Source organism: Lepidochelys kempii, chromosome 12, assembly GCF_965140265.1.
Source record: "Lepidochelys kempii isolate rLepKem1 chromosome 12, rLepKem1.hap2, whole genome shotgun sequence".
In the NCBI taxonomy this organism is placed as follows: domain Eukaryota; kingdom Metazoa; phylum Chordata; order Testudines; family Cheloniidae; genus Lepidochelys; species Lepidochelys kempii.
The window spans coordinates 32,184,484-32,328,662 of NC_133267.1; the positions used below are offsets into that span (position 1 = coordinate 32,184,484).

The 144,179-nt window shown below is 41.8% G+C and overlaps 1 protein-coding gene across 2 annotated transcripts; it reads left to right on the forward strand.

Annotated features, from left to right (window-relative positions):
- Positions 1 to 1,878: 1,878 nt before the first annotated feature.
- On the forward strand, positions 1,879 to 81,746 carry CDYL2 (chromodomain Y like 2). 2 transcript variants are annotated; one of them, XM_073307989.1, is made up of 7 exons: positions 1,879 to 2,165; positions 48,719 to 49,313; positions 61,437 to 61,654; positions 72,520 to 72,692; positions 77,137 to 77,347; positions 78,010 to 78,153; positions 81,057 to 81,746. In XM_073307989.1, the coding sequence occupies exons 1-7, from the start codon at positions 2,142 to 2,144 to the stop codon at positions 81,213 to 81,215; spliced, it is 1,524 nt and encodes a 507-aa protein (XP_073164090.1). In that variant the 5' UTR covers positions 1,879 to 2,141; the 3' UTR covers positions 81,216 to 81,746. The 2 variants fall into 2 exon arrangements, with proteins under 2 accessions (XP_073164090.1, XP_073164091.1); XM_073307990.1 differs by lacking the exon at positions 78,010 to 78,153.
- The last annotated feature ends 62,433 nt before the right edge of the window (positions 81,747 to 144,179 follow it).

The following is a 144,179-nucleotide window of genomic DNA, read 5'->3' on the forward strand; positions in this document are numbered from 1 at the left end:
AATCCTTCATTGTAAATGAAAATTCAGAAGACAATGCAATGCCCAAAATAACCATATTTACTAGTAACAAAGTAGAATGACTATATAATATTTAATCACTGACTTCCACCTTCTATTCAAAGCTGTCTCTATTAACAAATCTTACATTCATATGTATTACAGAAGCATTCAAAAGGATGAGATCGTACAACCAAAATGATAAATACCAATCAAGTGAGGGCAAATAGAAAACAGGGCCAAAACATAGCCACACCTGACAGCATCCAGTGTCATCTGTCAGGGCACTGTGACAAGGATCATGCTATTTACAGGTCAATGGTGCCTTGTAGAGAGGTGAAAACATCAAATCTGAAACCAGGTAACACGGTGCTCGATGACAACAGGGTCTCTATGAAGTCAAGATGCAATGGTTCTACCAAAGCAGAATCTACTTGCTTTCTTCTCCATTGTCAGAAAGCTGTTATGGAGAAGATGATCACTTTTCAGCTGTGGGGATAAGTCCCTCTGGTTGGGTAGATCTGAGGTTGTGAAATCTGAGGTGAATCATTTATGTTACTGTAATGACACCCAACTGCAAAAGAGTCTTTTGCCACCTCGAACATTTTAATCAAAATGTTTCTCCAAAATGTAGCCCATTTCCAGATGGTTTCCTTGCACACAAAAAATGCAGCTCCTATCCCATCCTATGGAAAGCAGAGGCTGCATGTGTGTTCAGGACATTCCTGGGGCATGGTGGCTAAACAGATCTAGGGGAAGAATCCTAGTCTGGGCATTCTGGAGTATGTCCCATCAGGATCCATTCAGCTGGACTCCCCAGTTGCTTTTTTCCTGGACAACCTTGCCCAAGGGCAAAGCTGATCCATCCTAGTCTGCTAGCACCTAATAAAATGGTATCAGGCTGACATTAAGCATGGACCTATAAGACTCCTTCATCCAGTGGACTCCCCTCATCCTCTGCACAGGCTCCAAACCCTAACGGGTTTCCCAAACATTTCAGATTAGAGGCAAAGCAGAGGTGGAACACAAGGTACCTAGCAAGTTTCCTCTTCTGAGAAATTTCTCTGAACGACACCTCACCTCTGTTGCAAATAAAGGTGGGTGTGAGGTGGGAAGAAGGGGGTAAATGCCTTTCAGGGCAAGTTGGTGAGCCTTCCCATGCTCCAAGAAAGGAGCAAAGTGGAGCAAAGAAACTGTTCCATATTGCACTCTCCATGAAGACATTGTTTCATGAAGTTGACTACCTGTCTGTAACTACTGGAGGAGGGTCTTGAAGCCAGTCATGGGCAGCTCCATTGATGTCAGCCACTCCAACTGTGGGATGGCTAAAAGAAGCCATGAGAAACCATGGCTGGTGGTGGCCATTGATGGGGTGGGACTTGGAGGAAGTCAACAGCCAGTGGAGCAGAAGGAAAGGGGGCAGGGGGTTTGAAGGGTGCCATTGCCTCCTCATCGTTCCCTATGGGTGGCCATTGGGGGTTGTCAGGAAGCACCTCCCACCTCTATGTCCTTGACGGCAGTCCTTGGGTGGATGGGCTTTGAAGTAAGCCCTGGCCACCTTGGGTTCCTTCACGGTGGCCACCCTGTCCCTGAGGGAGATGGCAGGCACCCCCTCCCGCAGGCTCCCAGAAATCCCTGACACTCAGCTACCACCCTGTGAGCCCCACAGCCTGCCTTGCCCTTGGGCTGGAGGCCAGCCTGTCACCCGTCTCCCTCCCCTGCCCTGGCTGTGCCACCACAGGTCCGGGCTCCCCCCTTCTTGGCCGTGGAAAGAGTTTGAAGCGCACCCGGCTGTCCGGGGAGGCGGCACGTCGGAGGGCCCGGGGACTTTCCCTGCGGCGTGTGGCGGGGACAGCCCTCGCCCTCCCCTAGGCTGGAGCGGGGACGGGGCGGGCTGAGGCCAGCGCGCGAGAGCAGCCGCAGCGCCCTGCTCCACAGCGGGTTACGCCAGCCAGCCCCGCCGCCCGCCCGCCCGCTCGCTCGCCTGCCTCCCTCTCTCGCCGTCTCTCCTCGCCTCTGATTCTGCGCACAGCCGGCCCCAGCGCCTGTCATTCCGCACAGCACAGTTTACTCCACGGCGAGCGGGGGAGACAGAGGGAGAGGTGGCGAGGAGGCAGCCGAGACGCCAAGTCCCGCAGCCCAGCATGGCTTCGGGGGACCTTTACGAGGTACGAGGCGGGGGGGGGGGGGCAGCTGCACGCCGCAGCCGGGCGGGCAGGGAGGGGAGGCGGCAGCGGCGGCAGCAGCGGCGGCGGCGGGGGGTTTGTTTCGGAAACGCTTAGCGGAGCCTGGTTAGTTCCTGAAGAAGGGAGGAAATCGCCCAGGCGGGGGTGGGGGGGGAGCCGGGCTGGCGTGTGCGCTGGGGCCGGAGGGGTGGGCACCGGGATGGAGCGCTCCCCTCCCTTCCCCTGCCTCGCTCCCTCTGTCTCCCTCGCTCCCTACTTTCCGTGGGGCTGGAGCGCAGCAGGCCTCGCAGGAGGGAGAAGGAGGAAGGAGTGAGCGCGGAGCCGGAGTTAGCGGTAGGATGGGAGGTGTCCGCCGCCCGGAGAGTGGAGAAAGTCCAGGTAAAGTCGGCGGCGGCGCTGGACGTGCTGAATCTGCAGATTAGTGCGGAGGAGCGGGGGGGAAATGCGCCGCGGCGCTGCCGGGGAGGAAGGCGCAGGGATGGAGGCGGCTCCGCGCCTGGCCGTGCAAAGTGCAGGAGCAGGCGCCCGGTTGCTTCACCTTGCGCCTGGGGGCGGCTGGAGGTGGAGGCTGCGGGGGGGACCAGGGGCTTGGCGGGGCGGGGATCGGGGCAGCAGGGGGTGACTGTCAAAGTTGGGCAGGTCCCTGGTGGCTGGTTGGACCAGAGCGGCCAAGGGAGCAAGGGAAAAGCTGGAGCTCGGTGCATCCTGCCCGTCTTTGGTTCCAGGCTCCCAATTTGTACCATGCACAAGTCGGGCTGCTCCTACTGCGCCAATAAGTAAATAAATAAAATGAAGAGGAAGAAGAGGAAGCTGGACTTCCGACTAAATAACCAAATCTGGCCGTAGGGTCTTGCTGGATCCAGCCAAATTTTGACCCTGCGCACCCAATTTTAAAGGTTCAAAGCAAGAACAAGTCTAGTCTCTCCTGCTGGTCCACAAGAGAATTTGGACCCAGGCACTGAAAATAACCGGGTCCAGTGAGTGGATCCAGCTGAATCTTGGCAAAATGTGGTGCAAGCCCCAAATTCTATCAGATATTTTTTTTAAAAAGATCATATCTGGTCCTATATCTGCTACTGGGTCAGGATGCATCAAGGTCCACCTTTTGTCAGGGAAATTGGAATGGCTAGACTTCTTCTTTGTTTAAACTGTACAATTTGAGACTTGCAACCCAAAATTGTCATGTTCCAGTTCCATCCAAGTGTCAAGGTTTTTACAGTGCTCATGTACCAGGATGCACCTGGGTCTGGTGCAGTAAGAGTAGCTAGGCGTGTTCTCTATTTTGATCATAGAATTTGGGGGCTTGTATCCAAAACTCACAGGATCTTTGATCAACTTTTCCCTTTTACCATGGCCATTGCCTTTGAAATCCCCTAACAAAGGGTGTAATTAATGTCTGATATTGATCAGTTGCGTCTTTCTTGTGCTGAATTGGACTAAGTTTCCTTAAAGTAAGTAGAACTTGGACTCTCATAGGTGAGCTTAAATGCTCAGAGACATGTGCTGATCTAAATTAATATTGTCAACTTGTTTTCCGTGGTTCTTCATAGATTTTGTAGTGTCAGTTTGTAATTAGTTATTAATGGCATTGTGTCAAGTTTATCTGTGCTCTAACTCCATTGTAATTGATAGGAGATCTGTCAAGGATGACTTTGGTCCATAACTTTCAATGAAGTAAAGGTTTGGTTAGGCCCTTCATTTACTGCCTATTTGTAACTTCTGTGGAGCATGGAGAAGTTTTAGATAATCTTGCACCCTAGAGATATTTCATTACATGTTTAGATTGGTTCTGGAAGGAAACAAACACATACCACTAACATTGACACTGGCTGTGTTATTACAGCTCCTATTCATTAATTAAAATCTAGACTCTTTTATGAGCCCTGTGTTACTTTAAATGAGCAGACGGCCTGCAGGAATGGGAGGTGGGCTCTGCATTTAATATCGTGTATTGTGTGGAAATTTTGTAAGTAACAACATGCCATGAAAATGCTCTGTGAAATCCAGACTTGTAACCTAGGAAGCGCATTGAAGCATGATCATTTTAAAGGCACTAGTCTAGGCTGTGAAGCCGTCTTCGACTGTACCATGAATTGCACTTAGGCAATGCTAAATGCTCTAGTTTGCAGCCTGTGGATTATTCTTTATCATTCCTTTTGGGCTGTTTTTGCCTATCAGTATATAATAAAGATGAGTTGTATCCATCAGGACAGGTAAGTGAAAGAATGGATCTCCACCTCTACTTTGTTGATATGTCTAGAACATGACCTTCTGAGATGGTACATGGTGTTAGATCATTGCATTTCTGTCAAGCTGCTGGGAAAAGTATGTACGGTACTTAAGTTAGCAATTCAGTCTATGCCATGTAAAAACCTTTCCACTGTGAAGGTACTTGTGACTGGGGTGAGAGAGAACCACAGGAAAGCTAAATAGTTTATATTCTGATATGCTGCAAGTTGGCAGTTGTTAGGCTCTGGTTAAATGACTGCTGAACCTCCCCACACACGCACACAAAAAACTCCCACATCTAAAGATCTTTTTGGGTTTTCTAGAGTTGTTAGAAAGAGGCTTATAACTGTTGTGTAGGTAGTGATGTCAAATATCAGTTAGATAGCATGAGAGATGATGTTATCACCATGAACATGTGGTGTGTTTGGAGTTCATACCTTAATTTTTGGTTGTATGTGGCATTATTTTTTTGCTTTTTTGGACAGGTAAAATGTTCTGATGTCAAGATGCATATTAAATAGCTTATGATAGTCACCTTTAACAGGTTGCACTTCTGAATGATGTAGGGCTTAAAACACCCTGCATAACATTTTTAATTGGAGATACACCTTATGAATCTACTAAGTATGTGTAGAACTGCCTTAAGAATATCTTCAGTCCTTCAAAGATTTTTACCGAAGTTCAATGAATCAGGCAAGAGCAGTTACCTCTGTAATAGTAAGCAATTCGTATTGGATAAAAAATGATTTTACTACAGCTGATTACGGTTACAGTAGTCATGACTAAAAAGAGAATATTGCATTATTACCCATCTAACCCATTTTAAAAATTTTCCTTGCTTGTGTAACATATGAGATACATAATTCAGTTCAAACCCTTAAATTTTGAAAACAAGATATGATATATATATCATATATATAACAATTCATCCATTTTGTATTGTTAAATTATTTTTAAAACAGATTTTTTCAACGCAATGTTGACTTAAAGAAGTTGTGTCGAGGTTAACGGATATGTAAGATTACAGCCAAAACAACTACAATATTTTATGTTATCCTGCTATACTTTTCAATATCAAATTGCTTCTAGTCATCTCTGCTTGAAATATATTCTAATTCTATAGGATTATAAATTAATTTTAATATATGCTACAAAATGAAGAGCATCCCTAGAGATTTCTATGCTTACTGATAATAGGGTTCTAGGTTTGTGTATCTTAGAACCAAGATTGTTACATTTGAGGATAATATCTTGCAGCAAATATTATTAGACAGTAGGTGCTAATTTTGAAGACAACAGAAACAAATATTCCTTTTTGTGCAGAAATGCAGTTAAGATTTTCCCTTTAAGAAATTTTAGATTAAATTGAAGTGTGGAGAGGCACTCAGACATTACAATGATGAGCACTGCGTAAGAGCCGGAATAGAATAGAATATAATCTCAAGCACAGCTATGCATTCACAGGTTGAACAAAAGGCCAGGGTTGGTTTGCTTGTTTTGACGGAATTATGACTCTGAGCTTCTTCAGGTGGGTGAGAAGGTTCTTTATTATGTCTATATATTCTCAGGAGATGAAATCTTTTTAAATATTTAAGAAATATATAGCACAGTATTTAGAACAATAACAATTTAAATAAAAGCTTTGGCAACATATCCACAGTGACCTTCAGTAGCATAGCACTGTTGAGCTTTCCAGTTTAGATAACTTGTTGAATGTATTGATATAATGTCTTTATTAATCTCAGTAACAGAGAATAGGTAAAATAATCAAGAGTAAATTTCAATATTTCTCACTGGTGCTATGAACTTTTGCTGTCGTTGCCTTGGTATATCCTTTTGTATTCTCCACCTTGAGTTCAGTTCCAACACTTAAGACCCTCTCTTAACAGAATTCGGTCTCTTAAAAAGGCTATTACACTGGTATTAAATATGAGATGAAAGTATAGGAAACAAAACTTTTACTTCAAACCACCGCACACAAGTTTTTTCTAGCAAAGAGAAAGCAATTCAGTGCAATAAAACGTAAGCTCTGGTTTATCATGATGAATATCTGATATCATGTATCAATAACATGCAGCAGCTTTTGAAGCTCATTTGGGCATTTTTGTTTTGAGGTGTAGTTTTTGTTTTGAGCGGAAATTTTCTGTATTTTCTCATTATTTATAATAAACCAACATAATCAGAGTTTTTGGAACAATGAGATTAAAATGTAAACATTTTCTCATAGTTCTTTAAAACTACTGGAAATCCCAATTATGGTATCTTATTAAACAATATCTTAATTCAGCAATCTAAGGAACTAGCAGATAAGTCTCTCGAGAGGAATGTGGCAGGTAGATATCTCTGGACCACAGTAATTTCATCATTATTTAAAACTATTAGTGGCTAATGGACATTTTTCATTAAAGCGCTGTTTTACTTGGAAAAGTGACTTTTTAAAAATGGAACTGTCTTAATTAAGAGATACAATGCCTACGTGTATTCATGTCTACTTACATCAGTGACAAAAATAAGATTTAACTACATTTTACTCCTGTTAATATGGCTATATGAAAGTGAGCTGCAGTCTATTCCCGCTCACACTCATCAACAGGATTGTTAATTAAGCTCCAACTGAGTTGCAGTGTCAAATTCTTCTCCTCAATTATACCTGTGCTCACTGCACAGCTATCAGTGAGGGCAGAATCTGAAAACAGTGGTGCTGCACAGATGTATATGAGGACAGAATATGGCCCAGAGAATATTTGTAACCTGTCTTGGTGTGTGAATCAGAAAGAATACAACTTGAATTTCACATTCCTGTTTGAGTTTACAGAACTAGGGTTTAGAAATTGACTTTTGGCATGTAAACTGAGCTAATGTGATTACCAGTCCATAATAAAGATGGAAGCACACAATGCTCTTTTCATGGAGTCACTTTCCAGTATAGAGCCACACTTTAAACTGCTATTATCTTATGGAAAACATTTGGGAAGGGGGAATCTATTTTAAAACTATTTCATGCCCTCCTCTTTCATTACAGAGGCAATTTACTTGAAAACAGAATGTTTGTTTAAGAAGTAAATATATTTATTTCCAAAGTGAAGTCACCTTCTTTATTGACATAACAATTGGTTGTTGTGGGATTATGTGTGATGTCACATGCAGAGAATGATGACTTCAGGTGGAACATAAGGAGCATATGATTTTATAAATAATGAAAATACTATTGGAGTGAGGGCAGAAAAATATAGTATATCGAGCCAGATTCTCAGCCGGTGTAAATTTGTATACCTCTATTGACTTTAATGTGGATTGCAATAGAAAAAAACCTATTTACACTGGCTGCTGATCTGGCCTTATTACATTTAAGCAAAACTGCTGCTAAAGAGAATGCTTTATCAAGTCTCTTTATGAAGAATCAGCTGTTAAACTGACCAGAAACTTACTTCTGTATCATTGTGTCACTGAAGGATTATCACAACCAACAGTATCTGGGAGACTTAATTTTACTTAAATTAAGATAACTTGTGCAAATACTACTCTAGTTCAGTTGGTAGAAGTTTCACAATGGAGTGAAGCTTTCTGGATACAAATCCACATTAAATTTGATCTTGTACCCAGTGGTGACGCTGTTATGTAGCTCTAGAGTGGATAGTCTGCTGGATGAGAGGTTAAATTTAGTTGTCAACCTTTCAGTAAGAAGTTAAATTGAGGTTTCTTATACTCACGCCTTGTAGTTCTGCATATTAAAGAAAAAGTTTCATAATGCTCTCAGAAAAGAGTAGGGGATAACTCTGCCAATATTCCCTCTCAAGACATGTCTTCATAATTGCTGCTACAATGGCACTGCAGCTGTGTCACGATAGTGCTGTAGTGTAGATGCTTCCTACATTAACAGAAGGGGTTGTTCTATCACTGTAGTTCATCCATCTCTCCAAGAGGGGGAAAATGTCAACAGAATTCTTCTAACCACACCAGGGGTTAGGCCAGCCTAACTATAGTACAGTATTCAGGGCAGAACATTTTTCACAGCCCTGAGAGATGTTGTTGGGTCAATCTAAGTTTTAAGTGTACACCAGGCTTAGTAAGAGACTCTAGTGTCAAAAGCTATGTAAAACATTACTGTGCACACAACGGTGGTCATGTTTACCTACATTGTCACTATGTTACCGGTATCCAGCTTCCTCATTGCATTGGAAATTTCTTTGGGACATTTTGAGTATGAAAAAACCTATTGTAAACCAAATGATTTTCTATCTCGTTAGTGTTTTATGACCAGTTTGATGAAGTTCTTTCATCCAGAGCATGATATATTTCCTCCAAATGTAGGTTAACTTAGGAATGTGCATGCAATAACCAGGTTCCTAATTGGATAAACTATTGGAAATATGCTTTCTATTATAGTAAAACCACCATTAAATATACAAGATGAAGTACATTTCTCAAAAGAAATTAAACTAAGTATATTTCCCTTCACTGTCTAGGTATATAAGCACATCATAACTTTTCTGATAGCATTTGGTGAACTACAAAAATGTAAAAATAAAAACTGTATTGTACTTAGATTTGTGTTTTATTCAAAATTGTCATGTAATTATGTAATTATTTGTGTTTGTAAGTTAAAATATATTTAGAACAAACCTAATACAAATAATTGTGAAATTCAAATGTGATCTGATATTGAGGAAAATTAGCTGATTTTTTTTCATCAAAGACGTAATTGTAATGGTTAACTACTCAGTGAATAATGTTTCTTTGTCCATTCATTTGACTTTTAGCAGTGTTGCATTTTCTTGGCTTTGTATGTTTTCATCAGTGTAGATTATTTGTTGTCCCTCTTACCCATATATTTTGGGAAATAATTTTATAATATATTTTATGCCATAAGCATCTTGGTATTGTCAACAAGCTGGATGAAAGACTTAACTATTCTTTTTATTTAAGTGATTCTGAATCATGTAAAGTTTGTATCAAACCATTTAAATGTGTCATATTGACAGCGGTAGAAATGATGATTGAACTGTATGAGCCCCAACCTGTTTTACATAAATAAAAATAAGATTATTCTTCTGTTTCATAGAGAAAGAAAACCGGTCTTTTGATTTGTTTAACAATAGTGCCACAATAGCTTTGTTTATTCCAAAGCCCTTATCCTGTAGATTGCTAGTGTTGTAAGGCTGTGGGGGAAATATGGTGTGTCTGTTTTCTTTTATCACACACCAATTGTAATGTTGTCATCAATAGATACAGTATAGAATTCAGTCTTCTGTCGTTATCAGTTATAATTTAAACAGTGGTCTGTATATTGCAGGCTATATTTAAGGTTTCTTATGTCCTTCTTGACATTGTTTAGGTTGATACAGATGGACAGTGTAGGAGCCAGTGATTCTTGTTGTAACTTAGTAAAGCAGGGGAAATAGATCACCTGTTAAAGTACATCCTGATACGTGAATAGCATGGGGTTACTTAGTGATAGACAATGACCATGAAAATAGCGCTGAAAAAATCTCTGCCAAAAATACCCTTTTCTTTGCAAACTGCTGTTACGTCACTTAGGATGTGATTTTTGCTGTGCCTCTTGGAAGTCCAGCACAAAACTTTCAGGCCAGAGGGAGTGGGAACTAAAGCTACCTTTGTATGAACCTGTTGCTGGGTTATTCCAGAGGCTAGTGCATCCCTTAGCACAACGTAGGTAGCCCATCCCCCACTGCCTAGAGGTGGCAGTGTCACCCAGAACCTCCACATGCTGTGTGGCATGCGCAAATATGTTGTGCTTAATAAACAGTCGTAATAAACTTGACTGACCAGTTCTGGTTGAAAATCATTGCAAGAGAAATGACGATAAGTTAAAAGCCATGTTAGTGATATGTGTAGAATGAGTTAACCTGTAAAATCAATGTTGTTGTAAATATATATTAATGAAAGGTGTTTCTAATGACCTAAAATAGCTTTCTCCTTTTTTACAATTTTGCTTTGAGCAGATATATCATTTCAAGATCTGTGCTGAGAGGATTTATTCCAGGGCTTTCAGTTAATTTTGATTTTGGGGTGCACCTTCAGAGGTATCATGCTCCACAGAATTTTATGTTTTCTTCCCATTAACCTGAAATGGCCTAGTTTGAATACACTACCACTTGCACACAACAGCAAACTTTCGTTTGAGTAACATTTCACAGAAACCTAATTAAATGGCTAGATACTTTTTCCTGATTACCCTTCTTATAAATGCTGATTATCGATATATTTTAATGTAAATAGCTACCTCTTGTCCAGCAAATCTGCTCCACTTTCAGCGAGGCCAAAATGCATTTTTTTACAGCATCACATTCTCATTCATTGTGATGAACAATGATGTTATGAGCTATGCTCTGATATCAGTGAGTATAACAGGCTGATTGTAAAGGAGATAGCTTCTGTTAACATAGCTTGTTAGTCATCCATGGTAGGGGAGGGAGGACAAAAAAGAACATGACTGTATGATAAGGTTTGGTAAAATATTACCTTTTTTAAATGTTTAATGCTGTTTAAATTATAACTGATAACTACAGATGACTGAATTCTATACTGTATCTATTGAAGATTACTTTTTTTAATGTTTCATGTTGGGAGATGTCAGTGGATCTTCCCCTAAAATGTTGTGTGCTTGGAGTTTCCTAAACTAATAAAAGAATGTCTTAAATTATTAAAACCTCATTAATTTATAGGATTGATTAAGTAGTAGTATGATGTTGTATAAAATCATTACATTTAACAAATGAATATACTGGATTAATTCCTCTTTCAGAAACCTCATTGTGACAGGACAGCAGGTGTTTCAGTGTCAGAAATGTGACAAGAAAGGTGGAGCAGATTCTGAATACTGCTGGGGAATTCCTGCTGAGTGTAGTTCATGTAGAAACAAAGTGCACAGATGGAGTTTTGCTAGAATCAAGAATGACTTCTGGAACTTTTGAAGAGGGAGTCAAGGCAGGTGATCTTCTCAGAAAATTTTCTGATGACAAGTGTGAGTAAAGAGAAAATATTGGAGATTAACGGATAGAAGCATGGATGGAGGAGAGTTTGGTGTTCATGGATCATCCGAATGCCTTCTGTGATGAGAAGAGACTGTATTTGATGGTTTCCACTTAAGCAAGGATGTAATAAATTCTCAGTTTCAAAAATGGCAGGTATTGTTAAGGCAGCTCTAAATGAAGCAGTCACATGTGAGAATGGATGATTTAGCATAACTCCAATAAACAAGCATGTACTTTATTACTCTTCTGTCTTATGGTGGATGATGAAAGTCTGCGTCACAAGTGAAGTACTGTAATCAGAATGACAGGAATTATAGAAAAAGGTGCATTCATGTACTTGTGTCTCCACGCAAATACAAGGAGAATGGGAAATAACCCAGAAGTTCCTGAAGTAATACTAAATTATGGAGATTATGACAAAGAGGACAGAACTGAAACTTTGTGGGTTGAGTCCAATAACTGAAAACTGGAGCATAACAATCTCAGTTGTGCCATGATCATTTACTTCCATTTTGGAATGTCAGATGCACTCTGTAGAAAAGGAAGTGGCAATGGGGAGTAGGAAGTGCAATATTTACCAAGTAAGTGAAATACACTTCAGTGGCAAAAATGGTAGAGAAATACTTAGGGATACAGGAAGAGAAAGACAAAAGAAAATACAATAGGCATTTGTTGCAAATCCTCAGGATTGGAGAAGAGCAAGAATGAAAACTTCTTGGCACAAATTTCAGTGAACTCAGTACTGCAGAATACCTTTCACAGGAGACAAGTTAGTTACCCAGATAGCTATTGGGTAGCCAGTATGGCTAAATGTGCATCAACGTTCAAGAGGCCCTTACTCCCAGCTTACATAGGACAGCACTGTGATTCAAGGAGTCAAGAAGTGGAGATTCCAACCCTGTGAAAAACCATCCTGAATCTGCATCTTGCTGGTGAGAACAAAAGAAAAGGAACTTTTTGAGAACACAAGGATAACAAGGAAGTTCTTCAAAAATGAGGAGTCCGTTGGCACCTTAAAGACTAACAGATTTTTTTAGGCATAACCTTTCGTGGGTAAAAAAACCCACTTCTTCAGATGCATGGAGTGAAAATTACAGATACGGGCATAAATATATTGACACATGAAGAGAAGGGAGTTACCTTACAAGTGGAGAAACAGTGTTGACAAGGCCAATTCAGTCACAGTGAATGTGGTCCACTCCCAAAAATTGATGAGGAGGTGTCAATACCAAGACAGGGGAAATTGATTTTGTAGTGAGCCAGCCACTCCCAGTCCCTATTCAAGCCCAAATTAATGGTGTTAAGTTTGCAAATGAATTGTAGCTCTGCAGTTTCTCTTTTAATCTGTTTTTGAAGTTTTTTTGTTGAAGGATGGCTACTTTTAAATCTGTTATTAAATGTTCAGGGAGATTGAAGTGTTCTCCCACTGGCTTTTGTGTGTTACCATTCCTGATGTCTGATTTATGTCCATTTATTCTTTTATGTAGAGACTGTTCGGTTTGGCCAATGTACATGGCAGAGGGGCATTCCTGGCACATGATGTCATATCACATTAGTAGATGTGCAGGTGAATGAGCCCCTGATTGTGTGGCTGATGTGGTTGGGTCCTCTGATGGTGTCGCTGGAGTAGATATGGGGACAGAGTAGGCAACGGGGTTTGTTACAGGGTTTCGGTCCTGGGTTAGTGTTTCTGTGGTGTGGTGTGTAGTTGCTGGTGAGTATTTGCTTCAGGTTGGGGGGCTGTCTGTAAGTAAGGACTGACCTGCCTCCCAAGGTCTGTGAGAGTGAGGGATCGTTTTCCAGGATAGGCTGTAGATCGTTGATGATGTGCTGGACAGGTTTTAGCTGGGGGCTGTACGTGATGGCCAGTGGTGTTCTATTATTTTCCTTGTATTATTTTCCTTCTATTTCCTTTCCTTGATGGCCTGTCCTGTAGTAGGTGACTTCTGAGTACCCGTCTTGCTCTGTCAATCTGTTTCCTCACGTCCCCAGGTGAGTATTGTAGTTTTAAGAATGCTTGATAAAGGTCTTGTAGGTGTTTGTCTCTGTCTGAGGGATTGGAGCAAATGCGGATGTATCTTAGGGCTTGGCTGTAGACAATGGATTGTGTGATGTGTCCTGGATGGAAGCTGGAGGCATAGAATCATAGAATATCAGGGTTGGAAGGGACCTCAGGAGGTCATCTAGTCCAACCCCCGGCTCAAAGCAGGACCAATCCCCGACTAAATCATCCCAGCCAGGGCTTTGTCAAGCCTGACCTTAAAAACTTCTAGGGAAGGAGATTCCACCACCTCCCTAGGCAACGCATGCCAGTGTTTCACCACCCTCCTAGTGAAAAAGTTTTTCCTAATATCCAACCTAAATCTCCCCCACTGCAACTTGAGACCATTACTCCTTGTTCTGTCATCAGCTACCACTGAGAACAGTCTAGATCCATCCTCTTTAGAACCCCCTTTCAGGCAGTTGAAAGCAGCTATGAAATCACCCCTCATTCTTCTCTTCTGAAGACTAAACATCCCCAGTTCCCTCAGCCTCTCCTCATAAGGCATCTGTTCCAGTCCCCTAATCATTTTTGTTGCCCTCCGCTGGACTCTTTCCAATTTTTCCACATCCTTCTTGTAGTGTGGGGCCCAAAACTGGACACAGTACTCCAGATGAGGCCTCACCAATGTCGAATAGAGGGGAACGATCACGTCCCTTGATCTGCTGGCAATGCCCCTACTTATACATCCCAAAATGCCATTGGCCTTCTTGGCAACAAGGGCACACTGTTGACTCATATCCAACTTCTTGTCCACTGTAACCGCTAGGTCCTTTTCTGCAGAACTGCTGCCGAGCCATTCGGTCCCTAGTCTGTAGCGGTGCCTTGGATTCTTCCGTCCTAAGTGCAGGACTCTGCACTTGTCCTTGTTGAACCTCATCAGATTTCTTTTGGCCCAATCCTCCAATTTGTCTAGGTCCCTCTGTGTCCTATCCCTACCCTCCAGCGTATCTACCACTCCTCCCAGTTTAGTGTCATCTGCAAATTTGCTGAGGGTGCAATCCACACCATCCTCCAGATCATTAATGAAGATATTGAACAAAACTGGCCCCAGGACCGACCCCTGGGGCACTCCACTTGATACCGGCTGCCAACTAGACATGGAGCCATTGATCACTACCTGTTGAGCCTGACAATCTAGCCAGCTTTCTATCCACCTTATAGTTCATTCAACCAGACCATACTACTTTAACTTGCTGGCAAGAATACTGTGAGAGACCGTGTCAAAAGCTTTGCTAAAGTCAAGGAACAACACGTCCACTGCTTTCCCTTCATCCACAGAGCCAGTTATCTCGTCATAGAAGGCAATTAGATTAGTCAGGCATGACTTGCCCTTGGTGAATCCATGCTGACTGTTCCTGATCACTTTCCTCTCCTCTAAGCGCTTCAGAATTGATTCCTTGAGGTGGAGTAGATATGGGGACAGAGTAGGCAACGGGGTTTGTTACAGGGTTTGGGTCCTGGGTTAGTGTTTCTGTGGTGTGGTGTGGTGTGTAGTTGCTGGTGAGTATTTGCTTCAGGTTGGGGGACTGTCTGTAAGTAAGGACTGACCTGCCTTGATGTGGTGCCCACGTGAAGAAGCAGGAAGGGGTAGCGATCTGAGGGCTTGATGAGTCTTGGCAGTCTCTCCGTCACATCGTGAATCTAGGTAAGTGTAGTGCTAAGTAGGTTTCTAGTATAGAGTGGTGTGACCATCACTTATTTGCATAGTAGCGTCCAGGAAGTGGATCTCTTGTGTGGACTGGTCCAGGCTGATGGTGGGATGGAAATTGTTGAAATTCAGGTGGAAGTTCTTGGAAATATTGTAGGAAGTTCTTGGAGCTATTGATTACAAGCTACTTGAATGCAGCATAGTAAGGAATGCTTCACAGAGTGCAGTAGAACTAGAGGATTAGAATTCAAAGCAGCAAATTTGGGAGAACTGAGAAATTTAGTGAGCAGTGGGGAAAAGTTTGAAAATCCCTGAGTGTGGAAAAAGACTGGAGAATCCTAAGAGACACCAGAGAAAAAAAATCCTGTGAAAAAAGAAGAATGCAAGGAACAAAAAGTGATCAATGTAGCTTCAGAAGAGACAACTCACAAATCTGAGGGTAACAGCTTTGTTCAGGAAATGAAAAAGAAGGGAGGTAACCAAACAACAGCACAAAAAGTCCATTAAGGCTTGCAGAAAGAAGTTAAGGGGAGCAGAAAATAGACTTTGTTAATGTTAGGATTCAGTGGATTAAAATCTTTTTCAAAAATATCAGAGATTGGGGAATATGAGCAAGAAAGGAAGCCTATTAATGAATGAGAAGGGGGGTGAAATCCTTGATGGCTAAAATACAAAATGGTTTTGTTTTAATCTATCTCTACAAGGAAAACTAAAGAAAAGAGGTTGAGGCAACTAGGAGGGAAAGAAAAGCTTGAAAACAATAGTTATGGGGGGGTGGGAGAGGCAAAGACACATTTGGGAAAACAATTAAGTCAAAATATTCAGGTTTAAGTGCCGAAAGTAAAGCTCCTAGATCCATATTTAGGAACCTAAATAAGTAGAGATTTTTAGCAGTGTTAAGCACCATGGAGCTCCAACTAAACTACTCTTAGATACTCAGTGCTTTTGAATATTAGGCCACCTATTTAAGTGCTTAAATATGGATTTAGGAACCTAACTTTGGGCATCTATTTTTGAAAAATTTGGCCAGAGGCATCAACTCACAGAGCAGGTAGGTGATATTCCTTCTAAGAGTGACTCTACTGAAATCTCACATGAAATATTGCATTTATGCTGGGATATTCAAAGGCACTCAAGGGAGTTAGGTACCCAACTGTTATTAGATTTCAATAGGGAATGTGCACCTTACTCCCTTAGGCTATTCTGAAAATCCCAGACTAGGTCCTGTGTACTAGAAAGATTTTTACAAACTGAAGGTGTTCCAAGAAAAGTGAAGGTGTTTTGTACCACACAAAGAAGTAGTGGCTGTATTGATTGATTTGTGAGAAAGGACTAAAAGTACTAAATTTATGGCAAAACAACAAACAGTGGCCACGGCATATAATAATCATCTGCAGATTTCTGAAGGTCACCTGTGATAGGTGACAAATCAGCATGTTGTCAAAGGGCGTGACTAATATTAATAAGGTAAGCAATGGACAACAAGCTTTTTATTAGGAGAAACCTTCTAACAATGAATTCTGTTAATTATTAATTATTAATATTATTTATTTTTATCGGACAGTGATGTCTTGTGTGCCATAAAAGGCATAAATAAAGACAGTCCCTGTACTGATGATAGTATAGTTGAAAACTCAGACACACAAGATTACACATGCTGGATGCCCCAGACAACGTTATGACTTATAACAGTGGTCTCCAACCTTTTTACGCAAAAGATCACTTTTTGAACTTAAGATCAATTCAGGATCTATCTTGCCCCTTCCCCGAGGCCCAGCCCTGCTCACTCCATTCCCCCCTCCCTCCATCGCTCGCTCTCCCACACCCTCACTCACTTTCACCAGGCTGGGGCAGGAGATTGGGGTGTGGGAGTGGGTGCAGGCTCTGGGAGGGAGTTTGGGTGCAGGTGTCATATGGTCACACTGCACCTAATCTCATAGAATCCACTGGACATTTCATGAGTTTTACTTTTTATTAGTGTCATTTATGGTTTATATATCCAAAATCCTTCAGGGATTGTCACAAATCAGTGTAACATTCTCAACTGTTGGGTGTGCATTGCCTGAGCCTGGGGCAGGGGGTTGGGGTGCAGGAATGAGGGGTGCAAGCTCTGGGAGGGAGTTTGGGTGCAGGAGGGGGCTCCGGGTTGGTGCAGGGGATTGAGGTGCAGAAGAGAGTGACAGGTGCAGGCTCTGGGGTGGAGTTTGGGTGCGGGAGGGGGCTCTAGGCTGGGGCAGAGTGTTGGGGTATGGGAGGGGTGAGGGCTGTGGGTGGGAGTTTGGGTGCAGGAGGGGCTGGGGCAGGGGATTGGGGTCTGGCAGGAGGTGCGGTGGCTGGGAGGGAGCTCTGGGCTGGGGGTTGGGGTACAGGAGGGTGTGCAAGCTGTAGGCTCCGGCCGGGAGGCACTTACCACAGGCAGCTCCTGGTTGGCGACGCAGCAGGGCTCAGGCAGGCTGCCTGCCTGCCGTGGCCCCACGCTGCTCCCTGATGCGACTGGCTGATGACACTTCTCTGCGTGCGGCCCCTAGGAGAGAGGGACGCAGTGGGTCTCTCTGTGCTGCAAGCGCCGTCCTCACAGCTCCCATTGGCCGGGAACTGGCCAACCAGGAGCTGTGGGGATGGTGGAAGGAGCGGGGGCAGCACACGGAGCTGACTCACGCCTGCCTGAGCCCCTGCAATGACAGATTTTTAGCAGCCCGGAGATCGCGATCAACTGGCTGAGGCGCCAGCATCGACCAGTCGATCATGATTGACGGGTTGGTGACCACTGACTTATCATGTTACATTTTTACTTACACTGGGAGTATTCTCTCTTGTATTACACGCACAGCCACACTCTCTTGCCATCAAAGTAACAAAGGAATGGTTCTGGCTCAGCTTTTTTGAATACTGTTTGGCACTTCATATCAGGGCATGGTCGTCTGCAGTATATTGTGGAAGTCATGGGTCTCCCACAGAAACGTTTGGAGAGTTAGAACAATAGAATCATAGAAGATTAGGGTTGGAAGAGACCTCAGGAGGTCATCTAGTCCATCCCCCTGCTCAAAGCAGGACCAACCCCAACTATATCATCCCAGCGAGGGCTTTGTCAAGCTGGGCCTTAAAAACCTCTAAGGAAGGAGATTCCACTACCTCCCTAGGTAACCCATTCCAGTACTTCACCACCCTCCTAGTGAACTACTTTTTCCTAATATCCAACTTAGACCTCCCCCCCTGCAACTTGAGACCACTGCTTCTTGTTCTGTCATCTGCCACCACTGAGAACAGCCAAACTCCATCCTCTCTGGAACCCCCCCTTCAGGTAGTTGAAGGCTGCTATCAAATCCCCCCTCACTCTTCTTTTCTGCAAACTAAATAAGCTCAGTTCCTTCAGCCTCTCCTCATAAATCATGTGCCCCCGCCCCCTAATAATTTTCGTTGCCCTCTGCTGGACTCTCTCCAATTTGTCCACATCCTTTCTGTAGTGGGGAACACAGAACTGGACACAGTACTCCAGATGTGGCCTCACCAGTGCCAAATAGAGGGGAATAATCACTTCCCTCCATATGCTGGCAATGCTCCTACTAATGCAGCCCAATATGCCGTTAGCCTTCTTGGCAACAAGGGCACACTGCTGACTTATATCCAGCTTCTCATCCACTGTAACCCCCAGGTCCTTTTCTGCAGAACTGCCCCTTAGCCCGTCGGTCCCCAGCCTGTAGCAGTGATTGGGATTCCTCCATCCTAAGTGAAGGACTCTGCACTTGTCCTTGTTGAACTTCATCAGATTTCTTTTTGCCCAATCCTCCAATTTGTCCAGGTCCCTCTGTATCCTATCCCTACCCTCCAGCATATCTACTTCCCCGCCCAGCTTAGTGTCATCTGCGAACTTGCTGAGGGTGCAATCCATCCCATCATCCAGATCATTAATGAGGATGTTGAACAAAACCAGCCCCAGGACTGACCCCTCGGGCACTCTGCTTGATACCGGCTGGCAACTAGACATCGAGCCATTGATCACTACCCATTGAGCCCAACGATGTAACCAACTTTCTATCCACCTTATAGTCCATTCATCCAATCCATACTTTTATAACTTTCTGGCAAGAATACTGTGGGAGACCGTATCAAAAACTTTTCTAAAGTCAAGATATATCACGTCCACTGCTTTCCCCATATCTACAGAGCCAGTTATCTCATCATAGAAGGCAATCAGGTTGGTCAGGCATGATTTTCCCTTGGTGAATCCATGTTGACTGTTCCTGATCACCTTCCTCTCTTCCAAGTGCTACAAAATGGATTCCTTGAGGACCTGCTCCATGATTTTTCCAGGGACAGAGGTGAGGCTGACTAGTCTGTAGTTCCCTGGATTCTCCTTCTTCCCTTTTTTAAAGATGGGCACTGTATTTTCCTTTTTCCAATCTTCCGGGACCTCCCCTGATTGCCATGAGTTTTCAAAGATAATGACCAACAGCTCTGCAATCACATCAGCCAACTCCCTCAGCGCCCTCAGATGCATTAGACCTGGACCCATGGTGTATGTCCAGCTTTTCTAGATAGTCCTTAACCTGTTCTTTCACCACTAAGGGCTGCTCACCTCCTCCCCATACAATGCTGCCCAGTGCAGCAGTCTGGGAGCTGACCTTGTATGTGACGACCGAGGCAAAAAAAGCATTGAGAACTTCAGCTTTTTCCTCATCATCTGTCACTAGGTTGCCTCCCCCATTCAGTAAGGGTCCCACACTTTCCCTGACCGTCTTCTTGTTGCTAACATACCTGTAGAAACCCTTCTTGTTACCTTTCACATTCCTTGCTAGCTGCAACTCCAGTTGTGCTTTGGCCTTCCTGATTACACTCCTGCACGCTCGAGCAATATTTTTATACTCCTCCCTAGTCATCTGTCCAAATTTCCATTTCTTGTAAGCTTCCTTTTTGTGTTTAAACTCGCCGAAGATTTCTTTGTTAAGCCAAGCTGGTTGCCTGCCGTATTTGCTATTCTTTCTACACATCAGGATAGTTTGTTCCTGCGCTTTTAATAAGGCTTCTTTAAAATACAGCCTGCACTCCTTTTCCCCTCATATTAGCCTCCGAAGGGATCGTGCCCTTCAGTTCCCTGAGGGAGTCAAAGTCCGCTTTTTTGAAGTCCAGGGTCTGGATTCTGCTGCTCTCCTTTCTTCCTTTGGTCAGGATCCTGAACTCTAGTATCTCATGGTCACTGCTGCCCAGGTTGCCACCCACTTCTACTTCCCCTACTAATTCTTCCCTGTTTGTGAGCAGCAGGTCAAGAGGAGCATGGCCCCTAGTTGGTTACTCCAGCACTTGCACCAGGAAGTTGTCCCCAGTGCTCTCCAAAAACTTCCTGGATTGTCTGTGCACTGCTGTATTGCTCTCCCAGCAGATGTCCGGATGATTGAAGTCCCCCATGAGAACCAGGGCCTGTTTCTCATAGTGGCAAAGACCTCAGTAATTTGCTTAGTATAGGTGCTTTGCACCAGGTTTCTCCCCTTATCAGTTTTTCAAAATTTACTCCAGACCTTATTGAACCCATTAGTGGTCTGTTAGTAATTTGGGGGGGACTAAGGGAATAAACAGTGCCCTCAGATTCAGTACTAGGGATACTGCTTTGTGACCTGACAGTAGCAGGAGGGACAGTAGAAAAATCTGCCCCTCCCATGTCCTCAGTTAGCCCTGGTCTACACTAGGACTTTAGGTCGAATTTAGCAGCGTTAAATCAATGTAAACCTGCACCCGTCCATACGATGAAGCCCTTTATTTCAACTTAAAGGGCTCTTAAAATCAATTTCCTTACTCCATCCCTGACAAGTGGATTAGCGCTTAAATCGGCCTTGCTGGGTCGAATTTGGGGTACTGTGGACACAATTTGACGGTATTGGCCTCCGGGAGCTATCCCAGAGTGCTCCACTGTGACCGCTCTGGACAGCACTCTCAACTCAGATGCACGATTGTTTACCGTTGCTCTGACGCAGGGAGGGGCGACTGACGACACGGCTTACAGGGTTGGCTTACAGGGAGTTAAAATCAACAAAGGGGGTGGCTTTACATCAAGGAGTATTTCAGGCAGGACTTCACGGAGGGTTCCAATAAGAAATGGTGCACCTAAGTTATTGTTCGTATTGGAACAAGGAGGTTAGTCTGGCCTCTGATTGATACATGGCTAGATTTACCTCGCTGTACCTTCTCTGTGAGTGACTGCAGTGTGACCTAGAGAAATGAGTCCTCTAGATGGTGGGGGGGGGGGGGGGTTGCAAATGAGTACAAAACAAATCTGGTCTATTTCTTGTTTTCATACACTCCATCTATCTTTTACATCTTTGGCTGGCAGCAGACGGTGCAGAAGGACTGCATGCCATCCGCATCTCATGGCTGCTCAGCAGAAGATGGTACAATAGGACTGCTAGCCATCCTCATCTCTTGCCTGCCCGGCAGAAGATGATGCAATAGGACTGCTAGCAATCCATATCACCTGCCTGCTCACCATAAGATGGTTCAATCGGACTGACTGCAGGACTAAAGAGAATGACCTGATCAAGTCACTCCAAATTTAGTCCCTGTGCCCATGTCTGCCCAGGCGCTCCTGATCGACATCACACAGGCGACCAGGAGCACCTCGGACATGATGATGATGGCTACCAGTCCTATTGGCTACCATTGCATGACGATGATGGCTACCATTGCACCGTCTGCTGCCACAAGGCAATGGGTTGCTGCTGCTGTGTAGCAATGCAGTACTGCATCTGCCAGCATGCCAGGAGACATACGGTGACAGTGAGCTGGGCGGGCTCCATGCTTGCCGTGGTATGGCATCTGCACAGGTAACTCAGGAAAAAAGGCACGAAACGATTGTCTGCCCTTGCTTTCACGGAGGGAGGGAGGGAACGGGGGCCTGACGATATGTACCCAGAACCACCCACGACAATGTTTTAGCCCCATCAGGCATTGGGATCTCAACCCAGAATTCCAATGGGCAGCGGAGACTGCGGGAACTGTGGGATAGCTACCCACAGTGCAACGCTCCGGAAGTCGACTCTAGCCTCGGTACTGTGGAAGCACTCCACCGAGTTAATGCACTTAATGCACTTAGAGCATTTTCTGTGGGGACACACACACTCGAATATATAAAACCGATTTCTAAAAAACCGACTTCTATAAATTCGACCTAATTTCGTAGTGTAGACATACCCTTAGTAAAGAATGTTCTGATGTAACTGCAAGAAGACTCATCATTCTCCTCCCTGCCTGTTCTTCGCCTGCCGTGTCCTCTCCAGCAATAAATGACTTCTGGTGCCTTTCCCGTGCACTGGCATGCACTTGCATCAGATGACAGATTAAAGGAGGGGTGCCAACATGGCCTTGCCATCTCTCCTTGCTGATTAAGGCTTTACAAACAGCATGTTGCACCACATTTATCAAGTGGATCACTGTCGAAATTACAAGTTAATAAAGGAGGCAACGTTGTTGTTTTTTTTCACATGTAACAGATGTGAATTTTTGTTCTTGTCAACCTTTTGCTTGAACATCAGCAGGACACACTTCCGTCAATAAACATCACTGCTCACCATATGGATTGGGTCAGTCCTGGTTCACAGTCTTGTATGAACTATGGATTCTGTTGCCCCTTCAAGGAATTCGTAGCAGAAGTGGAGTAAGACAGTCTCTCCTGGATGAGTAACTTGTCTGTGTTTTCCCAGCTTTGTCACAAGCAGGATCCTTTTCCCCATCAATATTCTCTGACCCTGCAACAACATACTCGCTTTCTGACACCAAAGATAAGTATTTGAAGTGATTGTCTATGCTACAATAATGAGAGCTGTACGACGTGGTATCAAATATCGCAGTACGTGTGTAGTTACCAGTTGTTGACAATCCAGTGTGGGCTGTGTTTTAAATTTTTCCACAGCTGTGCCACTGTTATTTTCTCTGCTGCATCTATTCTAATCAAATATCACTGACAACCTGCCATGTTTAGAAAACAAAGGCTTCTTTTGCTTGTGAATTGGGCTTGCTATTTGCACACTTAACTGTGCAAATTTTCTCCAGGGCTGTGAACAACTGTTCTGGTAGCCTGTGTAGTGCACAGAGAAGAGGGACATTGCATAATGAACAATAAAAATGCTTGTGCTACCCAACTGCTTTTGGACTACCTCTCCTGTCCTTCAGTGTTAGAATGTTCGCACCCCAATTCTTCACAATCCGTTTCAGGATTTGTGACTAAATCACAGTCTATAGGCTAAGGAGAAAATTCTCGGTAGCTGCTTTCATTCTCAGGCTACAACCAAAATTCCTTCAGTAACAGCTACCACTTTTGGCTCAGCATTACATTTTCTGGTGAAATTCTAGATTCCCAAATTAAACTGATTTCTTGTGTATCTCAGTCATTATCTGACAGCATCTATCGACATACAACCCCATTCTCCCCCAAGTGTGCTTTTCCACTTGCTATTGCTCCTGTTGCTTCAGCAGATGACTACTCCAAAATCTTGCAACATCTCTGCTATTTATGGGCTGAAATAGGATAGCAGTTGATCTGATGAGATCTTAATCTGCATGTATACCAGAATATCATACCTGAAAGTTTAAAACCTAGGGTTGTTTAAGACCTAAAGCCAGAACTCTAGGGATGTATTGAATGTGTATTTGAACACATGCACCCCTAAATGCAATGGCATTTGATTAAGGATGTATCCCACCAGATTTGTAATATTTGGTGTATTACCTTCCCAAGACTAGGTACTTATATGATTGCTAAGCCTCACATCTGTTAGAGGAACTAATAGTAAGGCCTTACTTTTCATTTCCTCTCCAACTGATTCTTCTTTACTAGAATAGTAATAATAATACTCTAACAGGTAGCTTGGAGGGCCGGACGGCCTAATGATTAGAGCATGTGGCTCTCAGTCCCCTGCTTGGTTGAGGAGCCTCAGTCTTTAAAGCATAGATGGACCCAGGCCCTCCCTCTCCACTGGGTCCCAGTCCAGGGACCTGTGTATGTCTACCCCTGAATGGGGGTGGGGGAAGTTCCCTCCTAGCAGAGAGTCAAAATCCACTGCCTTAGGATAACTCCTATCAGTCTGTTCAGTTTGGGATATGACCCCTCTAGTCCAATTTACTGGGTGGCTTGCTTCCCATAGGGTCCCCTCTTGGGTCTTGGGCAACACCTTACCATGGTCCCAGGCTCCTTCAGGCACGGCAGCCGCAAGTTGGTGATGGCGAGCTCCACAATATCTGTGGGGTTCACTCACTCAGTTAGCTCAGGTGCTGGAGGCTCCTACGTCCCTTTCACAGTTTCCCTTGGCTGGGGAATCAGTGCTTATTACCTGTTGGCTGCCTTGGCTGCCTAGCACTCCTTCCCCTCAAGTAGGGGGGCAGCTAGCTCCTGCCTCTTTACCAGTCAGCCCCAAACTGAGCCTCTCTCTCTTCTTTTCTCCCCACCTCCAGCCTGACATTGGCTGCAGGTATAGTGGGGCAGGGCTAGCTGGGCCCAAAGGATCTCTTTAATCCCTGGCAGTTTCCCTGCTTCATCACACGCTCATGTCTACTAATACCAAAAGCTGGAAAGCATAGTAAATGGAACAAATAAAAAGCCTTATAGCTAAGTATAATAAAAATTCCATAAAAAAACCCCTTCAGTTGAACATGGTTGACCTTACATTTCTAGGTGCTAGAGGGATTTGGTTCTGCATAGTTATGAACTTAGCATATTTTAAATGATGCATCAAAAGCTAATAATGGTGTAATGTCAATGCTTTTTGACTTCTACTAAGGCATCATCCACGGCCTTCAGCACAGATGATTAGGGAAAGATCTGATATAAAAGATTCTAGTGTTTCTTCGGGGAATATGTCATTTACATATTTTAAAACATAAACTGCTAATGCTATAGTCTGATCTTTCCTTTTTTCCTCTTTACGAAGCCCCTTTAGAGGGGTTTTCAAACAGACATCAAAAACAAGACAGTACTACCTCAGGGCCCAACCAAGAGAAAACTTCCTAACCTGTGTAAGCCCCAAAAGGCCATGCGGATACCAGCTGAATGGCAGCCTGATCTATTCAAGGAAAAGGATGGCTACTTGCCATAGAACACGTGAAAAAAAAAAAACCAGCTCGATAGCAGGGAATTGGAGAATTACTTTGGGGGAGTGAAGAAGAGGAAAAGTGTTCATGTTAATGCGCTCCCTTTTCCCTTCCACTACACAGTTCCTTGTGCCTGATCTGGGCCGCTGCTTTTCCCTTCACTTTAGTGTTCACAAGCCAAGGAAGTAATAACCCTCCAGTGCAGCACAAGGTTGGGAGATAGGTGGATCCCAGCCATCTTTCTGACCAATAGGGACAGGCAATTTAGGGTTTCCTGTTCCTGATCACCAGAGCTGACATGAGGGGGGACTCCTTCCAAGTTATCAAAATCCCTTCCTCCTCCCTTTTGCCGGGAGTTGGGGGAGAGAAATCTTCACCCCAGTGTCTTTGCCTTAAGTGAGTTCTAAAATAGATTTGTCAGCTCAGAACACTTCCACGGGCCCAACTTTACTAAAATTCTTCCCTGGCTGATTGAATGTCAGAAGAGAACTTGTACCTCATTGTGGGTCACACTGAAAATGCTGGTACTCCGCACCCACCTGCAACATCATCCCTATGAGTACAGTTGCCATATTTTGCAATTAGCTGGGGAAGAGTCACATACTTTGTCCATGAGATGGGGATAATAGTAGGCTACTGTATGAAGATTGAGGCATTGGCAATGAGGACGTGTCTTCATGGCTGTAGACCCAGGGAAACCTTTTACAGTTAAGCAGGGAAGCTTTTATAGCCTTCCGCCCGTCAGAGTTGGCAGCAACAAGGGCCAGGTTCAATATCTAGGGGATCCATTCCAATAACACAATGCAAACCAGCTCGAGCCCCCACCCAGTGACCTGGGACAAATATATACCACCCCCGCTGGGCGCCTCCAAGAGGCAATACTTCCCCTCTCTCAAGCACATAGTCTGAGTGTAGCAAAAAGCCTTTTAATAACAGAGAGAAACAATGTGGCATTATGTTGGGGAAACACCACCAACAGGATTCATAACACAACCCATGAGGAAAAAAACCCACCCCAAGCAAATTGGGGCATGCCCCTTTCCCTTTGGTTCTTGAGTCCAGCAACCCCAAATCACCCAAAGTCCCAAAAGTCCAATGACTCAAAAGTCTGTCCCTGGTCAGGGCAGCCCCAGAGTTTGAAAGTTTATCTGCGGAGCTTTACCTCCCAACCTGGGTGGAGATGGGACGGGGGTAAGAGGCACCTTGCATGATCTGAAGCTGACCGCCCCACAGCTCCATATGCCTTCGCTTCGCTCCGCTCCGCCAGCCGCCCCACAAACTCCTTCGCTCAGCTCCACGGCCCACAAGCAGCTCCCGCCGTCCTACGAACTGCTCCACCAGCCTGTCCACAAGGCACTCCAGCCGTCCCACAAACTGCTCCACAATATATCTTCAGGCTCCCACACTACTTAACACAACACTCAGTGATTTCAGCTCTTAGTCAGTTCAGCTCTTAGGTGAATTCAGCTTGTAGTAGGGGAGCCTCAGTGCTGGTACACCATTAGCCCAAAGTGAGCTCAGCAGCCTGTAACTAGACTCCTAATGGAATCAAAATTAGCTCTGATATTCCACAGTGGAGAGAGGAGGAAGTGCAGTTAGCATGTAAGGCCCTCACCCAGGGGCCCATGCCACCAAGTATTAATACTTGTCCCCAGCCTCTTTCCCTTCACAGAGTTTTAAAACCCATGACTCTTGCCTAGCGAGTGCTACTTAGTTGATGGTGAGTCCCTCCATCATAACAAAAGGCCAAGTACAGTTCCAAGCACAGTTCCCATAATCAGGGTAATAACAATTTATTCTTCCTGCCCCAATAACAGAGACACTGGGGATCCCACAACAGCCAAAGTGACCATTTGGGCAGCTATAGCCTCATTCTAGGCGGGGTGGGTGTGCCTATGCAAATGAGATCAGCCCCTGAAGTTCTTTTCCACAACTTGCCACACCTCACCACCAGATGTCACGGTGGAGCTCATCCTGACACTGCTTACATAGGCAGGTAACCTACGTTCTGTTAGATAAGTGTTCAGATGACCTCCAGAATGCCAACAAGTGCTGGTCCAGCTCTGTTGGAACAACATTTGTTGGTCACGGATCTCTTTTACTTTAGTGAAAGTACCAAAGTTGTATTCTTTCATCTTATTCTGCAACCTGTATCATCCTGTCTTTGGAGCTTCAGTTGGACTTCACAGGAGTTTTGTTTGCAGATCAATGGCAGGACATGCTCTTTGCTTTTAGAGTGTATTTGACAAAAAATACTGATGTTTTAACCAATTAGACAAAAATACTTACTACAAACAGACATATTTTCTCACAATAGTGACTCAGAGAAAATGGCTAGAAATTGGAAAGGTATGGTATCGACCCATGTTGTAAGTATAGCTAACTGATGAAAATTATATACCCTCTGTGATGTTTACAAACTGTTTTAGTAAGTACAGATATATGCACATTTTTCTTTGTAGATTACCACCGTGAACATTCCCATCAAGCCTTAATTTTAGACTTGGCTTGAAGACATGAAGTCTCTTAAGTATTCATTCAAACAATTAATGTGTAATAATCTAGGACATGCTTTTAAGGACATTAAAATGGTATCAATAAAGCTGGCTACATTATTTGCAGCTTCCATAAACTACAAAATTCCTAGAAAGTATTAGAAAACAGTTTTTCAGATAGCCATTTCAAGTCCCTTCTTGGCACTCAGTTTGACAACTACACCTCTGAGGGATTGTTTTAAGTACTGAACTAAGGTATTTTATCAGACATATAAGGCTGGCCAGGACCAGTGAACTCATGTACCAACAAGGCAAGGCTACTTGAGTTATTTTGCCCTGTGGTGTTCACTGATCTCTGAAATGCAGAGACCTGGCTCGTTTCAGTGGAAACTCACTAGTGGTGAATTTCAGTGTAAAAAATTACTAAATTTTTGTTTCTTCATTCACAATCTGCTCTAGGTGTTAAACAACAATATTTCCAAAGGTGTCTTTACGTGTATCCAAGTGCTATAGTCTCACCAAGCCATCTTTTAAAAGTGACTGCGATAAGCCTTTCTAATTCCAGAAGAAAATCTTCCTTCATTCAGCGTAAAACTCAGTGCAGGAAATGATTTCTGCCTTGTGAAAACTTTTCAGGGGTCAGCCTTAACCACGCCTCTCCTATTTTAAGGTATATTGGAGGGATACCGATCTTGATAGTGCTGTAAAGGTGTAAAGACCAACTCAGCTCAAGCTCTTCCAGTGAGTTCTGCACCACACTTTGAAAATTTGAATAAAACAGACATCTAGAATACAAAATACATTTGATCTCCTTCCCTACATATTGATTATCACATTATGTGTATCCTTTCAAAATTAGTGCATGTCAAAATATTCTTTACAACCACCTATGTTCTGAACAGATTCCTATATACACCACATGTGTTTTACAAAAATTCAACACATAGAAAACTGTTGATTTTTAAAAAGGCAGATTATTAAAGTCTTACAGAATTTATTACTCAGATACATGACATTTTTTTTAGTGACTCAGATATGCATAATGCAGTAAGTTTTTAAATACATTCAAAGAAACAATAAGCACTTGGATTTTTAAATGCAAATGAGGAAGGTGTGTGTTGTCATCCCACTTTAGAAAGAAAGGTTAAAGATTTATGCAGATATAAAGCAGAATGTGGGCAAGTCTATAGGTATGTGCAGTGATCCAATATGGCAGGGGTTCTCAACTTTTTTCTTTCTGAGGCCCCCCCAACATGCTATAAACACTTCATGGCCCAGCTGTGCCACAATAACTGTTTTTCTGCATACAAAAGCCAGTGCCAGCGTTGGGGGGAGCAAGGAGGGCAATTGCCCAGAGCCCCACACCACAGGGTGCACTATGAAGCTAAGTTGCTCAGGCTTCGGCTTCAGCCCGGGTGGTGGAGCTCGGGGCCCCGGGCTGCAATCCTGCACGGTGAGGCCTCAGCTTTCCACCCTGGGCCCCAGCAAGTCTAATGCCAGCCATGCTTGACAGACCCCCTGAAACCTGCTCGCAGCCCCTCAGGGGGCCTCGAACCTCTGGTTGATATGGGACATGTGGAAACTATTCCTTTAGCCAATAGGACTGAACACATGATTCCAGATGCAATTGAGATAGCTTCCAGCCAACTGTGTTTTCACAGTATTAAACATCTTCCTTGCAGGGTGGATGAAAATCAGTGATTTAAAAAAAAATCTATTTTTTAATTTAAAATGTTTTTAAATTATTTTTTAATTTTAAATACAAGTGTGTGAGTTTTTAAAAAAAATAATTTCAGATTTAATTTTAAATATGTTTATGACAACCTATATTAAGGCCTAAACTCACTATAATCTATTAAAATTATTTAAATTACATTAAATAATATTAAGTGGTACATTTGCTGCCAAGTTTTAAAGAAAGTCAAACCACCACACTAGGGGAAGTCACTGACTAAGCTCCTGGAGCCAGAGTTTGCTGAAGGGCTAAACCAGCTTTCAACAGCAATAGCCTCTTCTGCGGGTGCAGAGAGAATATTTTCTTCGTTTCAGTTTATTCAATTAGTGAAGTTCAACAACTAGTTCATTCAAAGTTAAGAAACCAGTAGTAGTTGAAAAAAGCAGGAAAACTTGCTGACCTTTTCCAAAATGTTGAAGGACATAGTGACCAGAAACAATGTTGCATGCACTAACTACAGCTAATACTTCCTTTATTTAACAAATCAGTTCGTTTTAAATGCAAAACATGTTTTGATATACTTCCTGATAAACTTTTTTCTTATGTATCCAGCCTATTGAAGATAGTGTTATTTAACAAATAAACACACATTTTAAAATACTGTTTATGCATTATTTATTGAATTTCCATCCAAATAGAGTTTGACACAATTCAAAAGTAAAAAATTAATTATTTAGTAGATAAGAAATACATTGTTCACCATTTTTTACATAATAAAAAAAGTAAAAATTTAGACTCTGAATAAATGTAAATTAAGCTATATAATTGCTTAAATAAATGTATACAGATATAGTGTATCCTCCTGGTTAGTAAACAGAAGTACTAAATTTAATGTAAAGGTTATATTTAGTTGCAAATCAACATGTTTTAATGGCTACCAGCAATGAGAATCAACCTTTAGAAAAATAACTAAAAAGTACAAATGCAAAACAAGATTAAAATCAATTATTTAAATCAAGGTTTCCTGATTGTTGATTTAAATCATGACTAGAAGCGGTGATTGCTTCAATTTAAATCAATCCACCCTGCTTCCTTATACTCAGAATTTTCTTTTGTCTGTAATTGGAATTCATCACTTTCTAAAAAGAATTTAATATTTTAAAAAATAATAGAAGACAGAGACAAAATAAGTAACTTGAACTGAGCTAACTTTTTAAAGAAAATGGTGCAGCCAGTACATTTATTGGAAATGGCTCTCTTTCTCCTAAAATGGTATAAAAAGTATCTGATTTTTTTTTTAAATGTGCATTGACCCCTCAAACCTGGGATGTAGTGTTTTGGAAGTTGGCTGATACAGTTTCATTACAGAAGATACAATATTTTAGACTACACCATCATATTACTTCTGAGATTCTAAAGCATTTACAGAAATATGGAGACCATCTATTTAACTTACTTTAAACGACCTGGATCATCATTACAGGGGAATTTTCATCAAATGTGGGGGTTTTAGAGGCATCCTGTAGGGATCTGTTCTTGGCCTCATAACAATATCTTTCAGAATATCTGTTAAAAAGTCAATACCTTTATCAAGGAGGGGAGCAAAAGGATTTTTGTTTGTTTATGCAAGGTCTTTGAAGAATCATCTCCTGAAAAATGTTGTTGAAAGGTTTCTTCAATAATACGTATAAAATAATTGCTTGTAAACTTTGACACATAGACTGATGACACAAAGATTGATGGAGGGATAAGATGCTGCGGCTGAGATAGCTAACGTAATTGTTGGATATATAGGGGAATATCGAGTAAGAGTAAGAAAGTGGTGCTCTCTTTATGACATTGATGAGACCATCACTGGATGTCAGCGATCCCTCAGAATTCGAGGATGGTTGTCTTTCATAAAATGGTAGCCAGTTATTGCTGCTGGATCCGCAGGTGGCTAACGAGACCGGTCTGGGATCCACAGATCTTGTCACAATTGGGGCAGACATTTCCCAATGGAAGGGGCAGATCTGGATTGTTGAGTCAGACTGAGTCCTTTCCCATTTCTCCATTTCCAGTTGTTTCCCAAAATACTGGGATCCTTGCCACATGGTTCTTTTTCATTTTGGTCAGTCGAGAGCTTGGTTTTCCCATTAGTTTATGTCAATATTGCACTTTTTCATGTTGGCTTTGAGGGCGTCTTTGAAGTGCTTTTTTTACCCACTCCTTGTCCATGTGCCATGGCTCAGTTGTGAGAACATGACCTGCTTCAGGAGTCGATTTTCTGGCATTTGAAGGACATGACCAGCCCAACAGAGTTGGTGGTGGATGATAATAGCTTCAGTCCTGGAGGTTTTGGCTTGGGACAGAACACTGATGTTGGTATATCAGTCATTCCACTTGATTCGGAAGATCTTGCAGACGCACCATTGAATGTATTGTTCAAAAACCTTCAGGTGTCTATTGTACGTGACCCAGGTTTCACCACCATACAAGAGAGCAGGGATAACAATGGCTTGGTACACAAGAAGCTTGGTCTAATTCTTGATGTCACAATCTTCAAAGACATGTTTTCTCAAATGTCCAAAAGCGTCACTGGCGCAATGAAGGTGGTGTTGAATTTCTTCATCAATGTCAGCTTTCTGTAGCAAATGACTGCTGAGGTAAAGGAAGTGCTCAGTATTCTCCAGTGTCTCTTTATTGATCTGAATTACGAGAGCAAGATCCTGATGATCTGGAGTATGTTGGTGGGCTTCTTTAGTTTTCTTGATGTTGAGTGTGAGGCCGAGTTGGTTGTAGGCCTCAGAGAACATGCTGACTATTTTTTGAAGATTTTCTTCCGAGTGGGCACACAGGGCACAGTCGTCTGCATATTGCAGTTCAATGATTGATTTAGTAATAGTCTTTGTCTGGGATCAGAGGTGAATGGGGTTGAAGAGCTTGCCATCCATTCTGTATTGAATGTCAAGTCAGGAGAAGAGCTTGTCAGAGCTTGGAGTTCCAAAGAGGATGGATCTAGACTGTTCTCAGTGGTAGCAGATGACAGAACAAAGAGTAATGGTCTCAAGTTGCAGTGGGGGAGGTTTAGGTTGGATATTAGGAAAAACTTTTTCACTAGGAGGGTGGTGAAGCACTGGAATGGGTTACCTAAGGAGGTGGTGGAATCTCCTTACTTAGAAGTTTTTAAGGCCTGGCTTGACAAAGCCCTTGCTGGGATGATTTATTTGGGGATTGGTCCTGCTTTGAGCAGGGGGTTGGACTAGATGACCTCCTGAAGTCCCTTCCCTGATATTCTGTGATTCTATGATGAGGATGAACTGTATGCCTTGTTGTCAAGGTTCCTCCCCCACTCTGAACTCTAGGGTACAGATGTGGGGACCTGCATGAAAACCTCCTAAGCTTACTTTTACCAGCTTAGGTTAAAACTTCCCCAAGGTACAAATTAATTTTATCCTTTGTCCTTGGAATATCCACTGCCACCACCAAACTCTAACTGGGTTTACTGGGAAACGTAGTTTGGACACGTCTTTCCCCCCAAAATCCTCCCAACCCTTGCACCCCACTTCCTAGGAAAGGTTTGGTAAAAATCCTCACCAATTTGCATAGGTGACCACAGACCCAAACCCTTGGATCTGAGAACAATGAAAAAGCATTCCGTTTTCTTACAAGAAGACTTTTAATAGAAGTAGAAGTAAATAGAAATAAAGAAATCACCTCTGTAAAATCAAGATGGTAGATACCTTACAGGGTAATTAGATTCAAAACATAGAGAATCCCTCTAGGCAAAACCTTAAGTTACAAAAAAGACACACAGACAGAAATAGTCATTCTATTCAGCACAATTCTTTTCTCAGCCATTTAAAGAAATCATAATCTAACACATACCTAGCTAGATTACTTACTAAAGTTCTAAGACTCCATTCCTGGTCTATCCCTGGCAAAAGCAGCTTACCGACAGACACAGACCCTTTGTTTCTCTCCCTCCTCCCAGCTTTTGAAAGTATCTTGTCTCCTCATTGGTCATTTTGGTCAGGTGCCAGTGAGGTTACCTTTAGCTTCTTAACCCTTTACAGGTGAGAGGATTTTTCCTCTGGCCAGGAGGGATTTTAAAGGGGTATACCCTTCCCTTTATATTTATGACATTGTATTTGCCCTTGCACTGCATATTGTATATTTTGAACATTGCACATGACATTCAGCAGCCCAGGGGGAAGGTCTTTGTCAGAGCAGTAGAGAATCTGACATCTTTTGTGCTCACCAGTACTACTACAATCCAAAAGCCAGTTCACTACTGGATTTTGTCATCCGTGTGTCCTGACCGTTCAGCCAAATATACATGTTGGATCCCTGTGGCACACAATATATTACATCATGAAGTGCTCATTGACCCTAGTTACAGCTCTACTATTATTAATATCTATTATTATTCTTCATAGAGTACTATAGTTTTGTATAGTGCTTTACAAGCAATAAAAATTAAGTGTCAAAGATCAATAATTTGGGAACGCTAAGCTTTGTCGTGAAGTTCTCTATTAAAAGACAGTTGTTCAAATGGTCAACCTCACTAAGATCATTTTCTCATGATCTACAAATGTAAAGTGGATTCTTAATTCCTCTTCAAGCAGCACAGAAATAACACTCTTAGACATGTGCACATACTCCTAAAATCCTTAGTAAATCCATGTAAAATATATTTTGCCTTATTCTTATCTGGAAGGCTAGCTAATATTCCTATAAAGATTCCAACTTGATTGAGGTTTAAGTTCTTCATATTAGTCTGCACCTGACAACAATAATATGGGTAATGCTTTCCCCAGTATTTACCTTGCTTATTGTAGTAGCTCTGTTGCAGTAATAGCATAGGATATCCCTTCACCTTGTACATTATCACTTATTTCTGCATTATTTTTCCTATATGTGCCTTTGTAACCCAGGTACTCTTTGGAGGAGAGGACAAGCTGATATAGGATCATAAATTCTGCACATAATTGCATCATCATCTAATCCTGGATGGTACATTTTTGCTCTCAGCAAAGAAAAACTTGCATTCATCATATGAACCTGCTGTTCCCTCCTAGCATCCTTGGATCCTCCTGGTCTTTTCAGGGCACTGCATTGCATAAGCTACTCACATAAATGCTAAATGCAGGTATCAGCTGGCATAAATGCTAAATACTGAGAGACAACATAAATTAATGATCTTTCTTTTCTTCCATTTTATGCTGTTTCCTAGGCTTCCAAAGAAATAGCTTCACACATTCTCTTCATCATAATTTTCAACTTGCAAATGGATTTAGATAGACATTTATTTAACAGTACCTTCCCAACCTCTGGTAATACCACCTAACTATCATAGTAATTTTCATCTCTAGATCTCAAATAACTTAAAAAGAAGGCAAGTGTCATTTTACAGATGAGGAAACTGAGGCACAGATAGGTGAACTGACTTGTCCAAGGTCACCCAGTAGGTCAGTGGCAGAGCTGGGACTAAAACCTCAGTCTTCTAAGCTCCAGTCCAGTGGTCTATCTACTGGACAAAACTGCTTCTAGGCTAAACATCCAAGCAAACACTAAAAATAGACTACTCCTTCTGTTTCCTTTAATGAGGAGACTTTAGCACCAATAACTACTTCACAGTGTAGCCCATTTGATATCACAAATTGCCCATTTAGTGATTGAGAATGCACCCTATATAAGACCCTGCAACAAACCAGCCCAGTCCTATCTTGCCCTAAAATGTCTGAGAGAATAGATGATTCTTGCAGTGTGACCTGAAAGTCAACAAATCAAGGAAGGAAGGAAGTTCCAGAGTTGCTCATGGGAGATCCCCTGCCAGCAGCTTCCTAAGCCTGGCATCTGTTAGCTCAATCACATTAACTAATTACAAATACCATAGAAAACTTGGCCAAACTTTATATTAAAGTTCCATTGATAAATAGTTTATACAGCGTTAGTAAATGATGATATTATAAAAATGTTACGAACATGAGTAATATATGTTATAGAGGATTATAAGTTCATCAGTAGAAAGTAGGATAGATGGTTATAAGCCATGTTTATAAGCAACCTAATTAATTGCTAGGCTCTGACAGTCTCTAATAATTAGTCATTTATTAAAACACCTTTTAATAACAAATCATTTATAAATGGAACCTTAATGTAAAGTGTGACTCAAAACTTTATAAGTCAAAACCAAAATCTGAAATTCCACCCAGAAACTAACTGGAAGGCAATGTAGATCTCAGAGCACTGATATAAGTGTTCTCTGCATGAACCCTCACTTAATAAGGAAGTAGCTGCAACCTTTACCAACTTAAGTTTGTGAATGGTAATAGTGCCATGGAGAACAAACTGCAATAGCCTAATCCAAAGTGATGAAGGCAGGGATAACTGTAAAAAAGTCCCACATCAGAAAGTCCTGTGTCCTCATCCGGCTAACAAATGGCAGAAAAACTCCCTCAGTTAAGGGGACTGATATAAATCACCATTTCTTCTGGTTGCTTTCCCCAGCAGCACAATCATACCCCAGTCATGCCCGGATGGAGCCAGAGCTTCATCTGAGCTCCAGTTTCACCCTGACACTGAAGAAGTCTCTGTTCACCAAAAGGGTCAGGAGACACAGATATTAGCATAAAGACATTGTAGCTCAGGCCTCCTCATTAACCTGCCTAGTAGCCTCATGTGCATGTTAAACAGGATGGACAACAGCACAGAACCCTGTAGTACTCTGCATGGGAGAGCCCACAGGACAGATGAGCAACTCTTAATACCACCCTTTCAGACTTCTCAGAAAGAAAGAATGGATCCATTCCACAGCAGCGCCGTCTATACCTGGGAGGTTCTGCAGACATGTCACTGAAACCCCATGATCAAGAATAATGAAGGAGGCTGGCAGGTCTGAAAGAACCAGCAAGCAGAAGCTAATGGTGCTTGACTTGTGTACAATACCGAGGCTGAAACCAGATTGACTGTGGTCAAGGAAAGCTGAAGATTCTGGATATTGCCAGAGTGGCCTCACAACAGGATCTGTTTAGCTGTCCCTGAGGAAAGCAGAAGGGAACATGTGATTGTCTGACTCTGCTGCATACCAATCTCACTCTATCCTTCCTGTGGTGTTTTACTTCACTTTCTACTGCCATCAGAGTTCTGTGACTACATAGTAACTTCTTTATTCAACACTCTAGCTATGGTTAATGGGGGGTGATGGGAAGAACTGACCTCACTGCCTTGTTTTGGTCTTAAAAAACAGCAGAGAGTTCAGACTGATTAATACAGAGAGCTTTTCTGAATTTACAAAGTGTTACTTTCTGCATGGTGACATAAGCGCTGCAGTTTGCCATGCAGCATGGTGTAGAGTCAGAATATAGCTCATTTCACACATACACAACTTGTACAAGCACGATAGTGTTAAGGCTTCTCCATAGCAAGTGGTCTTTCATTTACATTGTGAGGAAACGGTCGTTCACACACACATTGCCTCTGATGACCCCAGAACATGTACTTACATCAAATCAGTTATATATGCTTCTGCCCCATTGCTTCATGGCCTTCACAGACTGCCAGTCTCATAATGTAGCCTTCTAATCAGCTATTCTGTGGATTCTTGGAAACACATCAGCCTGATAGCTGCTGATAGCTTTCATAACTGTCTTTAGCACTATGAGTAAGGTAGTAGTTTGTTCCTTCCAGGCACCCATAATATATTGATTTTACATTGGGATAGATTCTGATCTTAACTACACCAGTGCAAATCTTGAGTGACTCCACAGAAGCCAGTGTGATAACTGAGGTCTAGATCTTGCCCAGTGACCCTGCTCACCTGAATGCTGTTTCTGAGAGGATAGTACGCTATCATTCTTCCTTCTTGGTAGTTATTCTTATGCTGATCAGTATCATCTTGTTATCTTGCACTTCCCCTCACCTATCTTTTGTATCAACCTGTTATATCTCGTCTTATAACTAGAGCATAAGTTCTCCACAGCCAAGAAACTGCCCCTGAAGAATACCTACTCAATGTCCCACTGCAAGAAGCTGGAAGAGAAGAGCCTCTCTGAATAGATAAAGTTCCTATTGACTTCTTTGGAGTTGTGGGTGCTCGGTACCTCTGAATATTAGATCCATGGGCTCACCCACTATGAGCAGACACTTCTCAAAAGTTGAGCCCTACTCTCTTTTTACTTGTGTTTACGACTCTGTTGTGCAAGACAGTTATACAAATATTTACCTGCCACACAGGAGTGAGGAGGCTTATTTTATTACTGATGCTGAAAGAGGGGCACTACAGCACAGAAGTTCAAACAGTTATTAATATAGCATTAAAAGTGCACCTTCATTATTATCTTTCTTCACTGAATCACCACTTCTGGCTGATCTTTGTGGTAGAGGCAATAGAGCCCAACTGAAGTGACTGGTAGTATTTCTACCGGATTCAGTAGGTATTAATCAGGTCCATAGGGAGAAGGAAAAGACTGGAAGAAATTTACAAGAACAGGAGACCTAAATAACTTGCAATGGGAAAATAGAAGCACATGAAAGATAACAGACAGAGCTAATTAACTCTAATGGTTTCAGGTGCAGCATTTACGTAAACTAGTAATTGCTTCCTGTACTTTTGGACATTGTAAAATAACCCCCTAGCATTTAGTTTAATGCTCGTGAAAAGTGTCTTTAATGGCACTCGAGTTAAAAATATAACTGCTTCTAATATGTTCCTGTACCTGTTTAAAAACATGACTAATGTTAACATCTTTCCAGCATATTCCATAGTTAGAGCTGTGCTACTGTCACAGAAATACCAGCCCTCAGAAGGTCTTTACATCCTGCCTGCATCCTACTAACCTTTTCTTACTCAAATTATCATCATTGCCATGAGTAGTACTCCTGAAGCTGGGCCAAATCCTGCTTCTGTGGAGGCAGTGGGAATTTTATCATTGATTTCCAAAGAAGCAGGATCCGGCCCTTAGCAGAAAGAAAATATAGCCAAATCCTATAAAAGCAGTTAGTATAATCAGTCAAGTACAGTGGTATTTTTATGTAATACTGAGTTTGAAATTACCTCTTTAAATTTCAGAATCTTCGGTTGATAGAGATTATCTTTTCAGGTAAATTGGCTTTAACAGATAAAACTAAGATTCTCAAACAAAATACAATGGGTCAGAGCCCCGGTTGGCTTCAGTATAGCTTCACTGATTTCAATAGGTCTATGCCAATGTACATGTCTATGTACAATGTACATGTCTATGCCAATGTCTGTCCCTACATGCTTTTCTGGTCAGTGGGAGTGCAGTGAAGAGGATAGAGCAGTGGGTAGAACTGGGCAGTAAAGTGGTAGAATCTATAGATATTTAATTCTTTGCAGACTTTGTCAACTTTTTTAATTAAACAAATGTTCTCAATTAAAGATAGATTTGTACATTTTCAGTGAAATACTCCAGTAATAACAGTGTATGTTTTTACTATCATGGTATCTCAGCAGGCAACCAGTGAGTGTTTTGCACAAGACCTTCAGCTGTGAAGTTAAAAAGCAAAAAACAAACAAAAAAAACCAACCACCACCACTCTCAAGTTCCCTAATTTTAAAACCAAGAGAAATAAAAATAATTCCAGTCTCGCACCTGTGTAAATTAGCAGTAACTCCATTGATACTAATGGAGTTATGGCATTGGAAAGCCAGAGTAAGTGTGTTCAGAATCAGGCTCTTACTTCTTAATGCTTATCAAAGTTGTAATTAACTTTGCATCCTCATGCACCTGCATCCTGTCTCATGTTTCACTCCCTCAATACATATGAGTAAACTCAGGCCAGATTATCAACTGGTCCAACACTCCATAGCTATGCTGAACTCAAGGGGAGCTATGCCAATTTACACCACTTAGGGATCTGGCCCACAAAAGCTGAAAGCCAAATTTGCATCTCCTATGGTAGGCAAGCATTGTAGTGCTTTACAAAATATAAAGTCTAATTCCCTGTTGAAAATTTGTATTCCTCATTCCGCTTGTATTCATCAATATTAGTCACAAAAATAAACCATACAAACATAGCTCTACAAACATAGCAATAAAACAAAGGTTATCCACTTCTCAAATCTTTTGCATTAACACAATGTACAGGCTTTATTTTTAAATCTCACTTATAGCAGTAAATAGGAACCTGTACTTTTTTCCCCCTTTGTTAGCATGTACACTGAAAACACATCTATTGTTTCTATATTTAAAGTTTGCACTACACCATTACAAAACAAATTTAGTTGCACAGTAAAAACTACCAGCTTTAGCTTAGTAGTGAACTAAAAATAAGTATTCGTCACCAAACTCAAATGTCTTGGGTGGAATTCTAGCAGCTTCATTTTGAAATAAGTTATACTAGCAGGATTGTGGAGTGTGCAATCATAGCCAAATTCTAATTTTTAGCCCAACAGAAACTGAGACATTGGGAAGCTTAGCTTCTTATTTTGTGCTTTTTGGGAAAAAAACAAAACAAAAAATACTGAAGAACATTCAGTGGCTTACTTCCTGTACAAGGGAACAGTTTACCCCTGCCTTAGAAAATGGTGATAAGGCAAAGTAATTGCATCATTATTCTTTAAAATAAGTGGGAAACCCATCTTCATTATCTTTCCACATGTTACGCTTTGATGTAAGTGAGAGAGTTTTGAACTATTTAGACAGCCATTTTCCCGTTTTTGTTATGAGAGAAGGGAATGTGATTATTTTGATGGGAACTTACTGCATTCAATATTATTTTTGAACAGACTAGATTATGTCACAGAACTACATTTAAAATTCTAAGATTCTATCTACTCTTTGATTAACCTAAAGAAGCCACATTAACTGTTATGCATTCTAGTTCTTTTGATGTAATGGTGCAAGGGTATGGTCTGTGTTTTAATCTTTTTATGTACAAAGAATATTGTCTATGTAAATTAAACCTATCCAAAACCAAATTTTCCTAACGACATGGCTCTTAATTCTGAAAATCTTATCAGTTTTCCAAAATTATTTTCCAAAAATAATTAAATGTAAGAGTTTCCAATTGTTCTTCTAAGCAACCTATCAAGAAAACACCCAGGGCGCTGTGTGTGTGCGCGTGCATGTGTGTATAACACAAACATGTGCATGTCCTGTCATCCCTCTGCTCCCCTTTTCTGGCTCTGTTCTTGAGGGTAGTCACAATATTGAATTACACAAAAATTCCCTTCTTCCAGAGTAGGATTCTTGTATATTTCATTACCCTGATTGCTCATATGAATAGTCAGCAAACACAGCACTTTGACCATAGGTGGTGTTACAGTATGTACACCCACAAGTAAAAGCTTGGGAGGTCTCTTTTTTGCCTATCTGCAGGCTGGGCAGTGTTCCTTTTAATAATTTAAATGTTAGTACTTACACTACAATGGCAGATGGAATTTCAAAATCCACACATTGCATTAAGAATCTGCCTTTCATTTGAATGTACATTGGAACCCTTGATGTAGGCTTTTAGATGAGAGTCCAGCTAGCAAGACACCCTCAAAAGCTACAAGTTGATGACAAAATTAAAATCCACAAAAGCTAGGAAGGGGGGATGTGGCATTTTATCTGCATTGGAAATTAAATGGACCTTCCCAATGGGAAAGGTACCATAGCACTGTGGACTTTCCTGAAGGATGCTAATGTATTTTGTATGTACTAATGCAGTCAAGTGGTTTAGAAAATCCCCTGAAGGTTAGGGTGGGAGAGGAATATGGTTTGAACACCGGCATTATTTTGACAAATTGGAGTAGGGAGAAGGGAAAGGCAATTAGATTAAAGCAGGAGAAAGTTGCAGTAATCAAGGTGAGAGAAGACAATGAAAATAGGTTTTGGTAGCAGAGACAGCAAGGAAAAGATATTAAAGAGAAAGAAGCATTGGACCTTGTAAATAAGAGACTGGAAATGGTCGGAAAAGGAGAAAAAGAGAGAGAGAGAGAGAAGATTACACTGAGACTGTGGGAATGAAGGCAGGAAACATAATGGCAGTTGTCAAAAAGAAGTAGTGAAAATAGGCAGAGGAGAGAAAAAATTGGAAGGCAAGATGAGAAGTTCAATTTTAAAGAGATTGAATTTCAGATAGTGGCAGAAGTTCTAAGAAAAGATGCCAGGAGGGAGCCAGAGATGTGAGCATGGATGGAAGAGCCATAGTTGTGGTCTGTTTGGTTTTTTCAAACACAACAGGCTGTGGGCTGTAGCCTCCTTTGGTGTAAACTGGTATAAAGAGGAGCTGGCCAGCTGTACTCCCAGGTTTCAGCCTCAGAAAACCAGAATATTTCTGATACAAAGAAAGGGAGAAAACTGTATTACCTAGTTTCACACAGTGTCAGGTTTATGCTTCATTTTCTTTAACAGAGTTGGACGCTATGCTCATGAAGGAAAGAGAACAGAGTGTTCCTAAAGTAGGCAAAACATGAAGCCCTGATAATATGGGGGTGCGTGTGTGTACTGTACAGTACATCCCTCTAATGTATACACTCCTTGTCAGAATCAGAGCACCATAAAAGTGTAGACTGCCTCTGAAAAATCTTTGCTTATGAAAACTCCTCCTGGCCCCGATATGTCAACCTCTAGTCCTGATGCCATTATTAAAATAATGGACCCCTCCTGTACCCGCCCTCCACTCTCCTCCTGGGCATTTGCATCCACCCAATTCATAGCAATACACATATAGAAACATTTCAAGTATTTCCAAATACTATTTTGAAATTTCATTGTTTCACTTTTATATTCTGAGTATTCTTTGTAGTCTAAGACATCACAGCAGGCAAACTAGTGAACATTTAATGGACCTTTTTAACAGTTCACTCACTTCAGGAGAGATTCCAGAGGATTAGAAATTGGTAAGTCTAAAAACAGAAGCTAGTAAGGGCAAGAAGTAGAGCCTTGTTAGCACCAGAGCTTTGTCTGTTGCACTGCTTCCCTGAAGATGTCTGTTGAAGTTCTGTCTGTGGGTGACTTAGAACAAGTATATTTTCCTTTTATATATTTGTAGCTATTTAGCTTTTCCGCTTTCCTTCACTATGCAGGTTCAGTAAGGAGGGTTTTTTGCAGTTGGGCCAGTGGATCTCTTCTAGTTTTTAAGCTTTGTGTTGAATTTTGAAAAGAGGCCCAGCACCCAGATGTTCCCATTGCTTTCAATGTGAGGGCTGTGCACTGCTGAAAAACTGGTCTTGTATTTTTACCACATATTGCCCTGGTGTTTGGACAATCAGCTTTCTGTAAATTAAATCCAAAGGTCAGAAATATGTGAATGAGTTACAGAGGAAGGTGATGGAAGCGAAATTCGTGAGGCACCTAAGGTTATTTCTGAAGGAGAGAGGACGGTAAGTGATGGAGTGGAAAAAGCAGGAAGTTAGTACAATAATGAATTTTTAAAAGGCAAGAACGTTGGATTGGATGGTCTTTGTCTGTTTCCTTACTTTGCCACCTTCTTCACAAGCCCTTTCTATCTCTCATACCATACTGGGGCCCAACGTGGGACAAAAACTCAAAATGAAGGAGACACACAAAAGTAGTGCAAGTACTATAACTCACAGTAATGAAAGGCAGTTCTTCCAGTCCATGCCAGGAAGTCAGTGTGTTCCTCCACATTGCACATTGACAGAGGCTGTTTTGGTGTCACAGATTACTATTTACAGCATCTGTCCACATAAAAATATATGTGGTCAAAGAAGAGGTGATTTCTTCTGCCCATTCTGGAAATCAGGATTTCAGTATGTAATCTTCCAACCATATCCTGTTGGAAAGGTGATTCGTTTCCATGATTAGGCAGGCTGAATTATGTATGGTCTTGCTGAAAATGTGAAGAGTTTTATATATGCTGTGTAAACCTGATTATCTGAATTGTAACAGCATGCACATTGCTTTAATTATATACCAATGCCTGTTGAAGTCATTGAACAGATAAAATTAATTTTTAAGGGTTGAACCTACAATTTCTTTGAGATTTGATCTACTACTTCTACACACAAATGATTTGTATGTTGTATTTTTTATGAATGAGCAAAATGTGCATGCTTTGTACGCAGTATGTATCATCTCTGTTTAGCAGTCCATGCTATACAAATTTTAGAAACCACTGATATAGAAGTTCAAGGGCTAATTCAAGAATATGCATAGACATGACTTGTGCAATTTCACTAATTACATTTAACTGGTTATTTGCTCATGCAATCACTAATTGCATGCACAAATTCTGCATTCACATTTTAGTTTACAAAGTACTACAGATCTGTACCATTGTTTCGTGATCTAATACTAATACTGTGTCCCCATATATGTGTTTAATCAAAAAGGATGGTATTTCATTTATGTCATTCCTCCTAACCTATATAGGTGAGAATACTGCTAAGATTACGAATCATCCACACTTGAAAGTTGAAAAGTAGTGTTAAAAATGCATTTCCACAGATGTCATGGTTTCATTGCATTTCCTCTCTTAAAACGTATTTAGTAACATTTTGATTCACCCAGAATTAGCTTGTATGCCTATCGTATAGTCAAAGGAGGTAATGACACATGTAAAATTCTAACAATCTTAACTATGATTCTTCTACAATGTACTTGTGCTTATAAAAGACAGGACAGCAACGTAATTAGGTCATGTCATTTTTATTAGATTAAATATATAGTTTCCCAAACCAAATACCGTATAATAAATTCAAGCGGCCAAATACAAGACTACCAAGACTGCTTTTTGCAGATGTTATACATTGTGCATTGAGGAGTGAACTGATGGTAAATATGGAAAATTAAGAAGTGGAAGTAACAGAGATCTTTCTGTACAATCTACTTAAACAGAAATTGTGTATTCCGGGAGAAAAACTAAAATATCATTTCCATTAATCACTAGTTGTCAGAATTATTTCTTAAAGAAAAATTCCTATGAATTTCTGAGAGCTTATAGTAAATGCAAGAAGATTATTACATAGCATTTTTCAGCTGACATAGTAGAAATTAAAACCAATCATTCTGGAAAAAAATATATGGCCAATCATGCTGTTGGTGTTCACTGCACGTTGAAGTAAAATGGTGGAAATTGTACCATGTGATGGGGAACAAATATGAAATTCATATCCAAATTGAAGCACTGATGTGCTTCTGCTGAATACATTTAGACGACAGAGCAGCATAAATGAAGGACATAAAGCTACAGGGAAAAGGGGGCCATGTTGAAAGGCCCAGTAATTTTGCTTGGTGCTATAACTATATTCAACAGTGCACAAAGGGACAGCAGTGAGGGGTAGGTAGGTACCTAGTCATATGTATTGACCATCATTTGGTGCCTTTTTTCGCTTTCTTGTTGCACGTGTAGATTCGTGGTACTCTTGTCTGTCTGTCTCTCGGCTCCTATGTTGTACTAGAAGCAATTGTGTGTTGTGTGGACCACTTCTCATATTTTCCATTGCTAGTGTGCTATTCCTTAGGAATAGAGTCTTCTGATTCTCCCTTCTTGTCTATGTAGACATTTACAGTGCTCTATTGGTGAAGTATCTGAATACTTCCCAAACGTTAAAAAGAAGAAACAAAATGACCTCTTTCCTTCTCAGAGGTAGGATTATTCTTGAGTGGTTAGTAGAAATTATGTGTGAGAGTTTATTATGGGAAAGCTAGGTTGAAAAGATATTTTGTATGTAATTGTGAAAATTGTGAGGTCCTTTGTCATCTATGTCTCCTATGAGAGTGAGGCCCACAGTTACAGTTACATTCAGCTCCTGTTAACGATCTGTCTTTTGTAATCAATAACCCTTCCTCATGGTTATTGTTCTGGTGGAACATAGCTGCTGCAGAGGTCATGGTAGCAAAGGGAGAGGTGATCTCCCAGGTCAGTAGAGTCAGCATGATAAATATTTTTGTGTTTCAAGACAGATCTAGAATTGGACTTTGTACACAGTGGGAAGATTACCAGTGTGATGTGATGTATCCACAGCAACTTTGTTACTTAGCAAATGGTCTTCTCAATTTTGTACCAATTGGTGCTTGTCCAGGACACATGACTTCTTTTCTTGATACAGTGTGCTGCAATAATCAAGGTCATGAATGTGTGGATGACTATGGTCAGGAATGCATTCCATAATTTGATATTAAATTTTCTACCAAGCCACAGACAGAAATGGTAGGGTTTTTTGCAATTAGTGTCATGTGGACATCTGATAACATTAAATTCAACAGGATCACAATGCTTCAAAGCAATTTAACAATCTGAGGACAGATGTTCTTAAGATTGGACTTTATGGAAGAGGCTAGTTCTTCTAAGTGCTTTTTCTCTCCCTACAAGTCACCTCCACCTTGCCTAGATCCAGCTTTAGCCAGCTGCTCTTCATCATTGTACTTATTTCAGGATGAGAAAGCTGGAAGAGGGTGCTGTTATATTCAGTGTGAAGGAGATGTTGATTCACCTATTTCCCCAGTGGCTTTCTGTAGATATTAAATAAGATAGAAGATTGGAATGAGCCATGATGGATTCCACAGGTGAGTGCAGTGGAGATGGAGGAACAATTTCCCATCACAGCCCTCTCATGAGGTGCTTCCTACAATCCTACTGCCTATTGGAGGTGGGACTGTAGTGTTTGGGGATCAGTACTAATAGATGCTGTTGCAAGGTCCAACAGGATGACTATGGATGTACTGCCCCAGTCTATAGAAATCAATTACCTCTACCATTCTCTGGCCTGAAGCCAGTGCAGTAGGGATACTGACAGCTGACATAGGAGATTGTGTTTTTGCTAGTGCTGTGATATCATGTGGAGGAAAAAAAGAAAAGAATCTAATGTGTCTTTTAAAAATCAATTTAAGCTAACCTGGACCTCAAACAGTAAAATTGCTTAATCCTAACCATATGCTTATTGCTTGATAATGCAGAGTTAAGGTCGTTTGTGTATCCTAACTGTACATTTCCATAACTTAAGATATTTAGATTTCTCTCCACCCCCACCATCCCCCCAGTTTAACCTTGAATCTGGATTGCGTGGGTTTATAATGCTTAGTTTGGGGAAACCTACAATAACCATGTAATGTATTTGAACATAAATTACTAATATGTACTCTTGACCTTTACTACATCTCAACATAATTTTGAGCTGGGAATGGATAAAAATATGTGGGATTGGTTTTATATCTAATCTGGAAAAGCATTGGACACTTTTGTTTTATACCTTTTGAGAAACAGACCACAGTCACTGATAATGGGTTTTGCACTGTAGTTGTAATCTTTTTAACTCTAATGCATTATTTTATATTTTCCAAATGGATCTCTTTCCTTCAGGATTCTATTGATGCTGCACTAAATGGATTGATTTAAAACTCTGAAAATTCAAAGATAAACATACAGACTCAAATTCTTTGGATAGTTCTACACTTAATCTGTATTCTCTTTCCCATAGTTGCCCATTAAAATGTGTAAATACCAGCTTTCCCCTTTCTAATCACCGTCTCCTTTTGATGCTCAGTTCCTTCAATGATTTCATACACCCTATCATATAAGTCAGGGATTAGCAACCTTTGGCATGCAGCCCACCAGGGTAAGCCCCCTGGCGGGCCGGGACGGTTTGTTTACCTGGCATGTCCGCAGGTTCGGCCGATTGGAGCGCCCACTGTCTGCGGTTCGCTGTTGGCCTGAAACAGCAAACCGCAGCCAGTGGGTGCTGCGATTGGCCGAACCTGCGGATGCACCAGGTAAACAAACTGGCCCAGCCCGCCAGGGGTCTTACACTGGCGTGCCACGTGCCAAAGGTTACTGATCCCTGATATAAGTAATTGTGATGCCTAAAATATTAAACTGAAGCATCACTGAAGGACGCAGGTAGAAGTAGCCGGCTGCTTATATTATTTTATTATTCACTGACGGCCACAAGTGTGCTCAGGGTGGCACAAATATAAATGAAGACACAGTCACTGCCCAAGAATGGAAACGGGTTTCTTGGAATTTATTACTGACAAGTATTCTGGTCAGCAGTTTTTCCAGCATTCTTTTTTAAATCATGCCTTCAGAATTTGAGGGCACCAATTTTATGCATGCAAAAAAATTTAATTGTGCAAACAGATCAATATATGCATGTGCAAAATGAATTCAGTTGGACAATTTTGTGGTCTAAAGGGTAGTTAAGGAACTAATAGTAGATATGTCCAGAAAGGAATGGGAGATAACTGTTAAACAGGTATTTACTTTTGGCAGGGGGAAGTGAAAATAAGCTGAGGGAAGTGGCACAGTGCATGTAAACATGTTGACTTTTCACCTCTGGGGACCAATAGAAGTTGTTGCATTAACCCATCTAATTTTTTCTTTGTCTGTACCAGTGCTGTTAACTTCGCTTTATACATCTGGAGAACTGAATTAAGTTTGGTGTCAGATGCAAATCAGTTTCAGTTTAGTGTCAGTCATCAGAGGCCATATTTTCAAAAATAAATGTGCTAAGTTCACATACACTATGTGTGTACACAAACTTCAGTGCAAACACTGCATCCATAGAGAATTCTGAATTGGGGAGAGCTGGCAAATATAACAGTACACACACAATGTTGCAAATGTGGCCCTCAATGTACAGGATGACCACACAATTTAGTACAATTTCTTTGCGAGACAGTTTCAGAAATGAAGTAGCAGGGGTTCATACAGTTCAGGTAATAAGAGAACCGTCACTATCAGAGCATACATACACACAGAATAGAGTGTTCAATGTATAAAGAGTGCAGCAAAAGACACTTTAGCTTTTTTCAATGGGAGGCAGCTGAAAAGGATGACAATATGGTCTCATTTTAGAAATGCAGTTTCAATGGTAACACACATTTTTTACTGATCCTAAGCCGCATATATTCCTAGAGTTAGCCATACTCAGAAAACACAGTTGTACATGATTACAGTTAAGATTCCTTTACAGGAAAAACAGGTGAGTGCCTGCAAATGGGATTGCTATGAACATACCAAATGGGCCAGCTAAGTCCCTCCATATATACAGCCAGATCTGCTTGTGAGCATTCTTTGATAAATGAGGACATTTAGCTGTGATACATAAATGGAATATCAAGCAGTATATACAGAAGCCAGGTAGGCCACATCAACAGTCAGCCAGGGTCTGCTGAGGATCTGATGGGTCTACAAGTGTGGGAAGGGGATCGGAAAGGTTTCTAAAAAACAAGAACATGCTTGATCTGTTTGGCAAAATTTCTGGTTAGCCTGCTTAGACAGTACACAGCTTTCAGTGCCAGAATGCAATATCAGTTTATATTCACATTAGGGACCTGATTCTCATTTACACGAAGGTCCCGGTACACAGCCTCTGGTAGTGTAAAGACACCTTGGTGTAACTGAGGATCAGGCCCTAAATGTTTTTCATGACTGAATTGTTTTTCTTTCTAACAGCTAATGGTATCTCCTCTTTTTCTATTAGGTTGAGAGGATTGTTGACAAAAGGAAGAACAAAAAGGGCAAATGGGAATATCTTATCAGATGGAAAGGCTATGGAAGCAATGAGGACACCTGGGAACCTGAGCATCACCTATTGCATTGCGAGGAATTTATTGATGAGTTCAACGGACTACATGTCACTAGAGAAAAGCGAGCAAAACATGGGAAACAGACCAGTGCACCAAAATTTTTACGAGAAAGCCGAGGGTCATCTGTTGAGAAAATATCACACAGACCTTCTGAATCTGGGAAGGCCAAAGGGTCAACACATAAAAGAAAGCGAATTAACCCATCTCTTCAAAAACAGAAAAGAGGGTACACAGCAAAGCCAGCACCTGCTGGCGACAGAGCCGCTAAAACCGTGACTTACCGAACTACCCCCAGTGGTTTACAGATCATGCCATTGAAAAAGCCTCACAATGGCCTGCAGAATGGAGATTCCGGCCATGAGAAAGATTCTAGACATTTTGGGAATGGCTCACAACAGCAAAACATGGATTTAAATGGCCACGAAGGAGAACATGATTTGCCCAGCATGTTGGAGGTTAATAATGATGTGCCTGTTGTGAATGGAATCGGTATGTGATTTAAACAGCAACAGTCTTTTCTGTTGGGTTTTAATTGTGGCAATTGATAACAAAGAGCCCCATTCATGGAAAAGTTATTGTCATACTGCATGAGTAATAAGCACATGAAAAAGGTCCAGACTCTTTGCAATTTGTACAATTTTCCATCAATCCACTTCTTCACCTCCCTCCCTTTTCCCACTGAGTCATGTGAGGCAATGTGGACTGTGTCACACACCTCTCTGGTGTGTTTTATTTACGGGTATTTGTGGGGGAGGGATACCAAGGAATGGTGTGGGGGCAACAGTTGAGGTATGTACAACACTGAAATTCTGGCTATACCTCCTACCAACTCACTAATAATTGCTTCTCAATTCCACAAGTACTGGCCCAGCACTCCAGAAAAGGCAGGATCTTGGAAACAATCTTAGTATTAATTTGTTGCCTAAAGTTTGTGCCTGGATAATCTTAAGGTACTTATTACTGCCACTAGTAACATCTGTGAGGTATTTGTTCAGGATTGCCATTCCAGAGCCCGGAAGTCAGTATCTCTGACAGTGACTTGATTCATAGGAAGGTGCAAGGCAAAGACTTCATTGGAAGGTACAAGGAACCCTGTAGTAGACGATTTATAATAACCTGCCCAGAGGGGACGTTTATTCCTTACCCCAGTAGTTAGTGGTTGGCTTATGCCCTGGAGAATGGAGTTTATACCTCTTATAAAAAAATCATCCTGTTTAACATAATTGTGGAGTTTCTTATTGCCCACAGAACTGTCAAATCCTTTTTAAATCATACTAAGCACTTGGCATCAATGATACCTTGTATAATTTCCATGGATTAATTATATGTTGTGTATTTCATTTATAGGTTTCTCCCTTTCAATTTAATTGAATATCCACTTGTTCCTATATTCTGTGAAAAGATAAATAGGAGCAACCAATTTACCATGCATCGCCTCAATAAGCCAGGTCTTTTCAATCTCTCCCCATATAGCAGTCTTTCCATGCATCTAATTATTTTCATTGCCCTTCTCTGGCCCCTTCTGTTTCTGCTGTATATTTCTGGAGACAGTGTGAGCAGACCTGAACGCAGTATTCCAGGTGAGGGTGCACTGCCGACTGATGGTATAGCACTAGACGGTTTTCAGTATTGTTTTTGATTCCTTTCCTTATACTGCCTAACATTTTGTTTGCTTTTTTGACTGCTGCTGCACAGCAAGCAGAGGGTTTCACTGAGGTGTTCACAATGACCCACCAACCTTTTTTTCTGAGTGATTACAGGTAATTTAGAATCCAGCAACATGTATGAGTAGTTCAAATTCCTTCCATTGTGCATTTTCATCTGCTATCATGTTGCCAATTCACATATCTTTGTTAGGATATCTCTCACATATCTCTCTAGTGCCTCACAATCTCTTCTAATCTTCACTAACCAAGTTTTGTTCACTAAAAATGTTTCTATCACTTCCCTTTCAGATCATTTATATGTATATTAAACAAACCTGTCTTACTACAGGTCCTCAGCGCAGCCCGCTGTTAATCATTTACCATGATGGAACAAATGGTTTCTTTTCCACTCTTTATTTTTATTAGCCAATTTCTAATCCATGATAGTATTAGTTTCCTTAATAGCCTCTTGTGAATGACTGTCAAAGGCTTTTCGAAAATCCACATAAATCATATCATATCACCCAGTTTTCCATTATCCACTACATTGTGGACACACACTCAAAGAACTCTAGTAGGTTAGAGAGGCACAGTATTCTTTTACAGGAGCCATACTGGGTTGCCCCATCATGGCCATCAAGGTGTTTTTAATTCCTTAATTACCGTTTTGGTATTGTTTCCGTGACACAAAAGTATGCAGTATATTTCGTTGCTAATCTCATAACCTTGATTATTATAGTTACCCCAGCAATTGCCACACTAGACAACCATTGCTGTTATTTGGGTATTACAGAAGAAGTTCACACCTGCATTTTGTGAATTTAAAGCCTCACAAGTGAGACGCACCCTAATGCCCATTAATTTGAACCCTTTCAAGTGCGCATGCAGGCATTAATGGCACTATACTGTGCATGTTAGCCAGTGGAGGCCTGAGGCTGAAAATAAGGCACCTGTGTTCCAATCTGAGCATCCAAATGTCCTGTCTGGTCCAGAGAAAGCTCATCTTTAAGTATATGAATAATCCCAATGGCTTCAGTGGCTTCAGTGAGGCAACTCTCATGCTTAAAGCTGAGAGCCTGGGCTTCTGTGCTTTGCTGGGTTTGAGTGAAGGAGTCTATTTGAAAATTGAGCTTCAGCTGTGTTGTGTGTATAACATTTACATTATTTTTCTTTTCTGCAGTTATAGGTTTTAACGAGTGAAGGTTTTTCATGCCTAGTGCTCTTAATTAGTTTTTATTTTTCAGTACACAATATATTTATTCAGAATGCAGTGGTTTTACCACATACCTTTCTTTTATATTTTAAGATCATTTTGTTAAAAGGGGACAATAAAACAAGAACTTGAGGGGCAAAAAAAATTTCATTTGTCCTCACAGGGGAAAAAAAATGGTTTCTCCCATTCCTTCTTTGAATAATACCCTGGACAGGTCTGTCCTGAAAAAAAGTCCTTCCTTGCCCTGAGCTCCCAGGTGTGCAGACACTTATGGATGGCTTATGGCAAAACAGCAGATGGCCCGAACTATCTGAGAACATTTCTTTATAATGATTTTTACATCGTATCTCCCCAACTCCTTCACTTCTATTTTTGTGCTTTGCACTCTTGTCTTGCTCCCCTCACTCCATTCTGTTCTTCCTGCAGCCAGAAGCAAAGTGAAGCTGAATTTTGATCACTACATCGTGAGCTTAGATGCATCTCCTCCAAAAGTTCTGTGTCTAGCAGCACTCCTGAGTTCACGATTCCATCCAGTCTCACTTTGCAGTTGCCAACATGCACAATGGAGAAAAGAAAAAGGGGACAAACTATGTAACCAAAATAAGAGGGGAAGGGATAGAAAACGGGGGAGAGGAGGAGCAAGCAAGACAGATTAAAAGTAATGCTTTTGAAGTTTTTACCATAGGCTTTTGAAATTTTTCCATTCCCTGGCAGGAAGAAATTAGAGAGTGTGACAGAAACTGCAGGTAAACCAAAGAAATCTGCATCACTGTTCATTTCCAGCCGAGACGAATACGTTCTCCCCTCAGTTTGCACACTTATAGGAAGGCTTATTAGCATTAATACAGATGCCAGTTGTGATGAGGGCATATGTCTACTTAGTATTGGACTGACATCGCCAACTCCTTTTACATAGGACAGCAGCTAAGTCTTCAGTCATCCCCAATCTTGGCTATAGTCCAACCCAGAGCTTAGAAGTGAAAGGCCCCATATCCCATCACCATGAACCAAAAGTGCCTTTCAGCCTATAGCAATAATGAATAATTGAATTAACCTGATGATTATAATTATGCCATAAGATGAGTAACCCTATAATTAAATAACCTGTATTTTGTCTAGAAAATACCACACATGCTAATGATGCTGTAGAAATAAAATAATTATGTTCGGGGACTGAGTTTCAGTGGCTCCCTAAAGTGGCCTCCACTAATGCATGCCCAGCTTTGTATGCACATACACTTGGATGGGCTCATACCTGCACATCCCACGGATACAATTTTCACCAACAAACCCATAATGTACTTGTAGATGTGCGTGTGCGCATGCACGCACATACCTGCATGCACATTACTGGAGGTTTGGACCACTGCGCAGCCATGTCAGACTCAGCGGAGCAGTTGGGATAGCCACAAACACAGCTTTTGCCTCTACAACCCATGGACTTTCTTCCCAGGATCTGCCGGATTGGGAGACTACACCTTTTGCCCACAATCTGCACCCTCCCGACTGAGGAGATAATTTCCTAGAAAAATACTGCCTCTTCCATAGACTTCTCTGCCAAAGGGAAGAATCCAGCCCCGACCTTGAAAGCCCAGATCAAATAGTGCTTACCATCTTCTCCTATTATCTTTTAAGGGAATCAACAGCTGGTGATAAAAGCTTCAAGCACCTCACAATGTACATTAATAGCTATATCTTTAAAATTCTAGTGATCAACCCCACCTTTTAATACATTTACCAAAATAAAAAGAAATCTCCATTCTGCATTCCTCCACTTACTCTTAATATTCCTTAATCACAAGATTACTGTATTTTATTAGTTCTGTTACCTAGAGCGGCGGAACAGAACCATGTAACAAATGACTATATGAATACTTACATCTGCCTCCATTAGGGTAAAAGCTTTTTGCCTGGTGGACATTAGAGGACAACATAATCAAAATGCCCTGAGCCGCACTGGTTCTGTCCACTACAGGGCTGCACTTGCCGTACACACAGCTAGTCCATTTCAACACACAGCATTATAATTCCCATGAAATAGCCACATCCTCTCAGCTCTTTACTGTCAGTAAGTATAAGGGTGTGCTGTAGGTTAATGTACGCTGCTCTTGTTTCCTTTGCATCTGGCCTTAAACTAGGAACACCTATTGTCTTGACATTGCTGAGGAGATGCATGCTGTTAGCCTTGCAGGTCTGGACTCTTTTGCCATTGTGAATGGCAATAATAGGCCAGGCCATGAGGAAAACAAACACTAGGTAAACTCTGGAACATCTGTAGAAACTTTCTGTAGTTTGCAGCAGTATTCTGATGACATTTGTTGTCTTCTGTTATCGCATTGCTCTCTGCTTTTTCATGATACTGCAATTGAGAGTGATTGTTGTGTCAAATTCCTTGACAACATCAAATGTGTCCCTTTAAATAGTCGTCTTCCTGCTCTGCTCTAGTTCTGCACACCATCTGCTGAAGAATTCCTGCTTGTTATGTATCACTAACCACTGTATCTTTCCATTATGAAAACCTTCATAGTGTCATGGTGTCCTTCATTTAAATATTCTCTATCAACCCAGTCTCCTGCTTCCTTTTTTTCCCCTTGTTCTGTTAATTATAGGAAACAGTAAAATGCAACCAAAAATATTCACTCTCTGTGTGTTGTAGCCAAGTTGATCCCAGGATATTAGAGAGGCAAGGAGGGTGAGGTAATATCTTTTTTTGGACCAGCTTCTGTTGGCGAGCAAGACAAGCTTTTGAGCTTCCAAGGGTCTTTTTCAGGCAGTGGTGCTGCCTTCAGAGCTGGGCAGCTGGAGAGTGGTGGTTGCTGGCTGGGAACCCAGCTCTAAAGGCAGAGCCGCTGCCAGCAGTAGCACAGAAGCAAGGGTGGTAATACCATACCGTGCCACCCTTACTTCTGCGCTGCTGCCTGCAGAGCTGGGCCCTTAGTCAGCAGCTGCCACTCTCCAGCTGCCCAGCTCTAAAGGCAGGGAGAAGTAAAGGTGACAAAATTGTGACCCCCTAAAATAACCTTGTGACTCCCCTGCAGCTCCCTTTTGGGTCAGGACCCCCAATTTGGGGAATGCTGGTCTCCCCCATGAAATCTGTATAGTATAGGATAAAAGCACACAAAAGATCAGATTTCACAGGAGACCAGATTTTCACAGTCCATGACACGTTTTTCGTGGCCATGAATTTGGTAGGGCCCTACTCATCAATTCTTAGCTAACATGGTGGCTGGAGAGACAGTGTGGTCTAGTGCATAGGGCACTTGACTGGGTTGTTCCTGGCTCAGCACTGAACTGCTGTATGACCTTAAGCATGTCACTTCTCTGTTTCCTTTCCCACCTTTTGTTTCATCTTTTTAGACAGTACATCTATCAGGATGAGTTTTGTATAGCACCTAGTATCATGTGGTCCTGAAGTCCTAATATAAATTTTGTTCCCTTGATGACTTTTACCAGCTCTTCCTCCCAATCTTTACAGGGCTCTTTCTACACACCTTCACAAGTTTTACTGCAGATTATTTATAACCCAGTGTTTAATTTATAGACCTCGCTAAATTAAGGAAACATTGTCTTGTGCTCTCTTTCATATATAAACTGAGAGCATCAAAAAGCTGAACTAAATTTTTCATCTCTGTGCTTAGGCTGGGAAACCAAGTTCAGAGGTACCTAAAGCTTCCTGTGTTTCTTTATGACATCTCTAATTTATTTCACATACATTATTCATTGTTTGGGGGATGGTTAGCTTTACTCCATGCCACAGTCATTTTTCATCTTGACATATTAAGGTGTTAACTGTTACCCTACCATGTACTAACCAGGTGATAAAAGTTAGGCACCATTTTATCTTAGGCTGAATGTTCAGTAGGAAGACACATTAATTATAGCTGCAGAGGTTGATTTTCACTATCTTGGCCCATCTTAAAGTAGATAACTAAATTATGTTTAGGTTCCAACAACTAGAGATGAGCGTCTGCGATCCATGTTGGTGTACTGATATTGACAGACAGGCAACATAGGTCAGAATTTTGATACAGAATTTCACTATCATGGGACTATCAGACATTCCTCCCATAGATAATCCATGGATAGTTATTTGTATTTGTATCAGTTTTAGGTTTCAAGCAAAAAACAACCAGACTGATTTTAGTTGCATTGGTGTAAATCTTTGCATGAAACCTAAAACAATTATAGGCAAAGTGTGTGTCAGCTGACACAATTTTAACCAACAGAAGGTCTGTATGCAATCTACCGTGTCATTTGAGGAAAGCATAAATTAGAAAACATAGGAGCCATTGAAGATTGCATATAGACCTTCTGTTGGTTAAAATCCTGTCAGCTGACACACGCTTTGCCTATAATAATTGCTGTGATGTTAACAGCTTCTTTTGTCATATCTTTAACTTCCCCACTTGGTGCACTATTTGAACAAAATGAGATGCAACAAATAATGATGATAAACTGATTGACGAGAGACTTTTTGTTGTGCTGGATTTCCCTTAAGAATTAAGCCCCCACCTTTCCCTTACCATCTGTACTTAGAATAGCTGTTGCTTATTCCTTAATAGTATGCAGATTACCAATGCAGTTAGCCTGAGGCTGCTTCCATCTCATGTCCATTCTCGCATCTAATTTCCTAAGTTCTTTAGACTTTATTGCAAAATCTCCCTCTCCTGCAGGCTTGCAGATGGATCAAACAATGTAGTGAGCACAAAGCAGAGCAAATAGTGCACAAAAGTGGTATTGGAATCTTTGGTCCAAAAAGATGAATTATTCACAACCCCAATTGTTCATTTCACATGAACATTTATACAAGAAATTTTATTTATAAGAATGTTTGTGAAAAATGAAATTGATGAATACCTGTCTAAGTATATGTTTGCTTAAAGATACATACCAGAAGTTGTTCGTAGATTTAGAGGTCAGAAGGAACAACTATGATTGTCATGTCTGACTTCTTTCCTAACAAAGTCAACTATTCAAGTAGCCATCTTGAAATTTCTTTGCTTTCCCATTAGGGTTGCCAACTTTCTACTCACACAAAACCAAACACCCTTGCCCTGCCCCCTGCCCTGCTCCTTTTCCAAGGCCCTGCCCCTGCTCACTCCATCCCCCCCCATATCACTCACTCTCCTCACCCTCACTCACTCATTTTCATTGGGCTGGCTCAGAGGGTTGGGGTGTCGGAGGGGTGAGGGCCCTGGCTGGGGATGTGGGCTCTTGGGGGGGGGGCCAGGAATGAGGGATTTGGGGTGCAGATGGGGGCTTCAAGCTGGGGGCAGGGAGCTGAGGGGTTCAGAGTATGGGAGGGTCTCCGGGCTGAGGCAGGTGTTTGGGAGGGGCTATGGGTTCTGGGCTGGAGGTGTGGGTTCCAGAGTGGGACCAGAAATGAGGGGTTCAAGGTGCGGGAGGGGGCTCTGGCAGGGTGTCGGGGTACAGGGCTCTGGGCTGGGGCTGATGGATTTGCGGTACAGGAGGGGGTTCTGGGCTGGGGCTGAGGGGTTTGGAGGGTGGGAGGGGGTCAGCGGTGCAGGCTCCGGGCGGCGCTTACCGCAAGCAGCTCCCAGAAGCAGCAGCATGTCCCTACTCCGGCTCCTACACAGATGCCCGGCCAGGTGGCTCTGAGCGCTGCCCTGTCCGCAGGCGCAGCCCCCGCAGCTCCCATTGGCCGTGGTTCCCGGCCAATGGGAGCTGCAGAACCGGTGCTTGTGATGGGGGCAGCTTGCGGAGCCCCCTTGCTGCCCCTACTCATAGGAGCCAGAGGGGGGAGCTGCCACTGCTTCCGGCAGCCACGACAGCCAAAGAGCCTGCTTTAGCCCCTCTGCACCGCTGACCGGACTTTTAACGGCTCAGTCAGTGTTGAGCAGAGCCACCAGGGTCCCTTTTCGATCAGGTATTCCAATCGAAAACTGGACACCTGGCAACCCTATTTCCCATCTATTGTTTGTAAAAAAGCTCCAGTCTGGCACAAGAAACACTACCATGCATCCTAGATGACATATACTGTTAGTGAACAGAAAATAGAAGACCACCTAGATAAAGGAAGTTGGTTTCAAACAATGACAGGCTGAAATGCTTTCAGAAAGTATTTGCAGAACAATTCTGAATGCTGAAAAAATCTGTAAAAGTCAGTCAGTCTCCAGTGCTGCAGACACTTCTACACTGCTTATCATTAAGCACATTAATACTCCCACTGACTTCCATGGAACTCCTCCTGAGTTTAAAGTTAAGCACATATGTGTTTGCAAGATTGAGACTGCAGTTTCCAAATAATTCATGGACAAAAAAAAAAAAAGGAATAAACTACCAGATAAGTCATTGTGCTCTAGTAATGAATCACTATAAACAAGGAAGAAGCCAAAAATGTACAAGTTGTAATTTGTAAAATTTCAAGCATTAAATGACATGTGTTGTTGGTTTGGGATTTTTACAATTAAAACTAATTCTTGTCAAAAAAAACCCAACCCCTAAATGCTTCAAATATTCTTTCTAAACTAAGGAACTAATTTAAATTTAATGTTTCAATTAATAAACCATTATTTAATTGAATATATCTGCTAGAGCTCTACTGGAGAGTGTTTATAATTTAACTGTAAAAAGAGAGAATACTATTAGACTTTAATGTAGTTTAGTACTAAATATAATAATTGCAGGGTATAAACGGATATTTTACAGGATGTGAACATTTGCAGACTCCAGGGTTTAGTGACAGCTAGTCATGTAGTTGAATTAGCTACTCAGATATCAAGTAATGGAAATATTAAGTCTATCGAAGGAAGGTGGCTGGCTCCTCTATTAGGGAATCATTCGCTATAAATTCATCATTACAGTCATTGTAACAATGCGTTTTTAGTTGGACAAAGATGATCTAAACTACAAAATTTAAATCCATGTCCTAATTTTCATCCCTCCTCCTCAAAAAAACAAAACAAACAAAAAAACATTCTTAGCTTTTTAATACCAAAACCAGGAGGTTGGTTCACTCTGCTCTAGAGGTAAGAACAAACAATTAAATATAGATTCAGATTTGGACACAGACTGCACTACTCTTTTTTCCTTCCTGTATGTTTGGAGTATTTTGGGCCCATCTCTCTTTCTTTTTTTTTTTTTTTTTAATGGCCATTATATCAAGTAAATTGAGCAACTTCAACTTCTGCTTTTGCACAGTCTATATAAGAACATAAGAATGGTCTGACCCAGTATGGCCAATGGTCCATCTAGCCCAGTACCCTGTCTTCCGACAGTGGCCAGTGCCAGGTGCTTCAGAGGGAGTGAACAGAACAGGGAAATGTATCAAGTCATCTACCCCGTCATCCAGTCTCAATTTCTAGCAGTCAGAGGTTTAGGGACACTCCGAGAGTGGGGTTACATCTATGACCATCATAACTAATAGCCATTGATTGACCTAGCCTCCATGAATTTATCTAATTATTTTGACAGGTTTCAGAGTAACAGCCGTGTTAGTCTGTATTCGCAAAAAGAAAAGGAGTACTTGTGGCACCTTAGAGACTAACCAATTTATTTGAGCATCAGCTTTTGTGAGCTACAGCTCACTTCATCGGATGCATACCGTGGAAACTGCAGAAGACATTATATACACACAGAGACCATGAAACAATACCTCCTCCCACCCCACTGTCCTGCTGGTAATAGCTTATCTAAAGTGATCATCAAGTTGGGCCATTTCCAGCACAAATCCAGGTTCTCTCACCCTCCGCCCCCCCACACACAAACTCACTCTCCTGCTGGTAATAGCTTATCCAAAGTGACCACTCTCCCTACAATGTGCATGATAATCAAGGTGGGCCATTTCCAGCACAAATGGCCCACCTTGATTATCATGCACATTGTAGGGAGAGTGGTCATTTTGGATAAGCTATTACCAGCAGGAGAGTGAGTTTGTGTGTGTGGTTTTTGGAGGGGGATGAGGGAGTGAGAGAACCTGGATTTGTGCAGGAAATGGCCCACCTTGATTATCATACACATTGTGAAGAGAGTGGACACTTTGGATGGGCTATTACCAGCAGGAGAGTGAGTTGGGGGGGGAGGGGGCAGAGGGTGAGAAAACCTGGATTTGTGCTGGAAATGGCCCAACTTGATGATCACTTTAGATAAGCTATTACCAGCAGGACAGTGGGGTGGGAGGAGGTATTGTTTCATGGTCTCTGTGTGTATATAATGTCTTCTGCAGTTTCCACGGTATGCATCCGATGAAGTGAGCTGTAGCTCACGAAAGCTCATGCTCCGATAAATTGGTTAGTCTCTAAGGTGCCACAAGTCCTCCTTTTCTTTTTTCTAATTATTTTATTTACCCAAATGGTAATGACATTTAAAATATCTCTAACTGCAAAAAGGAGATGACTTACAGAAAGCATGTATTTAGCATATTTGTATGACTCCATAACAGAGCCTTTGGGCTACTTGTGTATTGTTACTAATGACAACATATTTCCTGAATATCCCATAGAAATTATAAATATAAACAAAGCAGGAGTTACAATTTGCTGCAAGCAGAACTCAGGATAAACTGAATGTTTCTCAGTAAGATGCCATTTTGTTGTGGTTGTTTTGTTTTTGAAGAGTAAGCATGTATTCCTTGTCATTGATTTGGTGTTTTCCTATCAATATGTGTTCTGCAAAATGGCACCGGCAGAAATACGTTTTGGTGTTTTTTGCACAGTTTAATGTTAAAAGTACAGGTAATTAAAAAGTCATTGTTTATCTACTGTTACTACACAGTGGTATATGAGACACCACAGTTGTGTACTAGTCCCCCTTTTGTGGGGATGGGACTTTTATGTAAAGTTACAATAAGACATTAACATAATAAGTAATATATAATGAAGTAAGGATCAGATAAATATTCAAAGAACCTGGCTAAAGATTCTGGCTTCCTAGCTGGAGAGCCCTCATCCTCGGAGTATGCTAAAAAGGGTGACCAAATTTCTAAATGGCTATCCTCTTTTTGGCACTTCTCTTGTGTATATACTTGGTAAATATGTTTGCCTTTCCTTGCAGCCTCTCCAATGGAGCACCTCGTATCAAGTTGTATCCTATTTTGAGCATAATCTCAGATACCACAGTGGGATACCAATGGGTAAAATACTACCTTTAATGGTGACCGCTGGAATTATAAGGAAGAGGAGTGAGATAGTGGAGTCAGCTTAGCTGTAAATGTTTGATAGGAACTGCTCTGTCTTGCTCTGAGTCCCTGTAGAGACGTACAATTGAGGATCCTGTTCCTACATTAAAATTGCCAAATGGAGTTGATAATGGCTTTAGTTCTGTAGACAAGGAACAACATGCATCTTAGGAAGAGATGATATGGACTAAGTCAATCATGCCCAGCTTTGCCAAAGAAAACTGAATTAGAATTTTCCGATGAACTTGAGGGTCACCCCAAATTCACATAAAAGAGCAGGGTACAGCTGCTCTCATTTTCCACTATAGGCACATCTGTTGAGACTACTAGTCCCAAAATGCAATGATTGATCTTGATCTGAGTGGTCTTCTACTCAGATCATGATAGAGCATTTCATGCTGGGATACGCAGGCGGAATCGCTGCAGTAAAAATGAGCGGTCAGGGGACACGCTAGAATTCGTGCGTCATATTTGGTTGCTGGACACATTTTTGCCCATCCTTGGAACAGGATGATCTAGACATCCAGAGAAATTCAAGGTAATAATACACTACGCTGTTTTCTTTGGAGGTATAGACATGATCACATGTATCCATTTTGGTTGTTTGCATTTGAAAGGTTCCTCTCTGGCCAACGGAGGCCTGAATCTGCACAGCACTGTGAAAAGGAAACTGGATGGGGAGAAAGATTATGTCTTTGATAAGAGACTAAGGTACAGCGTACGTCAAAATGAAAGTAACTGTCGGTTCAGAGACATTGTGGTCCGGAAAGAAGATGGTTTCACACACATTCTGCTCTCCAGCCAGACTTCAGATAACAATGCACTGACCCCAGAGGTAAGCATGCAGCCATAAAAGCAAAAGAAAGCCACTTTAATAGATGGGAATGTGGTTAATCTGAAAATTAAGGCAACTCTCTTCTCTGTATTTTTGGAGGTTGGGGTTCCCTATTGAATATCTTTTTAAAATGTATGGCGCTCAGATATTCCACCTTATCATGCTTGGAATCTGATCCAGATGGATCTAATTATTATATGCAATGGAAATTATTTTTTCAAATAATCTCTCCCCAAATAAAAAAGTAGGAAGAGGAAAGATGTGATCACTAATCCCTGCCTGCAGTTTTAAGAAGTAGTTGTTCAAATGTTAAAATTACCACTCTTAGTGGAAATCTGACCTCTCACACAATGTGTTTGATTACTACTGCAAGGATTTGTACATATGTACACCTCAAATCATGTATCTCAGGATAAAAATTCAAAAAATTAAAAAGTCATTTTAATCCTTCACTGCTTTTATTTAATTGTCCATTTGACATTTTCATGCACTGTATTCTTTATAAACTGAGGTCCCAACCCTGCACTCAAATTCACAGGGCTTCAGGATGTCTCTGAATTATTGATTTCCATTGATTCAGTGATTCTACATCTAGGATTTAGGATTGTTTTGTATTGTGTATTCTGTTATTAAGTAACAAATGTGTCATTTTGAAATTAATTCCCAATAATTGAACACCGCTAAAATCATTGCCAAGCACATCAGGCCTTAAATTTTACTTTTTTTTTTTTTTCCAAATAGTTAAGATCCAGTGGGGAATGTTCTCTCAGTCTTCCATATTGGGAGACACACACGCACATGTACATAAACACTCTTGGTACCATACAAAACTAGACACTTACCACCCACAGTTTTTGCAATATTTATAAATAGAGCCTTACCAAATTCATGGTCCATTTTGGTCAATTTCATGGTCATAGTATTTTAAAAATCGTAAATTTCATGATTTCAGCTATTTTAATCTGAAATTTCACGGTGGGGTAACTGTAGGGGTCCTGGATTTGTGGGGTGGGGGGGTTGCAAGGTTATTATAGGGGGGTTACAGTAATGCTATACTTAACTTTGCACTTCAGAGAAGGGCAGCTGGAGAGCGGTGGCTACAGGCGAGGAGCCCAGGTCTGAAAGCAGAGCCGTTGCCAACAGCAGCGCAGATCTAAGGATAATATGTTATGGTATTGCCACCCTTACTTCTGCACTGCTGCTTGCAGAGCTTGGCCCTCAGTCAGCGGCTGCCCAGCTCTGAAGGCACCAGCGTAGAAGAAAGGGTGGCATGTTATGATATTGCCACCCTTACTTCCTTGTTGCTGCTGGCGGGGTGCTGCCTTCAGAGGTGGGTGCCCGGCCAACAGCCAGCGATCCCCAGCCACCCAGCTCTGAAGTCAGCACAGAAGTAAGGGTGGTAATACTACGACCCCCTAAAATAACCTGGTGACCCCCCCGCAACTTCCTTTTGGGTCTGGACCCTAATTTGAGAAACAATGGCCTCAGCCGTGAAATCTGTATAGGACAGCATAAAGGCACACAAGAGATCAGATTTCACAGTCCATGATGCGTTTTTCATGGCCATGAATTTGGTAGGGCCCAAATTATAAGGAATAACGTAGTAAAGGTAAATCCTATAGTGCACCAAATATTCATTTTAACGGTAGTTATCACACATAAAAAAATTACATTCAATCCATCATTCATATAGAATCCATCACTCCATTATGAAGCAAACAACTTTCTGTATAAGTATGAGGCTGCTGTACTATAACTAAATGGCTGCTGACTGAAGCAAACCGAAGATTTACCGTGTTAACTTTAAACAGACATTGCTTTGTGTTGCTGGCCCTGAGAGCTCATCCCCAGACTGCCAAGAGAAGTTCAAGTTCATTGAGCAGTGTGGTTAGAGCCCAAAATTCTCCTGACAAGGCATACATGGCCTATGCCTTTGAATTTTTTCTGAAACCCAGCAGCCCACCTCCATGAATGAACCACACAAACAAATATGGTGGGCTCCTTCTCTCAGATCTGCAGCACTGACAGTATTCTTGGTGTTGGGCAAAGATCATTGCTGAAGCTGGAAACAGAGAAATAAACAGCCTTTTTCTTTCTAAAGCTACATTAATATCTAGGGTCTGGATGGTCAGGGCATCTAGCTTTTCACATCTAGCTTGCCGGTTTAAAACCCACAATTTCAGCAAAGAGACCAAGGGCCATGCAGTATGGAGCAAATCCTGGTCCCTAGCATGTGGTTTCTCCTAGGCAGGGTTGAGACAATATTCTGTGGGTGAACATAGAGCTTCAGGCCCCAGGGCTATCAGTTTGACACCTTTTACCAGCACTAACCACACACATGCAGAACACTTACAGAGAGTGGGGAAGAGAGTTTGGTTGTGTTAAAAGTTACTCTGTTCACTTCAGACTCTATTAGAAACATAGGAAAAAACAATGTTTGCTCAAATCTGCTCAGAGCAGGTCTAGCTGACATGGAAGTTAAAACCTGAGTGGTCTGGCTACACTGGAGCTCCCTTGGTCGCTACCACCAGTACAGTAAGTAGACAAGGCAGCAAGGCTTGTAAAGCCCAGAATCATAATAAATTATACATTACACAAAGGCCCACTCTCCCCAAAGTTTCTCTGCTTTCCATTTGAGCTACAGCTCACTTCAAAGCTTATGCTCAAATAAATTTGTTAGTCTCTAAGGTGCCACCAGTACTCCTTTTCTTTTTGCGAATACAGACTAACACGACTGCTACTCTGAAACCTGCTTTCCATTATGATTCCTCCTGACCCAGCCACAGCTGGACATCCTTTGGGCTTTAGCTGTTTTGTTAAACTAGTGATTTACGCTATTTATCCCCACTTAATTAAAGATGTCTAAAAACCCAAAAGGTTATATTATAGAGTTCTCTGCGTGTGTCAGAGGAGAGCCAAGCAAACAGTTGCCTGACAAAAAATTAATCTCAACTATAGTATGCAATTCAAGTTATTATCACTAGGCTTGTTGATATCAAGAGTGAAGGGAGTAAGCTAAGACTAAATGGAACATCACAATTCATTGCTAGTAACTACATCACAGTTAGAAAAGGAGTACTTGTGGCACCTTAGAGACTAACCAATTTATTTGAGCATAAGCTTTCGTGAGCTACAGCTCACGTCATCGGATGCATACATGCTCCAATAAATTGGTTAGTCTCTAAGGTGCCACAAGTACTCCTTTTCTTTTTGCGAATACAGACTAACATGGCTGTTACTCTGAAATACATCACAGTTGAAGTTCATACAGGTGATTTTAGCATAAAACGTGCCTGTGTTCCTTTCTTTTAGGATTTGCATTGACTGAAATTGGCTCAGTGCCATTGTGGTTTTTGAAAAAAAAGATTCAGATTACTAATGGGATTATTTCCTTTTATCTTTAACTAGATATTATAATTTTTCAAAATAAGCAATTTTGCTTTGGTATTTTATTTCATTTTTTAAAGAGAGTCATGCAAATTTTCAACATAAATTCCACCAATGGGTTATTTAACTTCGCAGGTCATTTGCTAATTTTGAAGATTTGATTCCAACGTTTTTGAAAATCTATTACTTAAATATATAGAAAACTTCTGTTATTGTTTTTTAAACTCAACAGCTTTTGGTAATCCAAAATCTGTTTCAAACCCAGGAACATGGTTAATCCATTGTTTTTATTCTTCCTAGTTAGGGTACCAATACTTCTGGGGATTAATAATTTACTGAGTTAAAAAGCAGAAGAATAGATGAGAAAATATATTCTAGATTGCTAATGGCTTTGGTAAAGATTGACAAAACTACTCCGTATGCATTACGAGTCAAAAACTGGAAGTGAAGGTACACATATGAAGTATCAACAGTCATTCTTCTAGCCATGAAAAAAATGCAGTGCTTGCAGTGTTATGGATGTGTGTCACATCACTGGTTTACTTGCATGCTTCTTCTCATGAAATATCTGTATTATTCTCCTAGCAGACAGATTGCTTCTTATGGCAGACTTCAATCACAAGTATCGCCCTATCACTCCAGTAGGATTTATCATCCACATATAATTTATCAGATATCCTTGTACTGGAAAGGACTCAGTGTGCTTACAGGGGTGCTGAAGTATCAATAAATAATAGAAATAAATGTATAATTAACAAGGTCGCCAAAGGTAATCACTGCAGAATAGTTATAAAAATGATAGCAAGGATTTAGAATGTTTTGCTCATTGTAACATTTTTAGAGAATGTTTCTCTTTTTAAATAAATAAAGCAAGCAAGCAAGCAAATGGACCGTTACAGTTTCAAATAAATACATGAAATTTAATTTTTTAAACCAGGGACTTCTATTGATTTATAGAAATCATGTGTAGACGAGTTTAGGGATAAATTCCCAGTTCACTGAGTCTTCCTGAATATAAGCAAAGTTTAGAGAGACGTCTTTAAAAACTCCCGTTTGTAAGAAGGGGGTGGGGAGGGAATAACCCAACTAAGCTCTTAGAAAGATAGTAGTCTAATTCTTTTTTTATTTTTTTATTTTTTATTATTTGCAATTTAAGTACATTTTCTATAGGTTTATAAAAGGGAAATCTTGCCAGATAAACCTGATTGATAATTTTGTAGTAAAAAAAAAAAAAAACCCACAATCTAGACAAAGCAGTAGTTTTAATATATTTGGATTTCATCAAAGCAGTAGATGCAGAACTGAGGCTCAGCTGGCTTAAATTGGTGATTTGGCTGATTTACACCAGCTGAGGATCTGGATCTGATCTTGTGAAGTTTTGCTCATAACATTAAATCATTAATTCAAATAGGACTTGGGTAGGAATAATTTCCTGTCAAATGAAAACTGGTTGAAGGGCTATAAAAGAAAAGTTAATGATAAACAGCAGTGTATTGAGTTGGGGAAGATATCTACGGGGCCACTATAGGAATCAGTGCTGGATTTGATCAGGAAGACAAAATAAACTACATTTTAATGAATTTCACAAATTATATTAAAAAGAAAAGGAGTACTTGTGGCACCTTAGAGACTAACCAATTTATTTGAGCATAAGCTTTCGTGAGCTACAGCTCACTTCATCAGATGCATAAAGTGGAAAATACAGTGAGGAGATTTATATACACACAGAACATGAAAAAATGGGTGTTTATCATACACATTGTAAGGAGAGTGATCACTTAAGATGAGCTATTACCAGCAGGAGAGTGGGGTGGGGGGGAGAGAAAACCTTTTGAAGTGATAGATAGGTGAAAATACCAGAGAAATAGTACATGGGACCCTACAGAGATTCTGGAAACAGACAGAAAGTAATAAAAGGTAATATATTATACTGAGTTCAGTGGGGACTTCTGCTTAAAAAACAATGCCATGAACTGGACCAAAATGATATTCATTTTGGAATATTGCTAGAAAATACACAGTTGTGTAGTCCAAGAAGCAGATTTTGTGCTTGTCCTGTGTGATTATCAATAAGTATGCTACGTCTATTTATGTATGTTTAAACATCTGTAGGAAAACAATCTAGAACACAGATATTCAATGAGAAGTGTGAAAAACTATAATGCCAAAAGAGACTTAAGAGTCTGATAGCGAACTACAAATTAGAGACAAATGTGTACCATGGAATAGTAGAAAAGCCAATAAAATTTTAGACTGCACAGGCATCATATCAGAGAACCAAAGAATTCTGTTAATCTAATCAGCTTCTGAGCACATCTTTACAAAAGAAGTATTGACAAATTTAGAGAGGAGCAACAAAAATTATCAGGAGACTGGAAGGGCTGACCTAGGGATAGGCTTTCCGTTTTTTTTTTTTTCTAATTTTGGGTGTTTATATTAATATGAATTATGTCCCATTTGGAGGGGGTGAAAATAAGTTCTCATTTATATTTTTAAAATGTTTTCCCTCAATGTCAGAAATTTGGCCTCCTCTGATTCAACTTGATCTCAGGGATCAGTTCCCAGGAACTGACCTTTAAAGTCCTTCGGTTCCCTCTGCAAACACACAATCTTCAGCACTGGGGGGAGGAGAGGGGAAGAGAGAGAAAATTGGGATGGGGGAAGTGTTGTGTACATTTAATAAAACCTTTTCTCAAATTGCTGCTTCTGTGTGGTTTTACACATCAAAACAGATATTTGTTCTGAGGTCTAGAAGGATGTGGGAGGCAGACCAGTTGAGAGTCTCTGGGTAAAAAGATAAAAGAGGTAAAAAATAGGGTGACATCATAGTAGGGGTCTACTGTAGCCCACCAAATAAGGAGGAGGAGGAGGTGGATAAGGCATTTCTAGAACAAATAACAGAAATATCCAAAACACAAGACCTGGTAGTAATGGGGGATTTGAACTATCCAGACATCTGTTGAAAAAGTAATTTAGCAAAACACAAAATTTCCATTAAGTTCTTGGAATGTGTAGGGGACAACTTTTTGTCCCAGAAAGTGGAGGAAGTAACCTGGGGTAACAACCATCTTAGACTTGATTCTGACCAACATGGTGGAATTGGAAGTGAATCTGAAGGTGGAAGACATTTTGGGTGAAAGTGAGCATGAAATGATGATTTAATGGTTTTAAGGGAAGGAAGGAGTGAGAGCAACAGAATAAGGATAATGGACTTCAACAAACTCGTAGAACTAGTAGGTAAGGTCCCATGGGAAGAAAAATCTAAGGAAAAAAGGAGTTCAGGAGAACTGTCAGTTTCTCAAGGAAACAATATTAAAAGCACAATTGCAAACTATCCTGAGGTGAAGGAAAGATAGGAAACATAGTAAGAGGCCAATATGGCTCTATCAGGAGCTTTTTAATGACCTGAAAAATCAAAAAGAAATCCTACAAAAAGTAGAATGAGAACAAATTGCTTAGAAGGGGTATAAAAGAATAGCACAATCATGTAGAAATAAAATAAGAAAGACTAAGGCACAAAATAAGATACACCTAGCAAGGGACATAAAAGGCAATAAGAAGAGGTTCTTTAAACACATTAGGAGCCAGAGAAAGACTAAGGAAAGTGTAGGTCTTCTGCTTAGCAGAGAAAAAGAGCTAATAACTGATGACATCAACAAGGCGGAGGTGTTTATTGCCTATTTTGCTTCAGTCTTCACCAAGAAAGGTTAACTGGTGACCAGATACTCAACACAATTAATATTAACAACAAGGGGGAAACAATGCAAGCCAAAATAGGGAAAGATCAGGTTAAAGAATATTTAAGTAAGTTAGATGTTTTCAGTTTGGCAGGACCAGATGAAATTCATTATAGGGTACTTAAGGAACTAGCTGAAGCAATCTCAGAACCATTAACAATTATCTTTGAGAACTTCTGGAGGACCGGTGAGGTCCCCAAAGACTGGAGAAGGGCAAATATATCTTTGAAAGGGAGAATAAAGAGTTCCCAGGGAATTATATACCAGTCAGTCAGCCTAATTTCAATACCTGGAAAGAGAGTGGAACAAATTATTAAACAATCAATTGGCAAGCACGTGGAGGATAATAGAGTTATAAAGGAATAGCCAGCATGGATTTATCAAGAACAAATCATGCCAAACCAACCTAATTTCCTTTGACAGAGTTACTGGCCTAGTGGATAAGGGAAAGCAGCAGATGTGTTATACCCTGACTTTAGTAAGACTTTTCACAGTCCCACATGACATTCACATAATGAAACTACGGAAATGTGGTCTAAATGAAATTACTACAAGGCAGCTGCACAAATGTTAAAAGACCTTACTCAAAAAGTAGTTTTCAATGATTCACTGTCAAACTATCAGGGAAATTTGTGGGGTCACCAGGGGTCAGTCCCTAATACTATTCAATATTTTCATTAACCACTTGAATAATGGAGTGGAGAGTATGCTTATAAAAGCTGCAGATGACACCATGCTGGGAGGGGTTGCAAGTAGTTTGGAGAACAGGATTAGAATTCAAAATGACTTTGACAAACTGGAGAATTGGTCTGAATACAACAAGATGTGAAATTCAGTAAATCCAAGAGCAAAGTATTTCACTTAGGAAGGAAAGATCTGCACAACTACAAAATGGGGAATAAATTGGCTAGGCACTAATACTGCTGGAAAGGATCTGGGGGTTATAGTGGATAACAAGTTGAATGAGTCAACAATGTGATGCAGCTGCAAAGAGGGCTAATATTCTGCAGTTTATAAGCAGGAGAGTCGTATGTAAGACACAGGAGGTAACTGTCCTACTCTGCTCGGCACTGGTGAGGCCTCAGCTTGGGTACTGTGTCCAATTCTAGGCACTACACTTTAGGAGAGATGTGAACAAACTGGAGAGAGTCCAGAGGAGAGCAACAAAAATGATTAAAGGTGTAGAAAAGCTGACCTATGAGGAAAGGTTAAAAAAAAACTGAGCATGTTTAGACTTGAGAAAAGGAGACTGAGGGAGGACCTGATAAGAGTCTTCAGATGTTAAGGGCTGCTATGAAGGTGACTGTGATCAATTGTTCACTGAAGGTCAGACAAGAAGTAATGGGCTTAATCTGTAGCAAGTGCGATTTAGCTCAGATATTAGAGGAAAATTTCAAACTATAAGGGTAGTTAAGCTTCCAAAGAAGGCTGTGGATTCCCCATCTCTGGAGGTTTTTAAAACAGGTTGGACAAACACCTATCATGGCCAGTCTAGGTTTAACTGGTCCTGCCACAGCACAGGGGCTGGACTTGACTTCTCAAAGTCCCTTCAAGCCCTTCACTTCTATGATTCTATCCATTTAAACCCAAATCTAGAAATGTTTATGTGGGAAAATGAAGAGAACCAGATATACGTATGGGCTAAGAGTGAAACAAGTATTTGAAGGATGACAGAGGAAGAGAGAAATTGTAGATGTGCATATAAACATATGGGGATGGGAACATTACAGTGGAATATCAGGAGGAACTACCTGACTGGAGAGTCATACCCTATGATCACATTTGAAGCAAAACTCCCCATTACGATCCACAGGAAGTTTTGCTTCTAATTTGGCCACACAATATTGCCCAAAGATGTTGACTACATTATAGAATCTGCCAAGGAAACAGTGGAAGTCCCAGTGTTGGGGACATGTAAAACATTAGAAAATAGACTGACGAGAACAATCCTATAATAGCAGGGAGTTGGACCAGTGAATCCAACAGATCTCTACCTTACACAGTTCTATATCTTCTGAAATAAATGTTTAGCTTTGATCAGGTCTAAAATCATATGCAAAACTTTGAGCAGATTGTAGCTGTGAAGGGAGAACAACAAAATTTGCAAATGCCATTCTACCCAGCTGCATTTTTGCATGAGTGTGGGTTAACAGACTCAAGAGGACTAAGGCTCTGCCTTTGTGATTTGGGTGTAAACTGCCCTCACAAAATTAGTGCTGCCATTTTTGTACATGAATTCTAGCTACAGAGCTGAGAACTTCTGCCTGTAACTACCTGGTTTTCACCCACAGTCATGATTGTAAGCATTCGAATGTGCACCTACAAAAGGGAGCTTTTACCTTCTGAAAACTTACCCTGCCATTTCTCATGTCCAAGTTTAATACATACTAGAATTCAGATCTTTGTGTTTGCCCATGCAGATCAGGTAGATAGACACCACGCTACATGATTTTCACAAGCAAATGCAAGTTTGTTCCCATAAGTCATAGAATGTGTGTGTGCAAAGCCTGCCCAGAAAAAGTGGCATGCATAAAATTGCACCTGTACATTTAGTGACATTTGTTCAAATAGATCTAGAGTCTGTACAGCGCTTCAGAGATGTAAAGCACTTTGCAAGCTTAAATAGTGAAAAGAAGTAGTTGCCACCTGAATGTCTTATTTCTCTACATCTGTAACTCATCAGGGCAAATTTTGCAGTCTCTGAAAATTTACCTGTACATCCAAATCTTTCAGCATAAATTAGAGCAGAATTTGGCCCATCATGGTTAGGGTCCTGAATTGGTAAGGCATTTAAATATGTACAAAAGTTTAAGAATATATGTAGTCTCACTAAATGAAATCATAGGCTCACTGGAGTCGATAAGATAACTGCCATTGATTTAAATCGGCAGGATTTCACACGTAGAAGTCAATAAGAGTAGTCAGTCAACAGGGCTACTCACATGCTTAAAGTTATATATGTGCTTACACACCTTGCTCAATCAGGGCCGTAATGAAAACTACCTGCAGAAATTTATGAAATATTGTTCCCCTTTTTAAAATGATTAGGAAAGATGTTGTTCTTGCAATAATAATAGCCTTTTATTTCAACACCAGTGTGTCAAGGTCTTAAAGATTTTGACTAGTGTTTATGAATAATTTGATCTAATAGTAAATCAAGCGGTAAATTAGTCATCTTTCTAGTGGCTTTTATTACTATAGCATTTGTAGACTTTAAAAATGTCACTGACCATAGTACTATAAACAATAAATTAGCCATAAATCTACGCATTTAAAGTTGTATTGTTCCACCTGACTGCCCTAACTGAACTGGTGAAAGAACTGAAGGCCAGGGTTTATATATTTCACTCAAACACACAGAGCTTACCATGCTATTGTTGTGGTAACAACTTTGATGTTACAATGATGTACATCAGTTTATTTTTTTTAAAGTCATAGGAGCAGAACAAGAGCCATTTGAAATCTGTTAAATATCAATAGAATAACACATTCTAGGTAACCAGAATTTCCCACACAGGATAAGCAAAGAAATACCACCTTGTCAAAAATGGATCTGAATTACTGCATGTCCATAAAGCACTTCAAAGATGTAAGGGCTTTGTAAACACTATTATAATTCAAAGTACTTAAGTTACAATGGCCAAAATATACATCTCTAACAACAAGTACAGTTTTATACAGCAAGAGAAATTATCTTGCAAAGGCATGCATGTCGAACTGTTTACTTTTCTTTATCCACAGATCATGAAGGAAGTTCGGAGAGCATTGTGCAATGCATCAGCTGATGACAGTAAACTCTTACTTCTCAGCGCAGTGGGAAGTGTATTCTGTAGTGGCCTAGATTACTCCTATTTAATTGGCAGGTTATCCAATGACAGAAGAAAAGAAAGCACTAGGATTGCAGAAGCTATAAGGTGACCCAAGCTCACATGTGATCTCTAAATTATGAAATGCAGTGTGTGATTCTAAAAAATATTTGTCAGATCCAAGAGTGTTGTATATTTAAGTGTTGATTGTATGCTAATTTCAGTCCTACAAATTCATTTAACAAGAAAAAGGAATGGGTTTGCTGTAGCTTTTTCTTATGAGACAGAACTCCTTTATTTCTAGTATGTGTTAAAATTTAATTAGTTCCACTACCTCAGTGTATTTCAAAATTCTTCCTCTAGTCTCAAATTCAAATTGAGATGTAACTTTGTTTTTTAAATTAGCTGTAGCTTCATGTTTTAACATTGTTCCTCGAAGCCAGATATTTTACTTGTTTCAGTTTTCATCATTTTAATGAGTTTCAGTACAAATGGGGTTCTATGACTTAGTAGTGTTATATTAATATAGCAGGCTTCTAATGTATTTCAGAGCCTTATTAGAAAGGTTTCTGATATTTTTCTTACATTTAAATCATGTAATTTATTCGTAAATGTAGTTCTATGTTCAAAACTAAAACACTGTTTTGCTTAACATATCAGATTATTTTAATAGAAACACAGGGTTTATGAAGTACTGTCTATAAATCAGTCTACACTACAAACCGTCAAGTGTTCCCATTATCCACAAAGGTATAAATATATGACCAGATCTTCAGCTGGTGTGTAACAGTGTTACTCCATTAGAGTCAATAGAACTACATCTTTTTACACCAGCTGAGGACCTGGCTTAGACTTACTATTTCCTACAAATAGGTATTCCTCTTTTGAGAGCTTTCAAATTTTATGCAGTACATTCTGACATTATTATGAAGGAATCCAACTAGAGGGGATGGTTTGCAATAGATCTGGACTTCAGCTATATTAGGACAACTTGTTTAATTGTTTCATGATATAAATTAACAGAATTATCTAACAGAAGCCAAGCCATTTTAGTAATGACCTCAGTCTGTTGATTACCAGTGTCTTGGTTACTGCTGTGACTATTGTCAGTTTCAGGGCAGTTGCAGTCTTGGGCAGAGACCCACATCTCACTCCATTCTGACTGGGGATTCTTTAAGGCTACACAGTTCCCTGCCTACACTGTAATCTCCCCAGCAAGCTAGACTGCCCAAAAGGCCAGTGTTGGTGCTTTTCTTTCTCCCCGGGGGCTGCAACCTGTGTATTTCCCTCAGTTATAAGTTATCACACAGTTCATTCTAAGTAAGCACATGTATTCTTATGATAAAAGCATTACAGGGAAAACACATTAAAAACAATAAAAGAACCTACATGTATGCTAAAAAGCTGACCAGAGCTCACCCCAACCCAACCTTGAGCTCTGGTCAGTCCTTCAAAACCCACAACTGGGTTTTCCCTATGGTAATAAGTTCATAACTGTCTCAGATTCAGAAGCAGAATCCCAACTGCAGTACAGCTATTTCTTTATACAGCTTGGACATGTGATCTGCAGTCTCCAGGAACAGATAATCAGCCGACAATTACCCATTCCTCAGGGCACAGCTTCAAAAGGCGGAGTTTTTGCATAACTGGAAGTGGGGAATTAACTCTCCCTAAGTAGATTTCCTGGGGAATACCTCACATTTAATGTCCCAAAGTCCATTCTTGCCTGGCACATTTCAATGTAGACCTTTGAACTCCTGGGCCTCACATCACATCTGCCTCCTGGACGTTACATACAATCCCAGCTCACCAGAATATATAAGATTTGCATTGAATACAAAGGACCCCAAAGACACTTCAACTTAATTCAGTAAGGTCTCCCAAGAATACACAGGAAATTGCCATATCAGTCACAACTATTACAGTACAATTTGGATACTTCTATTAGATATTTCTGAAACTCAAAGTAGAGATTAGATTTTATGAGCATGGAAATATAATATTCTTAAACTTTTAACTTAACTGTCAATGCTTTTCTGTTGCTCGATCATTCCCTGAAAAGGGAGAAGAGTTAATTGACTGACACAAAATAACACTGTAGTGAGAGAGAAAATGTTGCTTTGTCAGTGGTTAGGGTGCTCAAATGTATAGTAAGTTACCCATTCCCATTCTCTGTATCAGCTGAGAGTGGAATGTGTTTATATCAATATTATGAGAGGAAAAGAAGAATTCTCACAGTATATTCCTTCTGTCTGTGCTACAGCTTTCATATGTTGATCACAGCCTAAAACAACGGGATTGCACTTTATTTGTTTCACAGGCCTTTTGACGGACTACAAGCCCTGATCCTGCAATGAGAGCACTGTGTCCATGCCAAGCTCATTGCAAGATTCAAAAGTACACATGAAGACCATATTTTCACATCTCCTCTTAGTAAAAACAAAAGCCTTCCAAACATAACATTTTCCCCTCTCACTGTAATAAGTTCCACTGTGCAACAGTATTTACAACTTCCAGTGCAATTCTAAGAATGTCCCCTCACATTCTGCTCTCCTCTCCTGGGGTCCCCACTTTCTCCTTGTAAGACTGTCTTGTTTCTGCCAGGCTGCAGACTGTCTCCCCATGCAGAACATTTAGCTGCTTCTGATCTATGAAGGCAGCCACAGGGGCAAAGGGAGATTCCTCTGCCTTCTGCACTTAGCAGTCTGGGAGTCTTGATTTTCCTCTGCGTTAGGCTTTTCCAGTTTCTGATCTGTACCAAAAATCAATAGGCTTGTGCCCATTGGTGCCCAGAATACTCTGAAATTTTGGAATTGATCAAGGTTGTCACGTTACAGGCAGAGAAATACATTTGAATTAATCATTGGGCCTTGCTTTGCTCAGCCAAGTGTGAACTATAATTTCCCTTAATCCCCTCCTTTTCCAGTAAAACGTCTTTGCCTTCTGAACCCATCGATAGAGTACTCCTTACTCTACTTGCCTTGCCTGATAACCTGTTCCTAAGTTTTATTGTCCATTGTATGAGGTGGAGCTCCTGAACTCCATCTTCACTCCTTATTTTCTCAAGAACTCTTAATATTGATCGTGCTGTACCTCTGAAAAACATATCACTGTTACTGTCAGTCCCTTTCATACATTGTAAACGTTAATGTTGGGTCATCTCAAAGTCTCCTCTCTTTTTTTATTTTGTTGTTGTTTATACTAAACCCATTTCTCTTATATCCCAATCCAGCATAGTACCTAAGGCCATGCTTAACTTTAAGCCTGTATGTAGTCACATTGACTTCAATGGGGCTAGTCACATGGTTAAAGTTAAGCCTACTCCTGTGCTTTGCTTAAATCAGGGCCTTAATCTTTCCGTGAGATCTGCTATCATCTCCAGCATCCAAATCCTGCTCTCAGATGCACAAGTATAGGTCTCCTTGAGCTCAACAGGAAATCTGAAAGCACATCCAAGGGCAAATGTCTTTAAAGGAATCATGTTCTTCCACAACATACACCATATGAGACTTGGCCAGTAACAGTATCACCTCTTGCTTTGCATTTTCCTTCTGCTAATATAATTCAGTATTTTGTTTGCCTTCTCTCTTGCTGTGAACTGGTTTGATGGAACCCATAATTTGTCCCCAATTACACCCATGCTTTTTTCTGATCAATGTACAGACTGTTCTGTTTTGCACTGATTCCATACCCTTGTTCCTAGAAGGCAGGTGACTTATTTCTAATCTCTTATTGCACTAAATTTACTTTGTTCTAGCCCTCTCACCTAAATGAGCGAACCCATTTTGCATTCAACTGCATTATTTCCTCTTCCCCCCCTTCACTTCAAATTTGCTGTAAGAGGTGGGACATGGAGATCTTTGTTATACTTTAATCTAAATCACTTCTAACAAAGATCCATCAAGTGATCTCTGGATACCACTCTTACTGTCTCATTTCAATGTAGTTTTTTCCAGTTTGTGGTTCCCCTTTGTGCCTCTCTCTTTCAGCTTGTGTGTATTCTTTAGATCACCCTGTTTTTATCTCTATTCCATGGCTCAGTATGATACCTTACCATTAATCTTTGAGCAGAGCCTTGGGTTCTTTAACATAAGTATACAACACTGCACCCACTGAGTTTTCCTCCTCTTTCATTCTGCAATATATTTAAAGGACTCCATCAAGTTAGCTAAGCAAGACCACCTGAATCCATGCTGACCTTCCTTGAATAGAGTGAGAGCCACTAAATATACAATCCATCCCTTATTGGTCCAGAAATAATACTAGCCCTAACCATACCGCAAAAAGTTACCATGTTCCAGGCATTCCAGTTACTCCACACAAATCAAATCCAATTTAAGAGAAATCATTTGATATTCCATGGTATTCTTATAAATTAATTACAGACAAATCAGCTGAACTGTTCATCTGGGGGAAAGCCCAGCTGGAAAATAGAAGGCATAAAAACTGAGCAAGGCATTTGACATTCAAATCTGTTTTTTGATAAGTAGTTTAAACTCAAGAACTAATTTAAGTGTTTCCCTATTCAAGAACTTCCTTTTTTTTATTTTAGGGATTTTGTAAAAGCTTTTATTCAATTTAAGAAGCCAATTGTAGTTGCTATCAATGGCCCAGCTCTTGGGTTGGGAGCTTCTATCTTACCACTGTGTGATATCGTTTGGGCAAGCGAGAAGGCTTGGTTTCAGACCCCATATGCGACGATCCGACTCACTCCAGCTGGCTGCTCATCGTATACATTCCCACAAATACTTGGTGTTGCTCTGGTAAGGCACTTTTCTCCTAGAATTGCTCAGCAGGCTTGGTTAATTCCATACTGTTTTGCACTGTTTTTATGACTGTCACAGAACTTGACACATTTTACAGTCTCTGGTGAAGAGAGGCTCAAGGGACATGAGAAGAGGGGCCATTTTCAAGGATGTGTCAGGAAAGGGACAAAGTGCTTTGGCAAAGCTAATCTGGGAGGTTTCAAAGTATCTTTCTGCTCCATGCTAGACTCGTGCAATGGCTAGTAGTTAATAAGGTACACTGGGGCTTGACACTGTGCTGTCAGCTTCACAAGTGTAAATCTGGAGTAATTCCATTAGTCACTTAGTTTACCCCAGTGTAAAAAAAAGATCAGAATTTGACCCCCATAATAGCTTATACTTGCTGTCATGGATCAGTGCCATAGAATTGCCTATGTAATGACAGTTACTCTTGTAAAATCACTGACATCAGTATGCTGATATGAACAGCTAATGTATTTTTTTTAATTTGCCCATACCATGCTTAGATGTCAGTGCCAAAAGCACTTTATAAGTACTTCTCTCTAAGGAGAAGGATGAAAATATTTGCAGGTCTTATTTGACCATAGCATCAGGCATATGTGGTGTAGGAATGAAGGAAATCACCACCCAAGATCTTGAGTGAGCCTTTTCTTTTGCAGGCAAATGAAATGTTGTTCTGCGGGAGAAAGCTAACAGCACAGGAAGCCTGCAGCAGAGGACTTGTGTCACAAGTATTTTGGCCAACAACATTCAGTCAAGAAGTGATGCTGCGAGTAAAGGAAATGGCATCTTGCAGTGCAGTGGTAGGAAATCTATCGGCTTTTGTTTCTATCAGCTAGATTACAACTTGTATTAAGGAATTAAATAGAAACCTGTTCAGGTATAGGCAAAAGGAATATATCGCTATAACTTCACCCTCACAGGGAAGGTGTGCTACAAAGGCTGATCATGTACTGGAGGGAACTCAATTCTCAACTCCTGTAGTAAAACCTCTGTAGAGGGGAGCGAATGGAAGGAAGTCTGTGCAAGGATTGCTCATGGATTTCTTCCCCAATTGTTTCATTGGGAGGCAGGTTTTTTCACTTCCCCCTTCCCAATATGGAATGGATTGTAGGGCTCATTGATGAACCTGGGGGATCCACACACAGAGCCAGGGAGTCAGCAGGAGACCTGTACCTCCATGCTGACTCTCTGTCCCTCCCTGAAGCTTCTCCTCTGCTCCCTGCAGCATGCCTCCGATGGAGTTGCATTGCCACAGCCTTTAAAAGAGACCCCTCCCACAATGAAGGGGAGCCAGTTGCGGGGGAGGGGAAATGTGTCCCTCCAGCTCCTGCTTTCATCCATCACCAGGCTACTAACTCCCTACCTCCCCGCCCCCCCCAATGCAGTTTCTGACCCCACAGAGCATTTTCTTGAAGTCTATGCAAGGATCTTGGGAGCAAAATCTGGTCCAAGGGGTCATTACTTCCCTGTTTTCTGATTGCAGCTTAGTGGCTGTTAAAACCTCTGCATAGCCCTCACTTTCCAAAGCCCTTTTCCTTGAGGCATGTATATTCCTGCACCAGCCCCATCTAAGCTTTTAAAAGAAATGTAACGTAAACAGAAACAATGAAAACTACAGCCTCCCTGGAATAGCACTAATAAAATGAAAGCAACTGGTAGCCATTTGTACTTAATTCCTTAGTTATACTGCATGTCACTGGCAATCTTAGCATTCCTTGACTTCACTTAAAAGACCTGTCGTTCAAGAGACAGAGGCAGACGATTTTTAATTAAATCAAGTGTAGATTACATCTCAGAAAACACACTCAGAACTAAATCCACCATGAATTGGTCTTTGGAAACGCAGCATAAGCTTATCAGATCAGGCTGATACGTCTTATATTATATGAGCTGGGAAGCTGGGGCAGCGAGTTGTATAGGCCTGTGGTGCCCAGGCTCTAGCAATATTCAGGGCCCTGGGGCCCAGCTCCACCAATGTTTGGGAACGGGTCTCTGCCCTGGCCCCACCTGCCACCCCACGCACCTCCCCCAAGTGTCTCCCGACTCCCACGCACCTCTCCCGGCCCCCCCGGAGTATCCCTGCCTCTCCCCTGCAGCTCCACGCTGCCTCCACTCTTCTGGCTCCGGGCATCAACTGCTGCCACAGGGTCCTAGTGCCCCCACCCACTAGTGGCAGGGCAGGCTGCCCTTACCCTGTCCTTCCGCCTTGGACCCCTCCCTTTTCCAGCAGGACCCTCCACCAGCACAGGGGGCACCCTGCCCGCAGTCACCACTCCTGCCCCACATTGGGCAAGGGGCAGCCCCATCCTTCACCCCCAGTGAGGCTGCAGTGAGGGGCAGCAGCCAGGGCCGTCCCTAGCTGTTTTGTTGCCCTACGCAGCCCCAGGCTTCCACAGAGGGGAGCAGGGGGGGCTGGCCACAGAGCTCCACAGGGGGGCTGTGTGGGAACCCCCTCCCCCAGCTCTCTGCGGGGCGGGCTGGCCCCAGGCCTCTGTGGGGGACAGGGCCTGGCCACTTCCTGTGGGAAGTAGAGTGACCCGGCCCCAGCCTGCTCCTCTCCCCTGGCTCCCAGCCACACCACCGCCGAGTGCTGGGGGGGGGGGTGGTTCCCCCCTCCCCCCAAGCCTGGGAGCCAGGGGAGCGGAGCAGGCTGGGGCTGGGTCACTCAACTTCCCACAGGAAGTGGCCAGCTCCTGTCCCCCACGCAGGCCTGGGGCCAGCCCACCCCACCTCCCGACCGCCATGGAGGCCTGGGGCCCCACACAACACCCCCTCCCCCTCCCGCCCGGGGGTGGGGTTTCTGGGCACCAACAAAATTTCTACGAACCTGCCACCTCTGGTAAGCACTCTGAATCTCATCCTGCATTCTCCATTACCCCCCCACACACGGATCAAGTGTACAATAGCATCTTCTACTGAGGTCTGTTAGATTGAAGGAAGGTGTTAAGATATGACCAAACATGAGGCTACCTATCAAAAGGGTTAAAAATTATAAAGGAGTTAGGAGTCTAGATTGAGCTCAAAAGTAGAACAAATATAATGGCCTCCTTCGAGTTCATTGTGGACAACTGTGCATAAAAATACAAAACAAAAATCAACACCACCAAAAAAAAAAAAAAAAACCCAACAACCCTGCTGCTTATAATTGACCCGTTTACAGTCTATTGAGAAGAAACACAGTTCTGGAATAGCAATGAGTTTCAGTGCAAATCTGACAGGATATCTTAGCCTAAGACTCAGTTGTTTGGTAGAGCTTGCTCCCTTTTGTCTCCCTTTTCTACAAACACTAATACCTTGTATTAACCCCCTGCCCTTGGAACACATTGAAGCATGGAACATATCCCAATTTTGTTTAACTAATAGAGTTCCTTTTGGGTTTTGTATGTAAAAATAAGTAAAAGAGACAACCTAATTTGGCTTAAAACACTTTCTAAATTAAGGTGGCCTAAGTGAGGCCCCTTAAATCACTCTTTACTTTTGAAAATCTTCGTGCTAGTGCATAAATACAAATGCCTGTGCTGAGTATCAGCAGCTTCCACTGACTTCAGGTGGAGTGGTGGCTGTTTAATACCTCTGAAAAATCAGGTCCAACTTCTCTACACCACGGAGATAATTATTTAAGTGGTAAAACACTGTTAATACTGCTGTCCATAATAAGTTGAACAGATCAAAAAATAAATCTTTGCTAATATTTTCACTTTAGGTATTAGAAGAGTCTAAATGCCTGGTGCGGAGCTTCCTGAAATCTGGACTTGAAGATGTGAATGAAAAAGAGTGTCAGATGTTAAAACAGCTGTGGAGTTCTTCCAAAGGACTGGATTCATTATTCAGCTACTTGCAAGACAAAATTTATGAAGTCTGAAGTCACAGTTTCACTTCAAGAAAAAACATTCCAAGTGTAAACAGAGTTCAAACATTACTTGTGTTTGAAAAGCAGAGGGAACGCATCCTTGAGATGAATTTGTGACAGTGTATCTTAATACAGATGGTTGTGTCAATTTCCTTGTGAGCTAAATGGAGAAGTTACACAGCTATTTTGTGTAATCAAGATGGAGGCAGGCTTGGTCAGTGCACATAAATTCTACTGAGTGCATCATTCACATGCTCATCCAGTTAGAAGTGTACATTCCACGTGCTGAAAAGCACTACTATGGCCCAGTAAGGCACACCATCTGTAATGATTTATTTTGTCTGTCCTTTTTTTAAACTTATTCTTGCTTTGCAACAAATGTCTGTGCTGACACTGAGGGCTCAATCTGAAAATCAGGTCACAGTAACACTCTGCAGACCAAGATTACTATACTTCAGAAATATTTTAATTATTTTTTTAAGTTCTAACAATGTAATGGAAAAACCTGATAATTTATATGTATAATATGTAAAGTTAGGTTTGTTTGGGTTTTTTTTTTTTTGGGGGGGGGGGGGGGAGGGGGAACTACTGGGATTTTTTTCTTTCATTGAATTTATTTAACTTATTTATTTTGTGTTTGTATGCAACTGTTTGTTGATCATACAGATATTATTTTCATACTTCCCTTGACTGGATTAATGGTTTCACATGAGAATGCAAGTGCCCCAGTGCATTTTTAACAGTGAGGTGTGTATACAATAAAGAACATACAGAAATCACCAAATGTGTGGGCACTAATAGTGATAGCCATGTACGTACATGTTCCTTTATGTGTGAAATTGTACAAAGATGTATTGAAGTCAAGTTCTAGTTTGTTAAACTTATTAAGGAAAATCAGTGGAAGCTGCAATTTTGAGTCCCACACAAGTCTCTCTTCACTTCCTGCCTTCTTGAAGAGCATTGAAGGGCTTGCCAACAAAATGCTTTAAGTTTACTATTTTCCTATTAGCTGGACATTAATAACAGGGTGTGTGGTGCCCTTATGTGGCATTATATTGTTCTTCAGGTTTAAACATCTCCTTTTGGTCTGAAGTCTAGAAACAAACCCTTGTGAGCCTTAGTCTAACTGCCTGATTGCTCAATTGTGGGATAATTAATACTCTGGAGGCGTCTGGGTCTGAGATAGGAGTTTTATAAAACGGTGCTAGGTTTTGAACTGGGTGGAGACAGAGTTTTTGTTTTGCTTTTCCAATACTCCATGGCTGGCCACCCCATGATCTAGTTATGAACAATTAATTAATTAAAAGTCTATGGCTATCCATAAAAACAGTCCATAAGTGACCAAAAATAATAAATCTAATTTGCTGTTTTAAAATGTGACCCTAATATTTTTCAGTGATACTGACTTTTGAACCCTAGATTCAAAAGTCTAGCAGGCAGTTAGGGAGGAAATAATATGAACACATTCAGTGAATCGAACTGCCATGTTAGTATGCCCAAATCAAAATCTCTCAAAGCAGAAAATTTGCACCTTTGTTTCTTTAGTGATTTGTGCACTTGTTCTCCATCCTTGAGCTCACTGACCAGATTACAGTTTAAAAGAACCACAAGTGAGCTGAGGGGTTTGTTCATTTTTTCCTTACAATCTTTCAAAAAAAAAAAAAAGAGTCTCAATAAAGTCTTTGTCAGATTGCAAACCGACAATTCTAGTGAGCGATAGGTTTCCACATTTTTTCCTTTTTCATAGTTAAATGTAAAGTACCTTCCATTTACATTCTATATATGTTCCTAGGGCCAAATTGTGCCATTGATTTTTTATTATTTTTTATTTATTTATTTTTAAAGCAGAGCACTATGTTGAAGTCAGAACTCCTTCCCCCTTCCCCTGCCCCCAAGTTCTGCTTAAAGTAAAAAAAAAAAAAAAGGCAGAATCTGACCTGTAGTTAGAATTTGTTTAAATGTCTTCAAAAATGCAACATTGTACATGATTATGAAGTGACTTATTTTTCAGTGGTCTAAAACAAAGGGTAATTCTTTCAGTAAAAATACGAAATGGTTGATACAGCACTTGTTATACATTAAGGGTTGCTTACTTCTTAGGCCCCCTAGCAAAATTGAAATGTGTGTTCAGGTTACGCACATGCTTAAAGGCTTTGCTGGATCAGGGCCATAGAACCCAATCTCATAAGCATGCACACAAGTCACTTACTTCAGTAGTCCCACTGACTTCAATGGGATTAGTCACGTGCATAAGTGTTTGTACAATCAGGCTTTCAGTATGGGACTTTAGAAAAATCAGGAAAAGTATCATGATGCCCCAACTTCCATTTTTTCTTATACTGGTCCAGAGAGGTACAACTCCAGGTCATGTAAAATGTGTCAATAAAATACTAGAAAGTTTATTTCAATACTGTGCTTGTTATATGTTGATATATCTAGGAAAATTGCTCTCAGCAGTATGAAGATGTGTTTTACCACAGAAGGTTTTAGAACAAAAAAGAATCATAATGCAATCAACTTTTTAAATGCATCATTTCAACTGCATTTTCAAATATTCACGTTAATATTTTGTTTGACAGAGGAATGGTTGAAATTTGTTTTTTCATAAAAACCGCTAATCATATTTAATGTTTAATTATTCATGTCTAAACAATTACAATCTAGTTTCCATAGAATTTGTTTTTCTTTCAGAAAAACACTAATAATTTCAAAATCTTCCTTTTCGAGTATTTAAGGCTCAGAATTGATTTTCTCTTCTGTTTTGGTCTTTACTTGCTATTCAGATACATAGATATACTGTACATATTAGTCTGGGTACCTTTACTAATATTCACAGTATTTAAAAATATAAATGCAATTTGTTGTTAAGTATGTTATTTTATTCTTGTGTAAATTGTTTTGTACAACCTTTTAAAATCTGTAGTTTTGCATTTGTAGATATTCAAGGTAAGCAATTTATTTTGTGTTGTCTTGCATGTATATTTTTTGCTGTAGATAAGTGTTGTTTAGTTTACTACTTCAGTACATTTCTGTTTAAATGAATAAGCTTACAAACTTTAATACAGTATATATTTTCAGAATATAAACTTTTATATTTCTGTGGTAGATTAGGGTATGCGTTTTAGGCAATCTTTTTCACTACTATTAATTCTTATTTTAATCTATAGTATACTGGTTTTGTGCCAATAGTTTTTCACTAGAATAAAATGCTCTTTTAATATTAGGGATATACAGACAGGTTTGCTGGTGATGGTGGGCAGGTTTTCTGTTTTGTTTTGTTTTTTGCCAGCCTTGAAGTAACTGAGTTTAAAGTGTAATTTGTAAATTTATTGCATTTGTGAATAAGCCTTACCATTAGGTACAACAAATCTTAAAATCTCGCAACTACATATGTAATATTAAGGACTTCCCCAAATAATCTAAAACAGTTGGCAAAATCAGAGTACAGGGCCTTAAGTTTTTCTTGTGAAAAGGATAATACGGGTTGTTGTTTTTTGTTTTTGTTTTTTTAAAACAACATAGTTAGAGACTTGTCAGTTTGGGCTTTGTTCTATATAAACTGTGCATATTGTTCTCCCAACCACAGTAGTTAATCTCAGGCTTTTTGTGGCTGGGTCTATAAAAGTCAAATCTGGCTAAAGCCAGCACTCTTTAGGAGGACACTAAAGAAGTTTACATAAGAGATTTATAGACAATCTTAATCATAGTACATTTAAGTATTCACTATCCTGGATGTGTTATCTGTGTCTACCCAGTTAACCGTATGTTTTAAGCCATATTAAATCTCTTTACCACTACTTTAAATACTACACTGAAAGTCATTCCCTAACTTACCAACAGGTTGACAGGCTTGTGATTTCTAGTGAATAAAAATATGCCTTCCATAAAAACAAAGGACCAAAGAACTACATTATTCTAACAGAGCATTAGTTACTTAGCAAGTGAACTAGTCTGACGTTTATAGTGATGATCAAATGGTCTCTTCCTGCTATGAACATTTCATTCTCATTCATTTTGAGCGTAAGGGGGGAAATGTATCCACTAGACTTATTGGAAAATGAGCAATGTTCTGCTAAGCTGGCATGTCTATTGGTAAGGCTTATTACCAAACCTCTGAGATGAAGCAAAGAACCAAAAATTCACAAAATCTGTCTATGTACATTTATTTGATTTCAAACTTGTAACTTGCACAAGAAATTAAAGGTAGAAGTTTGCAAATTAGGCCCTTAAGTTATTTTGTCAGAATGTCATGGAACAGACTAAAACCGTTTCTAATATTTGTAATGAGTACATAATATAATATTATAAGGGTACAGGCACCCCTTTATCACAGTGTTGTAAATATTTTCTGAAACTGGTATAGTACGGAGGGACTTGTATCTTGATATATCAAATATTGACTGTCTACATCAAATTGTACACAATATATTTGTTGATGGTCCTGTAACTAGTGTATGGACACATTTCTGGGTGCCTTAGAAGTTGTATTTTTCATGTGTGTTAATATGCAGTATTTATACATTGTGAGAAGCTGCTTTGAATAAAAATATTGAAACTTCATTGCAATTTAGTGATTTTCAATTTTACAGGAATCAAAATGAATTTGGTAAATAGATGCCATACAGAAAAGGGGGTATTATAAAGTGATCTGGTAAAAACATTGAATAGACTCCTATGTTTTAAAAGAAATTAGGCATACAGAGGTTTTTCTTATGAGAAGACATTAAATTTAAAACTGATTTTCCATCCAAAAATTGCAAAGATCGCAGCAACAATAAGTGCTGTTAGTAATGTAATGAGTCTGACTTCATTCCACCTGACCTTCTGTTCACATCCAAGAAAATGAGCAAAGAATCATTGTCTTCAATATAATTTTCTAAGACTACTTCTACTCCTCCATCGCTACCACCCTTGCTTTGACATATGCGAGTCACACAAAGTATGAGACAGTATAGCTCACGCTGCTCTAGAGCCCAGGACTGTCAGCAATGATGCAGTTCTATATACAGGAGTGGCTGTGCTACGTGATATCTGGCTTTGGAAGGGTGATTCTGCACACAGGACTGCATTGTGCAAGTGGCACAGAGACCTGTGTTGCAGCCAGTGTGGAGCGGCACCATCCCAGTGGAATTGCAAAAGGGGCACAATCCTGTAGATCCGTCTATGCATAGGGCTGATGTGTAGGTCTGTGCCATGCTCAGTGTCTCCTCTCTGACACACTTGAAAAAGTAGAACACCTCAAGGTCATAGAGAGGGAGCAGTCACTTAGCTCCCCCTGAGCAGAACAGCAATATGAGAAACCTTGTGATGAGGCCTGGCTTACCGGTGGTGCTGTGTAGTGGTAAGGTCACTGGGTCCCAACTCTCCTCCTTCTCTAGCGTCCCTCACCAGCAATCGCTCCAACATTGTGGTGGTCCACCTTTTGGTAGAAAGTGACTCAGCCCTCTGGCTGGGTAGACAATTGAGTTCATCCCCTTCCAGGGTAACAGAGTCCAACAAAACATATAGAGGCCAATATCCTCACAAAAGAAAGGGCCTTCAGCCTACCTCTGGGCCCCTGAATGTGGCATGCCCTTGACACAGAGCTTACAAAGTCTCTATCCTCTCCTTTGCCAGGGGTGGGGGAGAGGGAGGGATTTATGCCCCCTCCACAAGTTCCCAGCCCTCCCTCTCCATCAGTCTCTATCCGAGGGCACTAAGACTCCCTGGAGTGCTTCAGAGCTGCCCCCCTGGGCCGCTTCCCACCACAGGCTTCCCCACAAGGCCTCAAAGTCTTTCACTTGAAGTCCAACCAAAAATAGCACAAACAACTGAATCTTCAGCCCAGCTGGGCTCAGCTGCTTGCTGTCTTCTTTCCAAGCTAGCTCAGCTTCACACTAGCCCAAAGTGCCTGGATTTCACTCCCACTACCCAAGGCTGTCACACTCTCCCTCTGCCCATGGCTTCAGGCAGGCTGCAGTCCCTGATCAGCCTCTATCTCCAGTCAGGCTTCCAGCTCAGGACTCTGCCTCCCAGGCTTCTCTCAGCCCAAGAGAGAAAACTCCCAGCTGCCTCACACTTGGGTCTCTTCTGTGGCCCCTCCTCCAGGGCTTAGAGTAGCTGCCATTTGCAGGCCTCACCCTTCCTCAGGCACTCCCAAGACAGGTTTCTCCTCCTCTGCCATTTCATCTCCCTCTCCGTTCCCCCCAAGCTGCTCCTCTGGCTCCTTGTTAATCTCCTCCATCAGCTGCAGTAGGCTCTACAAGTGTGGTGGGGTGGAGTCACCTAAACCCAGAATCACTTCTTAACCCCTTCTTGACCAGTGTGGCGTTTATATACTCCATCACACCCCCTGGCGTGGGGCATACAAAGGAGGGAGTTTTTGCATAAGGACCATGAACAATATGGAGCCAACCCTAAAAGCAAGTCTCTCCACCCAAACAAAGCCCCCTTAACTCTTGATGTGCTTGGAGATGTGCAGAATCAGGGCCTTGGTCGTTACTATTCTTTATTTAACTGCACACATTATCTAGCTTCCACAATCTGTGCAGCACGAACTTACCTCACAGACTGGCAACTCTTGGGCTGAAAGGGATGAAACATACATGGCCCTTCCAAACCTGGAAAACCCTTTTTCCGCCCCCCCCTACAAACACCTAGACAAAAGTCCGTAAAAGTGCAAATGTAATGATAGAGATTTTCCTTAGGGGAAGGGGGAAACAGTTTCTAGCCTTCATGGTTCTGGAGAAAAGTTTGAAAACATGACCCAAAAGCAACCTGAAGGTGAATAAAAAGAACCCAAATATTAATTTTTAAAAAGCCTCATGTTTTTAAAGCCAATTTCATTTCATTATTTTTGAAGAGTTGGGGTTGGCAATACTGGTTTTTATATTTATAATTTATTTTGTATAAATGCATGGAAGCATGTACTGTACACTAGTATCAGAGAAACAAGCATTATTTAATCAGAGGCAACAGTAACAGCATAAAGAAAAGATTGAAAATGCTGAAATTCCCTTTAATGGAAAGCTGCATGGGATAAATTATGTGTACAGTTCCAAAGGCATCCAAACACTTTTTTACATGAGTGCTTACATCCATTAAATTATCATTTTAACACAGAAGCTAAATTTAAACAAAAGAACTAGAAAACAGTCATATGCTATCACCAAAAAAATGTCCTTAGCTTTACAGTTGTAGACACTGTGGGTAGGAAGTGGGGTCAGCCATCAATAGCAAGGGACTGGGAGCCAGGCTGCCTGGGTTCTATTCCTGGCTTTGATTGGACTTGCTACATGACTTCATGCCAGCCACTTAAATTTTTATACCTCAGTCTAACCAGCTTTAGGAAAATGAAATAATACTTGTCTCCTTCACAGGAATGTTATGAGACCTAATCAATGTTTAACACTCAGAGGCCTAATTGATGTCTGTAATGCTCTGAATACAGAACTTTTCCTCTGAGGCCACATATAATATCATCCTCGGAGGACTTGAATACACATGTAAATTAATCTTGTTTAACCAGCACCATAGGCCAACAATTATTGATTTATATTTAGTAGCGAAATACTGTACTCTCATCATGGGTTAACACATTGCAGTTTCCCTTGAAAGACAATCGGTTCCACACGGTCCGCAAGCTATTTCCTAAATATGGTGTTTATATAGTGTTAATGACACTGTCAACTTAAAAAAACTTACGTTGTACACAAACACGGTCCTTCATTAACAATACTAAAAACCCCTCAGATTATTAAAGGTAAACAATCTAGTTTACATAGCACTACTTATTTTCCTTGTTTCCTTTCAGTATTTCTCCCACTGGGAACAACGGAAATCAACAAAGTCAATTTTACTTCTGTTTTCACTCAGGGGCTGCCTACACAACATCTGTGCTGCTGTACTGTAGATACTTCCTACATGGGTGGAAGCGGGTTTCCCTTAGATGTAGATAATCCAACTCTCCGAGAGGTGGTACCTAGATTGATGGAAAAAGTCTTCTGTGGACCTAGCTGCACCTATAGTGGGGCTTAGGTCGACCTAACATAACTATGCCACACAAGGCATAACATTTTTCACAGTCCTGAGCAACATAGCTAGGTCAACCTAAGTTTTAGGTGTAGACCATGCTTCAGTTTGACATCTCAGCTCTCCGTGCTGCAATTTATATATTGTGAGCAGTTGCTTTGGATAAAAAACACTGACACTTCATTTCCATGTTCTTTCAAAAACTGCAAAGGAGTGTTTATTACTTTAACAACTCCCTTTTTAATTGGAATTGTTTTTAATTGGGTACCAATCCTTTTGAGCTTTCGCTTATAATAACTTCCCTTTACAAAATTTAACATTGCATCCAAATTATCTGGATAGTGCCCTATAATATATACAGGGAAGGAAGAAAGGAAGAGATTATTATTTTCATTTTTTAATATTTGTGAAATGCTCAGATATTATGGTGATAGAAATATCAGGTAAAATTTTCAAAAGTGTCTAAATGTCATGACTAAGATGTGGGCAAACTGATCTAGTGGCTGGAGAAGGACGCGGAGCCAGGCCAGGTCAGTTTGGATACCAGTAGATCAAAGTCTGAGATATGCCAGAGGGTAAACAAAGAGTCAGGTGCCAGGGTTCAAAAAAGAACTAGATAAATTCATGGCAAATAGCTCCATCCATGGCTATTAGCCAGGATGGACTGGGATGGTGTCCCTAGTCTCTGTTTGCCAGAAGCTGGGAGTTGGCAACAGGGATGGATCACTTGATGATTGCCTGTTCTGTTCATTCCCTCTGAAGCACCTTGCATTGGCCACTGTCAGAAGACAGGATCCTGGGCTGGATGGACCTTTGATTTGACCCAGTATTGCTGTTCATATGTTCTTATGTAGGAAGCAGGCAGGGTCAGGCTACCAGCAGATCAGAGACAGGAAGTAGGAGCAGGAAACACAAGGAAGGCTGTCCTAAGCAAGGGAAACCCAGTTGCATGGACATCTTCCTGTTCCAGTGCTCAGTTTAAATACAAGCAGGGAACCAGTCAAGACAAGGGTTTGAGACCTGCAGTTCATGACATCACCCTCTCACTAAGGGTACCCTAGGGTGAAGTGGGACTTTCGGGGGTGATTTCTGTGGAACACTTGTGCAGGTGAGGTGTATATTTTCCACCGGCTCCCAGGTACTCTCCTCAGGAACATGCCCCTCCCACTCAGTAAGATACCAGAGCCTGCCATGTTTACATTTAGAGTCCAGGATCTGGTGAACCATGTATTCCTTGTGGTCTTGTACCTGTACTGCTGGAGAAGGTGGCTGGCTTCTGTGAGAGAAAGGGTTTTCCATGTAGGATTTCAAAAGTGATATGTGCACAGCTGAATCTTCAGAGAGCAGGGTAGTTGAAGTTCACAAGTGATTGGATTAACCTGTCACAGGATCTTAAAAGGGCCAAGGAACCACAAGTTGTGAGCAGGTCTGTCTGTGTGGAGATGCTCCATGGAGAGCTATACTTTTTTTCCCACCAGGTAGGTGCGGCCTTGCTGTCAGTGCTGGTCTGCATACCATTTATAGTATGTCTTGCTTTTTCCAGGTGATCCTTCACTTCTTCCTCGGCCTGATGAATCCACTCCACTAAGCCGTAGGCGGCTGGCTTGGGAGAGGATGCAGGTAATTGCAGGTGGAATCAGGGTTGATGCCAAAAACTGGCATGAAAAGGGCTTTGACCTGTAGACACATGGTCTTCGTTATATGCAAACTCCATGTAAGAGAGACATGAGGACCAATTATCCTGGTGATATTTCCTTAAGAATTTGGTTGGCCCTTTTGGTTTGGGATGATAAGTGGAGGAAAGCTATGTGCAGACCCTCAGCAGGCACATGGTCTTGTGCCAAAACAGGGCCATGAGCTGAGACTCCTTATTGAAGGTGATGCCCTCTAGGAGGTCGTGGAGGCAAACTACATGGTTAATCCATATCTGGGGTGTCTCTTCAGCACAGGGGAGGCCTGAACAGGCAACAAAGTAGGCCATCTTGATAAAGTGGTCCACTAATGTCAAAATTGTTGTAAATTTGTTGGACTTTTGAAATTCTGCAATAAAGTTCATGGTGATTGCTGCCCAGGGTTGAGATGGGGTGTCCAAAGGCTGGAGGAGACTGCAGGGCTTGTGCATGGTGTCTTGGTGCAGGCACAAACATCACAGGAGGCAATGAATGAATGTGTCATGGAGCGAATCCAGGACCACCAAACAAGAGCAAGATATTAGTCATTGTGTCTTGAAGTGCCCCCAAGTGTCCTACGAGGGGAAAGTAGGGCATAGCTGAAGGACTCTTGTGGGTCCTGGGGGAACAAGAACATAGATGCAGTCCCTTAAGTACTTGATCCCTTCCTGGGAATCATGTGATTGCTTGTTGATAATAGCCTGTTTGTCAGGTGGAATTCCTAAGATAGAGTTGTCTCCTTGTTATTGGGCCAGAAGACAAAGGGGAACCATCAACAGTCTCTATGAGGTTGGGAATGGCCTTGCCTATCAGGGGAATGTACAGGATCTGGGCTGCTGCTGAACCCAAGTCAATGAGACCTGCTAGGATAGGAGTTTACAGGGGTGCCCCTGGTCTGTGCAACTGGACTGGCACCTGCAAGTGAGGAGCCTTCGGGTAGAGCGCAGGATGTGTTCCAGTCAAGACCGAAGTGTGGGGCAGCAATTTTCTCTGATTCCTTGGAGTCTGTACAGGGCAGGCAGAGATGGAGGGATCTAACTCACCATGGCAGAAGCAGAGATGGTGCTGGCAGGGCTGTCCTAAAGCATATGCCCCATACGCGGATGCATAGGGCACCACTAAATTTGGGACACCACCGCCGGGATGGGTCAGCAAGCAGGTAAGAGCAGGGTTGGGTCGTAGAGGTTAATGTACTAGCAAGTTCAAGTTACGAGGAAGAGGAATTTACCAAACCCAATGCCTGTAAAGATCCTCCCTTTAGAGAAAAGTAGACAAAAGAACACACTCTGTTTGAGACACCAGAGAAAAAAGACGCAGGCAATAAATCAATGTTTTCAAACAAAGGCAGCATTAAAAGAACAACCCAAAGCACCATCTCACTATGACAAACCCTTTCTGGTTTTGAGCCCTAGTCCTTAGACTGGGACAATACTACATGTGGGAGGAGCAAGGAGAGGCTTTGAAGAAAATGAAGGAACAGCATTTTCGCACACAAATTGGGTGATCATCTACATGACCTGAGACTCCATAAGTGTATAAGTGTATTTTGTGAGTAAGAATGGAATTTCTCATATAAATAAAAAGAAAGAAGCAGTTTGTCATTTAGCAGGAAATAAATTAATTACCAGACAAGGACTGGTAGAGAAAGACATAGGGATATAGAAGAAAAGAGGAAATAATTTTTGTAAAGGAAAGTCTGTATTGATGAGGATAAGCACTGAACATGGGTGTGCTAGAATATCTACATAAATACATACAACAGCCCTCTTTCTCTTATAAACAATTTTGAGTTTACACTTTATCATAAGCGAGGCTCAATTGTTTGAATGATCTTAAACTGGACACATCATTTTTGTGTAGGAAGTCATTTGCAGGATGTGATTTTACTGGTTTCTGTGAAGCTCCCAGCACAAAAATAATAAACAACAATTATGCTGCTTACTGTAGTAGGTACAACCCTGGTGGGGCTATAATTCTACCTGTCCTGCAGGCAACTTCCATGGAATAACATGAAGTTCCTGTAAAGCAAACACTCCCTTTCCTGCAGGACAGGAAGGATGTTAACGCTCCAGGATTATACACGGTACGTACACTACCTCCAGTGTCTCCTCATGCATCAAGTACATCAACAATGGAGTGCCAGGATTCCAGTGCAACACTTACTTACTTTCCCCCTCCCTGGCTCTATAGACCATGGAGATCCTTGGCTGCTCTCACAATTTGCCTCTACCTCTCTGTCAATAGATTGTTTTCCCCACTTATGGTAATTCACCCTAAAAGCTCTTAGGTCTTGTTCCATATTATCCTGTCATTTTCTCTGAACTCCACTGCACCACCCTCTAGCAAACTATAGCAGAGGCCAGCAATGAAGAGGGTGACTTGAAAATTTTTGAGCCAAACAATACAGTATTTTCTACTGCACTCAGTTTTTATTCACTCCTCACTCGGGTAAAAATATCATTTGTTTCAGTGGGAGTTTTGCAGAGTAAAGACAGCAGAATTTAGCCCCCTGACTCTCGTCAGTTTAAGTCAGCCTTTTAGTATTTATTAAATCAGTATTTTATTATTGTGATTTTTGTTGTGCTCAGCCCCCAGAATAATACTTCCCAAAATTCTCAAAGCCGAGCTTCAAAAAATGACTTTCAAGGGCTCAGCTGTGGTTTTGCCACATACCCTGAATAAGAGGCAGTGTGTAGCTGCTCTGCCGTTAGAACCAGACCAGGAACCATCTCTTGGAGAGAGATGTCTGGTCTCCGGTTGCCCCCTTGCTCCATGGGAGAGATAATCTGCACCATCCCTATATAAGGATCAGCGGAGCTGGCTGGTATATTGTGGGGGAGAGAGCTAATGCTTCACTTTTTCATCGTAACACTGACTGCCCATCCATGTGCACAAGAGGGGAAATAGTGGCTTTATAGAGCCTGCCCTCCTCCCACCATGCTGCTACTCATAATATGTCCCCTTACTCCCATGCACAGGCACATAACCAGGGCATAATCTGCCCCTACATTTGCACCTGCCACACTTTGCAATCAATTGTTTGTGTTTGCAAAGCTCAGAATCCACGTGCCAAATTTTCAGAAAGCTAGAATCCCAGGAATTTAAGCAAAAGAGCACGATGATACAGTACATCTGTATTTGTACATGCAATGAATAATTACACATACAAATGGCACCGACCTGCCATCTGCATTCACAAACACCTCACTCTGTATGCAATTACCACGACTACACAAGTAAAGCAAAATTAGGTGCAAAACTGCCCACAGTTTCTCCACACAAACTGGGACCTCTCTATTTTTCGGTAAATTTGATCCTACCTGTGAGAATTGGCTATTTGTGTGAACAAATCCTGTTCTATCCTTATCTTCATCACCACTGTACCTGAGCTCCTCCACACAGTGCCTTAAGTGACAGGACTAACATCTGGCAGACGTAGTTCATTCTCTCTCTTATCCGCTCCACAGGAGAGGATTGTGTGTGAGATGAAATTTTTGGTCTGGTTTGGGGGGCGGGGGATTTTGTTAGTTTTTAAATGCACACGCTGCTTTTTGTTTGTTAGAGTAGGAAGGCTGAAGAAGTGCATCTTGCAGGAGCTGCAGAAGGTGGGGAGGTTTGTGATGGTCCTTACTTCCCATGGGAGTTTGTTCCATAGTCTTGCATTGGCTCCTGCAAAAGTTCTGTCTCCTGCACCGACAAATCTTACCCTTATGTTAAAGAAGCGGTCAACCATTGTCCTCATCCCAGAGCTTTAGGCAAACTTTTACATATCCCAGAGCTTTGAGCCCCTTGAAGATAAGGACTGAAACCTTGAACTTGAGTCAATGTTGTATGAGGAGTGGAAGACAGGTTTGATATGCTCGCAATAGCTCGTGTTGCTGAGGAGGCACACTACAGTGCTCTGTACCAGTTGGAGTTTCCTGAGGGCTGATGGCAAAATTAATGTCTGCTTCAAAGCAAGAAGGATCTTTTGCAGTCACCCAAGTAACATTGTAGATGCACGCACTGAGGCCCATTTTTATATTGTCCCAAAGATCTTCAACTATCAACCACATTTTGATAATGAGCTTGGAGTTCTCTTCAGGATGACATTGGCATCAACTGTGGGATGAATCAAAGCTCATGGAGGTCTTTCCTCTGATGTTGGTGGCTTTTAGATCAAGCGCATGATGTAGGCTATAGTATCCTCTTTCCACACGGCATGTATGGCATGTAGTGAATGGAAAGCAGTCTGATTGTTAGAAAGATCACATGGTGCTGACTAATAACACTAAGCTTATGGAGAAGGGATGCTCCATATTTAAGGAGTGTGGATTTAGCCACAGAGGCTGAAGCACTGAGACTAGGGGCTAAATTTGCAAATGGGACTTAGGCGTTGCTCCATTCAGCATTGCAATGCCTAACTTATAGACCGCCTAGTGGAATTCACAACTCTGACTTAGGTGTCCATGCCCCTTGTACAATAAAAGGGGGTGTAGTCTAAGCCCCACCCTCAAAGGGAATTAGGCACCCAGCTCCAATCAGGATTCACAGCCATGCACCCTTTCCTGGAGTTAGGCACCTAAAGACAAACCAAGGAGAAGGAATTGGAACCTAGGCCTCCTCCTTCCCAGATGAGTGTGCTAAAGATCAGGCTATTCTCACTCTGGCCAAATGAATATATATGTAATTATGCAAGTGGAACAGCTTCAACAGAAAACACACACATACCCACACTCCTCCCCCTGGAATGCATAAGAGCACACTGCTAGGAGGTAGAACACCTGAGTTCAAGTCCCTGCGCTACATCAGGCAGAGTGGGGATTGGAAGCTAGGTTTCCCATATACTGAGCAAGTGTTCTTAGCCACTGGGATACTGGTTCAAAGGGGACCATGCCTTCCCCTTTTGTGTGGGGTTAGGTATGCTCTCAGCATGCATAACAGAGTAGGGTCCTCAGTCAAGGTAGGTGGGAGAACCCACCAGGGCTTAAACATCAGTTTAGGCACCAAGCTGCTCAATGGTGTCAGGACTGAGGCAGCAGTGTGCATGCCAAGTGGAAGAAATGTAGGCACCTAGGGAGCTTTGGAATAGGAACATAGGCACCCAGGGACTTTAGGCACTTCCAATGTTAGGTAGCAGCTGAGTGGCGGTTTTGTGAATGCCAGTGATGCCTAAATTTTTGACTTAGGCACCTAAAGGGGCAGCTAGACACCTACATTTCTCTTGTGAATCTAACCCCAGGTTTCATGACAGTTAGAATAGAATTCTGAATGTCTCATCCTCCCTTGTGAGCAAAGAAATGCTGTGGTCTGTTTAAAGCGTTCTCAGCTTCTCAGTCACATTTCCCCATTATGGACTTTACTCTTCTTCTCCAATACAGGCACCTAGCAGGACTGGGCCCTTTGTTTTGCTCAGTGTGTCCTACTGATAATTCAGCTGAAGGCTCAGGTATGGAGACAGGAAAGAAAATGTCCTTTGCAGCTAAGGGATAACAGCAAAAACAAATTAAGTACATGAGGTGCAGGAAGCCTGCTAAACAACCAGTGGAGTCACTGGACGATTGAGATGCTAAAGGAGCACTCAAGGACGATAAGGCGGAGAAACTCTGTCAAACTCTGACATTGCAGAGAAACTAAATGAATTCTTTGCATCAGTCTTCGTGGCTGAGGATGTGATGGAGATGCCCAAACCTGAGCCATTCTTTTTAGGTGACTGAGGACCTGTCCCAGATCGAAGTGTTATTAGAGGAGGTTTTGGAACAAACTGATAAACTAAACAGTAATAAGTCACCGGGACCAGATGGTATTCACCCAAGAGTTCTGAAGGAACTCAAACGTGAAATTGCAGAACTATTAACTGTGGTTTTTAACCTATAATTTAAATCAGCTTCTGTACCAAATGATTGGAGGATAGCTAATGTAACGCCAATTTTTAAAAAGGGCTCCAGAGGTGAACCTAGTAATTACTGGCCAGTAAGCCTGACTTTAGCACCAGGCAAACTGGTTGAAACTATAGTAAAGAACAGAATTGTCAGACACATCGATGAACATAATTTGCTGGGGAAGAGTCAACATGGTTTTTGTAAAGGGAAATCTTACCTCACCAATCTACTAGAATTCTTTGAGGGGGTCAATAAGCATGTGGACATGTGGGATCCAGTGGATATAATGTTCTTAGATTTTCAGAAAGCCTTTGACAAGGTCCCTCACCAAAGGCTCTTAAGCAAAGTAAGCTGGAAGGTCTTCTCATGGATTGGTAACTAGTTAAAAGATAGGAAACAAAGGGTAGGAATAAATGGTGAGTTTCCAAATGGAGAGAGGTAAATAGTGGTGTTCCACGGGGGTCTATACTGGGACCAGTACTATTCAACATATTCATGAATAATCTGGAAAAAGGTGAGATGGCAAAATTTGCAGATGATACAAAACAACTCAAGATAGTTAAGTCCAAAGCAGACTGCAATGAGTTACAAAGGGATCTCACAAAACTGGGTGACTGGGCAACAAAATGGCAGATGAAATACAATGTTGATAAATGCAAAGTAATGCACATTGGAAAACATAATCCCATAATGTACATATAAAATGATGGGGTCTAAATTAGCTGTGACCACTCAAGAGAAAGATCTTAGAGTCATTGTGGCTAGTTCTCTGAAAACATCCACTCAATGTGCAGCAGCAGTCAAAAAAGCTAATAGAATGTTGGGAATCATTAAGAAAGGGATAGATGATAAAACAGAAAATATCATGTTGCCTCTATATAAACCCATGGTAGGCCCACATCTTGAATAATGCAAGCAGATGTGGTCGTCCCCGCTCAAAAAAGATATATTGGAATTGGAAAAGGTTCAGAAAAGGGCAACAAAAATTATTAGGAGTATGGAACAGCTTCCGTATGAGGAGAGATTAATAAAATTGGGACTTTTCAGCTTGGAAAAGAGACGACTAAGAGGGGATATGATAGAGTTCTATAAGATCATGACTGGTGTGGAGAAAGTAAATAAGGAAGTGTTATTTACTCCTTCTCATAACACAAGAACTAGGGGTCACCAAATGAAATGAATACGCAGCAGGTTTAAAACAAATGAAAGGAAGTATTTCTTCACACAAAGCAGAGTCAACCTGTGGAACTCTTTGCCAGAGGATGTTGTGAAGGCCAAGACTATAACAGGGTTCAAAAAAGAAGTAGATAAATTCCCGGAGGATAGGTCCATCAATGGCTATTAGCCAAGATGGGCAGGGATGGCGTCCCTAGCATGGTGGTCCTGCTTTGAGCAGGGGGTTGGACTAGATGACCTCCTGAGGTCTCTTCCAACCCTAATCTTCTATGATTCTAGCCTCTGTTTTCCAGAAGCTGGGAATGGGCGAGAGGGGATGGATCACTTGATGATTACCTGTTCTGTTTGTTCCCTCTGGGGCACCTGGCACTGGCCACAGTTGGAAGACAGGATACTGGGCTAGATGGACCTTTGGTCTGACCCAGCATGGCATTCTCATGTTCTTATGTAAGGGATGTACTTGGAATGAGGCTATTGAGCTAACTTTACCTATCTGAGATGTTAGATAAACAGCAGCATCTAGCATAAGAGTTTCTATCATGAAACAAATTATTTGAGCACTATGAACCAGCGATCTTGATGTGTTAGAATTAAGTTAATTACCATCTTCTAAAAGTAAGTTATTCACAGACAACCAGACGTGATTTTGATGTGTCTCTAAATAAGGGATATATTCTCAGCTACACCAAAAAGATCAGCAATTTGATACGACTGTGTCTTTCTAGCCTTCTGGTTAGCGATTACATATGCTGCCTACCAACCTCTAGGGTATTCACTTTCTATAAGAGGTTCATTAAATGGATAAAGGCATTCATGTAAATTATCTTCCCGTGCCTAATTATTCAAGATCTGTATTATCTTAGCCCTACATTTGTTTATTTTGTATGCAGCTACAGGAAGCTGCTTGTCAGGGATTCAGATTCTGGCAAACAATCCCATTCAAGTCCACTGTTTGGTCATTAGGCTCATAACGAGCAACTCAGAAATCTTGCCAACTGAGCCATGAAGGGATTTCCCCACTGCTTCAAGGTTAGGGTCAAATGAACATGCTCCCTTGAGAGACAGCAATGTTTACTTGTCAGAGGGCAGGAGTTGGAATCAGCAACTCCTCAGTTCTAATCCCAGCTTTATCGCTGAAAGCAAAGCTGCTGTAATGCCCAGCGTGCAGCCTAATGTAATGACCCAATATCTCCTCCTTAGTCTCAAGCACAGTGCCTGTTCCCAGGAATAGCTACTGAGAAGTATGAGCAGCCAGGTGTAAATCAAAGCAGTCTTCAGGTTGCTCCAATTTATGCCAGGAGCCAGGCAGGTCCTAAGCTTGAGAAGTGTAAAGGTAGCTTAAAGCACCTATCCTAACTCTGCCCGAACAATGCCCTGTTCAGTCAAACCAGAAAATAGTTTATATATTTACATATCAAATGACCAAAATAAATAAATGAAATAAATAAAAGGCATTTCTTCTGGGGCCTAATCCAAAGGAAAGGCTCACACTGACTTCAGAGGGCCTGGGATCAGGCCCCTAAGATCTATGTACCTTTGGCAATTAACATAAAATCAAACCCAACAATCTTTATATGGTAGTAATTAGTCATAACACAGGAAAGACAAAGAGAAACAAACACTCCCTCTCTAAATATTGCCCATTAAGCAACAGCTCCCTCTCCCAAAAGCCCCCATAAAAAACTTTATAGAAACAGCAGGCCACACAGTAGCTGATTTAAGGTTAAAACTTCCCCAACCTGTTTTAAGAAGTAAACCCACCAACACTCCATTAGGGTCTAAAATATTTATTAAATACACTCCACAACTGTATGATGGCTTCGTACCAACAAAACGAGCCAGCATTTTGCGAGGGGAGACTCAAGTGTCAGGAATGCATTTAATCGTCACTCTAGAGCAGTGCTACTCAAAGTGGTGGTCCGCGGACTGGCATCGGCTGCCGGTCTGCGTGCACATTGAATGCCGGTCCCCCACATCAGATAGCTTGAGAAGCACTGCTCTAGAGAACAGTTTTCTGGAGAGGAAGTCAGAAACATGCCAAAGCAAAAGAAATAATTTAGTGGAATTTTTTTCCAGTGTACAGACATGCACTGAGTTTTCACATGACTCGCAGCTGCTCTCCAAACTTAAAAGAGGAGAAATGCTAATAATAATAATTATAATAATAAAAAATAGCAAAATAACAGAAACATACATGCAGACGTACAAGAGGGTCCAGCCCTGCAGTCCTTACTCAGGCCAATCTCCACTGACTTCACCGCAAAGCTAAGCACAGAGTGGTTTCACAACAATGGTTTCATTAGGAGCTATCGCACAGCACACTGCCCATACACACAGAAGGGTTCACATGTTAATGGGGAATATATCACTCAAATGGTCTGCGATACTCCCAGTACAAAGAGGGGTTTCTATGTGAGTGGCTTTACTTCGTAGGTTTCCATATGTATTTTATATATATGATGGAGTCACAAGATTTGAAAAAGGAACATTAACACTGAATCCCTTTTAAAACATGCTGCACTACTGGGTGTTTCTTATAAAGCTCTGTTTCTCTGAGGTTTTTCTATTGTGACAGGTAAAACTAGAAGGGCCCAATTCTCCACTCCCTCACCCCTTGCTCAGCCTTTTACACCACTGCAAAGTGGATGTAAAACATTGCCAGATCAGTGGGGCAGCATTTTATGTTTCTTTGTACTCACTCTTCACTGGTTTAAATGATGGTGCCAGGTGCAAGGCAGTGGACAATGAGGACTGTGCTGTTACTTACACTCCGAGTGTTACTTAAAGATAATTACAGAAAGGTTAAGAAAATAAGAATGGCCATAATGGGTCAGTCCAATGGTCCATCTAGCCCATGCCCTGTCTCTGACAATGTACCAGAGCTTCAGGAGAAGCGTACAGAAAAGGAAAGTTAAAGTGATCCACCCCTATCTTTCCCTCCTAGTTCTGGCAGTCAGAGATTTAGGGTCACCTCAAGCATAGGGTTGCATCCCTGACCATCTTCGCTAATAGCCTTGATGGACCTCTACTGCATTAATTTATCTAGTTCTTTTTTTGAACCCAGTTATACTTTTGGCCATCACAACATCCAGTGGCAATGAGTTCCTCAAGCTAACTTTGTTGTGTGAAAAAGTACTTCCTCTTATTTGTATTAAACCTGCTGCCGATTAATTTCATCAGGTGATCCCGCATTTTTGTAGCATGAGAAAGGGCAAATAACACTTCTCTATTCACTTTTTCCACACCATTCATGATTTCATAGAGCTCTACCCTATCTCCCCCTTAGTCATCTCTTTTCCAAGCTGAACAGGCCTAATCATTTTTGTCTCCCTTCATATGGAAGCCGTTCTATACCCTTGATGGTCTTTGTTGCCCCCTCTCTGAACCTTTTCCAGTTCCACTATATCCTGTTTGAGATGGGGTGCCAGAACTGGACACCCTATGGGAGTATAATGGATTTATACCGTGGCATTATGATATGTTCTGTCTTATTTTCTATCCCTTTCCTAACAATTCCTAATATTCTGAGAGGGTTTCTTTTTTTTGACCGCTGCTGCACACGGAGCTGAAGTTTTCAGAGTACTGTCCACAGTGACTCCAAGATTTCTTTCTTGAATGGTAACAGATAATTTAGAACTCATCATTATATATTTGTAGTTTGGATTATTTATTTCTGATGTGCATTATTTTGCACATATCAACATGAAATTTCATCTACCATTTTGTCGCCCAGTTGCCCCATTGTGTGAAATCCCCCATAACTCATCATAGTCGACTTTGGACTTAACTATCTTGAATAATTTTGTATCATTTGCAAACTTTGCCACCTCATTGTTGACTTCCTTTTCCAGATCATTAAGGAATATGTTCAATAGCACAGGTCCCAGTACAGATCCTTGGGGAACCCCACTGTTTCATTTATTCCTACCCTTTATTTCCCATCTTTTAATCAGTTACTGATCCATGAGAGGATCTTCCCTCTTATCCCATGACTACTTGGTTTCCTTAAGAGCCTTTGAAAAGGGACCTTGTCAAAGGCTTTTTGAAATCCAAGTATGCTATCAACTGGATCACCATAACCCACATACGTGTTGACACCCTCAAAGAATACTAATAGATTGGTGTTCAAAATACGTGTTGACTTTTTTCCAACAAGTCATGTTTATCTATAATCTAGTGTCCAATTATGCTTTTCTTTATTCTAGTATCTATCAATTTGTCCAGTACTGAAGCTAGGCAAATTGGCCTGTAATTGCCAGGATCATCTCTGGAGCCCTTTTTAAAAATCCATGCTACATTAACTACCTTCCAGTCATCTGCTACTTAGGCTTGCTTTAGCAATAGGTTACATACAACAGTTGTGAACTTGGAGGTGACTCTGCTCATGAGTGGAGATGAATTTCTAGCAAACAACAGAAGAACAAGTTCTATCTTAGTGCTCAGTCCTGCAAACACATACACATGTGAGTAACTTTACTCACACATGCTGTCCCAATGAAGTCAATGGCCTGTACTGCCTCTTATTGCAAGACAACCCATGGATGAGGGACTGTAAGGGAGGAAACCCCCCCCCGTTACTGCATTGGGAGTTAGGGTTGTCCTCCTATGGAATAGATCTTGAGCCTGCCTAAAATCTAGAGGGATGCACAAGTGGCCAGGGACATATGTATGGAGGTCCTTAACCCCCTGTTGGCTCTCATCACTGTTGGACCCCCATTCCTCTCTGCAGCTAGCTCTAGGACTCCCCTGATCTGCTCATTCCTCTGCCAAAGTCTCCACTATTGTGCACCAGGAGGGGGTAAGGGATGGGGCTGAGCAGGCTACAACACATCTGAGGTTTCCTTTATATGGCCTGATCCTGCAATCCTTGTGCATCCTATTGCAATTGAGGAGTTTGGATTGTGTAAGGAATAAGTGCTTAGTTGGCTAAGGAAATGTATTAAATTATGTTAACATGACCAGGGATCCGTTTTATTTGGCCTTGTGTGTGCGGTGGGCCAGGGAATGGGTGGCCTGGTCTAGAGGTTTGTGTTGAGCACAGGGTGTGGGACCTCAAGCCAGTTACTGGGAATCAGACTGGGTTTGAACACCAGGAGATCAGAATCAAGACACAAGTTGGGGGGCAGGGACTGAGTCAGTTACCAGGACTCAGGCCAAGTCAGGATACAAGGAGGTCAGGTTTGGATGACAGAATCAGAAGGCAGGAACCAGGGGGCAGAACCAGGTTCAGGCTGAGTCAGGATACCAAGAGGTCAGGATCAGGAGGCAGGGACAGGTAAACACCAGACAAGCAGTCCATGGCAGAGTGAAGCTCATTTATGGACAACTTCCTGTTTCCTCTTCTGGCTTAAATAGGGGCTGCAGCCCAGTCAGGAGCATTGGAGCTCTCCCAATCTGAGCATAGGGGTGGGAGTTGTGCCCCAGTTGGGCTTCTTGGACCCTGGTCCCAGCAACTGCCTGGGTTTGAGATCTGCAGCGCCTGATAGATATATAGATATAAGATTTTAGTTTATGTATTGTATGTCCAGGGTTGTATTATGTATTGTTTATGTATTGTATGCACCATTGAGAGAGCTGATGTGATTCACAGGGCCCAATTCTCCTCTTACTTACATGAGCAACTCCACTGACTTCAATGGAGTGAGTCCTGAGAGCAGAATCAGGCCCTGTAAGTCTTTATAATTTCTGTTTCAAGCAGAGATTTTCCATGTACACTTGTTAACTACTCAACTGGAAACAGATTCCTCTTTTGCACATGGAAAATGGTTTTCAACTTACATCAATGAGACTGCAATTTATACAAGGAAATTGTGGCATACATTTTTCCTGCATGTAGAGGGCTCTTTCTCATGATTTTATTTTCTAACTTTTCCTCATAAGAACATAAGAATGGCCACACCAAAGGTCCATCTAGCCCAGTATACTGTTTTCCGACAGTGGCCAGTGCCAGGTGCCCCAGAGGGAATGAACAGAATAGGTAATCATGGTAAGTGATCCATCCCCTGTCTCTCATTCCCAGCTTCTGACAAACAGAGGCTAGGGACACCTTACCTGCCCATCCTGGCTAATAGGCATTGATGCACCTATCCTCCATCCATTTCTTTTTTGAACCCTGTTATAGTCTTGGCCTTCACAACATCCTCTGACAAAGAGTTCCACAAGTTGATTGTGTGTTGTGTGAAGAAATACTTCCTTTTGTTTATTTTAAACCTGCTTCCTATTAATTTCATTTGGTGACCCCTCTGATGTAATCAGCCCTGATCCCAGTCTCTCAAAAGGTGAGACAACTTTCATTAGGAGGGTCATGTGACAGTGGTAACCAAATGTAACCAAAGGCTGAATTTTGTCCACAGAATCTTTATTACTGATGAGGAAAAATTAGAAGGAAAGAACCCAGTTTGACTCCCTCATACTAGGATGAGTGTGCAGGCTGGCAGTTAGAAAAGATATCTTTGTATTTGTAAGCTGAGTTCTTTGAGGTGAAAATTGCTAAGGGACAATAAACATGGAGCCCCAACAAGCCTTTTTTACAGAGTCAATTTTCAGAGGAGCTATATTTTAAAATTGTTGCTTAACACTTGCGACCAAATGTACCAAGGAACTTGACCTCTGTTGCCCCTCTAACCTCTGTTTCCCCTCTAGCCCTTTGTACGTCTTGTCTATTTAGACTGTAAGCTCCTAGGAGCCGGGACTGTCTATCACTATATGTACGTACAGCACCCAGCATAATGGGCTGTCAATTTTGGTTGGAGCCACCTGCCACTGCCATAATACAAAATAATAAATATAATAACTAACAGTCACACATCAAAGATCCTGTGTACTCATAAAAAAACTAAAAGAGACTGGGAGGGAGAAAACAAGACAATGTTTAACTACCCAAAACAACTTGTACATTACAGTGTCACCACAACATTCCCTTTATGAAACACTTACAGGATCAGACAATGGAGCGAGGATGGGATCAGCAACATCCACAGAGGTTACAGCGATATACTGTACTTGCAACATATTGAACACAACAGAAGAGAAAGAGATCAAACAAAAATGCTAGAGACTTGTACCTGACACTCATGTTAATTTAGCAACACAGTTATGGCAAAGGATCTGTTCTGATGGCTTTATATCCTGGCTGTTTTAATTCCCCTGGGCCTGAAGTTTGGCACACAAGTTTCCAGCCCAGGTGGAAATGTTAATTATTGTATAAAATTTGATTTGAATGAGTTCAGCTGTTTTTATGAAGAGAGCATCGGAAGAGAATATTTTAGATGATTTGCTAAGTAAGTGGTTTAGTTTAAAATGTTACGATACCACCATATATTCTTATGAACTGGTATGCATTTAATCAGGATGGCTGCTTTCTTGGAAACCAGTCTCAGTTTGGTGATGGTAAATGGCAATGACTGTTGCTTAAATGGTAAAGAATTAGCAAAAAAAATATTCTAATGAGGATGCATTTGGCCACTGCCAGTGTTGAGTAGGGGTTAAATCCAATCCGAGTAAAAAAATTGACCTTGATCCTTAGTTGCATCCATCTATCCCCAGTAACATCAATGGTTTACACTAATCTAAATGAGGGCAAAATGGGCTCTAGCATCCATCATGCACATGCACTGCAGAGTAGGATTAGCACAGATATACTTTTATGGGGAGGGGGTATCACCCTTCAGGTAAATTTTTCCCATTGCTAGTTAGAGAAGTAGAAGAGAATTAGAGGATTTAAATATCCCATACCAATGATTTGTAAACTGAACTATTTGAGGTGGAGATTGCTAAGGGACAATAAACGTGGAGCCCCACCAAGCCTTTTTTACAAAGTCAATAGACAAACACCTGTCAGGAATGGTCTAGTTATTACTTAGTTCTGCCTTGAGTGCAGGGGACTGGACTAGATGACCTATTGATGTCCCTTCCAGTCCTACACTTCTGTGTTTTTATTCTTCTATTATAAGGATTATTTGCAATTATCAGTGTTGAGTGTTCCCACTCAGATGGATCAAACTTCCAATACTACTGAAAATATCCATTCTGTTGATACTCCCAATGCACAAACAATGAGCAGGTAGAGTAGCAATGGAGCCAGCAGAATCTTCAACGGGAGTCCTAAGGAATACTAATAAACACCTGTTGGAAAAAAGGAAGGGAATGCCAAGGCATGCACATTCTATGCTACTCAGAGCAGTGAAAGATGCAGCAGAAAATAAACCTCCAAATATTACACTGTGAAAGGCAAAGTTTCCTAGCCAAAAGATAAAGAAATCCCATTTCCAACTTCGGTTGACAAAAAATATATGTACAGAATACTGCAGGAGAGGGTGATGCTAGCTTCGTTGGGAAAACCAAGAAAGAGGGGCACGTAACAAACTAGCACGTGGCAGGTGTTGGAAAGGCTCAGCCAACTTTCAAGTAAGAAAACATGTCACACCATAAACACAGGAGCTGGAAAACTCACATCCCAACAGAAAATTGAAAAACTGAATAAGGAAAGAAAAAAACATATATATAAATATATATATTCAGGAAAAGAAACGACATCATGAGAATATCTGTATTTGGCACCGCTGCGACCACTGCTGCTATACTGCGTTCAGTTCCGATGTCCACAATTAAAGAAGGATATTGATAAATTGGAGAGGGTTCAGAGAAGAGCTATGAGAATGATTAAAGGAAGATTGGAAAACATGCCTCATAATGACAGACTCATGGAGTTCAATCTGTCTGAGGGAATTATAGGCCAGTCAGCTTGACTTTGGAACCTAGAAAGATAATGGAGCAAATAATCAAACAACCAATTTGTAAGCACCTAGAAGAAAATAATACGATAAGTAACAGTCAACATGGATTTGTCAAGAAAAATCATGTCAAACCAACCTAATATCCTCCTTTGACAGTATAACAAGACTTTTGGATGGAGGGAAACAGCAGATGAGATATATCTTGACTTTAGTAAGACTTCTGATACTGTCTCCCTTGCCCTTCTCATAAACAAACTAGAGAAATAGAGCCTAGACAAACCTACTATAAGATGGGTGCACAGCTGGTTGGAAAAGTTACTTAGAATAATTTGTTCTTAGGTAATTTGTTCACAGAAAAAGGGCTAAAAAGAGCATGGAAATTCCCCTCATTTTTGCCATAGAGAGATGCAGGTCAGGTTCTAGGATGCCTGGCGCGACATCACTATTTGGTTCGCCAAAGATCTTGCCGTGGACAGGGAAATAAGGACCTGAGATGTCTAATATAAAAATCAAGTAGGGAAAAAAAACTTTTTTTAAAGGGAGACAGGCTTTCCACATTGTTAAGAGTTAGCAAAGGGAGAAACCAAATTTCTTTCACCGTATAGTTCACCTTTAAATACTATAGTGTTCTGTTAATAATCAGATGACAACTGCTTGTATACTAAAATGGTTGACATTGTGACTATATATCATTGAAATTTTGCCAGTAAGGGGTTTACTAGACTACCATTAATAATAAATAATACTTAGCTCCTACTAAACATATGTGTTTGTGTATGAAATATACGGTAGATCCATTTAGTGTGCAATATGTGTGTATAGGAGCAAATGAAAATATCCTAAAATGCACCCATTAATCTTGTTAACAATTAATATTTCATAAACAGGACTTTGTGATTAATGTTAACATTTTCCAATTTCCTCGTCTCCTCCTAGAATCTGTTTTACAGGATATTGCCTGCGCTTACAAAATAGGAATTGGTTTATTAATATTGAATTGGAGCTGTGCCAGGACTGAAATATGCACTTTTACCCATTGGGTAATAGACAACTATCTGCCTTCCATTAGAGTTAAGTAGTAGGATTCACCAGCAGTACACAAATAATGTCTGATCTGAAACTATCCAGAGGCATGTGTAACATCTTTTCATTTTTTAAGTTACGTTTTTTCTTTTGAATTAATTTTGTAACAAATGTATTATCAGAATGGTTCCTCGTTGCAACACTCTGTGACCGAGTGTAAAATGTTGATTTATTGCTCAGTTCACATCACAAAGTGTCTGATCCTGCAAGGTGCAGAGTGCCCTCAACACACATTGAAATTACCACCCATTGAACTGAGTGGACCAGACCCTCGATGGCTTAAATTGGCAGACCACATTGACCTCAGTGGAGCCTCTCTGATTTATACTAGGTCAGGATCTGGCTCAATACAAGTTAAGATTTCTCAGCATCTTCCATGATCAGGTCTAATGCCCTGATCCTGCCCCGCTGAAGTCAACGAGAGCTTCATCACTGATCTCAGTGGACACAGGATCAGGCCCCAGAAGGAGGATTGTAGTCTCTAGTCATGTGATAAATGTTACAGATGATATCCTTGATTAATGTAATTGTTCCATATTATGGGCCAGTTTCTCAAGAGTCACTTCTTTGTTTTTGCACTTGCAAAACTGCGTGGCTGGGAATTTGACTGTTTTCATAGGTGGGTGGGTGATAAACATAGTTATACAACTAGTCGTAGTAGTAGTATTTGTATTACCATAACGCCTGTGAGACCTAGTCATGAACCAGGCTCCCATTGTGCTTGGCACTGTACAAACGCAAAATACAAGGTGGTCCTCGCCCATATATAGCCCCTATCACAACTGTATCTGAGAACTTCAAAATCTGTAATGTATTTATCCTCACAACACCTCTGTGGGGTAGGGCCATGCTGTTATCTCCATTGTACAGATGGGGAACCAAGGCACAGAAAGAGTACGGGCTTCACTACATACACACAGGGATGCACAGGAAAGTTAATCCAAATCAGTTTTTAAAGTGGACTAATTAAACTGCATTAAACCCCAAAATGAATTAAGATAAATCGAATTAAGGCCACTTTAATTCTGAATAAGACCATCTACACCAGGGTGTAATTCAGTTTAGGGATCCACTTTAAATTCACACCTTTAGTTAATTTAGATTAATTTTCCTCAGTGCTCTTGGGTAGCCTTTAAGTGACTTGACAAGGTCATAGAGGGAGTCGGTGACAGAGCAGAGAATTGATGCTGGGTCTTCTGTGGACAAGGCAAGTGCCCTAACCATTGCACCATCCTTCCTCTCTGCCCACTGGTGTCCAGATACTATGGTGTTGTGAGTCTAGAAATGTATATATGACAATAAGGAAAAAAACATACTTTAGGCTGCAGCTATCATATTCCAAGATAACATGATGTAACAGATTACATCCGCTGTGCTGGGACTGATTTCAGATGGATCATTTGGGAAAAAAGACTTTTTTCATACTAATATGATTTTTTAAATGGAGCAAAGCTTCTGATAATGTTCTGCTAAATGACTGGTAATGTGCCAAAAGTTCTCAGCTATTCCACCACTGCAAACCATTCTGCATTCCACCAGTCCTTGAGGCTTTTAAATCACCCTTTGTCTATCCCCAGGTCACCAGGTGGCCTCATATTTGGATAGATCTGAATTTGGATGAATTTTCTGGCTCATGATCTCAAATTGCATTTGCTTCAGTGTCAGTCCCAATGCAACATTCTTCTATTTTCCCAATATATTTTACACATTGAATGCTGTTTATAACATTAACCCGGAACATCTATCTATCCAGATGTTCTAACACCAATCGAATGTTTCTTTGCAGGTCAATAGCATCATTCATTCTACGGTTCATTTTCTCAGTGTACTTACAGCTCTGCTATTACATTAGCAATTGTTGTTTTAAATTCAGTAAACATTTTGTAAATTAATCAGTTTGTTGCACTGTTCCTTGTGTTAGGCCATATCCTATACCCTTTGTAGTCACTGGTAGAACTCCCATTGCCTCAAACTTTTAGCACTAGGGCTAAAAACAAATCTCCGTACACAATGAATTCCTCTTACTCAGATTTTGAGACACAAGTTTTTATTTTCTACCAATGCCTTAAAAAGAAGCAGCCTCAAATCATCTTTCTTGCCTGTTGCTGTGCCTCTCATTAAATCCATTTACTGGCTACCCCAGCTTTACCCTACAAGCTTCTTGGGTTCCCACACTGTGGTTTCCCAATTTCGTTGGTGCTATGACAATTTGCACTAAGTGAGGATCTACCCATATGCCTCTTCCTATTCTTCTTTTATCATGTTTTCTGCCCTCCCCTCGCCTCATCCACCCATTTTGTCAGCATTTCATGCAAACATCTTCATGCCTTCTGCTTCATCTTGTGCCTTAGATCTGTGACAATTATAACAAATCAGCCAATTTATTCTGCAAGGGGCAGAATGAGAAGAGTTTTACAGTTTACTGCACCTTTGACACCCCTCCATGGTCTGTTCAAGGAATGTCTTCTCAATGTCTCTGGCCTTTAACTGTCCTCTCTCCCTGGACAGGAAGCCCTATCCCTTCTGATTGGAAATTTAGGCTGCAGCCCCCCTGCAATTGGTATCCCAGCAGGTGTGACTAGTTATGGGTAATGCCTGCTGTTTTAAAAAGGGAACCAGGATTCTCTTCTATGTTTAAAAGCCTATGGATCTATATCACTCCTGCGCTTAATTCGTGGCTTTACCATTGACTCACTGTGTGACCATGGGCAAATCACTTAGATTTTCCATTCCTCAGTTTACCCATCAAAGCGATAAAATCAGTGATGTTATAATATGTATTTCAAGGGGGTCTTGCAATTCTGACTGAATTAATTAATGGACCCAATCCTGTATTCAGTAAGAACATGCCCAGTGTTTTTAGAGTGCTTGAAAACCTTGGATTAAAATTGCTGTTATGGTAATTAAATATTATTAATATTGTTTATGAAAGTTATATGTGCCCGGTAAAGGGGAATTAGATCTGTTTGTTTCTATTCTCCAGTAAATCAGGAAATGAGGAAGGGTATTTACAGAGATGCACCTCTTTTTATTACCTGCCAAAAATGTCACTACCCTTCTCTTCACTTTGACCCTGAAGGTATTGGAGGTGCATCTTTGATTACATTTGCTGTTGCACTCCATAGAAAACACGGAAAACAAACTGCCATGCACATTGCATAAAATGTAGGGGAAGCAGGGGATGGAACATGGTGACTGAGGAAATAGTGTTGAGCAAAACCAAGATGCAGAATTAGATTGCTTCTGCTGCTGCCCTTGTTTCATGGCAGTTACCATTGCTCAGCAATCTCCAGGGTCTTCGACATGGTAAAATGGGCTCTCTGAATCCAAAGAAAAAAGAAGGCACCTGGTTTGTATCACAAGGGAAGATTCTTTCTTGGTGATGCTATCAAAAAGTAGAACGTTTAACCTGTTGGAGATAATAGTCATGTGGTACAAATATGTCCTTTCTTTAGCCAGGCCAACCCTGCATTCCTTGCATAACCAAAACTCCAAGGGAATAGGTTTTGCTGGCAGCTTAGAAAAACCCATCATTTTAATGGTTAAAGATTAGAAATTCACTAGCTTCAGAGTATTAGCTGAACTTATAGGAAACTTATAGCTGGTGAAAATGGGGGCAGCTTCGTTGACTTCATTAGACCTCTGCCCTTCTGCAGCAACTCAGGATCCGGCCCATTTTTAACTCCCAAATATGATCTCAGTCTAATGGTGCTCCTTTTTCAGTAACATGACTCCAGCCCTTTAGAGTATTTAAGAATCAGATATTTTATAAAACATTCTGGATAATTAACATTTGCAGAGCCAGATGACTCAATACCTTCATAATACTCTCATAATTCGCATATTGGTATCAACAGCATGGTGACTGATAAAACACAGCTGAAAAGGCTCCTTAAAAGGTGTTGCGTGCACAATTATAAGGGCACACAGAAACCATGTAAACACTGGGAGAAAAATTCCCATGAAGACACAGATGCTTTTAAAAAAATCCCACTATGAGTTAATAGGGTTACTTTAAACCTGGGAGGATTCCTTTATTGCAACCAAATGTGGTCCCATTAGTCCACAGGTCTCCTTCCTACAAGCAGCTGAAAATATGGGTGTAAGATGTATGAGAGAGCTATGGTGCAGAAAGCTAATGCATTTGCCTTTCAGCAGTAAATATCTGGGTTTAAATTTGGTATAGGACAGAAGTGGAAAGCAGTTTGTTTGCTTCAGTCTGTTATTACATGCATTTATAAAATGTCTATCCTAGTCCTTGGGTGCACTTTATATAGATTTGATTTAAGAGCAAACAGTGTTTTCCTGGAAATAGGGAATGTACTCTCTCTGACCCAGCACATCACCAAATTAACTCACCTTACATAACAGTGACTAGCTCCTAGAGCAGTGGTTCTCAAACTTTTGTACTGGTGACCCCTTTCACATAGAAAGCCTCTGATTGCGACCCCTCCTTATAAATTAAAAAAAACTGTTTATATATTTAACACCATTATAAATGCTGGAGGCAAAGCAGGGTTTGGGGTGGAGGCTGACAGCTCGCGACTTCCCATGTAAGAACCCTGTGACCCCCTGAGGGGTCCTGACCCCCAGTTTGAGAACCCCTGTCCTAGAGGATGTTGTGTATTGCAGACTTCACCGCAGTTTGGCATGGCGGGGTGTCTCTGGGCAGTGTTGCCAACTCTTGTGATTTTATCACTAGTCGAGGAATATTTGGTGTTTTTCGTAGAGCCCCGAATCCTGAAGTCAAGTGCTTATGTGAAAATCTTGACTTTTTTTTTTAAAGTTTCTGTCTTTCATAATTGTGGGAAACCGCTTAAAACATGACCCAAGCTAGAGCAGAATGGGAAAACAGAACAAAATAGAAAGACCCCCAAATGTATTAGTTTGTTTAAAAAAAAAGTCATGATTTTTAAGCCAATTTCATTATTTTGGAGGGGCTGAGTCATGGTTTTTGAATGCATGGGGTTGGCAAAGCTGGGAGAGGTTAAGGTCAGCACTTTGGTTGGTAAGGGTTAAAGCGTGCTGGCAGAGCTGACAATGGGTATGTCTGTATTTCAGTCACAGGGTGTAATTGTAGCTTGAGCTAGCATACCCGAGCTAGCCTTTAATCTTATTAGCTCAGATCCCAGGACACTGAGCCCTGGCAGTGTGAGCTTCAGCAAGGGCTAGAACCCTCAAGGAATTACCTGGGGTTCCAGGTGGGTTTTTACGGGCTGTGCTGTAGCTGGCTGCCAGCTCCAGCAGCAATCTAGACATACCCAGGAGGGGAGTGTTCACAATGCTAGTCTTCACCTTCTATCACTTCGATCCTGCCGTCAGCCCTTCACTTGAAACAGCAATTTTTCTGTGTCAAAAAACATGCAGGATGATGCTTATGATCCTGGTAAGAGCAGCCGTTCCTTCCTATATACTTTAGAACTTCCTTGGTGTTTAGAGATGAAGAGGCATCTAAATGCACATGGTCTCTTCCCTTGGTAATTCATACCTAAAATTGCATCCCTTTTAAAGTGTATGTCTGTTTGCTTGGACCTGCTGGTACTGACTTCTGATTGTGCCTCCGCTTACCGACCAGATTTGCAGCTGCACCCGGGAATGCTAGGGTTTGGTCTCTCTGGTTTAAGTGCCCCTGAGGCTTAATGTGTTGAGGAAGCAGCACTCCTGGGTCGCTCGTTTTACATCATGTTTGGTTTACACCACAGGTAAAGTACTACTGTCACTACTAAAGGGAACTCTTACACTAGCATAACACCAAGTCATACTATGCTGGTTGTTTCAGGGCTGTTGTCTTGTGTAGTGTGCATTCTAGGTTTCTCTCTCTTCGGTGTGGTTTGTTTTGTGCAATTCTGTGGGGATTGGGGGAGGGAATTTTTGCTTCATTCTGGTATTTTCCTGTTCTATGTCTTTGCTATCTTCTTCATTTCAAATTCTTTGCTATGTTCTTACAGTAGAAAGATTCGTAGATTCATAGATTCCAAGGCCAACAGGGACCATTGTGATCATCTAGTCCAACCTCCTGTATAACACAGGCCATAAAACTGTCCCAAAATAATTCCTAGGTTGTATCTTTTAGAAAAACATCCAATATTGATTTCAAAATTGCCAGTAGTGAAGAATCCACCACAACCCTTGGTAAGTTGTTCCTCCGGTTTGATGCTGCATTTCCAGTCTGAATTTGTCTTGCTTCAACTTCCAGCCATTGGACTGTGTTATACCTTTCTCTGCTAGACTGAAGAGCCCATTATCAATTATTTGTCCCCCTTATAGACTGTAATCAAATCACCCATTAACCTTCTCTTTGTTAAGGAGCTCTCTAAACCTTAGAAATCTTAGAAATGTAGGATTGAAAGGGACCCCCACAGGTCATCTAGTCCAGTCCCTTGAACTGAGGAAGGACTAAGTATTATCTTAACTATCTCTGACAGGTGCTGGTCTAACTTATTCTTAAAAACCTCCATTAATGGTGATTCCACAACCTTCACAGGTAATTTGTATGAAAAAGGGACCCCACTGGGGAAGAGCTAGGAGGGCAGGGACAAAAGGGAGACACAGATTAGAGGCATGGAGTAAAGAGATGGGGGTCTTTGCAGAGGGAATGTCAGAAGACATGGGGTTTGAATGTGTCCCTACTGAATATGAAAAACATTCTGCAACTGTGAATTGGATTCAGGGTAGATAAGAAGCTTTCCATAATTTCAGAAAGGTAAACTGATTTTGCGGAAAATTTAAACACAATCATTCTTCCAAGCTTGAAAATTCTCAGCCAAATAGGAAAAAAATTTCTTAGCATACGAGAAGAGGGGGTTATAATGCTAGCTAGTCTCAGCATAACCATAACTGTACTGGTTTCAGAGTAACAGCCGTGTTAGTCTGTATTCGCAAAAAGAAAAGGAGTACTTGTGGCACCTTAGAGACTAACCAATTTATTAGAGCATAAGCTTTCGTGAGCTACAGCTCACTTCCTCAGATGCATATCGTGGAAACTGCAGCAGGCTTTATATATACACAGAGAATATGAAACAATACCTCCTCCCACCCCACTGTCCTGCTGGTAATAGCTTATCTAAAGTGATCATCAGGTGGGCCATTTCCAGCACAAATCCAGGTTTTCTCACCCTCCACCCCCCCCCCCCCACAAATTCACTCTCCTGCTGGTGATAGCCCATCCAAAGTGACAACTCTTTACACAATGTGCATGACAATCAAGTCATTATGCAAGGTAGCCTGTTTCCTCTTGTTTTTTCCTACCCCCCCCCCCCCAGATGTTCTGGTTTAACTTGGATTTAAACTTGAAGAGTGGTCAGTTTGGATGAGCTATTACCAGCAGGAGAGTGAGTTTGTGTGTGTATGGGGGTGGGGGGGATGTGAGAAAACCTGGATTTGTGCAGGAAATAGCCCAACTTGATTGTCATGCACATTGTGTAAAGAGTTGTCACTTTGGATGGGCTATCACCAGCAGGAGAGTGAATTTGTGGGGGGGGGTGGAGGGTGAGAAAACCTGGATTTGTGCTGGAAATGGCCCACCTGATGATCACTTTAGATAAGCTATTACCAGCAGGACAGTGGGGTGGGAATAGGTATTGTTTCATATTCTCTGTGTATATATAAAGCCTGCTGCAGTTTCCACGATATGCATCTGATGAAGTGAGCTGTAGCTCACGAAAGCTTATGCTCTAATAAATTGGTTAGTCTCTAAGGTGCCACAAGTACTCCTTTTCTTTTTGCATAACTGTACTATTTGCTACCCAGAAGACTTTATACTGTAGGACATATCATACCCTGAAAAAGTTTCTTCTAAAAGGAACAACTTAGTTCATCCAGACTGCAGTGTGAAGCATCAAGGTTTTTCTTTTTCTCCCCCCTCCATCAGGCTATTTTCAATGATGTTTTGAAAATCCAGAGTGGTTATGACATGAGCTACCGTTAAAGTAGCACTTAAGCAGAAGACACGTGAGAGTGCCAACAGCATGAATTAAACCCTTTGATTATCTCTAAACCTATTTCCAACACTCAAGGTGCTCCTTTGTTTATTGAGCAGTGTCTCTTCCATCACTGTGCATGTTCAAGAATGGTAAAGTTGGGGGTGTTTTAAGGGCAGCTAGTGTAATAGTCAGTGTGAAGATTCACAATGCTAGCTTGTAAAACAAGGGATGAACATTTGTAACAGGGTGCGTGCTAGAATAGCTTTGAACTTCAAGTCTACTGCACAGCAGCTGAGATCACTATGAATAATCCCAGTGGATACCTTCACTTGCAAGACCACATTTTCTCCAGGCTTCAAACCATCCTTTGATTTTTGTCACTTATAAAACGGTGCACACAAAAGTTTGCACCTGCAGAATTGCATGAATATCTGCATAACGGTGCCTGTGAACCAGCTGGTAGGAGTGGTCAATTCCCCAGTTCACATGCAACAAGAGGAATGCCCATGAAGAAAATGAGTCAATGGGTGATTCTGCAAACTCAAAAGATTGTACATCTTGCACATTTTTGCAGGTGTACAGATGAAGGCCACAGCTGGAAGTCTGCCCCAGAAATGGGAAGTGTGAACAATCAACTATAAGATGACAGCTGAGGTTAACATGCCATAACTAAAAACACTGAACCCTATAAGCGGATATATATTGGACCTGGTCACTTCTAACATGTCCTTTACACTCTCTCTTATGCATGCCAAATTTTTGTCACTGTGGGACGCTTGTCAATGAATAACAATGGCTCATACTACCCCCTCCCACATACACACAAGTGAACGCAGTTGTATTATTGTCCAATAAAGACATCTGTCCACTTAGTCTTTCCTCTCTGTGGATCCAATGCAAATATCATAGATCATAACTATTAACAGTATAATATAAATTGTTTTAGTGTAACTAAAGGTTAATATAGAAAAGATTGACAATATGCTGTTTGTATAGACATCGAATATTGTCTCTAAACAAACTGTCCCATTTCTTTGAGTATCTGGAAAAATATATAATCCCTGAGTAGCTGAGGCTTACAATTTATTTCCACCTGCTCACATCAGCTGCTTTAGAAATTCAAAACCAGCAGCAATCAGCTCCCACTGTCATGTGTAAAAGCTTCCTCAGGTCCGCTTGTCATCTAAATGCACATTCTTAGAAACACCCATGTCACTGCTTTGAACACCTCTCTCTGGGGGAGCGTCAGGAGGCGACGAGAGTCGTGTCAGAGATTTAACTGAACAACAGCTCAGGCTTTAAAGTTGTGTCTACAGTATAGAGGCTATGCCAGCAGACACCTGTGGTCCAGACGCAGCCTACAACGGCAGAAGGGATTTTTCCATCCGTGTAAGAACTCCATCTCTCCGCAGTTAGTTACAGCTGCCTCTACACTTGGGGTTAGGTCGGCATAGCTACATTGGTCAGGGATGTGATTTTTTATTTTATTTTATTGTAACTTTTTATTAAGGTAAAGTTACAATAAAACTCTCACATATTACATTGTACAGACCAAGCCTAAGTAACCTCCTGGCTACAGCTGGCAAGATCAAAATGTTGTGTATGCAGGTACATATGTGATTAACCTTCTTTTCCATCTTGAATCATAGTCCCATGCTTTCTACAACATAAAACTGACACCGTCTCATAGTCATGCAATACATCACCATCTGAGGAGAGATTTGGGATAACAAGTTACCGAATACAGACAACTCCTGAAAAGCCTGGTGCTCCTTCAAGGTTCCTGTGAGGCACTGAGAGCCCTTAGTCGTGACTGGGAGCTGAGGGCGCCTAGCATCTTGCAGGATCAGGTACTAACTTTAAATTAACCTCCCTTTCCCCCATTCCCTTCCCTAGAGAAGTACCTAATTAACGTTTGGCTGCCATTCTAAACACACGGAAGTTCAGAAATGGACAGCTTATATTTTATTCCTCTCTCTCTTTATCTCACCTCTACAGAATTTATTAAGCCCAATATAATTTGCCAGATTAAACAAGCTTTATGCCCCCGACTAAATATGCCTTTGGGATGCATGGCAAATGAACACTCTGCATTAGAACAACCACAGCCATGTTCTGGCAAACATTAAAGATTTAATATTTTATTAAACCTTAATTAAACTATCAGAATTTGGTTTGTGTCTCTTTCCCCGTCTTTGCTAATCACCTAGGTACTTCTGTGTAAACAGACACTCTCCTATCTGACTTCAGCCTGCCTTACTGAGTGAAGCTGTACACTTCACAGCTGTTTTCATGATAATGAATTATGATGTCACAAATTATGGACGGTGACATCGCTGAACAAATCCAGGAAGGTGGGGTTAGCTGGTGAGAAGAGAAATGCAGAAATAGAACCCAAGAGGTAAATGGAATTATTAAAAAAAAAAATGTTTTCTTTGCATGTGACTTAGGGTGTCCCTAAAGGGCTACACCTAAGCCTGTATATAACAAGCTATGGCGGTGCACAGCATCTTAGTTCTCAGAAAGGATAGAAATGTGGACTTCTTGCACAAAAAATAAGAGGTCTCTACTACCTGAGCTAAAAAGAGAACTCCTTTAGCTCTGAGAAAGTAGCTGGCTGTTCTAATAGCAAAGCCAGGCACCAGAATGAGATATGATCTCACGTAGTAAGCCAGTGTATTACACACATACTATCACACAAAAAATAATATGGGCTACATTAGGTTACACCGCTTGCTCTCACAAAAAGCACCCAGGCTGGGAGTTTACATAATACTTCTAGTCAATAAAGCTTTAAAGGTCTAACTAAGCATCCCTTACAAAAACTACAATATTTTATGGTAAATGCCCAATAAACCAGAGTAATGATAATTTGTAACCTGCATTGTTTTGGACCATTACTATATTATATTTATATAAGGGATCTTGCGCTCCACAAACATCAGAGTCAGTAACACAAACAGCACAGAAGCAACTTCAAAATAAGGACTTCAGCTTTCCAAGGACAAGTACATAAATGTGGATTTGCAGGGAACAAACTAGAGATCCAGCTTTTCCACCTACTGCAAGAAGGGGGCTGAAGTTGAACATTTTGTTGTATTGGCAGCAACCTTCCCCTTCCTTCTGAGATATATTTTTATATGGATTTTTCAGGAGAACAGCTTTTTATGGTCACTTCATTTGGCTGTACGTTGGGCGAAAGCTAAAGAAGGGCTCTTTCTGCTTCAGGGAAAAGGCTTGGCACAGGCAAAAGCTTGTTTCCTTCCCTCCCCCATTCTTTAAAGGTATTGAAACCCTAGCAACTGCTTTTTAATAAATTCAGACTATAAATGCCCTAAAGGTCACTGATCCTACCAACACACAGCACTAGCTTAGTGAGAGCAGATTCACTGTCACAAGCTATATAGCTTCCTCGCGGGCACACACAGTTTTGTTGCACATGTAGAACGAGCACCTGAAATAAGTGTTTTTGCCCTGAAAGGAGGAGGGAGGAGCACAGTATACAATGGAAAGAGAGAATGTGTAAGTGTGTGTGCTAAACAGAAGCCCAGAATGCATTTTTTCTTTCTTTTACACACACACACACACACACACACACACACACACACACACACACAACTACAGCAAGGCCTGCAACTGTCAGTAAAATGAGTCTGGATTTTGTTTGTTTGTTTGCCTTCGTTGGTGCTCATCTAATCATGTTTTTACTTTCACTTTGGCACGGAAAATACCCTAGATTCTAGAACTTCCTGTATTCTGATCACTAGACTCCTGCTGCAGTCCCAGATTGAAACCTAAAGCCCCGTTGCTACACTCACTGCATTCTATCTAGTAAAATGCTCTAATATAATATCTGGAATAGAAACATTGACAAGTATCTGGATTGCAGCTGTGGCATTTACGTAATGATCTTCAGATTCAACTCAACAGACACATTTCATTCCATTTTTCTTTCCGCATCAGAAAATGGGAGAGGGGGTGGTGGGAAAGAGGGCAACTGAGAGTAAGTACAATAGTTTGTCAAGATAACGTGTTTTAATACAAGGAAAGGAGGTGGTGGAATCTCCTTCCTTAGAAGTTTTTAAGGTCAGGCTTGACAAAGCCCTGGCTGGGATGATTTGTTGGGGATTGGTCCTGCTTTGAGCAGGGGGTTGGACTAGATGACCTCCTGAGGTCCCTTCCAACCCTAATATTCTATGATTCTATGAAAGGAAAATGCACTGCCTATTTCCAAATGGATAAATGAAATAAATCCTTCCAAAAACCAATTTCTTGTTGTTTACTGATTTGGGGAAAACTATGCTACATTTTTACCAGTCTGTATCATCTACTATAAACAGCACTAATCTACCCAAACATATTGAGAGTCAATATCCATTTCCAGTTGTGAATGAACACAGCAGGAAGCTGATAAAACATCAATGATTCAAACTGTGTCTCAGTTTTAAAATGGGATGCATGATCTGGGCTATGTCTTCTGTGATTTTCATAGGGAGTACAATATGCGAAGGCCAAATATTATGCCTGGATTTGCTATTACTCCTTTTACATGCTGTTCAAATAGAATTTTTCTGTTAATAAAAATAACAATAAAAAAAGATTTAGGCCATTTGTTGGTTTCCTAATTTCTTCTAGCATTATTATTCTTGGAGACTGAGAAAAGTTCTCATTGCCTCAAATATGTAAACAACATTTGGGGCCAGATCCTCAGCTGGTGTAAAGTCACCTTTGCTCCAGTGAAGTCAATGGAGCTACACCACTTTACACCTGCTGAGAATCTGGCCTACTATCTGCTTGTATTAAAGCACCTTTTCTTTTTTTCCAGGGGGTGATTCAACAACTAATTCTATTCACCTTTTCATTTCACAGATTTCTCTGGTGTGTGTAGAAGTTACTGAACCTTGACAAAACAGAACAGCCAGAAGAAATCATGCAGCTAATTTCACAACATGTAACTGATTTTTATCAGATTTTAATAACTATTCTACTCTCTGATCATAAAATATCAACGTGCTTTCAGAAATGCTTGCAAGAAATCCTCCAACACCAAGTAGTGTGATCAACACTGCTTTAGGAGAAGATATTTTCCTCTATCTCATTCTTTTATTTTTTGGATGCATTGGTTTCTGCTGTACTAGAAAATCATTTATCCAAGACTTTCCAATCTCTGTGCTACTGGCATTTTACAGTAGCTTTTCTGGAAGAAGATGATCTAAGAAAATGTTAATCTTTCACCTGGTTTATATTGGTCTTCACTTGCAAAGCTTGGATTAACACTGAGCACTGTCAAAATGCTTTTTATGTGCTGTGTGTACTAAACTGTAGTAATGACACTTTACAAATCGTAGGCACTTTCATTTAAGATTGTGCCACTGTATGGGAGGTGGGTATAACAGGTGAGGGAAGGCTCTGCCTTCCCTGGCTGCAGCCGCTGCTGTGGGACACTGGGCTGGGGCTGCTCTGGCCCTGAGCAGGACAGCACAGCTGGGACTGCTTTTGCCCTGGGCCGGCTGGCCGGAGCGGCTGTGGCTGCTCAGCCCGGGGCTCAGGTCAGTCGGCTACCTGGGGCTGGTACCGGGCTCCTCTGGCGGCAGGAAGGGAAACAGGGGGCTCAGGGCTCTGGCCGCGGGGGGGCAGGGTCTCATGCAGAAGGGGCAGGGCCACATGCAGAAGGGGCAGGGCCACGGGGTTAGCCTCCTCAAATGGGCGGGAGGGGGTGTCCACCATCCGCCCATGTGTCACTGGCTTGTTTCCTAACACGAACAAGAATTCAAAGTTTAAAAAGTATATAATATGTTTCTACAGTTGATGCCAGAAAACAAAACAAACTCCAACTACATCTCTTTAAAAAGCTTGGACCAAATCTCAGCAAATGGAGCAAGCGGCTTTGCCTGGTGGTGTGAAAAAGTCATGGTGCTCACCAGGATATCCATAATGATGGCAAACCACTACTGCTGAGTAGAAGGGAGTAGCAGAGACAGTAAAATTTTGCCCGAGTGGATCCGTGCTGTGGACAGACTCACTAGCGACAGCCCTGGCCAATCCACCATCTCTCTAACCCCTGCCATGAGCTGCGGGCACCTCTTGCAGAGATCTTCATAGTGTACAAGAAGTTGTAGAGTTCCTCTCTGCAGTGGTTCTACCCCTCGCACAGCTGACACACACTTCGTACACTGCTTTTGCAGTTTACAGACCCCCACAGGAGTGGCCCAGGGATTAGCCTATTTTGAATTTCAAACATCAAAAATAATTAATTGGAACCTAATTGGTAGCAGCTGATCCTCACAGGTGGATCTCTGAAATGGCTTTCTGATTCAGAAATCTAACCTAATAGTTTTTAGCCAGCTAGCCTCAAATACAAGACTGCTGTTTCTCTGATCTCTAGAGTCTCAGAGACTGTTCCCAACAAGTTTAAATGAAGAACTTGGTAAAAGAGATGTCCCAAAGGATTTTAAATGCGCATACTCAAAGCCTTACGTATTGGCTGGTGAAGACTAATTACAGCTGGAGATGCTTTTTCTTTTGCCTTCCCACTTTGCAGAGAGAGATGTGATTTTAGCTGATACACAATATTGTACAAGGAAATATTAGTTTAGTCAAAATATGCAAAGAGCAGGTAATGCACAGAGCAGACTGAGCTACCTCAGATAGTTATGCACCCTGGTATTAAACTAACACTTCCCATTTGGAAAAGTAAATTTACTAGTCCCAACCCTTCTCTTATTAGCTTAATGAGAAATAATCCAAGCTTCTGTCCAGGGAATAAAAAGTGGTAAATTAAGAAAAGGAAAATTTTAGATTTAGATAATTAGATATTTCGATACTAGTTGACAGAGACTTTCCATCTACCCCAGGTCATCCTCTCCTTCACAATGAAAGATGACCTGGGGTAGATGGAAAGTCACTGTCAACTAGACCAAACTAGACCAATGCATGGGATTGGATTCAATTTGTTTTATTTTACATTCTCCAAACCCAAAACACCAGACTAAATGATTATAACAGCGGTGACCCCTTGCTATTCGTTTTAGAATCCTCCAGGGCAAGCTGTTTATTTCTTGCTTCCAAAGCTAAAAGCTATTTTTTCCTTCCTCAGAAGCAGCTTAGAAAACGGTAGGGTGTTATCAAGAAATATTTGCACTAAAGAATAAAAATAAAGACTTTATTATAGGCAGGTGCTGGGATCTCTTTTTTTCCCCCTTGCCTCTTTTCTTTTTTCATAAGGAAGACAAATCACTTAAGTTAAGATATAAAAGAAAACCAACAGATGCATCAATTTCGGGGCAATATATATTGCAGCAGATAGTCCATCAGTCAGTTTGCTTCACTGAATCTAGGAAATCATGTTTTAAGTTTTAGTATTGCTTCTGTCAGCATAGAAAAGATGCAGTTTCTCAGCTCTGGAGTACAACAGATAATACCGTCATATTCAAAATTACACTTATTGCCCGTGCTGTGCCTATGTTAACCACAATTTGTCCCACTCTTACTACTCTGCCTGTGTTCTAGTTTTTTTTTTTTAAACACACACACACACACACATCATTAGTAAAGAACAGTAAAACCTGTGCAAATTTTGGGGAAGCTAGTTCAAAAGCTTGCTATAATGGAATCCTAAAAGCTGATTATGCTGTAGAAATTGCAACTGCACTTCTGTGATACAATGGCAACAAGCTCAGACCAGAACCTTCAGAGCTCTTCAATTTCCTCCTGTCCGCTGCTTGGATATCAATCGCCCCTGAGTGGAAGTCACCTTTGTTCCTAGTATTAATAGATGGTTTAATGCATTCTGGGAAAGTCCTGAGATGAGGAATTTAACCCATTCCAGCAAAGACTCCCTCAGGCTGAGGAAACCCGGCACACACTTTTCTCACAAGATGTCAAGCCAGAAAGTATGGCCTTTGTAACAAGGGGAGGCAGTATCAGGTTTGACACACTTAGCACAGATGTGAATCCCAGCAAGGTCCTTCATCAAGCTGAGGTAGATACTGTACATGAGGGCAGATACTCTGGTGGTGCAAACTGCTATAGCTTCCTTTTGGAGCTCTGACAATTCACCAGCTGAGGGACTGACCCCTGGAGTTCCATCATACAGTACCACAGGAGCTGGAGCACCCAGGGAAAAAAATTAGTGGGTGCTTAGCACCCATTGGCAGCCAGCTCCTACCCCTCCTCCCACCCCAGTGCCTCCTGCTCTCCGGCGGCACCGCTGATCAACTCCTCCCCCTCCCTCCCAGCGCCTCCGGTATGCCATGGGTCAGCTGTTCCGCGGCATGCAGGAGGCGCTGGAGTGGAGGAAGAAGAGTGGGGAGGGGGCTTACTCGGGGGAGGGGGAGGAACTGGGCGGGAAGAGGGGAGGTGGGGCAGAGCAGGGACAGGAAGAGGTGCGGTGGGGGGTGGAGGTTTGGAGGAAGGGGTGGAGTGGAGGTGGGGCCTGGGCCAGAGTGGAGGTCAAGCATGCACAAAGCAAGGAGGAAGTTGGCGCCTCCCCACCGTACACTGTGTGCGCGTGAATGTAGTAGGGGTAGGATGGTCCTTCAGCTTAGACCCTAAAACCCAAGCTCCTGACAGTTCTAGATGGACTTTGAGCCTCTCCACAGCTTTGCTGTGTGCTTCCCGGATGCTACCTCCCACCCCAGCGATAGCTTTATCCCCCATGTGACAACACTCCTGCATGCTGAGACCTGGTTGGTTGATAAAAATACCACATGCGTGCAAAAGACTACTATTGAGCCCCCCAAAAATACACCCTTTGGACCACCTAAAATGATTTAATGTGCTCTTTTCACAACATGAAATACTTATGGTGAGATGGGACGCATCCAGGGAGGCAAAAGGAGAGCAAAAAGAAAAGGAGTACTTGTGGCACCTTAGAGACTAACCAATTTATCTGAGCATAAGCTTTCGTGAGCTACAGCTCACTTCATCCGAGGCAGCAGAAACTCTCCTTGAAGGTTTGTCTACTCAAGCTAACTGATTGTCAATTAACTTAAATTAGGTAACACATTTATACATGTTAGTCTGGACACATCACAAACCTTAGTGTACTGGAACAAGGTACCAATGTGTTAACGAGTTTGAGTTAAATGGCAACCAATAAACTGGTGTTTAAAACACTATTGTAGAAATAGCCTCAGACACCCTGCACACTGTTCCTGCCCCGTTTAGAAGCTTACAATAAATTACCATGGTTTCATCTGTTTCCTTTCTCCCACCTTTTGTACAGACTATTTAAATCATAAACCCTTCAGGGCAGAGGCTGCCTCTATGTTGCAAGTACAATGCCTAGTGCAATAGGGTTCTGATCTCAACAGCAGCTTGTAAGCCCTACTGTTATACAAGTCATTTATAACAATGTCCTTCACAGGTTTATTGCTTGTTTGCTCAAGAAGGAATTTGCTGACGGTCTAGAACCACTGCAAAAATGTTTTCCTCCTCTCTGCTGTATCCCATCGTTATAAGAAAAAATACTTGTGACTCCTTCACTAGCTTCTTCCGGCCTTCCTCCATCAAGTTCAATCTCCTCGACTCTACCCATGCAGACATCTATGCCCTTTTTCTCTTGCTGATCCTTTCAGTTCCTTTGCTCCTCTTAACTACCCCTCCTCTATTCTGAGTGTGGATTAGCCCCTCCTTTTTCTACACCCCTCAACAAACCACCTCTCTCTCCTCTTTCAACACTTCTGTTTAGCTTTTCCATGGACACTTTATCCACATTTCCTCAAGTTTGAATGGGCATCCACTGTATTTTAGGCATCTATAATTTTGACTGTTCTAGAACCCAGCTACGTGGGACAATGCCCTCTGTGTTCATATAACACCGAGCACACTGTTTGTGATCAATACATAACTGCCATGAACAGAAACAAGGAGGAAAATCTAATTTAGATCTGGCTGTAAAAACATGTCAGTTCAGTGGCTCAAGTCAATACAAGCTGACCTCCATGACTTTGGATCCTGCTGGTAATAATAGCTGGACTGCAGTTCTACAAAACAAACCTGTCCCCATACCCCCAGTGGGGAACATCCCTTTCTGGCCTCTCACTGCCAAACGAAACTACAGACAATGGGTCAGATTCTCCACTCAGTTACAAAAAGAGTCACTCTTGATTTATGCTGTTGTGAGGGAGCTGAATTTGGCTACATCTGAGCACTCCTGACCTTGGACTCGTCACCAGCTCTTACTAGCAAATACTGTACGGTATTTGCAATTGTAGAAGTTGTAATATTCTGCAATTCTTTTGTAGAGCTATCCCTGTGAGCAGATGCTTATGGAGAACAGCAGTCAGGTAAGAGCTGGGTTTAGGACTAATGTTACTAAAGAAAGAAACAAACAAGAGGAAAATACATATTCTCCACTGGAGTGGAGTGGTCTCCCACGCTTTGCATCCTGTGCAGACATTTATGGGCTAGACTCTCAGCTGGTGTGCACTGGCTACACCAATTTACACTAACTGAGGATCTGGCCCTTATACCTCTGCAGAGTGGGGTACAAAATGCTACCCTTCTGATTTGGAAGCATTTTACATATTTTCACAGATATAAATAACTGCACAAGGTGCGGGAGCAATGAAAAAAACAGGTCCTTAACTTTGGACAAGGACAATTAACAGAGGCTCTTTACTGCAACCTCAGTAAGTCCCCATGACTGTGTGACTCAAGCACATTCTTAGTCACTCCTTGAGATGGACTCGTCATGAAGGCCGTTTCGCTGTGAAGTGAAATTTGCCTTGCAGTATCTGAATCAGTGCGGTTATTTTTCAGATTGGACAAGTTATGAGAAAAGGGCTTTGTCAGAACAGTGACAGGAAAGGATGTACCATTAGCCAAGATGAGGGAGAGTGAAACCAAAAGACTGGTGCAAACTTTCCAGGCATGTTAGATTCAGCTGTCCACTACTAAAATGAGAGCAACGGGATGCTGTAGTACTGAATGCTAAGACTCTACAGTCATCTCAGATGTCTTCTTGCTTATTTTAGTACATTACCGCTTTTATTTTAGTCAGAATCCACCCCCTTTATTGTACTGGTAATTTTATGCCTTCTCAGTTGCAGTGTCAGAGTAAATACACAATACTGTACTAAGCACCAGCTCTGTTCTGGGGTAGTAGTGATGACATGATATTGTCAGCACTAGTTTTAATGTGCTTTCAGTTCTGTTGCAAACCAGCATAAGGCCCTTCCCTATTGAAATACAGAAATGAAAGGCTTCTGTTCACGAAATGTTAAAGGGGGTTCCAAAAGAAAAATTGAAGCTGTACTTCCCAACAGGCCATGCAGATGGACAATGTATCATGTACTGTATCACAAGTATCAATCAGCCTTTTACAAATCATGGCACAAATTTAGGCACCCACTAGAGTTGCCAACTTTCTAGACCGAGGTGGGCAAACTTTTTGGTCTGAGGGCCTCATTGGGGTATGGAAATTGTATGGTGGGCCATGAATGCTCATGAAATTGGAGGTAGGGGTGCAGGAGGGGGTGAGGGCTCCGGCTGGGGGTGCGGGCTCTGGGATGGAGCCAGAAATGAGGAGTTCCAGGTGGGGGGGGGCTCTGGGTTGGGGTGCAGGGGGTGGTGATGAGGGCTCTGGAGTGGGGCTGGGGATGAGTGGTTTAGGGTACAGGAGGGAGCTCCAAGCTGCGACCGAGGGGTTGGGAGGGCGGAAGGGGGATCAGGGCTGGGGGTGCTGGCTCTGGGGTGGGGCCAGGGATGAGGGATTTGGAGTGCGGGAGGGGGCTGTGGGTTGAGGCAGGGGGTTCGGTGCAGGAGGGGGTGAGGGCTGTGGGCTTGGGATGAAGGGTTTGGGGTACAGGAGCGGGCTCCAGGTTTTGGGGGGCTCAGGGCTGGAGCAGGGGGCTTGGGGCTCGGGGTTGGGGCATGGGCTTACATTGAGCGGCTCCCGGTCAGCAGCACAGCAAGCGGGCTAAGGGAGGCTGCCTGCCTGTCCTGGCACCGCTCTGCACACGCCCCAGAAGTAGCCAGCAGGTCTGGGTGCTAGGCGGGGTGGGCGTGCCAGGAGGCTCCACACGCCGCTCTCGCTCGCAGGCACGGCCCCCCTTCCCAGCTCCCATTGGCTGGTGCGGAGCTGGTGCTCGGGGCAGGGGCAGCGTGTGGATCTCTGTGCCCCCCCCCAGCCTAGGAGCTGGATCTGCTGGCCACTTCTGGGGTGCAATGAGGTGCCAGCCAGGACATGTAGGGCCTACCCTGCCTTAGCGGTGCTGACCAGGTTTTCTGGTTGAAAACCAGACACCTGGTCACCCTAACATCCACCCTACAAATTGCTCCACGCAGGCAAACCCCTGTCCTCTTGTGGGACCTCACTATCTTCAATGGGAGTCTGACAATGTAGAGCAGTTTACAACTGGACTTGTTGTTCATGGTTATTAATTTATTCAAAGCACCCCAAGGCGTACTTGGCTCCATAATCACATACACAGAGAGGCAAGGCCCTCCTCAGAAAAGGCTACAGCCTACACAACAAGGGATGACAGAATGGTGGGATGGGGGAGGAGAGACAGCAGTCATAACAATATTTATTCAGCCAGGACCTAGCCCTGCACCCAGTGAAGTCAATGGCACAGTTCCCATTGGCGTCAATGCACAGGAATAAGCCTTAAAAGACATGCACAAGGCATAGTTGAATTCATATTTTTAAATGCACAATAGCTTTCCTACTCTTTAAAAACTGGAAAATGAGGTTATTGTGGATAATTCAAGTATCTCGTGTCTGCAGATGAAGTGGATGTTTTCTATAGGGTTTACATTACCAATTAATGTTCCCATGTAACGAGCTATAATCCCCCCTGAGAAAGTCTGCTTCATCTGCAATATATTCCCAAAAGAAACTCAGAAATCTAACAACCCAAATTCAGCCTGACAATTAGTTTATTCTTAAAAAAAAATTTTAAAAGCGATAGCAATAAAAATCAGACATTTTAAAAGTAGCTTAATAAGAATGGATCAAATTCTGCTCTGATTTGCAATGCAGGAATTTCCACTGTAGTTTTCCTCTAGGAGAAAAATGTCACATGACCAGTGAAGAGTGTCATGTCAACATTAAGAAAGGTAACAATATTCCATTATCTGTGCTCCAGTATGGTAACATAAATCTGTTTGTACTTAAAATGTTTAGCCAACTTCCCTGGAAAACAGTGGAAGCAAACAGGTGTTGAGAGTTAATTTGCAGTTTGCAACCTACAAGACCTCTCAATTTCACATATATTAAAAGTAGTGAAATTTATTACTTTCCTTGGCTTTTATTCACTAGCACTGCAAGAAAAACAACTGTTTTGTGGCAAACCATTTGTCTCGCCATAAACATACTGCTACTCCACAGGACTGACTCTCCTTTGACTGGCGCTGGTGTAAATCAGAAGTAATCCTATTGAAATTAATTGCATTATGCTGGTATGAGTAAGAGAAGAATCAGGCATGTATTTTGACACATTAGATTCCACTGCTGTTGAAGACAGAGCTATCACAGTTTATGTCCTGAACTATACGTTCTAAGGGATAATGTTCTTCTCGGAAGAGGTTATAGTACAATAAATGGCTCTTGCAGCTGATTAAATGCTAAATACAGAAGGAGGTGTTTGATAATCCCAAAAAAGTGCTTTTTAATGCCTATGCACCAACGTCACAAGCTTTGTTTCACTGCTGCAGAGGCCAAGGCTGGGGGAAAAGCTAAGTGGACAGTGTTACTACATCTTCCCAATTCCAAGCTGTTAAAGCAGCCCCTTGAGGGAGGCAGCTGGTGTAACTGAGAACAGCCCTATGACTGCTTTATCATGCAGCGGGGACTGGAGTTAGTGACTGTGCACCCTACTATCAGGTGCCTTAATGTCACCTTTTCCCCCCTTCCCTTTCCAGACTCATTCAGAGCACAACTCAGCTGGTCCATTGAGCTTAGGCCACAATGTTTTGCTAGCCCCACAAGGGTTTGAAAATTCTCTGCTGCTTCTTTCTTGGCAAAGGAATAATGGCTTTTGGTGATGGGGAGCACATGAAGAACTAGCTGAGAGCATAAAAGACACTTACCACTTGTTCAAGAGCTGGGTTAAAAAGTTAATAATGGCTTTAAGAAGTAGCTTGTGAGAAAAAATTATGCAATTACACAATTTAAAGTCAGGTTTCAGAGTAGCAGTCGTGTTAGTCTGTATTCGCAAAAAGAAAAGGAGTACTTGTGGCACCTTAGAGACTAACCAATTTATTTGAGCATAAGCTTTCGGGAGCTACAAAATTGGTTAGTCTCTAAGGTGCCACAAGTACTCCTTTTCTTTTTACAATTTAAAGTGTGGCCTCTCAGACTGCACCTGCATTTTTCACACTTAAGTTGTTGATTATACATAGATCTATGAACGTATGTTGTATTTGTATCTGTAATTTAGGTAGACACATGGCTGCATCAACAAACCTGACCTCTTGCACACATGGAAAAAAATTACACTCACAAAATTGCAGGGGCCAGATTCGATGCAAATTTTGCTCCCAACATCAATAAGGCTTTCAGTGTCGTATGTGAGGGTAACATTTGATTTTTCTGAGCTGGAATCCCTCTCACTATATAATATAGACCCAGTTTTCAACATTTGGGTTGCAAAGGGTACTGCACACACAGCTTGCTGGCTTCATAATTTTTTCTGTCAATTAACTCAATTTTTAAACTAGTCAACAAATCTGGGTTTAAATTATTATTAAAATATCTGACTTAATCCCATGAAAACCAAGAAGTTCCAAGTTCCTAATTCTTGTTCCATCCTTAAATCCCCCATTTGGCAGCTGCCCATGAAGAAGGCATGAGGCTTCGATACCACAAGTGCAGAGAAGTCTGGGCACAAGAGGGTGTTGCTGGGAGAAGGAAATAGAATCAAGAAAGCACGACTGAACAAAGCAGTCACATGAATTATAAGACAGATCTGTTTTTTTGATAGCACAGTATTTGCAAACTGTTACTTTCTGACAAGAAGTATTTCTCGCTGTTTGAGTTTTGAGAGGCCTGTGATAAGTAGCATGACAGCAATTCTCTTTGAACTCAGAATTTCCTGGTTTTTGTGGGTCTCAATTTAAGTCACATCTCTGATAACTTTTTGTGGTTAATTATATAAGAAGGGCAGACACAGAGACACTTAGTGGAGTGAAAATAATAATGCTTTGTACTTGTACAGTACCTTTTGCACCAAGGACCTCAGAGCATTTTCTTGATGGGTAATGTCCCCACTTTACAGATTGGGAAATAGACATACAAAGAAGTGAAGTATTTTGCCTTAGGTCATACCCCTAGTCGGTAGCAAGGCCAAGAGTATAATATTGTTTCCAGTCCCTTTTCTAAGCACTAGGCCACATTTCTTCTTGGTTAAAAACTCAAACGCACACAGCAACACATCCACAGAGGGAGAGAGAGAATTATTTAATTGAAGTAAGTACTTGTTTTTGGAGATTACTGTCTGTCTTGCCAATGCCCTAGTGACAGTCCTGTCTGCACCCATAATGAGGACAAACCCTTCTGTGGCTGCATGAGATCATGTTTTTCAGTGAAGCAGCACTAAATTACCATATTTGCTGTCATTTCCCCCACAACTCCCTCAAAACATTAGATTACCACAAGGGCATCCTTTATTTCCTCATTTTCAGCGTCGCTCTTGGTACGACAGAAAGACAGGCTAACTTGACATACCTGCTTTGGGGGGTTGGGTAACAAAGATATTCAGTGTTAGGAACAGAAAATAGAAATCTTCCTGGAACTGCCAATTTTCTGGATCCTTTGAGGATTAGATCCAAGTTTACAATTTCAGTGAGCAATTATCTAAATAGAAATGCTCTAATTGCGCTAGGATTGTGTTTTCTCTGGAGTGTTATTTCTTTCACGTAGCCTGCTGTTTATTTATATCCAGCTAAATAAAAGGTATGCTGAGCTTCTCAGTGATTTACGCTGAAGTAGGGATTAAGCCGCTGATACACGTGAGATTGCAACTCTGGTGTACAAAACCTTCCAGGGGCTGTTCTTATTTACTGAACCTGGGCCCATTCCTCTCTTTGCCCTCTCTAGATTCATAACTTAATAGAAGACAAAACACAATTCTTCCTGGGTGATTGTCAGCGAACTGACTTGCTGCTTCTGAAACTGCTGCCAGCTTGGGAGGGAGAAGGGGACTTAGGCATCATTGAGAATGTTCAGATGATGTCAGCTTATTCTGCATGTTACACATGTGGAGGAGAGAGACTGCAAAGCATGCATTGAATTGTGCCTCCATCGCTGACAACAGCTTACACTGATACAGTGGCTGTCATCTCCACAGGCCTCAACAGCTTTGTGCAGTCAATACTGCAGCCATTCTGCGATAGAAGTCAGCACTGAGGCAGACAACCAAAACACTGAAGACCAAACCCTACTCTGAAGAAAGATGCCATTGAATCTTTAATTCCTAAAGAGAGCAGCAGGTTTTCAAAGATTAGTCCCCTGGTGTTTAGACCATCAAGTCATCTCCTTCACCTAAGAAAAGAAATCATATTACTTTGTCCTATTGTTTAAAAAAACAGTAACATTATATTCCAAACATCTCTCCTGAAAATTGTAATGACCTTGTGGAATGTGTGCAGGTATATGCACATACATAGTGAGGAGAGGCAGTAACCCCAGCACAATTAAAACTGCACCCTCTGGCAGCCTGGCAAACTGGGCTCATTGGCTCTAAAGGGCCCCCAATCTCCTTTGTCTTGAAGTATAGCAAAGGATGTGATGGGGTCGGACAGGGGAAAGAATCCTCAGCTCCACAAGGGCTACAGACTGGCTCCTTGGAAAACAAAATCGGTGTCACAGGCCCAGAGAGCCTCAGTGAAAACCCATAACCCGTAAGTGGAATATGATTTTTAAAAACTGAAAGTTTCAAATATCGAAGTAGCAGCAGGGGGAGACTTCCTATTATACATCCCAACACTAGCAGCCACTTCTTCCCTTCATTTGACATTTCTAGAGGCTTATAAGCAGCAATAGAAGCACCTGTAAACCATACCTTAGATAATCTCTATGGAAACCTGTAGCTGACAGGCACGGTTTGATAAGCTGACCCCACAGGTAAGGAAAAGCAGAAGTAGAAGATATCCAGAGGGAGTGGAGACCTGGTGTACCTAATGAACAGGGGACTGCAAACAGAGGAGTTTGAGAGGGGGAGAAGGAGATTCCCCAGCTGAACGAGCAAATACTAGTCTTGGGGTGAGTGAGTTTGTTTGGCTGTTTGTGGTTTTTCTTTTTTTTTTCAGTTTATTTCAGTTACAGGGTCAGCTGGGATTGTGTGTCTGGGGACTGTCTGCCTTTTTTCCCTGGATCATCCTTGATCATCTTTGATCAGCCTCAATCAGCCTTTGATCGCCCTCCCCTGGCGTGATTAACAAGGGGGTAGGGTTGACCTAGGAGAGAAGGCCTTAAAAGCCAGAGGCTAAGCAACCAATGGGAGCTAGAAAAGAGGGGAGTTTGAGGGAGGGAGTCATAATATAATTGCTATGGTTAGGAAGGGCCGCATGGCCAGGGCCAGTGCTGTTCCTGTCTCCTCCACCTGCGTCTGAATCCAGACAGACAACCTAACCACGCATGCCTCTACCAAGATCCTGGTGTGGACTTGCAGAGACTGTGGCCTGCATTTCCCACTCTCAGAAAGCCAGGCTGGGGGGACCATCCAGTGTGAAAGGTGCCTGCTGGTGGAATCTCTCAAGAAGCAGGTGAGAGAGCTACAGGGGGAGGTGGCTAGGCTGAGGCGCATCTGTGCCCACAAGGAATTCCTCAAGAGTATTCATACAGAGATTTCCAAGGCTGAGGACGCTATCCAGCTACATAGAATTGCTGTCACACCACCAGGAGAGGAGGATATGGCTCTGTCACAGGGAGGACACTGGCTGCTGGTTACTTCTGGCAGCAGAATGTGCTCCACCCCTACTCCCAACCCACCCACCATGGTGATGGAAAACCGTTATGCTGCCCTGGCAATGAGCGATGAAGAATCGCCCTCAAAGGTGGAGGAGAAGAAGCCATGTACCTTCAAGGCTGGGAGGATCGCAGCCACCACTCACAGGAGGAAACCTAGGGTAGTGGTGGTTGGTAACTCTTCTTTGAGGGGGACAGAGGTACCCATCTGTCGCCCTGACATGGCATCCCGGGAGGAATACTGCCTGCCAGGGGCCTGTGTCTGAGATGTTACAGAAGGATTGTTGAGGATCATCCAGCCCTCTGACTACTACCCCATGCTACTCATCCATGTGGGCACTAATGATACTGCGAGGTATGACCCTCAGCAGATCAGAAGTGACTGCAGGGCTCTGGGAGCACGGGTGAAGATGGTGGTCTCTTCAGTCCTTCCAGTCAAGGGTAGAGGCCCATGCAGAGACAGATGCATCCTGGAGGTGAATGCCTGGCTGCGATGATGGTGTCACCAGGAGAGCATCAGCTTCCTTGACCACAGGGTGCTGTTCCAGGAAGAAGGACTGCTAAGCAGAGATGGGGTCCACCTATCAAGGAAGGGGAAGAGCACGAGCATATTAACCTAGTGAGGAGGGCTTTAAACTAGGTTTGAAAGGGGCAAGTGACCAAAGCCCAGAGGTAAGTCAAAAACATGGAGACCCGAGAGAAGGGTTGGAATTTGGGGGGGAGCATGGGCTGTTGTAGCAGAGATAAGGGAGAGACAAGACAAAACTGGGGAGGGGGGGCGGGAATCAAATCAGTATCTTAGATGTCTGTATATTAATTCTAGAAGTATGAGGAATAAGCAGGAAGAACTTGAAATGCTCGTAAATACAACTATGACATAGTTGGCATCACAGAAACTTGATGGGATAATACACGACTGGAATACTGGTATAGAAGGATACAGCTTGCTCAGGGAGGAGGTGTTGCCTTATATATTACAAATGTATATACTTGGACTGAGGTTGAGATGGAAAAAGGAGACAGATTTGTTGAAAGTCTCTGGGTATGGATAAAAGGGGTAAAAAACAAGGGTGATGTCATGGTAGGGGTCTACTACAGACCACCTAACCAGGAAGAAGAGGTGGATGAGGCTTTTTTTAAGCTACTAGCAAAATCATCCAAAGCACAGGACTTGGTGGTGATGGGGGACTTCAACTACCAGACATCTATTGGGAAAATAACACAGCAGGGCACAGATTATCCAACAAGTTCTTGGAATGTATTGGAGATACTTTTTTTATTTCAAAAGGTGGAGAAAGCTACTGGGAGAGAAACTGTTCTAGATTTGATTTTGATAAATAGGGAGGAGCTGGTTGAAATTTTGAAAGTGGAAGGCAGATTGGGTGAAAGTGATCATGAAATGGTAGAGTTCATGATTTTAAGAAACAGTAGGAGGGAGAAAAGCAAAATAAAGAAAATGGATTTCAAGAAGTCAGACTTTAGCAAACTCAGGGAGTTGGTAGGTAAGATCCCATGGGAAGCAAGTCTAAAGGGAAAAACAATTGAAGACAGTTGGCAGTTTTTCAAAGAGACATTATTAAGGGCACAAGAGCAAACTATCCCACTGCGTAGGAAAGACAGGAAGTATGGCAAGAGACCACCTGGCTTAACCAGAAGATCTTCAATGATCTAAAAATAAAAAAAAATCCTATAAAAACTAGGTCAAATTTCAAAGGATGAATATAAACAAATAAAACAAATATGTAGAGACAAAATTAGGAAGGCCAACGCACAAAACAAGATCAAACTAGCTAGAGACATAAAGGGTAACAAGAAAACATTCCACAAATACATGAGACGCAAGAGGAAGACCAAGGACAGGATAGGCCTGTTATCCAATGATGGGGGAAATACAATAACAGAAAATGTGGAAATGGCAGAGGTGCTTAATGACTTCTTCGTTTCAGTTTTCACCAAGAAGGTTGGTGGTAATTGGATGCCTAAAGTAGTGAATGCCAGTGAAAATGAGGTAGGATCAGAAGCTAAAATAGGGAAAGAACAAGCTAAATATTACTCATACAAGTTAGATGTCTTCAAGTCACCAGGGCCTGATGAAATGCATCCTAGAATACTCAAGGAGCTGACTGAGGAGACATCTGAGCCATTAGTGATTATCTTTGAAGAGTCATGGAAGATGGGACTGGAAAAGGGCAAATATAGTGCCAATCTATAAAAAGGGAAATAAGGACAACAAGGGAAATTACAAACCGGTCAGTTTAACTTCTGTACCCAGAAAGATAATGGAGCAAATAATAAAGCAATCATTTTGCACACCTCTAGAAGATAATAAGGTGATAAGTAACAGTCCACATAGATTTGTCAAGAACAAATTGTGTCAAACCAACCTGATAGCTTTCTTTGACAGGGTTACAAGCCTTGTGGATGGGGGGAAGCAGTACACGTGGAATATCTCGACTTTAGTAAAGCTTTTGACACTGTCGCGCATGACCATCTCATAAACAAACTAGGGAAATGCAACCTAGAGGGAGCTACTATAAGGTAGGTGCACAACTGTTTGGAAAACTATTCCCAGAGAGTAGTTATCAGTGGTTCACCGTCATGCTGGAAGGGCATAACGTGTGGGGTCCTGCAGGGATCAGTTCTGGGTCTGGTTCTGTTCACTATCTTCATCAATGATTTAGATAATGGCATAGAGAGCACACTTAAGTTTGCAGACAATACCAAGCTGGGAGGGGTTGCTTTGGAGGATAGGATTATCATTCAAAATTATCTGGACAAACTGGAGAAATGGTCTGAAGTAAATAGGATGAAATTCAAAAAGGACAAATGTAAAGTACTCCATTAAGGAAGGAACAATCAGCTGCACACATACAAAATGGGAAATGATTGCCTAGGAAGGAGTACTGCAGAAAGGGATATGGGGGTTATAATGGACCACAACCTAAATAGTGGAACACTGTTGCAAAAAAAGGAACATCATTCTGGGATGTATTATCAGGAGTGTTGTTGTAAGCAAGACATGAGAAGATACTCTACTCCGTGCTGATTAGACCTCAACTGGAGTAGTGTGTCCAGTTACGGGCGCCACATTTCAGGAAAGATGTGGACAATCTGGAGAAAGTCCAGAGAAGAGCAACAATGGTTTGAGCATTGGCCTGCTAAACCCAGGGTTGTGAGTTCAATCCTTGAGGGGGCCATTTAGGGATCTGGGCCAAAAATTGGGGATTGGTCCTGCTTTGAGCAGGGGGTTGGACTAGATGATCTCCTGAGGTCCCTTCCAACCCTGATATTCTATGATTCTATGATTCAATGGCTGAAAGTTGAAGCAAGACAAATGCAGGCTGGAAATAAACTGTAAAAATGATTAAAGCTTTATAAAACATGACCTATCAGGGAAGATTGAGAAAATTGGGTTTGTTTAGTCTGAAAGAGAGAAGACTGAGAGGGGGCCTGATAACAGTTTTCAAGTACATAAAAGGTTTTTACAAGGAGGAGGAAGAAAAATTGTTCTTAACCTCTGAGGATAGGACAAGAAACAATGGGCTTAAATTGCAGCAAGGGAGGTTTAGGTTGGATATTAGGAAAAACTTCCTAACTATCAGGGTGGTTAAGCACTGGAATAAATTGCCTAGGGAGGTTGTGGAATCTCCGTCATTGGAGATTTTTAAGAACAGGTTAGACAAACACCTGTCAGGGATGGCCTAGATAATACTTCCATGAGTGCAGGGGACTGGACTAGATGACCTCTTGAGGTCCCTTCCAGTCCTATGATTCTATGATTCCAGAAAAGGAAACAAGAATAAGGAGAGTAACTCTAGATCAGGGATTGGCAACCTTTGGCCTGCGGCCCGCCAGGGTAAGCCCACTGGCGGACCGGGCCGGTTTGTTTACTTGCTGCGTCCGCAGGTTCGGCCGATCGCAGCTCCCACTGGCCACAGTTTGCTGTCCCAGGCCAATGGGGGCTGTGGAAAGCAGCGCAGGTCGAGGGATGTGCTGGCCACCGCTTCCCGCAGCCCCCATTGGCCTGGAACAGTGAACCGCGGCCAGTGGGAGCCGCGATTGGCCAAACCTGTGGACGCAGCAAGTAAACAAGCTGGTCCGGCCTGCCAGGGGGCTTACCCTGGCAGGCTGCGTGCCAAAGGTTGCTGATCCCTACTCTAGATAATGCACAAAATTTAATGTCTCAGGGGGCTTATTGGCAGATACCTAAAAATCTACCTGAGCATCATTTTCCTGGCTATAGGAAGCCTCCACTATTTTTTTTCCCCTTGTAATAGAAGGTTGCTCCTCATCATTACCGTTATACATCTATAGTGTACACTACATTTCCTTCCTTGTATGATATATAGTAATCAGAGTTAAAATATCAGAAGCAATGTTTTTATTAGGTTTGCATCCATTTGTTTTGATTATAGTCCCATTTAGAAAAGACTGAAAAGGTTAAACTAGAGTAGATACCAGACCAGCGGCTTTTTCAATCATGTCTGGGTTCTCATTTCAAGCTGCAAAATACATATATGGTAAGGTGTTTGTGCATGAGTCTGAACTTGTTTATTAATTATTTTTTTTAATTAAATAGGTATAAAAAGGAGTGCCTTTTTAAAGCCCTAGGCACCTCTGGCACCAAATGCTAATTAGCCACTAACCCCACCAAAGCTGACAAACTTGAAGCCCCTCATGCAAAACCACATGCATCTTTTGAAATGAGAAATAAGCTGGTTTAAAGCTGCCTTGCAACATCACTATGAAGATTACCGGCAAAGGCACCAATACCTAGTTACCTGACTATGGTGGGGCAGTGCCCCATCCCAGTCAGGAGAGGGTTAAAGAGCTCCTTTCGGCACAATTAGCCCCATCCCAGCACACCCGTGAGATCTATCAAGCCTGGAGACGGGTGGGTGCTTAAAAGGGAGGATCCCTGCTCAGAGCGAAGTGGCACTCAGCTAGATCTACTTACAGGCAGTGCCGGGTTTACAGTGGCACCATGGACTGGGGCCCATACTTAGAAGGGACCCCAGCCTGCTCCGCTTGCACTGCGCCCCAAGACTCTGCCAACCCGCTCGCTCTCCCGCCCACCACTTGCTCCTTTCTGCCTGCCCGCCGGCTGGCTGAGGGCGCCTCTCCACCCCTTGGCCCCACCTGCCAGCTCCTCTCTGCCACCTGGCTGGACCCCAGCGCACCTCCAGCTCCAGCCAATCTTTGCTTCCCACCACCTGCGGGACCCTGCCTGTCTCCCCAGAACTGAGCCACCTGGGACTAGTGCAGAAGCCTGGCCAGTCTCACCCAGTTGGGGGGGCAATATGGGAGGGGGGGCTTGGCTGGACCCTTCCAGGCAAGAGGGTAAAGGAGCATAGACCTGCCCCCAAGGGGAAGGGACATGCTGGCAGCACAGGGCTAGGCAGGCCACTGTGTGTCTGGTAACTGCCAGTTTGTAAACAGTGCCCTAGTACTGGGCTGGGCGGAGCGGGGCCGCCCCCACCATGCCATGCCCCATTGCCACCAGCTGACCCCTTGCTCCGTGGACCAACCTCTCCACGCCATGCTCCATTGCCCCCATGGGGGCCCACAAAAAGTTAATCCGGCCCTGCTTATAAGCCTCTGTTGCCTGGACCCTATGGTGAGGTAGAGGGACTATCTTCCCCTTTTAAATCGTGGGCCCCTCAGCCTAGACCTCTCAGACCCCTACCCAAAGACTATCTTTTGCCTTGTGGGAAACACTGGGGTGAGCCAGGACTGCTTAGTAAACTGCAGGATTATTTTGTTTGTCTTTTTCTTGCCTTTTGCAGTCATGCCCTCCCTCCACTTTATAATACATAGACATCCAGATGCAGTCATCATGCTTTTTGCCGCAAAGACTCAGCTAACTACGCTTTTAAGTGTTACCTCCTGAGACACTGGACTAGGCGCTACTCAGCATAAGTAAGGGTGGCAGAGTTGGGCCCTTTGTAACTTTGTAGGTATTGATTCTGAACTCAAGTTTTATCATTTTTAATGAAATCTGAAATATTATTCCTGTTTTACATAATGGCAAGGCAAGATTTTTTTAAAATCATTTCCTTGTATCTGTCTTGTATTGACATGTTTTAGAAACCTACAATACACTCACACTACAGAGGACCTTTCACCTAATCTTTCTTCAACCTCCTCCATGGGTCATCTGCAGGGAATAAACTGTGTCTTGGTTTATTCAGGGGGGAGGGGCAGGTTGGACTATTTATACTTCTTACACACTAAAGTACTACTCGCCATCAGTAAGGATAGAAGAATCAATTGCATGGCAAAGAGAGAGCTGAGTGGGGGTTAGGTTTCTCTCTTTCAAGCAATGTAGAAGACAAGAAAGGCCTCTGTTGACCTGCACCAATGTAAAATGAGTAATGAGGGCAGTGAGAACAGCTTTTCCAATGACTGTGGCCCAGTTTCACCAGCATCAGTTTAGTCTACTTGAGGATTTAATCCACTTGAGATTTTGTTAGGTTTAAAATCTGATTTCTGGGTTAGAAACTTTTTTTGCCTCAATCTGTTTAGGTTATCTCTCTTTCTCTTACACTGTTGGCTTTTATGCTAAATGCTCCATTACGTCAAAATTCACCCAGAAAAGGAACAGTGCTCATTGAATTAATCCAGGTATTCATTCATTTCCAAAAGAATGTAAGGAGCCAGCTAAGTTTTCTCACAGCCATTTGCTTTGACTTCTTCCAATCATCCCATACTAAAGAAAGAGTCAGCAAGACTCCCTGAGAAGCTGCAAAAGGTGTTTAGTGGTTTGAAAACTCTTTGCTCAGGAACTAGGTTCTCTCTTGTGTTCATATAGTGCCTGGCACAGTTACTTCTGGGAGAATTCTGTGCTAAAAATTCTGCACACTATTTCAAAATTCTACACATTTTATTTGTCAAAATGGCACCACGTAATTACACCCGTTTCAGTTACTTCTGGTAATGTTAAAATACCTGTCAGCAAGTATGTCTGTAATGATTCAGACAAAGTAAGATTTAGGACATTTTTTGACAAATAGATTCCTTACGAGACATATTAATACAGAACTTTGAGTAATATGTTTCTGTATTGGAGTTTAAATGAATTTCCTGCATACCTCAGAAGCAGTACAAAGGCTTGGGGGAGTCAGGGCTAATGGAGGAGCTGAGGGAAGGAACCTGGGAGTGAACCTGCAGGGTTGTGGGGTGTGGGTGGGAAAAGTATGGAACAGGGGATTTTGGGTGGGAGGGGAAGGATTGTTAGGGAATTGGGGAGCCTCCCCCATGCAGACCCTGGCTGACTGCCTAGCCTCTCCTATTGTCAGGTACATCTGCCCCCTTTCCTATGTGACACAGCAGCCCCTGTCCCATTCAACCCCTGGCTCAAATGCTGTCACCCCACTAGCTTCTGAGCCCGCACCTCAGTCTGTCCTCTCTCCTAGCCTTTCTGAACCTCAGTCTGTGACCCCCAGCAGCCCTGTGTGCTCTGTTCTCTCCGTCCTGTGCCTCCTAACCTAGCCCCACTGTGAGGAATGCAGCCTCTCCCCCTACCTCTCTGCCCTCTCTTCTGGTGCCACAGCAGCCCCTGGTGGGAGAAAGGTGCAATTGCAGCACCTCCCCAGCAGAATCTTATATTCTGCAAAGAAAAAAAATCTGCAGGGGCTATGAATGCTGCATGTGTGCAGTGGCACAGAATCCCTTCAGGAGTACACAATGACGCTCCAGTCCCGACTGGGGCGAATGGATATTGCAGTAAAATGTCTTATAAATAAAAATAGACTTTGTACTTTCAACACCTTGGTTGCTAAGGTTGCTCTTTAAGTCAGGGGAGATGCGGGAAGCCACATTGTGATCTGACTTGCACTTAGATTAAGCCAGATTCTTTGTCATGTTCTAGGCCAAGAACCTATATAAACAAGCACTCCTTTATCCTCAGGTTTGTCTGTGCCTCCAGTCTTTGGATTAACAGCCTCCATTTATTTAGTTACATTCTGATATCCACATATGCAGTGCTGCCAACTCTTGCAAACTGATTGTGAGTCATGAGATTTTGCTCCCGGCAGGAAGAGCTCTTGCAATGACCCAAGAAGCTCCTTCATGCCTGTGATTTTTCTCCCCTCTCCCCGCTCCCCTTGGACTAGGCATACATGCAGCTATGTATGATAGCCTTGGGTCTAAGAACCCCAAACCTGCCTTGCTACTGAGCCCTACTTTTATGAATGTCTCCTGAGCAGAGTCAGGGTTGGGGCAGCAGAAGGCTGGGTAAAGGGAGGCAGGGGGAAGAGTTGTTGTTGGGCCTGGCCTCCTGCTGCACTGGGCTTCTCCTCTGCCCAGGGCCCACTGGCCACTTTTCCTCAATCTCCGCACCACCACCTCCTACTGCCCTGGGGGGGCCTTTTCTTCCTGGGGCCTGGGGAGTCTGAAGTGGTGCTGCTGGGAGCCAGGCAGAGGAGAAGTCTGAGCCAGCAGGAAGGAAGAATAATTTAAAATTTAATTAGTTTGAGCTACTTAATTTGGACAAATAATTCTGAGATTTTTTAAAACTTCAATATCTTTGTTACCAAAATTATAAGGAGAATGACTTACAATTTTTGCAATGCTTTGTGAGTGAAATTATTTTAGAAAAAATATCTGAGCATTATAAATACAATTGCTGCACTGAGGAATAGCCAGCTCTGCTTGAGTAAGGATTTTCCAGCCGTTTGCAAGGCAGCTGATATTGTAAAGATGGTCGCAGCTCACAAATCTTTATTGGAAAACTAGTTACACAGGGAGAGTGCTTTGTGTTTCTTAGACAGTTATTGTTCATTTTCCAGCTCCATTTTATAGCCCTTGTACAGTATATTATAAAATAACATGATTCTTTGTCTTATTTATGATGAAGGGGCAGGTGACTGGGCAGGAGACTGTAGGGGGTAGTCAGAGCCCCAAAAATCAGGGAGGAAGGTTGAGGAGGGAGATGGGGGTAGGGTAAAGGAAGTGGGAAACTAAGAGGGAAGAAAGTGAAGACTGTACTAGGAAATGGATGACAGCTCCCCTATCTCAGGGGAAAGTGGAGTCTCCATCTGAGCAGCCAGGAAGAGATACACATTTCTGTGGGCTCTAAAGGTTGACTTTTCAACCTGAAACTATCAAACACACATTGGCAAATGAGTAGAGGGGAATGAAAATCAAAACATTCTAAAACCCATGATTTGATGGGGAGTGGCTTTTTTTAATCTCGTGACTTTGGGGCTAATTTTTTTTTCAACCTGACTCTTGATTTTGGATCTCTTGAGGTTGGCAATACTGCAAATATTTCCTATTGTCTTACTGACATCATGGCTGAAGACTTGGAACCTGCTTTTTCCATTGATCTGCACCTTATGGAGGCATTTATAGCAGTGAAAACTCAGCGTAAACTGTCAGCAAATCAGAATGGTAGACTTCTACACCACATTCCACTGCTGCAAATGACTACACAAATGCAGGGCAATGGAGAACCAAGGCTCTGGGCATCTGAAGGGATTTTGTTACCATAGTTTGACACAGGAGAATGCAGAAGCTAATGTGCCCTCATGTTTTTAGCAATGCATGTTACTGCTATGAAGTTCTCAACCAACACATCTCAATCCATAAGTAGATGCCTTTAGTGAAAAGGTTCTCTTACTTAATTTAACAGTGGTTTAGTCACATTCTACTCCGTATTACACCAATCAATTCTGTTGACTTAAGGTGTCAGGTAAACTTGTACAACTTTCGCTTATTTGGTTTGTTGCCTCTGAACTCAGGTTACTCTGGAAAATGTCTTAAATCCCTTTATTGGTCTAAATTCTCTTCCATGAAAGTGGTCCAAAGTAATGGAGCAGAATTTTGTTGATTCATTATGGACAACTACACTTGTTTCCTTGGGTCTTAAGACACAATAGGTAATTGCTATAAGCTTTTCTTCTTCCCTTTTCTGTTCTATTAGGTTGAACTTTGCAGGGAAGTGGTTTGTCTCAGATAAAGGCTCCATTCTGGAAAGCTTACCTAACCCTTATGACTTTTTGGATTTTATCCATGTATCCAGATCAGCCATGTAATTTTGTTTATAAAACTATTCCTTACAGCTTTTGCCAGCTCCTATATTAAACACAACACATGCTATAACTTACATTAAAGTGTCTGCCTCAAGTTGTTGTCTGCACTTCTTGTGCACCTGCCTTCTGGTTCAGCAGTTGGTATATCTGCATGATGATCCATGGCACAGACATTGCCTGTCTAGCTATCATTCTAAGATGCTTCCTATTTCATACATTCAAGGTAAGTGCCTTTCATCCACATACCTGCTTTTTACAAAAGAAAAATAATCAAGAAGAAAGTGGCTAGCAAGTATAACTAGGATCTTGGAATTAAATTATAGATGGCCTTCATATCAGCCCAATTTTTGTTAAAAGCTTAACTTTCAAAACAATTCTGTCTCCAGTTAATTTTATAGTTGATCTTCCTTAATGAGATTAAAGGAAGTGTCAGTATCCTGAATGCTAAATCTCAGATTGGATAATGTCTGCTTTAAATTCAGAAATGAAAGATCTTTGCATCCTGAAGCTACAACTTTTAATTTTATCCTGAGTTTAAATTTTTGCTTCAACTCTATACTTCAGCAGCTCA

What these genes read in the sequence shown, in the direction of transcription:
- CDYL2 (XM_073307989.1), top strand. Translation starts at nt 2,142, where the DNA reads ATGGCTTCGGGGGACCTTTACGAG. An exon ending in ACAATGCACTGACCCCAGAG is followed by an intron (nt 61,655 to 72,519) that starts GTAAGCATGCAG and finishes CTTTATCCACAG; the next exon opens with ATCATGAAGGAAGTTCGGAG. An exon ending in AGGATTGCAGAAGCTATAAG is followed by an intron (nt 72,693 to 77,136) that starts GTGACCCAAGCT and finishes TTTTTATTTTAG; the next exon opens with GGATTTTGTAAAAGCTTTTA.